Source organism: Parasteatoda tepidariorum, chromosome 8, assembly GCF_982258835.1.
Source record: "Parasteatoda tepidariorum strain Cologne lab strain chromosome 8, Ptep-v5.0, whole genome shotgun sequence".
NCBI lineage: Eukaryota > Metazoa > Arthropoda > Arachnida > Araneae > Theridiidae > Parasteatoda > Parasteatoda tepidariorum.
The window spans coordinates 93,716,025-93,850,850 of record NC_141762.1 but is presented as its reverse complement, the minus strand read 5'-3'; the positions used below and the strand labels follow the sequence as shown (position 1 = coordinate 93,850,850).

The 134,826-nt window shown below is 32.2% G+C and overlaps 7 protein-coding genes across 7 annotated transcripts; 2 read left to right on the top strand and 5 right to left on the bottom strand.

Annotated features, from left to right (window-relative positions):
• The first annotated feature begins 30,797 nt into the window (after positions 1 to 30,797).
• pen-2 (presenilin enhancer, gamma-secretase subunit) lies at positions 30,798 to 47,047 on the top strand. The gene is made up of 3 exons (XM_021146215.4): positions 30,798 to 30,963; positions 39,324 to 39,428; positions 46,808 to 47,047. The coding sequence occupies exons 1-3, from the start codon at positions 30,903 to 30,905 to the stop codon at positions 46,945 to 46,947; spliced, it is 306 nt and encodes a 101-aa protein (XP_021001874.1). The 5' UTR covers positions 30,798 to 30,902; the 3' UTR covers positions 46,948 to 47,047.
• A 25,120-nt stretch (positions 47,048 to 72,167) lies between these two features.
• LOC122271189 (uncharacterized) lies at positions 72,168 to 75,926 on the bottom strand. The gene is made up of 3 exons (XM_087169431.1): positions 75,549 to 75,926; positions 75,200 to 75,265; positions 72,168 to 74,880 (listed from the first exon to the last, which is right to left on the bottom strand). Exons 1-3 carry the CDS (start codon positions 75,767 to 75,769, stop codon positions 74,820 to 74,822), a joined length of 348 nt encoding a protein of 115 aa, XP_087025557.1. The 5' UTR covers positions 75,770 to 75,926; the 3' UTR covers positions 72,168 to 74,819.
• LOC147806549 (uncharacterized) lies at positions 75,910 to 88,482 on the top strand. Its single transcript, XM_087169430.1, has 4 exons — positions 75,910 to 79,456; positions 82,723 to 85,779; positions 87,220 to 87,373; positions 88,148 to 88,482. Exons 3-4 carry the CDS (start codon positions 87,255 to 87,257, stop codon positions 88,440 to 88,442), a joined length of 414 nt encoding a protein of 137 aa, XP_087025556.1. The 5' UTR covers positions 75,910 to 79,456; positions 82,723 to 85,779; positions 87,220 to 87,254; the 3' UTR covers positions 88,443 to 88,482.
• LOC147806550 (uncharacterized) lies at positions 80,363 to 82,722 on the bottom strand. Its single transcript, XM_087169427.1, has 2 exons — positions 82,312 to 82,722; positions 80,363 to 81,225 (listed from the first exon to the last, which is right to left on the bottom strand). Exons 1-2 carry the CDS (start codon positions 82,451 to 82,453, stop codon positions 80,423 to 80,425), a joined length of 945 nt encoding a protein of 314 aa, XP_087025553.1. The 5' UTR covers positions 82,454 to 82,722; the 3' UTR covers positions 80,363 to 80,422.
• Positions 88,483 to 117,663: 29,181 nt separating the features above from the next.
• Positions 117,664 to 118,685, bottom strand: LOC139424885 (uncharacterized). The gene is made up of 2 exons (XM_087169429.1): positions 118,553 to 118,685; positions 117,664 to 118,334 (listed from the first exon to the last, which is right to left on the bottom strand). The coding sequence occupies exons 1-2, from the start codon at positions 118,661 to 118,663 to the stop codon at positions 117,981 to 117,983; spliced, it is 465 nt and encodes a 154-aa protein (XP_087025555.1). The 5' UTR covers positions 118,664 to 118,685; the 3' UTR covers positions 117,664 to 117,980.
• An 84-nt stretch (positions 118,686 to 118,769) lies between these two features.
• LOC147806548 (uncharacterized) lies at positions 118,770 to 120,110 on the bottom strand. Its single transcript, XM_087149674.1, has 4 exons — positions 119,880 to 120,110; positions 119,581 to 119,793; positions 119,059 to 119,355; positions 118,770 to 118,970 (listed from the first exon to the last, which is right to left on the bottom strand). Exons 1-4 carry the CDS (start codon positions 120,108 to 120,110, stop codon positions 118,770 to 118,772), a joined length of 942 nt encoding a protein of 313 aa, XP_087005800.1.
• LOC147806547 (uncharacterized) lies at positions 119,962 to 121,178 on the bottom strand. The gene is made up of 2 exons (XM_087169428.1): positions 120,854 to 121,178; positions 119,962 to 120,750 (listed from the first exon to the last, which is right to left on the bottom strand). The coding sequence occupies exons 1-2, from the start codon at positions 121,159 to 121,161 to the stop codon at positions 120,438 to 120,440; spliced, it is 621 nt and encodes a 206-aa protein (XP_087025554.1). The 5' UTR covers positions 121,162 to 121,178; the 3' UTR covers positions 119,962 to 120,437.
• Between the last annotated feature and the right edge of the window lie 13,648 nt (positions 121,179 to 134,826).

The following is a 134,826-nucleotide window of genomic DNA, read 5'->3' as shown; positions in this document are numbered from 1 at the left end:
CAGATTCATGCCCTAAAAACAGGACAATATTTAATTTAAACTCAATTGGGTATAATATAGCCTACGTCACAGGTTGTGTTGTTCCTACTAAATTTAACACATGAACGGCATTTTCTGCGAGCCTAACTTCAAGCCACAAATAAACAAACGAAGTGTTCGATCATTTAAATAGCTGCTCGCCAGATTTTATTGCATTATAAAGAAAAGTTCTTGAAACTAAATACAACTAAATAAACAACAACAACTAAAACAAATAACAACAACTACTAATAACAATAACTAAATAAACAACAACTAAATTCCATTCGTTTAGCATTGCGTCATATGTTGTTCCTACTAAATCGAAGTAGTTGTGTTTTTTTCATATTATACCCAATTAGGAATTAATTAATTCATTGAAGTGAGAATGCTTTAAAAGGCCACTGTTGAATTGATATTTTTCTACTGGGAGCTACCTAAACGTCTAAAAAACGTTTAAGTGTTTGTATTGAATGCATTGAATTTTTTTATATTTAGCCTTTATTTATGCATTGAATTTTCACGCTTTAAAATGCAGAATATTAGTGAAGCAATATTTGATAATTTATTTTGCTAATATGTTTCTTATTTAGCTAATGTTTTGATTTTTTCACCATGTACAATCTAAATAGCTAATATACTTTTTTAAAAGCCAATAAGAACATTGGTAGAATTATTCTACATAAGTACAATACTATGTCTTTGATGATAATATATTATGTCTTTGTGCTAGAACATTATGTTCATTGGCGAGTGAGCGCAGCGAGTCATGGTTCACGGCGTGAACCACATAGGATTGCGTAGCAATTCTCGGGGGTTGGCGAGCGTTAGCGAGCAGGGGGCGGAGCCTCCTAGTTTATTCATAATTCTTTTATTTTATTTTCAAAAAAGTACAATTTTACGAGAGAAAAAAAGTCTAGTCATATACCTCTTCATATTTTTAAATAAAACTTTCCACATTCATTTTATAAAATTGGAAGTTTGCATATCCTGATATCATTTTTCATAATAAATAACCTGTCAACAATAAACACGCAAATTTTAAACTTATTTTCCTGCATAAATAATTATAAAATTGGATAATAAACTCCTAGCAGTACATTTTATTTATTTATTTTATTTATTATTATTTTTTTTTGTGTGTGTGTGTGCAGCAGTGCAACAAATTTTATAGAAGAAAATCGTAAAATTTTAGCACTACTTTTTTTTTCTTTTTCTTTTTTTTTTTTGTTATTGCAAGAAAACAAGTTGAACCTTAATTCCGTGTCTCTCTACCTTGATGACATGATATTATTGCTCAACTTTTACGGAAACAGTGCTCTTAAAGTTCCAAGACATATTATAATTCAACACTGAAAACATTGAATTCAGTCTGACGAGATTTTAATGAAGAAGTTGAATATTTTGTTCGAAATAAACTTATGCGCCTCTGCCCCCGTTCCCCTCCCCTACCAAATATGAACCACAATGAAAAATTTAACAACTTTTCAAAATCAATTCGTCAAATACCATGCAATGGCGAGTAATGATGTAACTAAAAAGTGTGCATCAAAAATTTGAACCTATATTTTAAAGTTTTGACAGCGATAATTACTTGCTTTGTAACATTATCACGTTTAATTTAATTGCAACTTAAAATGTAATGTATTCATTTTTATCCCTTGACATTTACTATATTCATACGTAGTTGAAATTTTTTTTGAACTATCACGGCGGGGCTGTGAGTAATAAGCACGCGAGAAGCGATTGAAACAATCTTATAACACTTCTGAAAAAAATATTGGGATTTATAAAACAATTAGAATATTATTAATTATTTCTAATTATAAAGATCCACAATACTTAAAGTTTAGTCTGTTCAAAAAATTTGAATAGCTGTTAGTTATGAAACATTCTATCCTAGTTTTAAATAAATAAATAAATATTTTTTAAATTTTTTTTTACAAAGGGCAAGCTTTTTTTTGTTTTGTAATACGAGCGTAAAACATTAATACTTTTGGAAAACTATTAATTTCATTTATGTTACATCATTTAGTTACATTTAACACTAGAAAGACTGAAACTTAGATATACCTATATTGGATTGTCAGGCAAGTCTCGATTGTGCAAGAATAAATAATATGTAAAGAAATTTGTTTAAAATTAATTTTTAATATGTTTTATATTATTTACAGATATATAACAAGTTATTAGTAAATATTAACAATAAAAAAATATATATTGTACAAAAAGTCGTAAAATTGTAAGAAATTGTGTCATTATATATACATCATTGTTTTTCTAATTGAAATTAAAAAGCAGTCAAAATGACTTCCTTGGGCAATTTAGTGTTAAGTTTCTGTATTTTGCTTGAATTTTCATTTTCTCCAGCAACAGTCGGTAATCAAATTCAGATTTTATTTTCCTTGATAATAGTTTTCTAATATTGGAATATCTTATTGCAATCGCTTCTCGTGCTTATCTCTCACATCGTCATGATATTTTTACAAAAATTCCCAATGCGAATGAATCTAGAAAATGTATTTTTACACTGTAAAAACTGCGGCGTAATATTTCTTCTAATTTTATGTTAAGCTAACCTAAAAAAAATGTGTAATAGAACACCAAATCGAGCATCCATATACACCTTAAACTGTAACTGTTATAAACACCGGTATTTGATAATGCTTATAATCTAATTCACGCTCACTCACACCATTCGTTATTTATTTTCGATTCCGAAAAAGTAATGTTGGCACACTTAGGATAACGTCGGATAATTTCTTGCAATCGATTGCAAAATGTGTAAAGAAAAATGAAAGTTGTACAAAACATAATTTATGGGAAACAAAATTTTCATATAAAGGATAAGAAATTAACCTACTTGTTGCAACATGGCAGGCTTGAATGACATTTTGAATTTGACATTTTTGAATGACATTTTGACGAATCGGAGATGTATTTTATGCTTTGCCGGTTTCTCATTTGGCATTCTAGAGAATTCCTAGGAAATGTGTGAAATAAAAATCGTCTCATACATTGCGAGTTAGTTTTAGGCATTATATACAATGCCCAGGCATTCTATCGAATGCCGGATTTCAAACTTTGGCGGTAACATATACATAAGATACTTCGTAATCTTTTTTTTCTCATTTATTTTTTCAATGATAAATATAAATGTTTTAGACTGTAAGAGGGAGCAAGAAATGATGATAAAACATACTAAAATTAAATTTTTATCAAATTGTTTATTTTTATTGTTTATTTTTACTTGTTCATCTCAGTCCAGCAAATGCACAGTGGGCCGGCATCCAAGGTTTCGTGGCCAAAATTAGTATTTCGATAAAATTTGTTGCAAAATTTCGGGTTCTTTATTTAGGGGTTTTTATGTGCAGGTAAATTGAAATCATAGTTGAAATTTTTAAATACACTAAAAATACCCCAAGAAACAAAATGGCTGCTGAAATATGGCGAGCAAAAATAAAAAAAAAATAATATACTACGTTTAAATAATTAAATATAGCAATGAAAATATAATAATTTTCGTAATTTCATATTAAAAATGAAAAGCAAATTATATTTCCGAAGTAATATTACAAAATAACGCGAAAACATGAAACAAAACATAATTTTCGTTTTTCGGTATATTTAGTCCATTTTTGCAATACGAGCAAAATGGGGCAGGTTCTTTCGAAAGAAGAAGCATCAAAGAAGACAGCAAAGAAAATGATTAGTTTATTACCTAGTGGAATTTTTTGGAACTAAGTTTCGAAAGTCATTCAAACATTGTAAAATGTGAAATGATAAGATATAAACTATAAGTTTGTCAAGAGTATTAACTAATCCAACAAATTGAAAAATGGTACTATAATATTAGACTTATTACTCTGATAAAAATGTAACACTAAAGTGAAATTCCTATATATATTTCGGAAATAAAAATTTAAAAGTTGCATTTAAAAACAAAAAAAAATTAACATATTTTTCATTGCATTGTACTCTCGTCGGTCCAAAAAGTAAATTATAATGTTTGGAATCATTATGAATACTTAATTTGGGCTATATTAAAACTGCCTACACATATTTTAGTTGAAGATTTAATTTTTGACTTTTTTTCAAAGATCATGGTCTTCTGGCCCACAGTGAAATGACAAAACGATTCCATCTCATTTATACTTATTTCTTGTAGTGATCTAAGTTGGATGAATGGTTGTTATCATTATTCTTCAAAAGGAGGTGATCACGTTTATCAAACGACGTTTAAAATTATCTTTAGAGCATCATGAATGGTTAGCTGTTGAAAAACTGAAGAGTCTCTTTCCAAGATTTTTACATTTATTTATTTATTTTTATTTTTTATATACCAAGTTTACACCATTTGATTTTATAAATTGAGTACGAATATATAAAATGTCATGATTAAGAGTAAAAAACATTTTTTTTTTAAAAATTCATTTATTTGTCTTTATTTTAATGCTTACTAAATCAAACAGAATTGTAAAGAGAATGCATAAAACAATGGCAAAATTGATATCCTAAAACATGGAGTAAAATGTATTTTATCACCGGTTTCAGCCAGAAGCGATTACTGCACCATCTTGCGGGAGCAATAATAACTAAATTCTTCGCTTCATGTTTAATTCAACAATTTCTCTAATTTGTTGTAATATACTAGGAGGCTCCGCTGACCAGCATCCGTGATTGCTTTTCATTCAATATTGTAATTTTTGTCAATATTTTTATTATTTTTTATTTATTTTGATTATTCGTTTTTATTTTGTTTATTATTTATTTTCATTGTATTTATCATTCGGTATGACTATGCGCATATTTTATTTAATTGCTGAGGAGTTCAAATGTTAAAACATCAGCACCATCGGGGAAGGGGGGTGATAAAACACAAGGGGAAAAAAGAGTTATTTTCATATCGCGATTCAAAGCTGAGCACCGAGTTTAACGTAATTCAAACGAAATATTTTAACTCAAATAAAATTCACGCAGCATACCGCTGCGTAGCTCTAAAAATTCGAAGGAGGTGAAGCGGGTTCGAATTCCACCGATGACTGGTCGATTCAAATTCTGCACCTGGTTCGCACCGACCACAGTGCAGACGTAAAATACCTTCAGTGGTAGACGGATCATGGGTTAGAGTCCCCTGGCCGTTAGGCTAACCGTGGGAGGTATTCGTGGTTTTCCTCTCTATGTAACATAAATGCGGGTTAGTCTAATATGCGGGTTAGTCGGGTTAAACTATCTAATATACATATTTAACACCTAGTATTATCAATTGTATTACCGATTAATTGCTATCAATAATAAAATCAACTATTCGTGTAATTACATGCTTACATTTAATTATTGTTTTTTACATTTAATTACCAATTCAATAAAACCGATTCCAATAAAAATATGGACTTAACTTTCCTCGTGTTTTCATTTCTTATAAATATTATATATTATAAGGGGATCTGTTTGGAGCAAAATCACAAATAATTTATTTTATTTTACGATTTTAATGATCATAATTTTATTGCTCTTTAAATTTTAATCATATACTGTTAAAAATATCCCCCAATTTTTAAATTCATTAAAATGTTAACCCTACATTATCTCGATACATGAAGAAATCGACATATTTCACTTGCAAAAATAAGGATTCATTCTAATACTAAGCTCTTCCTAAGTGTGTAAAATAGCTATGGTGCTGCCATCTAGAAAATATATTTCGAACAAATTGTTAATTTGTGCTAATAGCTTAAATCAAAAATTATATCTGTTTTAGAAATATTATAAAAAATATTGAACAAGAATATGTAAATTACATTGAATTACTGACATAATTTTAGAATTAAATTCTTCTTTTATAAGAAGCCTACAACACAAAAAATTATTTTTCCCTAAATATGAGCAAAGATTATAATTGAAAATGTATTTAATGATTTAAACATTTTTATTTTGTAACTATTTAATATTTTCTATTACCTAATAATGATGAGAAAAATTTTGATTTACAAGCCTTATAAATTTTGGCATATGTTTAAACCGCATAATTTTAGAGGACAAAATTTAAAATTTGAACGAAATCAGTCAAATAAATTCTATTTAAATTAAAGAAATTGAAATTTAAAAATATGACTGTTTCGTAATTTTATTATTCAGAAACTAAAATGTTTCTGAATAATAAAAATTAATATCAGGAAAATTTCGTAATTTGTCTTTTAAAACTAAGTTGTTTAAATTAAGGTAAAAATATGTATACCTTTCAATTTAAAAAATTTCGATGATTATTTAATTAAATAAAAGAAATTTAAATTGTCGTAAATAAACTAAGTTAGCAATGAAATTAATTTTTAGAAGCACGACTTTTATACTTGCGTACAAAAATTTTTCGATTCCCTTAAGTAGTCTCAAAAACATGCAAAAAAAAAAAAAAAAAAAATACATAATAATTAGGGGACTAAAATGTTTACAGCTCCTAGTACTAACTATGCTTTCCAAATTGTAGCAACCTCCCAATCGAAATTCTAAATACGTCACAAGAAAAAACATAGGAGAAAAAGACTAAGTTGCTGTACCTAAATTTCATATTTTGTACCTGTTTTCATATTTTAGTATAATGCCATTTGTATAAACTAATCAGCATGTTACAATCTGGTACAATTAAGATTGCATCGATTAACGAGAAAATCAATAAATAAAAAGTTATTGAGGTGTATTCTTCTGTTTCTTTAAATTTTATTCTGACTATTTTTTTCTTTATTATAGACTTTAGATATAATAAGCTGAGGGAGCCACAATCTCTTTAAGAACCCCTATCATCGTAATCATCATTGGCACGACCGTCCGTGGTGGGCCTTGCCCTTCTCTAGTAGAGCATTTTCCCCTGTCTTGTTGATTGCTGATTATTTTAAAATCTGCAGAGTACAGCTATCAAAGTTTTGGACGTCCTCTGCCTCAGCTACCAATTATAAAAGCCCATATACTGTACTAACTTCTTTCGTTCACTCAGGCCCTATGGCATAGGTTCAGTGCATCATAAAATTAATTATTGAATTTAGTGTCATTTATATAAAATGTTAGTAATACCAAAATGAAACTAAGTTTGATTTGAACATACAGAGTCGTGACGACTTAGGAGATAATGCTTTCGCCTTCCAATGAGGTGAATCGGGCTTAAATCCCAGTGATGGATGGTCGATAAAAATTCCTCATCCGGCTTGCGCTGACCACAGTGCTGACGTAAATTATCCTTAGTGGTAAACGGATCATGAGTTTGAGTCTCCTTGCCGCCAGGCTAAACGTGGGTGGTTTTCGTGGTTCTCCTCTTCATGTGAAGCAAATGCGGATTAGTTCCATCAAAAATCCCCCGCGAAAGCAAAATTCACCTAATACTTGATCCAGGAGCTCCCTTGTTTTCTGGATTGGGTTCAAAATTACAAGAATACGGAGTTGTACATAGTGCTTGTAAACCCAAAAATTGGATCGGCTGTTCAACGACGGTTATAAAATAAAATAAAATCAAAACATACAGCCTTCAAATAAATAATTTTAATTAATGATACAGCTGAATAAATATTCTAGTACCTTATTTATTGTGCACTAGAACTACAATCAACTTTAAAGGACGATCTGGGAAACATCCCTGAGGAAGATTCCGAAGATCTTCCATCACAATTTTGATCCTCTACATAGGGGATGCTTAGGCAGCTTCACGACCAGCGTGCGTGAGCGCGAGGATTTCACGGTAGAACAGTTTAATGAGGACCTATTCCGATAAATATTCTATTTAAATATAATGGTCTAAAGTAATTCCGAAATAAGGGCAGACTTGGATTCTTCCCTTAAGAAACAACACCATCACAATTGCATTTAAATGAAGAATTTAAACGCTTTGTCAAAACAATAGGCTGTTCATGACAGGGTTTTTATTCATTTTGCTCTAAATCAAGAGTGTGATGCACATGCTCCATAATCGAAACCTGAAATCTGTTTAGGCAGAAAGAGGTTAAAAGATGTGGACGCTAATCATATATCAATTTATCAATTGGTTGCCACTAGAACAAGAGTGAATGGGGAAAGTGCTTGATTAACCAGAAAGAGCAAACAATTGTTGAATTGTTGAAGGTGAACAAATCTAGATCAGCCTCACAGGTTGGGCAAATTTTATCTGCAAACCAATTTTAGTGTTATGTCACCTTAAGAAAAAAGTTCGATTCATGTGAAACAGTAGTTCAATTCATATAATAACATTTTCGAATTATGTAAGATTCATGTCTCTAAGATAGTGCTGTTTCATAAAAAGTGTGAAAAATAATAAATAAACAAGTAATATTACAAAAAATAATAATAAATAAATAACTAAATTTTAAAAAAAAATTGAAGTCAATTCCTACTTGGGTCAACAAACAAAAATTTTATTTTAGTTACTGTTTATTAAATAATTTTAAAAAAATTCTCCCATATGAAACTAAAATTAATTAATTAAATTTAATTAATGAATTAATATTTGAAAAAACTCTGTTAACATCAAGTGTCATCCACAACAAATTTAAAATTTTTTTTGCTCAAATAGAGCTATAAGTTAGAAATTATCACTGATGTTATTTTTAAAATATGTGAAAAACTGAATCGCTTATAGTGAAATTTAAAACAATGACTAACGCTTAACCCATCAGAAAGTTCCATTTCGTTTTTTGCTCCTCCCTACTTAATTAATGAATTGATATTTGAAAAAAAAAAACTGTATCAACATCAAGTGTCACCCACTACAAATTTTAAAATTGAGTGGATGAATAAAAAGCATTTTTTTAACGATTGAGGATTTGAACAAGATATAGGGAGAGTGTCAACTAATGGTAGGAATTAAATAAATAAATAAAGCAGCTCATGCCGTGATGGCGGAAGAAAAACATAAGCACACACGTGCTCAGATCTCTTATTTTCATTTCTCTCCACCCCATTGCTGATATTTTTAACTAGAGATCAACAAACAGGTGCATTTTAGAAGAGGGAGGTATAGAAAAAAGGGAACCACTTAGCTCAAACCATGGTATTTTCGAGTAAACAAAACGTTCTATTCCTTTTATGAAATCACAAGGGGTAAGACTAAAAATTTCGTACAGGTTAACTGGTGATGATTGGTAAATCCCAATTCGTAACGTCATTTTAATGCTATTATAATTATGTTTATTTAATTATTATAATTGAGGCGTGTGGGTTCAGGAAATAGAGCGTTTGCCTTCCAATGAGGTGAACCGGGTTCGAATCCCAGCGATGGCTGGTAGATACGAATTCCGCATCCGGCTTGCACCGACCACAGTGCTGATGTAAAATATCCTCAGTGGTAGACGAATCATGGGTTAGAATCCTCTTGCCGTCGGGGTAACCGTGGAAGGTTTTTGCCGTTTTCCTCTCCATGTAACGCAAATGCCTGTTAGTTTCATCAAAAAGTCCACCACGAAGGCAAATTTCCCGCAATACTTGATCTAGGAGTTCCCTTGCCTTCTGGATTGGATTCAAAATTACAAGGCTGCGGAGTTGAACATCGGTTGTCGTAAACCCAAAACTGGGTCTGCTGTTCAACTATGGTTATAAAATAAAATAAAATGGCAATGATATCGTAGTGATATTTATATTTATAACCGTCGTTGAACAGCAAACCCTTTTTTGGGGGGTTTACGACTGTTAATGTTCAACTCGGCAGCTTGTAATTTTGAACCCAATCCAGAAGACAAGGGAACTCCTGGATGAAGTATCGGGAGAAATTTGTCTTTGTGGTTTTGATGGAACTAACCCTCATTTACGTTACATGGAGGGGAAAACGGCGAAAACCTTCCACTGTTTGCCTGACGGCAAAGGGACTCTAACCCGTGATCCGTCTACCACTGAGGATATTTCACGTCAGCACTGTGGTCGGTGCAAGCAGCCGACAGAATTCGAATCAACCAGCCGATGCTGGGATCGAACCTAGGTCACCTCATATCGTGTAGATCAGGGGTTTCCAACTTACATGAGGCCGGGGGCCACAATTAAAAACACAAATCAAATGGCGGGTGGTAACTTTATTAAAATATCCTTTATGTTTGAAGGAACATTAAATATTACTGTCAGATTTTTACCAAGTTGTACAAAACAAAAGTATTGAATTACAAATTAAAATAAGAAGTATATTTTTCAAAATATTTATTTGTATATTAAAAAATTCGGGCTACAATAAGTTTAGTGAGCACCATGTATTAAACAATTAATGTGCAACAGATATCTAATTGTTAGGATATAAAACTTTAAAAAGGTTGGTATTAAAACTTACATAGTAGCACACAAAATGTTCAATGAAAAAATTGAGCTTTGTCTGCTGCAACCACCAGAGAATAGATATTTACATTTTAAATTTACAAATGTGTGTGTAAATATTTTCGTCCAAAATGAGTGGTTTCAAAAAATTAAATCGGAGAATATCTTCGAGAAAATTTCTGATACGCACATGCTAAATTATATTCACAAAATACAAAAAAAAATGAAATAAAAAATAGCAACGCACACGATTATTTTTGAATTTGAATCAATATTTTCTTGGATACAAAACCTGAGAAATAATTTTTTTTGCACCCGTTGGTATGTTAAATTTCACAGAAACGAAGAAATTAGGTTTTTATTAACGAGAAAAGTATTTTAAACCCATGCAGATTTTTTACTATAATTGTCAGCAAAAAAAATAACTAATATATATATAACGCGGGCCACAAAAAAAAAGCTTCACAGGCCGGATGCGGCCCCCGGGCCGCCAGTTGGAAACCACTGGTGTAGATAGTCCTATTCAAGACCATCAATCATCAGATATACTTGATCACTCGTTTCTCCTTTCAGGAAATATGAAACGATAGTTTCTGACTCCAGCGGCCCAAGATCTCAATTCAGCTCTCTCGTATTAGTAAGTATACGTAGTCTTTAATACGCATACTCTTGGAGCGGGTGAGCATGGGAAAGTGAGTGTGTGAGCTTTCTCTTGAATGGGTTAAACTTAAATGCACGATACTATGGTCCATTTAAAACGGAAACATGATTCAATGTCACTCCTAGTTAGATTGCTACATAATTCCCCCACATTAAGGTTCGAAATTATACTAATAAATAAATTTAGGGAATTTGTAAAAGTTCCCCTTTATTTTCTTCGCGTGTTTTTTGTTTGGGGGATAGTTTAAGAATAAATTACCAATTTAATAAGAAAAATAGTAACAACAATTGTTCCACCACATGCAACCATATTGCATTATTATTATTATTATTTTCGTTCTTATTATTCCTTTCCACTTCGATATCCCAACCCGGAATATTGCAACAATAACACATCGCCATATCGCCCGTCTTTGCTTATGCAAGAAAAAAGTTCTTTTTTTTTTTTTTTTTTTCTTCAGACGATAGGGGGTGGGGGCTGCCTTTTTTTGGTAGATTTTCTTCAAAAACTGTTGTTATGTTGATTCTCAATTATTTTCTTCTTTTTACGCAGAAAGGAAAAGTGTAAGATGGGAGGTGGGGTGATTAAAGGGGGAAATGTTATATTTTTAGGGAGGGGAAGAGATGGAAAACAAAGTGTTCGGGAAAGAGTCTCTTGTAGTTCTACGGCTAACCTATTGAACTCCAATTTTAAACGTTTATCTCTTTAAAATTGCGCCAGTCTGTATCCGTATTATTTATATAATACCCTCTGATTTCGGCAGTGTTAATCGCTTAAACGCTCAAAGGCAATGTTTTATTTTTATTTATTCATTTTTTTCCTTACATTTAAATGAAATAAATGATACCTACAAATTGTAATTGTAGTAATTTTGGTGCACCGAAATTCACAAAAATATATTTTGAAAAAAAAAAAATGAAAACCGCAACTACAGCTTTTTTTGCGATTCTAGGGGAAAAAGAACAGACTTTTGAAGAGAAAATGTTTGAAATTTTCTTCATATGACATTTTATTTATATGAAGTTTCCTTATGAATTTTATATATTGTTTGGCTTAGTCTTGAAATCTAAGATAATTTTACGGAATTTCAATTGTTGAATTCTTCAAAACTGTATAAGAATGTACAAAGAATTAATACACAAAAAGCATCTCTCATATCTCAAGTGCAACATATTATATATATATATATATATATATATATATATATATATATATATATATATATATATATATAAGTTACTGCGAATGACAGAAATTGGTGGTTGTTGACTTCCACCGGTGAATGTTGACTATCACATAGTCGCTTTGGTAAATGTCGGAAATATGTACTAGAACTAGATCATGTTAAGTGCCACTGCCAGGTATACATTTCCCCGGTATGCCCTACATCAATGTTTTTTAAGGTTCAGTGCCACTGGCCAGTATATATTTGCCCGGTATACACTACACTGACGTTTTTTTTTCCCCTTCAAATTGAGTAACGCTGCCTAATATGCATTTAACCGGTACCCCGAACACTGATGTTTCTCCTAAACTATCCTCAGCAGATACAATTAAAATAACGAATAAATATAATAATATCAATGAATAAATTTATATCAAATCGGATATTGCAAATATTTCGGACATTCACCAAAGCGACTGTGTGATTGTTGACATTCACCGGTGAATATTGGCATTCTTTTGATTTTGGTCATTCACGGTAGCATATATATGGTAACCTATATACGTCATGATAATCTAGTTTGAATTAATTAAGAAATTTCGCAGTTGAATGAAATATTGCTAAAGTAAATACTTAACTATAGAAATATCGTCAGCTAGGACAGTACTCCCAAACTTAAATTGCAAGGAACATCTAAAATTATAAAACGAAAAAGAATTGTAACAATCTTTTCTTAAAAATGATTGTGCACCAAACTTAAATTGCATGTGAACGGAACACAGCATCTAAGAGAGCAATTAGAGAAAAATTAAATCGGTTCGGTGTCAAAATTAAATTGAAATTGGTCCAAACACTGCATCTAAGAGAATATAATTAGAGTAGAACTGGTACAATTTTGATAAATAAAATATGTGTGATTCATCTAAATCGTATTTGTAGGGCGCAATCGAAACGGCTCGGAATTCGTAAAAAGAAAAAATCATAACAAACTTTTAATTATACTAAATAACAAGTATATAGATCTTTAACATCCTCTAACGAATCAAATTTACTTAATCCTTGCGCATTATAATAGATATATATTCATAAAGAAAAAGTTATTTAAAGTCAACCAAAATGACAATCAGCGCCATCTATCAAAAACATTTTCTACAACCATACAGAACAAGCAATTTAGTACCAAACTTAAATTGCAAGTGGACAGGGCGCAGTATTTTAAATATATAATTATAGAAGTACTATTGTAATATTCTTTTAGAAGAAATAATTTAGTTCTAAATTTAAGTTACAAGTGGAATGAACGCTGCATTGAAAAAGAATATAATTAGAGAAGAATTGTAGCGTGCTTTTAGCAAAAACAAATTGGTGTTTATTTTAAATTTCAGCTTGTACGGATGCAATGTCTAAGAGAAAACAATTAGAGAAGAATTGCAAAATTCTTACTACGCAAACGATATAGTTCCGAAGTTAAATTGAGAGTGGTCTAAGCCTTGCAACTAAAAGAATCTAATTAGAGTAGAATTGCAACAATCTTACAGAACAAATGGTTTAGTACTAAACTTAAATTCAAAGTGAACCGGAGGCAGCATTTGAAGAATATAATTATAGAAGTATTGTAGTAATCTTTTAGTAGAAATAATTTAATTCCAAATTACAGATGGAGTGAACGTGGAAATGGAAGATTCTAAATTACAAATGTAGTGAACGCTGTATCGAAAAAGAATATAATTAGAGAAGAATTGTAACATGTGCGCTTTTATCAAAAATAATTCAATATTAATTTCACATTTCAGCTTGTCCCGAAGCAGCATCTAAAAGAATACTATTCGAGAAGAATTCTAACAATCTTTTGGCAAAATAATTTCGAATTAATTTCAAATTTCAGCTTGTCCGGAAACAGCATCTAAAAGAATACTATTAGAGAAGAATTCTAACAATCTTTTGGCAAAATAATTTAGAATTAATTTCAAATTTCAGCTTGTCCGGAAACAGCATCTGAAAGAATACAATTAGAGAAGAACTCTAATAATCTTTTTTTAGTATTTGAAACAATCTTTTAATACAAATGATTATTATATCCAAGTTTTTGATCGATGCCTCAAATCAGAGATTTTCTTTTTTTTAAATGGCGGGAAACTGAGTTCAAGAATTCCATTCAAAGAATCTTTGCGTGCAATATGCTCCTTCGTATATCCGTTTAAGGATGTAATTTTTTTTACGCTGGGGGTTGTAATCTTTCAAGAATCTTTTGCTCCACCCTCACCTCACGATAAGTCATCTATCTAATGCAGAGCCTTTTTTTAAAGGCCACTCCTGGGCACGATATTGGCCATAAACAGCATTCCTTGAAGAACACGCGCAATATTCTTAAATATTCCAAGTATAGTATTTGCATGAACGAGGAACATAATTCTTTTATGCCAACAATAAAATTAACGAATGTTTATTTATTTAGAATTAAACTAGGGGGCTCTGCCTTCAGTTCATTCTGCTCATCAATCTCCTCGCAATCCTTTTCTGCTACTTGCCAATAAATGAAAAAGCATTCAATTGGGTACTTGCACTTCGAGAAGAAGATTAAACATGTGACCTATGACGTCAGCGCCATCTGATCGTCAATAAACAAAATGGCGTGTCAAAGTTGATCAAGGATTTTCCACATGAGTTAAAATGTCAATTAACGTGAAGTTAATTAAATAAAGAGCGGTATCGCACATTAAATTTGTTGAAATATAATTATTTCTTAAATTTATTATTTGTTTGTGTATTTTATTGCAACATGTGATATATTTTTGCTTCGTGCACCTGGAAACTTCGATGCATAATTAGTTTGTTTATACTTGCACTTCGAGAAGAAAAAAATCAAACATACACACACATGTGACCCATGACGTCAGTACCAGCTGATCGTCAATAAACAAAATGGCCAACAATACACCAAGATCAAAATTAAGTAATAAGATGAATACTTTGTTTATAATTCAGTGAAGATTTATAGAACTAAAAGTCTCAGAAACAATTTGAGCAATTTTGTTCACGTTTTGTTTTTTGTCATGTAAAATAACGTAAAAAAAATGGTTTGAAAATTTACACACCTTACAATAACTATTGACGTTTACAATTATAAAGTAACAAAAAAAATTATAAAGAATTATTGAGAAAAAAAAATTTTTTTCCCGTGGAATTACATTTTGAAAAACGAATTTTATTTTTGTGAGCAATATATTTTTCGAATTATCATACCTTTTCTCAAAGAGATTTTCTGATTTCTGATCCCCGCTGTGGCAGTGTGGGAAATATAGTTCCAACAGTTTGGTCCAAAGGGACCAAACTGTTATATCTCGAGAACTTTTTAAGGAAATTCAAAAAATTTTCCCAAAATTATAAAATTTGTTTATGCAGAGAAAATTATATTCAAAATTAAATTTTCCAATTATTCTTTACTTTTTTATTATTTTATTTAGTAATGGTCGTAACATTTACGAACTATTTTACATAATTTTGTATGGAAAAATACAACATTTGAACAAAATCGTTCGAATAATTCCAGAGAAATCGATTCTTTCTTTAAATGTCAGATATTTTAAGTTCAATTTCTCAGAAACCATTCGATTGATTTCTCTGAAATTTCATTTCTTTGCAATATAAAATTACAGTGTTCAAAATGATATAAAAATTTCTACACCTAAACATACAAATTTTTTTCAACTACTATTAAAAAAGGTAATTAAAAATAATAAATAATTATCCGGAATCATTTCTTGCGTGTAATTATCTTTGTAAAAACAAACTTTACAATTGTGTGAAAAAATTTTTCAATTCGATTAAAAAATTGTTTAAATATATTGCCTTAAAATATTTTTTTTTAAATGTTTCAGAATGATTTGTTTTCCCGTATTTATAAGTGCATCCTGGCTTCCTGTAGTTTATTATAATGCTGTATTATTACAGCTGAAGTATTATATACTGAATTATTATCTGAAATATTATAGCTGATCATGCTGTTGTATTATATTTATAATTAGCACTATAAAGCATAATTAATTAATTTGGTGCATCATTGGGTATAGCATTCGAAAAATAAGGCACCCAGTCAAGGGTTATTTCGGTGGCCGCAAAGGTTAAAGGCGTGCGGCAGAGCCGCAGACAAGACGTGTGTCTTGGATCACGATCGTCACGCGCCTAAGTCCCCACCCACCCACCTACGTGGGTGCACCGCCCCCCTCTCTGCAAAATCCGGGAGACCTCTCACGAAATTTGAGGTGTGCCCCCCCTAACATGCCCAATTTAAACCGCTTAAAGCCTCCGGTAACCCTACTCATAAAATTGTTGTTTTTTTTATTTTTTTTTACTTATTTTTTTATTTTATTGTTCTTGTGAGCAAAATTGTTTTCAAATGATTAATTTGCAGAATCTGAATCAGTTTTGTCTTCTCCCGATAATGAAAACTTGTTTATTTTTTACAATATTTTTTAAAGTTTCTTTCCTGTTCGACGTAAAAATTACGTAAGAAACGCTCGCTTATTTCGATAGCAACGTCAGATGCGTAAATAGTTAAAAACAAATATGTTAACATTCTGTAGATAAAAGCGCTATAACTTCAAAACTGCTGACCCGATCGTCTGGCTATAAATCGCATTCAATTCAGAATGGGAAAAAAATATCTGCGATATAATATAATGAAAACTACAGTCCCTGATCAACTAATTAGACGCACTATAAGATTCTATTTAAAATAGTAATCATCAGGTGATTCTATACAGCTTTATAGTTTTTATGCGACTGAAACCGGTTTACGCTTGTTTACGTTCGTCTATCAATGGGTTAACATTGTAATGCAATTAGTTAAAAATAAATACAAATAGGAAGTATATTAAAAATCTCCCGATAAAAACCCATTACATGTATGTTTAAATATATAAGTATAGCATAAAACTGCTGCAAATTATGTAATTATTAAAACACTACAGTGCGTCTAATAATTTGATCTAATTATTACAATATAATAATATAATAACTGACTTAATAAATATTCTATTCTATATTTATATAATATATCGTCTAATCTATTCAGTCCTCGAATTTATATTATACATCGCTAATTAACCCATCGTAAGCAAGTGCAAACCGGTTTCAGTCACGTAAAAACAGTAAAGCTGTATAGTATCAACTGATAATTAAGAGTTTACGTCTAATCTTATAGCGCGTCTAATAATTTGGACAGGGACTGTACATCAAAAAAAGGGGGGGAATCATACAGGAAAAATTAGGGGAGTTTTCAGCTATTTAACAAAGCTTTTAGCTGAAAAAAATTGTCTTGAGTATTAATTATTCCAAAACGGGAAAAAAAAATATTTTTTTTCTATTATTATTGACTATAAGTTTGGTTCGGAACTTTTATGTACTAATATTGAGCTAAAATGAAACTTTTTCTTTGGAAAAAAAAAATAGTTTGAAGGTTTGTTATATCCAACGATGTCTGAAAACTGCGCTAATTTCTTCGAAACGTTTTTTTTTTTTTTAATTTTTTTTTTTTATATAGGATGATGTGAGGAAAGAGTCTTTGCCCATATAGGCGAAGGAGGCGTTGTTTCTGATATATTTATTTATGCTAAGTCGAGTAAGATCAGGTTTAAAAAGATGGGCTAATAGTTTAAAAATGATAGCGGTTTTATGCGCTATAAGAACAATAGACATACATCGAATGTGATTCATCTCGCATTGCCATCAAGACAAAATGAAGTATTCTTTCGAATGTAACTTTTCACGCTAGGTTCAATGAGACTAAATACAAGTCAATAAAACTGTAAAAGTTCATAAGCTTCAAGTTTTTTTTTTAATGATAAAAAGCTTTATTTTTGACTTGTGCTTTTTTGCAATTTTCCTTTTAACTATTTATTCAGGAAATGATTGAAATTTTGATGGACGATTAAATTCTCTCTTTCAACTATTTGGTGATGAATTGATAAATTACTCTGATAGAAATCAGAAAGCGAGTGAAATTTTTATTGAAATCAGGCTTCCAACTGAGATTTGAGCACTTAAAATTAGTCGGAAAGTTATTGGAAATTCTATTGAAGATAAATTATATTTGGCTGTAAAATGACGATAATTTTTGCGTTTTTAGTCAGAGAATAATAAACGTCGAACAACGTGAGGTTTTGAGTTCTCTAGCTAGTCGGGAAATGATTCATAATTCCAACCCCACAAGCTCGAAAGAACTCGAACTTGAACACAAACATACGGAGCGCCTTGTATGGATACAGTACCTCCTACCTAAGCTGAATTAAAATTTGCATAATAATTAAAAGTACATAGGACTAAATAGTATTTAAATTTAAGCTAAATTAAATTTTGAAAATTAAATTAAAGGTAATTAACAATGTATAAATTTAAATAATAGATAATTTTAGTTAAAATAAGAAACAAATTTCCAGGAAATGCAATCTTCTAGATTGTAATGACTTAATTTTTATGTTCAAGTAAAAGTTTAAGTAAAATAAAGATCTTAAAAATTTGAAATTCAGAAATTAAAAATAATTTTAAAAAAATCTATTCGATAATATTTTTAACTCGAAAGAGAGTTCATGTAAACGTTACTAAAAAAACAATTTTCACAGGGGGAAAAAAAACTGAAAAATTTTAAAAAGTTTTGTATCTGAAGAGAAAATGAATTTGTAACAGAAACCGATGCATAACTAAAGTGCAAGGTTTTTTTTACGAAAGGACAGTGGTTTTATTTCGTGGCCATATGTAAGAGTCACTTAAAAGCAACTCAACAGAAAAAAGTTCGCGGTATTTCCAAGTTTTTTTTTTTTCGTCAATTCCGTTAAAAAAGTTCGATAACATTCGGCATTACTAGTGAACAGATATCAAATATTAGCATCTGTAGTAAAAAAAAAATTTTTTTTTTACATTGACTGAATAAAGTTCCGAAATGGTCACGATTACTAGCTACCGGATTCACGGAAATAATTTCAGTCGCCAGTCTTTTGCCAATTACCGTGGTTTTGGCGGCGTCGGCGTTCGTCCATCCGTGCGCTCGCTCGTGCTTCGCGCCGCCTCTCGCATCGCCAAACACAACAAAATAACAAAATCTCACTCATATTTGTACACAAAATTGCCGCAGCGGAAAGTAACGGCGGTATTTTTTTTTTTTTCCCTCACTTAATTTCGCCCTATAAAAACAAAACTCTTAAATGAAGGTGTCGGATTTGATTTCGTGGGCGCCATTGTCCGAATTATACCATTATCAGCGCCCTACCACAATGCTCTGGAATGCACTTAATCCTGTGAAGGAAAAAAATAAATAAATAAGTATGAAATGTAGCTATTATGTTGGAATGAATCATCCGTTTGTTATTTATAGCTCACTCTATTTGCTCATCTTCTCAATTTGAGTGTTTCGCTTCACTTGTTTTATTTTTAAAATTTATTTTAGCATAATTTTCTTCCGAATTATTTTTAGAACAAATTTCGTCTAAGTTTTTTTAGTTCATTTTTTTTCTTAATTATTTTTAGTTCACTTTTCATCCTGCTTTTCTTCCGTGAAATTTTTTTTACTTTTTTCCTTTTAATTCAAATTTAATTGAATTTTTTTTTTTTTACCAAATTTTTTAGTTTAATGAATTTAAAAAAACGACAATTCCTTCAATTTTCCTATATGAACAAATTCCTAAGAGAGAATTTAAACATTTCTCTTAATGACAGTTTTCTTTTTTAATGAATATCTAAACGAGAGTTGTCTTAAATTTCCTACATAAAGGAATTTACTCAATAAGAGTTATTCAAATGAAATGAATTTTTATGAGCCAAATGTATTAATTTTTCAAAACCAATGTATTTTTTTTTTTTTTTTCTTTTTTGAAAGAAAGCATTTTTTATGAGTTTTTCCCAAACTGCAAATTTTACAAGCAAATAAACTCTATTTTATCAACTTTTCTAAATGACAGTTTTCTCAACTGTCATACATCAATGAATTAGTAAAAATTAGTAACTAATTACTAGTTTTATCACTCTTCATAAATGAATGGAATTCTAAATTATACGTTTTATCAATTTTTTCTTACGAGCTAATTTTTAAAGGAAAGTTTTATGAATTTCTTTAAACGAACGAATTGTTACTTGGCAGTTTTCACTACTTTCGTAACTAGACCGCGATAGCCTGGTTGGTAGGGTCTTGGACTCATGTCCAAGAGGTCACAGGTTCGATCCCTGCCGACCGGAAGACTTCCCGTGTAGTAAATGGTGACCGGTGACCGTTATGTCAGTCGGGCCACAAAGTACCTTGTATTCCCATAACGAATCAAACCTCTGGGGGTACTGAAATAGGGATCGATAGTTCTTCTCAGATATACACGATGTTACGAACGCCCTTGCCGGTGCTTTTGCTCAAGTTTCCAGCTCTTCTAACTACCCAGAACCATTTGCTTCAATTAAAAGAAATAAAGAAAAAATTAAACTAAAGCCTAAGAATACAAATAGCAAATATAATGAACCCTTTACATTCAACGAAATTCAAATAGCTCTAAAAAATATTCATCCAACAACACCTGGTCCTGATGATATTCACTACACTATGATTCAAAACCTTCCGGATAAAATTTTAAGTCTTCTCCTAAAACTTTATAATCGCATTTGGATCGAAAGAGTTTTTCCAAAAAACTGGTCAACTGCTTATGTCATCCCCATTTTAAAGCCAGGAAAAAACCCCGAAGAAACTACTAGCTATAGACCTATTGCATTGACCAGCTGTCTTTGCAAGCTTCTTGAAAAAATGGTGAATCGACGCCTTATGTTTCTACTTGAAACCCAACATCAACTTTCTGAATACCAAAGTGGTTTCCGTAAAGGTCGAAGCACTCTTGACAATTTACTAAGACTTGAAACAGACATCCGTCATGCCTTTTTAAAAAATCAACATTTAGTTTCAATTTTTTTCGATATGGAGAAGGCATATGACAGAACATGGCGGTATGGTATACTTAGGGATCTTATTAATTGCGGAATCGGTGGCAACATGTTCTATTTTATCAAAAGTTTTTTATCAAACAGAACATTTAGGGTTAAAATTAATTCCGTTTTATCTGATATTTTTATCCAGGAAGAGGGTGTTCCTCAAGGTAGCGTTTTAAGCGTGACACTTTTCATTTTAAAAATAAACGACATTTTACTTCAACTTCCTCCATCAGTTTATGGTGAATTGTTTGTTGATGACTTTCGGATATCATGCCGATCTACTAATATGTCACTTATTGAACGACAAATGCAATTAGCTGTCAATAAAATTTTAGTATGGACGACAGAAAATGGTTTTACATTATCTACTCAAAAAACTCACTGTATGCATTTTTGCCGCAAACGTGGTCTACATCCTCATCCGGAAATCATTCTAAATAGTTGCGTTATACCCGTTGTTGCTGAAACGAAATTCCTGGGAATGATATTTGATTCAAAACTCACATTTAAACCTCACATAAATTACATTAGGAAAAAAACATCTAATTCATTAAATATTTTAAAAGTTCTTACTAATTGTTCGTGGGGGGCTGACATGGACGCAATGATTAAAATATATCGTGCTGTTATACGTTCAAAACTAGACTATGGCATTCCCGTATATTCATCAGCTCGTTCATCTGTTTTAAAATATCTAGACACAATTCATCATCAAGGTCTTAGAATATCGTTGGGGGCGTTTCGAACTTCGCCAATTGAGAGTCTGTATGCGTTATGTTCCGAGCCATCTCTTTATTTTCGTCGCTCTAAACTGTCCCTAGATTATTATTTCAAAATTAAATCAAATCCACGTCATCCGTTGTATTCAGGTGTCATCAATCCGCAATTTACCACTCATTTCTCTTCACGTCCATCTTACATCCCTTCATTTGGGTTAAGAATCATAAAAATTTTAAATGATTTTAATATTTTCAATTTCGCAGCTTTTACTAATATAGAGACGATCCCACCTTGGGTTAATCTCTCGATGTGTGTCTTAGATATTTTTGGAAATTTCAAGAAATCTGACACCAACTCTAGTGTTTTTAGCCAAAAATTTTATGAACATCGTAATAATTATAATAATTTTAAACCAATTTTTACTGATGGTTCAAAACATGATAACCATGTTGGTTGTGGTGTGGTTATTGAAAATTTTACTATATCTGAACAATTGCACCAAGACGCATCAATTTTCACTGCAGAATGCTACGCTATTTTACTAGCTCTAAATTTTATCTCTGACCAAACTTACCGCAAGTGGATAATTTATACTGACTCTCGCAGTTTTATATCAAGTGTTCCTCACACCGGGCGAAACCCCATGATATGTAAAATCCAAAGTTGTTTTACAGAATTGTGTGGTGAAGGTTTCCATATCTACTTTTGTTGGATACCATCACATGTCGGCATAAGGGGGAATGACCTTGCTGACATTACGGCTAAAACCACTCAAAACGTAAGCAATAACCTTATAACATCTCTTGATTTCAAACGCATTTGTAAATCCACAATACAACAGGCTTGGAAAGAACATTGGTATAAACAATCTAATAATAAACTGCACGAAATTTATCCTAATCTTGACAACTTTAAAACAATACATATTGATCGCAAAACCCAGGTTATTATCAATAGACTGCGCATTGGTCATTCTCGTTTTACTCACATGCATTTACTAAAATCTGAACCTGCACCTAGTTGTTCTCTATGTCATGTCGACATTACTATTAAACATATTTTAACAGACTGCGAACGATTCAAACATTTGAGGAACAAACTTTTTGGTAGCTTTTATCCTAATCTTCAATCTTTACTTGGTGACCCTATACATCACAACCTTTTAAAGTTCATCAAAACTATTGGACTATATTCTCTGCTTTAAAATAATACATTCTCAGCTTTAAATAATAAATCAGTAGTTTGACCTAGAGTCCGACTATTAACCTAGTGCCTGGCGCAGCATAGCCATTTCTGGCTCTTGTGCCAATAAAATCCAACTAACTAACTAACTAACTATAATTACGATCTGTGAATGGATGTATGTGTGCCTACAGATGGCGCCACTGAAAGACAAGAAGCACCCCATTTTCTTTAAATTCACTTGTTTTCACCAAGCAGGTTTGCTGATATTGGCAAGTAGCATTAGAAACAACAACAACTTTCATAACTAAATGAATTGCTAAGACAGATAAGAGCTTTTCTAAAAGAATAAATTATACGACAAATGTATAAATTTTCCTAAATGTCTCTAAAAAATATTTCTTTATCAGTTTTCCCTAATTGAATGAATTCCTAAATGACTTTTCTAAATGAATAATTTCCTAAGAGAGAATTTTATAGATTTTCTAAACTGAAGTTCTTATTTATTGTTCCCAACAAACTAATTTTTAAACGAAAATTTTATCAGTTTTCTCAATGAATAAATTCCTAAACCCCACAAGTTTTCACAATTTTCCTAAATGAATAAATTTCTAAGCAATTCCTTCAATTTTCTTAGATCAATGAATTCCAAAGTGATGAATTTAATTTCTTTTAAAAATATTTTTTCGATGTTAACCCTGCAGAGAAAAAAAAAAGGTTTAAGAAAAAAGGTTTTTAACTGCAAGACATGTTTATGGATTTTTCTAAACTACAGTTTTTACTAATTTTTCCGAACATACTAATTTTTAAACGAATATTTTATCAGTTTTACTTAATGAATAAATTCCTAGGCAAGAGTTATATCAATTTTGTTAGATAAATGCATTCCGATATGATGAATATAATTTTTTTAAAAATAATATATATTTTCGGCGTGTTCTTAAAATTTATTACTTTTTTTGAGTGGAGAAAAATTTAAAAAAAAAATTTAAAAAAAGCACAGGAATTTGTTCCACCCTGGAAACCCTGCAGAGAAAAAAAAAACGGAAGAAATTTTTTTTAACTGTAATACTCGTTTCCAGCTGTCTCCTTGGCTAATCCTAAGTGCTGTTCTGTGGACAGCGGGGACACACAAAATATATTTATACATATAGATAAAAAAAAAATGCGAAGAAAGCAAAAAGAAAGGCCAGACACAACATGCTGATTCGGAAATGACCACGATGAATCAATCAAAACATTGCAGCGACGAAATTACCTTCGGCGAACCCCCCACTGCGACAGAACTTTGAAGACAGTATAAGATTTATGGAAAAATAGAAATTGAGTAACTTTTTTTTTTCAGGCAAGGACCCGTGTCTTATTTTTCTTAGCAACTTAGCAACCAACCAAACGTTCTTTTCCTTCGTATTATTTTATTTGGCGACTGTCCCTCTTTACTACTGTAATTCTTTTTTATTGTAATTTCTCCAGTGTATGTTGTTGTTAAGAAAAGGGCATGGGGGCTGTAAAGACTTTTTGTGGTAGTTTTTTTTTTCTTCCGTATTTCTGAGTTATGCTTTACCTTCTGGTATTTCGTCTTGTTTACGACAATAAGTTTCATGACACGCTGGGATGTCTTGACGCTCGTTCTTACACAAAGATTTTTAAGGGGGGCGGGGATGATGATGATGGAAACATTATTCTTCAATTCTTTTTTTCCCTTCTACTCGTTGTTATAGAGGAGTAGACAGAAGAACGAAATTATAAAGAGGTTTTTAATCATCTTTAAAATAATTTCGAGCTTAAACTGAGATCGGGTATTACTCTATTCGCAGTATATTTCGAAACATGCAAAACGTTGCCCATCAAAGCAGCAAGCAAATATGGGCGAAAGAAAAGTATGGGCGAAAGAAAAGTATGGGCGATAGAGGCATGGGTCCAGAGCGTCATGCACAAAAGGCACCAAAATGAGCTCAATTTCTTTCAAAAAAATTCCAAGAGCCAAAATGATGAGTCATGGTGGCTCAGAGGATAGAGTATTCGCCTTCCAATGAAGTGAACCGGGTTCGAATTCCAGCAATAGCTGATTGCTACGAATTCCACACCCGACTCGCTCCGACCACAGTGCTGACGTAAATTATCCTCAGTGGTAGATGGATCGTGGGTTAGAGTTCTCTTGCCGTTAGACTAAGGGAGGTATTACAACAAATGAAGCTATATTAAAAAACAGTTCCTTTTTTTTATGTATAAAACACATTTGTTTAACAAAAACGCATAAAGTAACAAAATTAAATTACCAGTAACGGGTCAGTAATAAGCTTGCAAAAAAATATAGAAAACTCCGTAAGGGGTTAGTATAAACTTCAAATTCAAAAACTATCTCAAAAATCAACAACTCTCTGATTTGCCATGAAAATCTCGTGCTTTTTTGTTAATGTATCTCGTTATATGTATTGTTCATATTCATGCTTTTGTCAACCAGATATTTTTAGACTTTATAGAGATTTTCGTGGTTTTTTTCTCTCCATGTGACACAAATGTGAGTCATTGATACTTGTGTGGATCAGGAGATAGAGCGTTCGCATCCCTATGAGGTGGCCCGGGTTCGAATCCCAGCGATGGTTGGTTGATACAAATTCCGCAGCCGGTTTGCACCAACCACAGTGATGACGTCAAATATCCTCAGTGGTAGACGGATCATAGGTTAGAATTCCCACACCATCAGAGTAACCGTAGGAGGTTTTCATGGTTTTCCTCTGCATGTAAAGAAAAAGCGGGTGAGTTCCACCAAAAAGTCCTAAACGAAGGCAAATTTCTCCCAATAATTGATCCAGAAGTTCTCTTGTCTTCTGGATTTGGTTCAAAATTTCAAGACTACGGCGTTGAACATTAGTAATCGCAAACCCTAAATTGGGTCTGCTGTTCAACGACGGCTATAAAATATAAAACACAAAATATGCTTATTAAGACTATCCACATATTATACTATTGAATGTTTTTCAGATTAAAATAAGATCTTTTCTCTGGTTGATAGTTTTTTTCCTTGACAAAAAAGAGAAATTGTGCATCTCCTGACTGTCGGCAGTAAATTTGATTAACAGCTAACTAGCACATGCAGTTTATGATAAAGTATAAACGTCAGAATAACTATAAAATTCTACACTATAAGCTTCTGCTTTGTGTTCTCGTAATCATTACCTTGATATTAAACTCTTAAAAGAATATGATCATTTTACGTGTGTTGAAATCAAGATTGATTAACTCTGAGGAAAACTCCTTCGGAGGTCGATTTTGAACTTGATTTTGAATTTTTTTTTTGTAAAAAATTAGGACTTTAGTTGTCTCTATTTTTTTAATACTAAATACACTTTTAAGTTATCGTGCAAAAAATTGTAGGAAATTGACACTTGTTTGAAAGATTCAGGGCTTATATATTTCTGAAAATGTGCTTGTTTTTTAATCGAAATGTTTTGGTAATGAAGCCATTAAATTGATGAATGCGCATGGAAATATGTGTTGTCAGTAAAAAACCAAACAAAAAAATGAAGAAGTAAGCAAAAAATAAATAAATGAAAAATAAAAAATTGTCATCGCCAAAAGGCGATTGCAGGTTACCCATTGGCAAAATGGTTGTCCAATTTTTTCTCTTACCCTCTTTATTTGTGATATTTATCTGAATTAGTATTGATAGCGATCCAATTTGAACTGCAGGTTAGAATTTCTGATTCTTAATTAAAACAATAAAAACAAAAGTATCGTTTAAATGATTAAATTCTCTTTTATGAATTATGTATATTTGTATATACAAGAAGTATTTATGAGATCTCTCTGGTCCCATATCTCAGAAATAAACTCACCAACTTAATGCTTAACGAAATTAAAAGTGAAAAAAAGAAATCTAGAAAAATTATCAAACAGCACGTTCGCCGTAGCAACGCATGCAATGACGACGCAAACGCACTGTTTACTACTATTAATCTTGAACACAGTTGATGACGTCCAAATAAGGTACGCATGCCATCAATCCCAAAACAATGATCATTTTGCCAACGGGTTAAAAAAAAAAGCAATTATAGTAAAAATGAAGGGGAGAAAATGAAGGAAAAAAATTGGACTACATGCACAGTAAAAATTTTAATTTACCTCAAGATCAAAAAGAATTGCAACTATACAGCAAAATTTTTCATAGTGTAAAAATCGATAATTTAACAGAGTTGCCACGTTTTGTTAAAAGAAAAAGTTCTTTTATTCTCCATTTTTAAAAGTCCGATACTCCTTTATCTTTTAACGAACATTAGGAATTCGTATATTAATTGTCAAATTTTATTACAATGACAGCTTCTTCATAGAAAAAAATTTATGCAATTTGTGCATTGTTTCTGAAAAAATTAGCATCTATTTTTGTAAAATAGAAGAAAAAAAAGTCTGGAAAATACTTGCAAGAAGTGGAATAAAGTTATTCAGAAAATTCCACTCCCGCTGAAAAACAAATATCAGTACTAAATTTTTAGGAGATCTTTTCTTCTACGTAAACATTACAGTTTTCTCTATAGTGATATTGAAGTAAACATCAACTTAAGGTTCCAACTTAAAGTTTATTCGCATGATAAAAGTAAAAAACTTAAAAAACATTAGAAAAAAATGCATAAACATAATTAAATCCAGAAGACAAGGAAACTCCTGGTTCAAACTGTAGGAGAAATGTGACTTAGTGGAGGACTTTTTGATGGAACTCACCCGCTTTTTCTTTACATGAGAGGAAAACCATGAAAACCTCATACGGTTACTCTGATAGCGTGGGAATTCTAGCCTATGATCCGTCTACCACTGAGGATATTTGACGTCAGTACTGTGGTTGGTGCAAGCCGGCTTCGGAATTCGCATCAGCCAACCATCGCTGGGATTCGAACCCGGGGTACCTCATTGGGATGCGAATGCTCTATCTCCTGATCCATACGGCTCCCACTTAAAGCTACCACACTTCCACACTACCTATTAATGACTTAATAGGTAGTGTGGAAGTAGTAGACTGTAAAATATTTGGCAATGCCGAGGTTCACCCATTCCTCAAAAAGTATAACAGCGTGTAAATAGACAGATGTATAACCACACAAAAGTATCACCATATGTACATTCCAGAGAATCTTAAGTTTCAAACTCCCGAAATTGTAGTAAATAGTACTTGATATGTTTAAATTGCACTCTATAACAACATTTTAAAATTATTCAATGTATTGCCCAATTTTGCAGGATTTTTTTTAAACAATATTAATTTAAATTTCGTACAATTAGATTTAAAAGAAATTAACAAGAATAAAATTTGAATCTCACTTCTTTAAACTATTATGATTTTCAAATGATATTTTCGCTCTTATTATTCTGGGTATACATCAGCAATCAAGATTAACTCGAAAAAAATGTTCACTAAATGCATAAAAACATGTGATTTTATTATATATTAACACAAACACCTAGTTTTTTCTATCTCTGAATTTATGTATTGTTAAACTTTTATAACTACTCGGTTATTTTTAGAAAGTATGATTATTTAAGGTGTCTTAGAGAAAAATGTCGTTTTTTTTCACATTTGGGCACGAAAACAATGTTCAATATTAAAAATACATCAATTTTTAAGATTGAAAATATCGAAAAATATCGTTATCATCTGGCGATATACCACGATATTAAAAATTATATTACTGCCCAGCACTATTAACTAAATGTTACGCGCTACCGAGCACCGTTCAGGGATGGTTGACTGAATGCAAACAATAACAAGCTTCCTAAAACTTAGAAAACTTCCGGTGTATCCCTCCGCTTGTTATGCTTATGATGAGGAGATGTGTGAATAGGCTTAATATTTAAATAAGTTTTATTATCGTGATATTTGCTTAAATTTACGTGTAATTTTACCATTCATAAGAGTTTCCTTTAATTTATAAGATCTAAGAAGTCATGAACCAAAAACAAATTTAACAAAATAATATCACAGCATAAATAAAGTGTAAGGTTATTTTCAAATTATATTTTTTAAAATTTTATCCGGTGTTGAACAGCCGACCCAATTTTGGGTTTGCGACTACTAATGTTCAACTCCGTAGCCTAGTATTTTTGAACCCAATTCAGAAGTCAAGGAAACTCCAGGATCAGTACCCCCAGAGGTTTTGATTTGTTTTGGGAACATGGAGGACTTTGCGACTCGACAGATTTAAGGTGCACCAGTCACCATTTACTACACGGAAGTTTTTGGCCTTCGGGAATCGAACCCACGAACTCTTAGACATGGGCTCCATTGCCCTACCAACCAGGCTATCTCAGCCCATAAAGTGTAAGATTAGTCATGTTTCGAGTGTTATCCTTTATCTGGCTATATTTGTATAATATAGCACCGTTTGTTATTTTTTCAGTTGCATCATAGCAAGCTTGCGGGGTCTTCCGAATTCATTTGTTGTTTGTTTCGTTGAAAGTTAGATTGAAAGAACGCGTCATATTGGAAACACTACAAGTATACCGTGGAAAATATTGTTATCAAGTAAATACGAAATATATAATGAAAGGGGAAAATATTATAGTAATATGGCAGTATCATAGTAGGAGAGGAAAGGGGAGAGGGTCAAGACATGAAACTGGTCTTCTAACCAAATGGCGTATTCAAGCGTTGCGATCACCAATATATTCAATAAGATCTTATTTCGCATCTGCAACAAAAATATATAAATGTTTTAAGTTAGTGACTAATTTTAGGTTTAGAACCATCTTCATCAGACTGGATTTCATTACTACGCAGTTTTGATATTCATCATTTGTTTCGCACTTGTAAAATGACAAAGTATATGATTTGATTTTAAAAATTTGCTTACTTTTGTCGGAAATCATTTTTAGACGAGTGCTCGGATTAACAACTTTTGAATATGCCATCCTGGGGAGAAAACCAGTTCATGTCTAAAGATGTTCTCTTTTTTTCACCGCTCAGAAGCTAAGGAATGTATTACGATGTTTCCTTCCTTTATAGTAATTTCCGCATTCAGATTATTAAAAATATTTTTTTAAATTTCTACGATGTACTATGTTTAATGCAGTTTTGAGTTCCATTTCCTAGCTTAAAACATTTTAATATGCTTAAAAAATCAAGACAGAAACAAACTTACTCCTTACTACTATGACTATCCATAGGCTAATGAAAGTATGCCTAGTGTTGCAATAGGTAGAATTCTGCTATATGGACTTTTTGTAGCCCATTTTGATCATTTTCATTGAGGCTTTTTAGCTTGCATTTGCTGTGTTTCAAAACTATCTTGTTTGAAAAAAAAACCTTTTTTTTTCATTCTTTTTTAGACATTTAAGTGCATATGAAAAAAATTACGTATTTTCAGAGAAATTTGAGAACATGTTGAATCGCAGAAACATTTTCTGTTTGAATGGTATTTAAGGATTCTCCTCCAGATTTGAGTACGTCTTATCATCTTATCCTACCTGTAATTTATCAAAACTTGCGGGTGCGCTGGCAATCACATGCAGTGCGAATTCATCCTTCCGCGTGTGCGAATTCTGATGCCAAGAATGGCCCTTTATCTATGAAAAACATTGGTTTCTGCTAAAAAAATTTATTGAAACAAAACACTTTTTATTCTAATAAGATTTTAATTTCCCCTGATGTAACAAAATAGTATAATAACTGTATCACCCGACGATGATTACACACACATATGCATACACACGACTCTCATTGACTCAACCTGTGTTCTTTATTCCGATTCAAATTGTGAGTAGAAGTTAAAGTTATTTTACCTTGTATTTCCCATTCAGACTAGGCGTTTCTCTTCAGTTAGGCAGAAATAAGTTATCAAAAGTGAAATTTTTTCATGTTGATGATTTGCTCGTTGATAATTTGCTTAAAACTTAAACAAGGTAATCCTAATTGTTCGTTTGTTGCGTTTGAAAAAAATGGACCTGAGAAAAATGAAGAACGATGAAAAATTAAGCTTATGCAGGTGGTATTATCGAGGTTAGTTGCTTATTTATTCGAGTCAAAGATACTAAAGAATAAAAATGGAATGTTGAACAATGGTGCATTTTCAGCTGTCTCTTTCCTAATTTTTCATATCTTTTATAATATTTCTTAAATTAATAGTAACCATTTCCGCAATGCTTTTAGACGCTACTGAATTTTAAGTACAATCTGCTAATTATTAATCTTCTAATTAAAAATGGCACATGCCACTGATGATTGTTCATCAGTGTGTGCCATTTTTTAAATAATCTTTTTTGTTATGTAAACTAAAACTTAACTATTTAAGCAATAGTATTCAGGTCTCGCGCTAAGGATTACAAATTATTAGCTAAATATCAAAAGTAAATTTTCGAAAGTGTTTACAAAACGCAAATAGTTAAAAAAAATTTATTATTAAGAAGACTGTTTTATCTTAGTTTGTGTCAAGCTTATATTAATTGGAATCGATTCTATTTGGTTACACTGCGCATCTACCGAAAATTGAAATAGTCAAATAAAATAATATTGATTTGTTTAGAAAAATTCATTTTGAGGATCAAGTTAAATATATATATTCCCTTCTAGTGGACCAAATCATTCCCAAATTTGGATTTCATCGCTTTTGATGAGGTGACGAATGCTTAGCACGAGCCCTGAGTATTGCATTAAAAATTACGATATGGACTCTTCCTTTTATTATTTATTCTATAACAAATTTGTTATTAAATTATAATTTAAATGAATTGTGATATTTTTTTCCTAAAGTAGGGTAAAATCCTCCTGTCTATGACACATGCACAAATAGTTAATATTGTATTCATTTATCTATGCTTGAAATAATTATGACAATGTGAATATATGATGTTGAGTGGTAGTGCTCCGCGCTTTCCTGCCACAGGTCCTTGGTTTGATCCTCGAGTTGGACAAGGTTGACTCAGCTTTTCATCCTTTCAGTGGGTCAATAAAATAAGTACCAGGCATGCTTGGGAACTAAGCACTAGGTGTTCTGCGTTCAGCTGACCACCTCAGCAGAACATATGCTCCAGAGCCCAAGGTCAAGAAAACAGAAAAGGGTACAGTAGGCCTTGGCTGTCTTTGGGTTGTCTTGCCACTGAGTTTGGTTTATGTGAATATTCAGAAATTATAATTTCCACTGCCCCCTATTGTGAAATTGCCCTAAGCGTTTTTTCGAAATGTCTTGTCAAACTAAAAGTAGAAACGTTAATTCGTCCCATTGAAAACCTAGATAACTGCGACATTAATGGATTATAAATGTCCTTGTGGTTAAAAGCTCTCTGTAACTGAAAGAAACTGGGATAGGTGCACTTATTGAAATTTCATTGTACCGTTAATTGTGATTGCCTATGTGTAATTTATTTATTTAAAACTGGAATTTTCTTGGAACATTCATTGTCACACATTGACTTGGTATTCTATACAATGACTAGTCAAAGATATTAGAGAGGATTTTAATAACAAACTTATGCTTTGGAATGAGTGTTCAATTTCCAAAATACCTGAATTAATCAAATTTTTAAACATTGTAATAAATTTGTAACGTGAAATTTTTGATCAATTTGTAACTTTTAATCAAGGCTGTATTTGCTTTTAATCAGAAATATATAATTAGCATGTTTGAGGTCACCTCCAGGAACCATTCAGATTAACACTTTGTATCTAAAAATTAAAGATCTTTTTTTTTTTGCACAATGTACATCAGTTGAATATAGCTGAATGATAAGCTTTATAAGTCAAGGTTCCACTTTGTATCCTCTCTTTCTACATGCTACTCATTTTAAGATGTATGATTTTTACAAAAAGACTCAATGTTAATTAATAAACTACTTAAATGTGAAAATGTGAGCAAAGTCAAACTATAATATTGGCGACAGGCAGGGTTGGCAGGTTTTTGACATGTGACAGTTTTTGACGGTTTAAACCGTCACGTCAAAAACCTCACTGTCGAAAATGTCAAAAACATATATTCATATGTGAAATTTAATTAATACATAAAATTTATATATTTTTTATAAAGGATAGTGTTTCTACATATGTTCTAGAAAAAATAAATTTAAAATTTTGAAGAAACACTTATATTTTGAATAGTAACCAAAATCTTGTACTTTTGAAAGCTCACATCTTTTGTAATATTCATTTTCATGTGTTATTGAAAATCTGCAGTGATATTATTAAGAAATTTATTTATAACCAAATTAAGTGTATAGTATAGATTATACTAAAAATTAGACATTTTTAAAGATAGACATTAGCAGTTTTGTACATTAGAAATCTTTTAAAGAAAAATCTTTTTAATATTCTTTTAAATCTTCTTAATAATCTTTTTAACATAAGACAATACAAATTAAAGTGCTTTCTGTTAAATACACAGAGTAGTTAGTGTCGATTTACAGTATGCAGCCTATTCATTTACTATGCTGAAAATTTAATTTATCCAAATACTTGTGAATTTCATTTTGCTGAATACTATATAGTTTTGTTGAATATCTAAATATTCAGCTGCTGAATAAATACTTCTTGCTTTCAAGATATGCATTATTTGTATTCTTAATACAAGTGAAGAAAAAAAAAATAAGAGATAAAAATTGTTTTAAAATGATGAGTGTAATAATTATAAATAAATATAATAAACAATATGAATTATATTAATCATTATTCACAAATATAACTACTTTTAAATTCAAATTAACATACTGGATAGTAAAGATATTCGATATAACATTAAAATACTTTTTATACACTTGTATCAAGTTTGTATTTATACAACATAACTTGTAAGTTCCTTATAAATATTAGTTTTATGTTCCTTATATGTCAAAAATGCATAGTAATAAACTTTTAATTCTCTTAAGTATTAAAAAAAAAAAAAATTTTTTTTTCAAAATATAAATATTTAAAAAAAATTTGTGCAAAATTTTTCTGCACATGCATTTGAATATAAATTTCTGAGATTTTAAATCTGTTATTTTACCTTAATTTTAATTAAAAAATATTTTAAAACCTGCTGATTACCTATAGTATAATTAAATTTCAATATAATGCGTGGCAAGTGTTGGTAGTTTTGAAGTTTATATATTTTCTTGGCAAACTTCAGTTTTTGACGGTTTAAACCAGTATTATACCCTTGTCATGTCAAAAACCCAACTCTGGCGACAGGTTTAGTATTCCATTTCTCCTTTTTGTCCTCTACACCTACCTCAACAAATTTTACAAATGATTGGGCCTTAAATTCTCACTTTTCAATTCCTACTATTAGTTCACACTCTCCCTATATCTTGTTCAAATTTTCAATCGTTAATAAAAAACTTTTTATTCATCCACTCAAGTTCAAATACATTTCTGTTTATACTTGGAGTGGATGACACTTGATGTTAATACAGTTCTTCTTTCAATTCCTACTATTAGTTCACACTCTCCCTATATCTTGTTCAAATATTCAATCGTTAATAAAATACTTTTTATTCATCCACTCAAGTTCAAATACATTTCTGTTTATACTTGTACTGGATGACACTTGATGTTAATACAGTTCTTCTTTCAATTCCTACTATTAGTTCACACTCTCCCTATATCTTGTTCAAATTTTCAATCGTTAATAAAAAACTTTTTATTCATCCACTCAAGTTCAAATACATTTCTGTTTATACTTGGAGTGGATGACACTTGATGTTAATACAGTTCTTCTTTCAATTCCTACTATTAGTTCACACTCTCCCTATATCTTGTTCAAATATTCAATCGTTAATAAAATACTTTTTATTCATCCACTCAAGTTCAAATACATTTCTGTTTATACTTGTACTGGATGACACTTGATGTTAATACAGTTCTTCTTTCAATTCCTACTATTAGTTCACACTCTCCCTATATCTTGTTCAAATTTTCAATCGTTAATAAAAAACTTTTTATTCATCCACTCAAGTTCAAATACATTTCTGTTTATACTTGGAGTGGATGACACTTGATGTTAATACAGTTCTTCTTTCAATTCCTACTATTAGTTCACACTCTCCCTATATCTTGTTCAAATATTCAATCGTTAATAAAATACGTTTTATTCATCCACTCAAGTTCAAATACATTTCTGTTTATACTTGTACTGGATGACACTTGATGTTAATACAGTTCTTCTTTCAATTCCTACTATTAGTGTCACACTCTCCCTATATCTTGTTCAAATATTCAATCGTTAATAAAATACTTTTTATTCATCCACTCAAGTTCAAATACATTTCTGTTTATACTTGTAGTGGATGACACTTGATGTTAATACAGTTCTTCTTTCAATTCCTACTATTAGTTCACACTCTCCCTATATCTTGTTCAAATTTTCAATCGTTAATAAAAAACTTTTTATTCATCCACTCAAGTTCAAATACATTTCTGTTTATACTTGTAGTGGATGACACTTGATGTTAATACAGTTCTTCTTTCAATTCCTACTATTAGTTCACACTCTCCCTATATCTTGTTCAAATTTTCAATCGTTAATAAAAAACTTTTTATTCATCCACTCAAGTTCAAATACATTTCTGTTTATACTTGTAGTGGATGACACTTGATGTTAATACAGTTCTTCTTTCAATTCCTACTATTAGTGTCACACTCTCCCTATATCTTGTTCAAATATTCAATCGTTAATAAAATACTTTTTATTCATCCACTCAAGTTCAAATACAATTTCTGTTTATACTTGTAGTGGATGACACTTGATGTTAATACAGTTCTTCTTTCAATTCCTACTATTAGTTCACACTCTCCCTATATCTTGTTCAAATATTCAATCGTTAATAAAATACTTTTTATTCATCCACTCAAGTTCAAATACATTTCTGTTTATACTTGTAGTGGATGACACTTGATGTTAATACAGTTCTTCTTTCAATTCCTACTATTAGTGTCATTTTCTCCCTATATCTTGTTCAAATTTTCAATCGTTAATAAAATACTTTTTATTCATCCACTCAAGTTCAAATACATTTCTGTTTATACTTGTACTGGATGACACTTGATGTTAATACAGTTCTTCTTTCAATTCCTACTATTAGTTCACACTCTCCCTATATCTTGTTCAAATTTTCAATCGTTAATAAAAAACTTTTTATTCATCCACTCAAGTTCAAATACATTTCTGTTTATACTTGGAGTGGATGACACTTGATGTTAATACAGTTCTTCTTTCAATTCCTACTATTAGTTCACACTCTCCCTATATCTTGTTCAAATATTCAATCGTTAATAAAATACTTTTTATTCATCCACTCAAGTTCAAATACATTTCTGTTTATACTTGTACTGGATGACACTTGATGTTAATACAGTTCTTCTTTCAATTCCTACTATTAGTTCACACTCTCCCTATATCTTGTTCAAATTTTCAATCGTTAATAAAAAACTTTTTATTCATCCACTCAAGTTCAAATACATTTCTGTTTATACTTGGAGTGGATGACACTTGATGTTAATACAGTTCTTCTTTCAATTCCTACTATTAGTTCACACTCTCCCTATATCTTGTTCAAATATTCAATCGTTAATAAAATACGTTTTATTCATCCACTCAAGTTCAAATACATTTCTGTTTATACTTGTACTGGATGACACTTGATGTTAATACAGTTCTTCTTTCAATTCCTACTATTAGTGTCACACTCTCCCTATATCTTGTTCAAATATTCAATCGTTAATAAAATACTTTTTATTCATCCACTCAAGTTCAAATACATTTCTGTTTATACTTGTAGTGGATGACACTTGATGTTAATACAGTTCTTCTTTCAATTCCTACTATTAGTTCACACTCTCCCTATATCTTGTTCAAATTTTCAATCGTTAATAAAAAACTTTTTATTCATCCACTCAAGTTCAAATACATTTCTGTTTATACTTGGAGTGGATGACACTTGATGTTAATACAGTTCTTCTTTCAATTCCTACTATTAGTTCACACTCTCCCTATATCTTGTTCAAATATTCAATCGTTAATAAAATACGTTTTATTCATCCACTCAAGTTCAAATACATTTCTGTTTATACTTGTACTGGATGACACTTGATGTTAATACAGTTCTTCTTTCAATTCCTACTATTAGTGTCACACTCTCCCTATATCTTGTTCAAATATTCAATCGTTAATAAAATACTTTTTATTCATCCACTCAAGTTCAAATACATTTCTGTTTATACTTGTAGTGGATGACACTTGATGTTAATACAGTTCTTCTTTCAATTCCTACTATTAGTTCACACTCTCCCTATATCTTGTTCAAATATTCAATCGTTAATAAAATACTTTTTATTCATCCACTCAAGTTCAAATACATTTCTGTTTATACTTGTAGTGGATGACACTTGATGTTAATACAGTTCTTCTTTCAATTCCTACTATTAGTGTCATTTTCTCCCTATATCTTGTTCAAATTTTCAATCGTTAATAAAATACTTTTTATTCATCCACTCAAGTTCAAATACATTTCTGTTTATACTTGTACTGGATGACACTTGATGTTAATACAGTTCTTCTTTCAATTCCTACTATTAGTTCACACTCTCCCTATATCTTGTTCAAATTTTCAATCGTTAATAAAAAACTTTTTATTCATCCACTCAAGTTCAAATACATTTCTGTTTATACTTGGAGTGGATGACACTTGATGTTAATACAGTTCTTCTTTCAATTCCTACTATTAGTTCACACTCTCCCTATATCTTGTTCAAATATTCAATCGTTAATAAAATACTTTTTATTCATCCACTCAAGTTCAAATACATTTCTGTTTATACTTGTACTGGATGACACTTGATGTTAATACAGTTCTTCTTTCAATTCCTACTATTAGTTCACACTCTCCCTATATCTTGTTCAAATTTTCAATCGTTAATAAAAAACTTTTTATTCATCCACTCAAGTTCAAATACATTTCTGTTTATACTTGGAGTGGATGACACTTGATGTTAATACAGTTCTTCTTTCAATTCCTACTATTAGTTCACACTCTCCCTATATCTTGTTCAAATATTCAATCGTTAATAAAATACGTTTTATTCATCCACTCAAGTTCAAATACATTTCTGTTTATACTTGTACTGGATGACACTTGATGTTAATACAGTTCTTCTTTCAATTCCTACTATTAGTGTCACACTCTCCCTATATCTTGTTCAAATATTCAATCGTTAATAAAATACTTTTTATTCATCCACTCAAGTTCAAATACATTTCTGTTTATACTTGTAGTGGATGACACTTGATGTTAATACAGTTCTTCTTTCAATTCCTACTATTAGTTCACACTCTCCCTATATCTTGTTCAAATTTTCAATCGTTAATAAAAAACTTTTTATTCATCCACTCAAGTTCAAATACATTTCTGTTTATACTTGGAGTGGATGACACTTGATGTTAATACAGTTCTTCTTTCAATTCCTACTATTAGTTCACACTCTCCCTATATCTTGTTCAAATATTCAATCGTTAATAAAATACGTTTTATTCATCCACTCAAGTTCAAATACATTTCTGTTTATACTTGTACTGGATGACACTTGATGTTAATACAGTTCTTCTTTCAATTCCTACTATTAGTGTCACACTCTCCCTATATCTTGTTCAAATATTCAATCGTTAATAAAATACTTTTTATTCATCCACTCAAGTTCAAATACATTTCTGTTTATACTTGTAGTGGATGACACTTGATGTTAATACAGTTCTTCTTTCAATTCCTACTATTAGTTCACACTCTCCCTATATCTTGTTCAAATTTTCAATCGTTAATAAAAAACTTTTTATTCATCCACTCAAGTTCAAATTCATTTTTTTTAAGCTTGTAGTGGATGACACTTGATGTTAATACAGTTTTTTCAAATATTAATTCATTTATTAAATTTAAATAATTTTACATGAAATTTTTGTTTAATTATTTAATAAGAAGTAGCAAAAAAAGATTGTTTCAAAAAATACAATACTGTCATTTAAAAATGCTGACTTTTTATATATATTTTGTATGCACTATAACGCAAGATTATCAAACATAAGGGGGGATATTTCCGTATTGTGGTCTGTCGCAGCAATTATAATCGTCAAAGTTCCAAATAGATATTAAACTTGCAAAAATATGCTGCTAGAAAAATTAATGTTTTCCTGCAAAGGTACTCTGGTTATAATAGCAATGAAGTAATAACAGATCATTATAATAACAGTAAAGAATCGTAAAACTTAACTTATTGATGAGACTTTAATATAAAGATGCAAGAATTTTTAAATATATTTATGTTTCAAAATATATTTACATGGACTGCTTGCTTACGTTACATAAATTTTAGATGTGAGTAAAATAAAATCTTATTTTTTATAGGTGGATTCTTCTTTCTGCCTTTTTTGTGGTTCGTGAATGCTATTTGGTTTTTCAATGAAGCCTTTCGAAAAAGTTTTTATGAAGAACAGCGAATGATTAGAGCATGTGAGTAGCTGGAAATAACTCTTTTATGTTAATATCTAATATCATTCCTTATTTTGCCTTAATTGTAATAAAATATTTCACATTTTTTGTTGGTGAAATTGTGTTAAATCATTGATATCTTATGTAATATTTTGCTTAGTATGTGATATTTATATATGAAGAACAGCAAATTAGGGCATGTGAGTAGCTGGCAATAATTCTTTTATGTTGATATCTAATATTATTCCTTGTTTTGCTTCAATCGTAATAAGATATTTCACATTTTATGTTGGTGAAATTGTGTTTAATCATTGAATTTTATGTTTGTGATATTTTATAATGTGATATTTTATGATAGCAAATTATGTTGTTTGAAAAGCATTTAAGTATTTGATGTCTTCTATATCATCCTTGGCAAAATCGCCAGGGTGCCCTTTGTCGCCAGATCTTACCAGTTCAATACAATTCAGGTTTTAAAATTCCCTTTAATATAGTCCAGGAATTGGAAGTTTTAAATGCCCTCTTGCTCTACTATCAATTAATTTTTGTTTGAACAGGGTGCGTGGCATTTTTTAAAAGCACTTAGAGTTGCTTTTTTTATTTGGGGCTTGTAAAAAGTGCTTTAGATTGTCGTTCTAAATTACAAAAAAATGCACGATTTATCAGAAACTAATTATTTTATTTTATCATGATTATGTGAAGTTTGTAAAAATGTTTTTGAATTTTATTGATTTTATGTTCATAAATTAAGAGCAATTATGTCCACAAATGTGTATGTGAGTACATAAGTTTACTTTTAAAGAAAGTCTGTTCTGTGTTTTTTCCAGAATAAATATGTTAATGTTGTACAGTGTGCAATTTAAAAAAAAAAAAAGCAGATCACTCTGAATGAATTTTGATCTAATGAACGGATCTTCTTGTTTTAGGATTCAAACTTGATAAGTTTAAGGGGATGACCTGAAATATGCCAATTATTAGTGCTGATAATATTTTAAGTTAAAAAAACAGACACAAAAATGTACTTTCTCTGAATAAACATACATTTTTTTCGACTGATTTGGATTTCTGACTCCCAGAATATCTGATGCAATCTAAAAAAATATGGGCCCAATGTTATGACCTTTTAATATTAATTTTACAAAAAAGCCATATCTTTAGCTACTAGTAAAAAGTCTTTAGCTACAAGTATCTTAATTTTTGCTCGCAATTATTTAATTCATTTATCCGAAGATAATTCAATGCGAAAAGTAACTTTCAATAAATTTTTATTATTTCCTTTAATAATTGATGAAGCATTTTTCAATTGTAAAGTTGAATTGAATCATTTTGAAGTTGAATCGTTTTAAAGAATGTAATTTACGTGGCAGGATAAAAAGCTGAAACGAAATTGATTGAATAGTGCCTGAGAAATAAAAATTTAAAAATGAAACTTTTTTTAAATTGTATAAACATTTTGAATAATATTACTTCTTTTCTTTATTCTTCTCTTTTTTTCCTTTATCTCGTACCGCGGGAATTCAGCTGTTAAAAAATACTCTAAAAAGCTTCAAAATCTGCTGCAGATTTTTTTTTCACTTATTTTTATTTACGTTTTTTAAAAGCCCATAAAGGTGCTTTTTTTATTTAAGGTTTGTAGAAAGTGCTTAATTTTCTTTCTTTTAAAAAGAGATTTTTTCTTTGCTGTTAAAATTTTTTTCTGATCTTTTTTGAAAATTGATTAAAAAATTTTGAGTGTTTAAAGGGTGCTTATTTTTTGTTGAAAAATCTGGGTATGCACCCTGCTTTAACTATATTATTTAATGCCATGAATAGTCAGGTTTTACATAGTTGTCAATATATTTTAACCTTCTGAGTAGAATGGTGCAATTTTTAAGCTTCATTTTCACAACTAGTCGGGTAAGAATCGTGTTCTAGTGACAGAAATTAAAAAATGACCATTTTCAGAGTCTAGTTATAGGTGTGATATAGTCATAACTAGCTCTTACTCTGCACACATAAATCACAAATAACTAACATTTTTAGATTCTTTGTAGAAGCTAAGGTTTGAAGGAGAAATTTATTACTTAACTTGGCAATAAGACATATGTACGCATTGGGCATTTAGCGCTTTACTATCAGGAATCTTAAAACAAGGTATAATCATATTCATAGTGCTTAGCATTTTTAAAATGTGCTTAATTTTCCCTTTTTGAAAGGAGATTTTTTTTCTTAACCATGTCAATTTTTGCCATGTATTATGTAAAAGCATGCTTTTCACATTGTTCTATTCACCGTTTTTCTAAATTCATTCAACAGCAATGTATTTCAGCATACTGTCTGTCCATGGTGTTTCAAAACGCTAATCACGTTACAGGTTCAAGATATTCTCAATTTCATCCTTTGTGTTCCGCCTTCTGAAATCGAACCGAAAAATCTCTTGATTATTTTTTAATGGCTGAAAAGAGTTCCTTGTCAAAAACTACTTATTTTATCATAATCATATAAAGTCTTTGAAAATTATTTTCCATTTTGATAATGTAAATAGTGTTTAAAAAGTACTTAAAAGGTGCTTATTTTTTGTTGAAAGATTTGGCTACACACCCTGATACTGTTTGTATAAGATAGGTACTCTGCCAGACATTCTTCTGAAGCTGTGGCGATGACTGTGGTAACGAGGTATGATTATTTTAAGTAGGGGTGCGGGGTCCCTCTTTATGACTGGTTTCGGCGAGAGAAAAGGAGACCTCTTCTTCGAAGCTACCCTCCCTAAAATGCCCTCTTCTTGTTTCCATAACACCAGACTGCCACAGACTTAGTGGCTGTCAGAGTACCTATCTTAGACAAACAGTAATGGTAAGAAAGTAAGTCAATATGAATTATGCACTTGTCAACGCAAAGAAATAATCGTTTGATAATTATTGTATGATATTTTTAATTCACATTTTAATAGATAACTAACAGAATCAATAAATGCTGTAAGATCAGTTAAATTATAATATAAAGGCTTTTCTTGAATAGCTATCCTATCATTTAGTTATAGTTTATATATGGCCTTGGAGATCTACTTGCCCCACTTTGAGTCGTCATCATATGGATTTTGTTTTCACTTGGAATTTTTTTTTAGTCTATGAAAAGATAAAAAATGTTGGATTAAAGAGCACTTAAGTGAAACTATCGGCCACCCCTGTGACCGAATTTTTTTTCCAATTATCTGCGACAAAACTTTCTAGCACTAATATTTTTCTGTGAGATATTTTTAATAATAACAAACGTGTATGTGACAGGATGCATAAAGTTTTTTTAAAATGTGCTGATTTTTTATTTACGTTTTTTAAAAGCCCTAAAGGTGCTTTTTTTATTTGGTGTTTGTAAAAAGTACTTAATTTTTTATCTTTAAAGAAGAGATTTTTTTCTTTGCCGTATTGATTGTCGTTCTAAATTACAAAAAATTCATGATTTTTAGAATTTTTTCTGTAATATTTATCACTAACTAGTTATTTTATCATGATTATGTAAAGCTTTTGACAATGTTTTTGAATTTTACTGATTTTATGTTTATAAATTAAGAACTTTAAAAGGATAGAAAAAAACAATTTTTGTTACTGCACGGATTCTAGTTATGATTTTTTTCCCCTTTTTTTGGAAAGTGATTAAAAGAATTTTTTGAGTACTTAAAAAGTACTTAAAAGATGCTTATTTTTAAATGAAAAATCTGGCTACGCACCCTGAGTGAAGGCTGGAGTAGCTTGGTCACTAGGGCGCTGGGCCCATGTCCAAGAGTTTGTGGGTTCGAACACTGCAGGCCAAAGACTCTCCATGTAGTAAATGGTGACTGATGCACACTAAATTTGTAGAGTTGCAAAGTCTTCCATGTTCCCATAACAATTCAATACCTCTGGGGGTACTGATGCAGGAGTTTCCTTGTCTTCTGGATGGTTCAAAATTACAAGGCTACGGAGTTAAACATTAGTAGTCGTAAACCCACTAATTGGGTCAGCCGTTCAACGGCGGATATAAATTAAAATAAAACTTATCTGTGACTTGTTTCAAATAACAAAAAGCATATCATTTTTATTGATTGAACGTGTAATAATATTTCATTCCAATATTATGGGTTCTAATATTCTTGCATTTTGTTGTGGTGGGGGCGACACACAAATTATTTCCTTTGCATTTATTAAATAATCATCGCAATAAAAAAGAATTGAAAATCATGAAATCTGTAGTAATTTCAGAAGAAAAAAAAGATCGCCAACGGAATCATGCAAATCGGACTCCTCAAATGCGTGTTTCGTTTCAAGATTAGATTGTTGTAGTAAATAATATTGTATAGAAAATATAGGATTTAAAAACTACGGAAAAATCTATAGCAATAACTGCCAAAAAATTTGATAGAATTATTGCCTTAAAAAGTAAATATACTCAAATGCACGATTCGAATTTCCCATATTGTTTGAAGTATATTGAGATTTTTAAAAACCATATGAATATCAATAGCTGCCCAATCTAAATGCAGGATTCAGATATTACGTGTAAATTTCTGTTGACAGGGAAGGTAAAATTTTTTACTTTTCAGAAGAAAATTCTTTATGCAGGAACTCTGTAATGTTCTGTTACAATGTCGCCGTGTTGCATCAATTCTGCCACAGGGTTGGCCCCTTAACTGATGGCAGTTCTTCTAACCTACTCTTGGGTCTTTTTGATAGTAATGGACAAAGTAGTGAAAGATAAAAAAATTTTAAAAGTATATAAATTATTTTATTCTATCAATTATATTTTTTTTTCTATTCTCTTATTGAAATGATAATCATAAATTTGAAAGTTGAGAAATCTAGTTAAAAAAATTTATTTTCATCATCTCGACTTTTTACAAACCATGCAATTTTCATTTTTTCTTCAAGTAAGCAGTATCAGGATTAATATATAAAAGAGTATTAAGAAAAGTAAAAAGATTAATATATAATATATAAAAAATCGAAAATAATCCAAGATTTCTGTAGAGAAAATAATCCCTATTTCGAGAAAGGTAGAATCTCTAGTTATAACTGATGGAGTACTGGAGTTAGGTTCCCTCTTGATAGCTAATTAAATTTACTCCTGTTTCATTTGATAGCAATTTGACTGCTGGGTGAGCAGCTTTCAAACATTGCTTCAGATTGAGACCTACAGAGGAATCATCAAAATTTCTCTGCTAGCACTCATGCTAGTGGAGAGGGCAGGAGATTTCTTGTGAGGTTGCAATACAGCCTGGAGAGTCACAGCGACGCAGCAATAGTTGTCGCAGAACGTTGCAGAGTTCTTGAAAAAAGGTTTTCCTTTTAAAAAGTAAAAAAAAAAAATACTTTTCGTTTCTACAGAAGTTTACGAGTGATATTTGAATCATGGATTTTGATAATCACTTTTTGACTTGCTTAATTCACACTGATATTATTGTAAATCGATGTCATGTTTTGATTGTATTTTCGGCAGTTATTGATATTGATTTTTACTTGGATTTTGAATGTCTCGATATATTTCAAACAATATGGAAAATTCAAATCGTACCTTGGAGTATTTACTTTTTAAGACAATAATTCTATTGAGTTTTTGGTAGTTATCTGATATTTAAAATCTGATATTTTTTATACGATATTATTTATTACAACAACCTAATCGTGAAACAAAACATGCATTTAAGGAGTCTGATTCGCGTTATTCCGTCACCTTTTTTTTCTCTTCAAAATGCGAAGAAGATTATTTGCATACCCCCTCAACAGAAAGCGAGAATATCACCCATAATGTTAGAATAAAAAATTATTACATGTTTGATTAAAAAAAATATATATGTAGTTTTTTTGTCTGCAAAGCGTTTTGTTATTTTAAGTTACTTTAGTAACATATATAGTTTTTTATTAAAAGTATCTTGCAGAAGGATATTAGTGCTAAAGAGTTTTGTCGCAGAAAGCTAAAAAAAAAATACTGCCACAGGGGACAGTCTTAAATGAGTAATTTATATAAAAAGTGCTAGTTCTCCTTTCCTTTTTAATACTGGGAGAAATAAAATATTTTACTAGGAGACGGATTGCAGAGCTATGTTTGAAACTATAAAAATCAATAAATAAAAAAATGGTTGCATATGTGAAGAAAAAAAAACATAAAAGCAGGACCTTTTACTTTTCACAATCATGATTTTTGTTCTTTTATATTCATTTTTAAACATATTGCAATTAGTATGTTATATGCCGTTGTGGAAGGAATTTATGAGACTTTTAACCTGTATAATTGGTTTTTTATTTTTTTACTTAAATTAATTTTGATGTTTATTAATTTAGTTTTGAAATTTATAGGCATTTTAAAAAGAATTTAATTACAAAAGTTTTTTACTATTTCAACGAAGCTCATTCATTAGGTTTGGCACATTATTTTCATGCCATTATATTGTAAACAAATGGCTTTCTAATTTCGCTCTATAATTTATAATTATAAATAAACAAAGCATTATATAATTTACTTTTATGATTTGAAATTAAATATTTTTTTAATAATATCGAAGTGAATTTAAGTAGAAATTTTATTTTGTACTTTACATATAATGTATATTTTTTCGATCAAAAAATCAAGTCTTTTAAAAAATGTCATCAATATACAAAATTTATAAGTAAAAAGAAATATTTATTTTCTAAGAAATTATGTTAGAAAAATCGCTTGTAGGTATACTTATTTATTTAGGATATTTTATACAATGAAAGTAATGAAAAATATAAAAATGACTACCGAAGCTGTCGCCGTCAGGGGGTACCAGCTCCTGAAGTCATAAAAACACAAAGCCTTTTTATGCGCATGAAAAATGTCTGAAAATTTCTCTCTCTGTACCCTAAAGGTTTTGTAAAAAGTCCAGGAAGAGAGAAAATAAATACAAAAATAATATGCAAAAGTAAGTTACATAAACTAATTGCAAAAGGAAAACATTGTTAAAAAAACTACTTAACGGTATTCCTATTTCAAACCAAAGCAAACAACTTTGTATGCTTTGAATACACAATATTCCTATTTCAAACAAAAGTTGTGTCAATTCTTTTCACTCTTCCTGGACATTTTACAAAATTTCGGAGTACAGGGAGAGCAATTTTTAGTAATTTGTCGTGCTCTCTCGATTGAAAAGGTTTTGTGTTTTAATGACTTCCAGAGCTGGTACCCCCTGACGACGTCAAACTGGGTTGTCATTTTTATATTTTTCATTATTTTCTTCTTTCACATTTTCTATTAGTATATACCAGGTATGTTTGTTGAAAGGGATGTCAAATGTTTTTTGTTAAAAAAGGAGTTTTTGTGGTATGAGTTCAATTTTATTAATTCTTCAGGTAATTCTTTTTAAAGTTTAAGCTGATATGCATTGCAATTTTAAGTATGTTTGTGATATTTATAAGAAATTTTGTTTCTAGATGTTATTCGTTCAGCAATAGGAGCAGCTGTATGGGCTGCAGGCCTCATAACTTGGATTGTGATATTTCAGTTAAATCGAGCAGATTGGGGAGAATTTGCTGATTCTCTGTCATTTATTATTCCTGTAGGAATTCCATAGTTCTCAAACATTCTGTTTTTAATTTATTTATGTATGTTTGTATGTTGTTTATTTTTAATTCAAGTATTATGTTTTTGTAAATAAATATTTTTTTATTGAATATGTATTAGTTTTCTTTATATATGTGTCTGCACGTTAACTTCGTATATCACAGTTTTAAATACCTGATCCTGCCGGCACAAAAATTTTCCAGTAAAAATCATTTTGCTACTTACTATAGTGCCTTTAGGTAAAATTTAAGTAAAGACGTTTTATTAATCTAATTATCTGACAGAACCAGATAATTATAAATATAGTTGTGTGAAAAATAAAAATGCACATGCGAAGAAAATTTTATTTCAAAATTTATTAACCAATTCTAGATTTAATACTTAAAAAAAGTTTTTGTATATTTTTATTATTCTGTAGTCTAAGCATTAAGAATTTTTTTTTTTTTTTTTTTTTAAATTGACCCACATATTCCCTCAGGGGGTTTACTTTTAAGTAAACACGGGTGTCACAATCCCGAGGTACCTCAGTGATTATTATGTTATTTAAAGTTCGCTTACCATGACTTAAAAATAAGTACATCAATATTTTTGCAAACAAACTTTAGTTGTAATCATTAGCAAAGCTGAGCTATTGTTTCTTTGTGTAATTATGTTTGCTTGCTACCATAAACTAATGCCAAAACTGAATAAATCTGAGTAAAGGAATGAAAAAAATGATTTGTAAATTCTTATTGTTCTGTAATCTAAATCATTGCAAAAAAAATTGTGTGTTTTTCATAATTATTAAATTTAAAAAAAATTCGACCCACTTATTCCCTCAGGGGGTTTACTTTTAAGTAAACACGGGTGTCACAATCCCGAGGTACCCCAGTGATCATTATTTTATTTCAAGTTCGATAACCACAACTTAAAAATAAATTCATCGATATTTTAAGAAACAAACTTTAGTTGTAATTATGAGCAAAGCTGAGCTATTGTTTCTTTGTGTAACTATGTTGCTTGCTACCATAAACAAATATTATCAAAAGTGAATAATTGAAGAGAATCTTTGAAATTTTAAACCTTCGTCCTATTTTAGAAAGCCAAATAAATTTGGTTGTTTTTTCCTTATTCTGATATCGAAGCTAACATTTCTAGGTTGAGGGCAAGGTAGTAATTTCGATTATCGTTTTTATATCTACTATTACTAGTGAGGATGTAATCTTTGTTTCCTCCAAGCAGAACTGTCTTTTTTCAGAATAGTACGGCTACCTATATATTTTGTCTATATTTGTACGTCTTGTAGTATATTTTATGTATTAATAGTACTGAGAAATACTCTCGTGAGATTGACTTGAAGTTTATTGAAAATGAAAATATGATTCGCGGTTACAATGTAACAGGTTACAATGTAAACTTCTCCACGTGGTTGCTAGGAACATGTAAGATGAGTTGTATAAAAATAATTGGTTTGCAATAAACTTACGTTATGATTTTTATGAAAAAAATCCACCATTTCATAAAATATTCTACGTAACAAGATTATGATAAGAAAATAAAGTAATAATTTCATTTTGTAAAGGCAAAAATGATTATGCATTAAGGGGACTTTTTTTTTACTTGTAGACGCGAGGGTCCGTCGTACGGAGGTTGTAGTGGCTTGCGTACTCCGTCATGTCTCAGAAACACATGGGAGCAGCCTTTCAAATGGGGATGGACAAAAACAGTTCTATGTCCATGGCAAGATGTTGGGATTGGTCTAAACTCTGTGAATTCCGAAATAATTCTTTTAATTCTGGGTCGTTTTCCGAGCGACGGCGATATCTTCTTAATCAATCGGACTGGGCATTGTGATTGCAGTTATACGCGAACGAGCATCGGCCGTTATATTTTCTGAAACCTTAATGTAGTGTAAGACAGTGGTAAATTGTGATATAAAATCTAATTTCCTACATTGTCGTGGAGAATTTTTGTCAGATCGTTGTTGAAAAGCAAACTACAAGGGGTTTGTGGTCCGTAAAAAGCGAAAAATTTCTTGCTTCAAGCATGCTAGTTTAGGTTAGGTTAAAGTTTTAATTTTCCTAATTTGTTTTTTGTTTTCTTTTACAGTAGCAGCTTTAAATTTTTTCTTTTGCTTTTCATTACTATGGTCATCAACTTTCATTTTACAATAATTATTTAGCCGAGTATTTGTAGCAGATTTTAAAATAAAATTTAATAATTTTTCGATGTTGTGACCATCACTACACATATCTGTAGTAGACAACATATCATTATTTTGCAATACATTAAGAATAACATTAAGAGAAATATTACATTGATTAGAACATTGTAAAAAATTTTCTTCATAATTATAACTAACCAATTTTTGTACAACAATGTAAGAGTGAAGCACTGCATTTATCACAAACTCTGTCGGACATAGTAACCCACCTCGATCGCAAATTTTGATGAGGTTGAATTCAGTTGAGGTTATTACGAAGGCACATTACATAAAAAAGAGGACGTGGATTATCAAAAGGGTGAGGATAAACATAACTCAGTTTTGGAAGACTGCAGAAAAGCGACATAGCTCTACGATTAATAGCGTTATTATCAGTCGTTACAGCAAAAATTCTGTAACCAATATGTTTTAGACCAATAATAACTCTATTAATCAGAGCATGCAAATTTTCTGCAGTTATAGTAACGAAAGGCACAATATGAGCAACAATTTTAAATGAACTAAGTTTACTCTGAATCATAAAGGTATGAGCACTAGTTGCTAGACCTTTACTATCGTATGACATACCTACCATATTCCCCACCTTTGTAATCAAGGTAGGGTTGAATGTGGATTTCATCAAGCACCAATGTTTTTGTTTTGGAGGCTGCAGAAGAACGATACAGGAATAGTGAATACCACTGCAGACAAGAGTCGCACAAAATAGTATTACTCTGACTGCAGTCTTGTGCAGAAATCACATTTTGAACCCATAGCCACCCATCAGAAGTAAAGAATTGCTTCACTTCATTAGTTTCACCTCATGATTTCATATAAGAAGAAACCTTCTTTATACTACATTCTATAGCATCTTCTTCTATCAAAATGCCTTTATTTATAGCCTTTGATAATGTTCCTTCATCTCCAAAGCACTTCAAAAGCATCTTTTGTCTCTCCAAAATTGTTTTTCTTGTAAAAGGAATTAGCCTATTACATTTCCTCTTCAAGTCAACAACTGTTGTCGTTAAACCTAAAAATATAAACTACATAGAAGAAATCATTACAGAAAATAAAAATTAAGCAGTGTTTAAGGAGAATGGGAACCCAGCATAAGTAATAGAATTAATTTTGGGGCCATATAATGTGTGATTTTTTTTTTTTAAATATGCAAAACGGGAAAAAAAAACTTTTCTAATTTCAGAAAAATTTTTCAATAACTAGTTTTTCAATATTTAAAGTTAAAGAGTACAGTAAGAATTTATTTAATAATTTCTGACATTTTGTCCATGGGAAATTTCCTAAAATACATCGGTAAATTTCTGGCCCAGTTTACAAAATGTCATGACTGAATTTTGAGTTGGATACGTTAATCCATATTTATCATCATCACTAACTTATAAATGCAACATAGAGCTTTCAGCCAAATTCTTGTCTGTCATTAACAGCTTGTGACACTGAAACTTCTTACATGTATTATTCAGATCTGTATAGAAAAATAGTATTAACACAAATCATGTGTCAATGCTAAAAAATAAAATCTCAGTTTAGCAAATATAGCGATATTAGTAATTAGCATTGTCTCTGTTTGAAAATCAAATTGCTTATTCCTATGTTGCTCATGCCATAACAAAAACTCGGCTTTAGCTTTAGTTGACATTTTGTCCGGGCAATAGAAAGACGGGTCAGGTGGAGTTCCTAACTATGTTTGATTGGCAGCGGTGTTAAACAAATGCTTGAAGTAACCTTTTTTTTTATTTCCGTTAATCCAAAACAAAATGCTAGTTTTGATAGAGCCATCGGTAGAAAATTAAAGGAATCAATCTCATTGATACTAAGGCTTGAATGTTTTATACACATAACTTTGGAACCATTAGGGACAGCATCAAGGGTTAAACCTTGCTCCGAAAGCCCATCGAAACTATAGTCAAAAATAATTTAAAAATTAATACAGTATATAAAAATCAGTCATGAAAACATCTTACCCCTTCATGTTGTGGTCGATTGCTGTGAACTCTTTATGAAGAGGTGAAAACAACCAGGAACAAAACTATTGGAGTGCGGTATATCCCTTAAAAATTTTTTCAAAACCTTTAAAATATTGTGCGGCGGCAAAGTTAACGATATGCTCTATTGGACTCTGATCAGTCTCAAAATCAAACTAGGTTATCTTTCCCGTTGGTTTTTTTGCTTCAACCTTGCGTAGATAACGTAAATGTGATTCATTGACAAGCTCCCCCACAAGAGCCACATTTTGACGTTCCACAACGATGAGATTCACGAGGACACGATTTCCGTAGGATTACTTTTGAGCTCACTCTACATTGATATAACTGTAAAATAAAAATGAATATATATACATATTTATATAAATAACATAGTTAGGAAAATTCTCACAATGAACATTAAAAGCAGCAATAATATTATACATATATACTGTATCACACATTGACATCGTTTGTTTCCCCTGTTTTGATTTGTGGCTAGTATAGCATTCCTCCGAACGGCAGTCAGTGGTCAACAGTCTTTCCGGTGGCATACATGACATAAATTTTCACAAAAATGGTTTTCTTCATGATCGTACGGTTTCTCACAACCCTCACAGTAATAGTTAGATCCACGAAAGCCTTTCAATGATGTTATTACACCATAATGTCCATTATGATACCACAGATTAACTCTTCTTTTTCGATTTGCGCCGCTCTTGTAAGCCATCTAAAAAAAATTCCGTAGTTAAAATCATGCTTATTTTTAAAAATATAAGTAACGAAAAAATTAACTTCACTTTAATTGATTTCATTAAAGTAGTTGAGTAATAAAGTATAATTTCTATATTATGAAATTAAACCGACATTGATTATTTTTCAGATTAATAGTTAATGTATAAATGATCGTATTCAATATAGGGTATATAATAAGTACAAAGTATTAATCAAATAATTAAAATGTATAGTAAACACTTACTCGGTTTTCATTTGATGAGGATAATACTACTATCTGAGTGTCCAAAAGTGTTTCAAATTTAGCGACTTCTGCATAGGTGCAAGGGCCTATCGGTACACCGGCATCTTTATGTCGAAATGAGCATGGTTATTATTTAATGATATGTTTGATACATAATTATGATCATTTTGAAACACCTATATTCTAGCTTGAAAAGATTTTGCCAAGTTAAAATATAGATTCTTTTACTGTCAATAAAGTCAAATAAAAGTATTTTAACATGAAAAACATTCCTTCCCACATGGATTTGTTGAAAAAAATAATTTCAACAAACACAGGCTCATTCTCTTTAAAATATAAAACAAAATAACATTCACTGATATTTGCCAATGCCATTTGTCCTTGAATCTGATACATGTAGGCCTGATTATCACGGAGTTTAAAGCCTTTATTTTCATCAACTTCAAGACAAAATTCTCCCTTAACATCACTTAGGAATTCAAACTTAGTTTAGTAGGATTATATATACATTTAATTTCCACTAGAATGGGGTTTCCAGGAGCATATAAAAGGCCATTTGGAGAAGGGATTAAATGGATATATAATAAGCATCGTGTTTCTGAAAGTATAATCAGAAAACTTGTGAGTAATAATGGTTTTCGCATTTACGTCCATGAGCCATAGCAGGTATGTGGGATAAATCTTTCCAATTACCTTCATATAACTGATGAGCCAAAACATCATGAGCTGAAACATGGTTGCATATCCTGTGGAAGTTCGAGGCAGTTAAACGAAATACAGGCTCTAACTTCCTTGTATCACTCTTACTGTGTTTTACTGTTAACTTTTCAACAGCAATTGCTTCATCCAAAGTGAATGTTACCTTATTGTGCACGAACAAGTTCTGTACATGTTCAGCACAATCAGGTATAATGATGTGCATGCCCCCAATATCCAATGCAGGTAGAGGTACGGCTTTTACTGTATGCTAAATCATCTTTGTCACATTGGGAAGGATTCACAACGTCAAAGATGGGAGCATTTAAACATATAGCATTTAGGGCACTAAAATTTAAATAGGCAGAAATATTTGAATTAAGAAACTCATTGGCAACGAAAAAATTTTTAGGCTCTCGCTTCACTGACTTCTTCTGATGCCATCTCTGTAACACTTCAGTAGGGAGAGCATACAATTTTTCAGCACTGTAACTTTGAATGGTATAGAGCAATGCAAGAGAGTGTTTGCAGGCAGCCAGTTCTACACCTCCGTTCACATTCACACTTGGCATTTATAACCTTAAAAAAATTAAAGAGTAATAAATTTTAATGAGTAAATATGTTATTAAACATTCGCGGAGTTTTTTATTAGGGTTCTTTGATTGTGCTTAAATTTACTTTTCCCACTATTTTAAAACATAAAAATGAAAATAATCCTTGCTGCTACCAACTTCACAGGGTTGGCAAAAACTGAAAAGGAAAAATAAAAATCAGCTTATCGTAATTACGATTTGATTCTTTTCTTTTTTTTTTATATTTACCAGTCAAATATTCTGATAAAATGTATTAGTAGTATTAAAAATTTTTAATATAATAATGTAGCTGAAGCGGTTAATATTTCTCACTAAAATTCCAAATTTGTGTATAAAAAATATCTGGAATTGAAAAATCATGTAAACGAAAGAACTATTGGAATTTCAGACCATCATAAGTGCCTAGGAATTTTTGCTATTGCTTTTTTTTTCTTGCAACTAGCATAAATATAAATATTTTGAAAACAAATTGCCAAGTATGGTTTTAAATTTGAGTGAAAACAAATCAGTGTGATTTTAAAATATAGTGAATATGAACAGGCATGTAAGATTTGTATATAAAATATTGATGTTGGTGCTTAGAAATAGCCCATATTAATTTACAAAACGAAATTTAAGATAATACATTACAACAGAATAATGCACTGAAGAAAATTCAAAGTTCGGTCCTATAATAAATACTAGTTTTAAGTTTGACTTACACAAATGATTAAGCATTTATGTATTAGAACAAAATCATAACATAATGATATGGGGAGTGGAAAATCCTAATAAATATAGTTATACGAATAGTTACGATTAACATTAATGAATATTAAGCTCTCACCTTATTTGAATCTCTCAAAATTTTGCATTCCACTTTATAAATCTTGCTAACCTTCATTTCAGCTTTGCATTTATTTTGAATAATATAAAAATCTTCTTCCTTACCAACCTCCATTTTAAAAATAAAATGTTCTCGAAACATTTTAGAGGCTTTGCTGTGTAAACTTAAGAAGTTTAATGATGCATCGGGAACGATTTTACTATTCACAAGCTCGCAGTATTCCATGATGTTACTCACATCAAATCCGATTAATCTCAACGGACATCTTTCGATAGGCTCTTTGACTTTCCCGAATACGAAAGAAGTAAATAATTGTTTTTAATCTCGGAAATTTTTAATTTGTTGATTGTAAGCTGATTTATCCACAAATTACGACAGACCAAAATATGAGGGAGCAGCATGAACTAAACAAATAATTTATTTCAACGAAAAACATAATAAACTCAGTAGTAGTAGTTGAACTGACATGTATCTGTTACATATGAAGCGGGATCAAGTCTAATTTTTTGCTAAAACAATCAACTTAACGCTCTCTAGAACACGTCGATTGCCACTAATTTTAAAAATATCAATAATAGCTGAACACTGAACATTCAGTTCATTTTTCTGACTCATTTATAAACAATGCTCAAATGTCTATCTAATGTCTCTTGTTTCATTCTCGTTCGCAACTCGGTGCCAACAAAATTCATTCTAGAAAATAATCTTTCAACTGAAGCTATTGATGATGTATAATTACAGATAATGTAATAACTTTAATAAATTTGGAGAAGTTTCCCAGAGTTATGTTCTTTTCAATGCATTTCTTAGCTTCTTTCTTACCATCCTTGAGAAGTGATTAAGCTACACCATTTTTATTTAAGTCATAAGTCTATTTTGCAAGAGACATTTCCTTTTTTAAAACTATCTTTTCCCTTTCCAGCTTCTATAGAATTTATAAAGTGTGGTGAAACTTTGATAGCACCCTGAGATTAATCAATTTGTTTATGTCCGTAACAATGCAGCAAAGTAGAGGCAAGTTTTGTCTTGACTATCTGGTTTCTTTTAATTAATGTCTAAATTGCTGAACATATCTAGTGCAATTAACAAATGCCTCAGAAATATCCCACATGAAAGCAGATAGAAATTTTGTAAAAAACATTTCCATAAAATTTTGGATTCTGTCGAAAACATTTTGATTGTTACCTTTTCGTATTTTCATACTGAGCTCAGTATTTTCATCCGAAATCTTTAAACGTTCTTCAGCTTTCCGAAAATTTTCTACATCTTTCAAATTACGAGAAATCTCTTCCTCATCTTTACAGGTGACAGTCACTTTGACTTTAACAAAATTGAAGTGTCTTGCTGCCAAAGACTCGATTTGTTTATTATCTTAAGAAAGTCAGATAAAAGTAAAAGAGAAGCAAAACATTCACATTTAAGAACTGCTCTCTTAGCCCTTAAAGCTCTGGTTCTCTTTTATTTTGAAAATCCAGAGTTTCAACAAGTTGTTGATGACGGTTTACGTGCTAGCTAGTCCGTGTGAAAGCCACCTTGTTACAGACAAGACACTTAATGTTTTCAAAATACTGATACGGCATACATTCGATTGAATATCTTTAAAGACTTGCTGTTTAATAGGACTACAGTGGAAAAGTTTCCATAAACTTATACATAGCATACTTATTTAACAGATGTGCAAATATTACAGCTAATCGACGGTTTCTGCGATTGATGTATTCGAAAATAAACATGCAATTTATCCTAATCTTGATACCAGTAAAATAATATCTGTAGATCGAAAAAGCCCAGGTTTTTATTAATAGACAGCGTCAATAGAATAAAAAATAATCTGTCTTATCTTCATGTAGCTGGCTCCTGCTCTAATAACTCCAAACTAACTAGCAATTATCGTATTTAGAATATAAAGATAAGAAACATTACTAAAACTGAGTTTTTGAAAAAAAAATAAAAAATCTGACGAACTACAGTTAAAGCAACATTTTGTTTGTTTGTTACTTTAGTTTTTATTTAAGTTCTTCAAAAATGTAAATTAAATTTTGATAAAATTTTTTTATAGAAAAACCCATATAATAAACATAATGCCAATGCAACAAAAAAAATTTTTTTTGTTTGTTTTAAAGTTAAGTACTGAATATTCAATAAAAATCAAAATTAACTTATTTTAATTTAAAGAAGCATAAATTGATTTCTTAGCTTTAACTAAGTCTTCATCAGAAAATTGCTGCTTGTAACATTCAGAATTATAGTTCAAATATTGTACTGAAATTTTTTTCACAATCAGCATTGCTGTGTGGCAGGAGTAGAATAAATAACATTATTTTGAGGAGATTGTTATAATATGATCTTTTCAATTCTTAATTTTGCACTAAGTAGTGTCCTCCCTGTCACAATTATATCATTTAACTGGTCTATTTGAAAGGAGGCAATCTCACATCACTTGGCTTAAAAAAGTTACTGAATATATCAAAAGAATATACCAATGAATCAAATTAGACTTTTCTAAAGCTGATATCAGCAACCATCGCATTTCTGAGAACCAAACTATTAGGAACTTTTTCAGCATGTAAGAGCATGCTGTAAAGTAAAAATCCCGAACACTAGTAAAGAAATACTTTTTTTTTCGAGTTTTGTTTCAAGTATTATAAGTATTGATTTTGCAAAGAAATGCTTTCAGAAATTTGTATCATTCATAGTATTATAAATAATATAAGTATAATACAGTTTATGTCAGCAAAAAATAATCAAATTTCAGAAATGATCTCCAGGATTTTTCTTCTTTTATTTCTCCCACCTTCTCGATCTCCAGCATATCGAAGCCACCTTTTAACAGCATCTTCTTCTGATGCTTTCGTCTTGTAACCAATAACTAAGGCGCACTGAAAAAAACTAACCAATAACTAAGGCGCACTGAAAAAAACTAAGTCCCGTCCGCGGTAGCTCGTACTGTCGACCTGGGCCGGTAGAAGCCGAATATTTTGCGGTGGTGAGTGAAGCGCCGCTGGCACTGGTTTACAAATAATTAAAAATGAATCCAAATGCTAAAAACTTGATATTCACTTAAAGCTATTGATGAGATGAAACCAATATAAAGGTTTTAACAGTAAATAATTAAAATATCCCCTATGATGGGCTGTAAGACCGGAGCACAGATGCGCACGTCCTACCACTACGACGTCTGGTATTTGATTTGTGAATGCTAAGTGAACCAGAACATTATAACTGCTAACGTTGGTTCATCTATAAATCTAATTCTGGAAGTTTTATTAAGAAGTGATCAAAGTAATTCTAAATCAACACTCTAATCTAGGAATATTTAAAGAATTTAATAAAAGAAAAGAATTTGCATTCCAATTTAAAGCTCAACAGCTACATGAAATTCTACAAATCGACTGACTATTAAAATTCAGCTCTTTTTTGTTTTGAGCTGTGCGCATGTTACTTCTACGTTCAACTAGAGTGAGAAAGAGAAAATGTGTTACTTGACGGGGAACTATTACAACTTAGCAATTTTTTTTAATTCAGTTTTTTTTTTGTTGGAATATCTTTCGATATTGCCATAACTTTATAGTAAATCATTACTAAAGGGTAATAATTTACCGTGTAATTCCATGCGTCAGAAGCATGAATAGCTCATGATAGCTTATTCATGGCTTACATTTCTGAAACTATAAACAATGAGAGATAAATTATGAGTTTTTATATGGATATCCACTTAAAATATGACAATGGTTGAACAAATATTAAAAAAAGCAATAAAAATTACTAATTAAAAAACAAAGTTAGATACAGTATTAAAAAAAAAGTTGGCTTAAACACACAACAAATATCTATTCAAAATATACCTCCCAGAAAGAAGATCAATACGTTAATAAAAAGAAGTCTAAAGATGTCCTAGATGTTAAAATTTTTACAAAACCAATGTTTTTGTTTTGGAGGCTGCAGAAGAACGACACAGGAATAGTGAATACCACTGCAAACAAGAGTCGCACAAAGTAGTATTACCCTGACTGCAGTCTTGTGTGCAGAAATCACATTTTGAACCCATAGCCACCCATCAGAAGTAAAGAACTGCTTCATTTCATTAGTTTCACCTCATGATTTCATATAAGAAGAAACCTTCTTTATACTACATTCTATAGCATCTTCTTCTATCAAAATGCCTTTATTTATAGCCTTTGATAATGTCCCTTCATCTCCAAAGCACTTCAAAAGCATCTTTTGTCTCTCCAAAATTGTTTTTCTTGTAAAAGGAATTAGCCTATTACATTTCTTCCTCTTCAAACTAACAACTTTTATCGTTAAACCTAAAAATATAGACTACATAGAAGAAATCATTACAGAAAATAAAAATTAGGCAGTGTTTAAGGAGAATGGGAACCCAGCATAAGTAATAGAATTAATTTTGGGGCCATATAATGTGTGATTTTTTTTTTTTTTTTTTTTTTTTTTTTTTTTTTTTTTAAATACGCAAAACGAAAAAAAAAAAAAAACTTTTCTAATTTCAGAAAATTCTTTCAATAACAATTTTTTCAATATTTAAGGTTAAAGAGTACAGTAAAAATTGTTTTAATGATTTGTGACATTTTGTCCATGGGAAATTTCAAAAAATAGAGCTGTAAATTTCTGGCCCAGTTTACAAAATGTCATGACTGAATTTTGAGTTGGATACGTTATTCTATATTTATCATCATCACACACTTATAAATGCAAAAAAGAGCTTTCAGCCAAATTTTTGTCTGTCATTAGCAGTTTGTGACACTAAAACTTATTACATGTATTTTTGGCAACAAAACCAGTAAAATATGCTGCTCCATTTCCATTGAGCGACTTACCATCAATGAAATTTTTCGACTTTTGACAATTCGACATTTTTATGTACTGCATCTTCAAACTGTTACCACAATTTAAGCCATGAACAGGGGTCTTATAAGAACTCTTTTCAATGAACATTGCAGTAAATTTTCGTTACTAGAAACCGACTGACATTCTTCATTAATATTATCATGTTTTCGTTTAATTTTACCTTTTCATTTTAAAATTTTCTCAAAATATTCATCTACTGAAATTAATTCTCTTTCAACTTCGTTAACGGAAATAACTATCTTTACGTTAAGTTTAAGAGCTCATTTTCCTTTTCAATTAATTGATCATATAAAGTTTTTAATTCTTCATTTTTATTATCATCAAAGTTGTCGTCCTTAAAACAGCATTCTATCTTATTAAGAAGTTTAGTTATTTATGATCGATATGTCGTTCTGTTTTGAATTGATTTTTTCTTAAAGTTTTCACCAATTTCAACTGTTTCATTAATATCATTGACCGACATGATTATTCAATTCTATTCAAATTTCAACCAAAGTCACTATATTAATTCAAAGTGAAAGTCACTTACATGAGTCATCAAGGCTCCGCATAATGGCGCCACAAAATGTATGAGGTATTCTTCTCGAGGAAATAATCACTTTGAAATTACCAAGCCGTTTTCATAACACACAGAGAACTTAACTACGTAATACAGAAAACAAAAAAAATAAACTATTACTAATCACGTGGCTTTGTGCGAAAAGAGCTAGAGGTATCTGAGTTTCCCACTCAGGAGCAGCTTCAATGCTTAAAACTTTCAAAATCCGTTTGATAGAACGATGGAAGCGTTCGATTGGATTGCTCTGTGGATTGTAAACAAAACTAACAATCCTTACACCAAACCTTTCAAAGAATTCTACTGTTAAAGCACTCATAAAATACTTACCCTGGTCGGTTTGGATTACTTTAGGGAAACCCATACGACCAAATGTCAACAAAAGAGCGTTCACAACTGATTTAGAAGTTCAATTTGGTACTGGGATGGCATCAGGGTATTTGGACGACAAACACATTGCCATAATGAGATACTTATTGCCCTGTGTAGGCATAGGCAGCCTACATGCGTCAACATTAATTTTACTAAAAACTTCTGATATTATGGGTACAGTCATTAACGGCGCTTTCTTTTGGTCAAATGACAAGCATCACACGATTTAGCAAATTCTTCGATATCTTTATAACAAACAATTTGCGGCCAGTAAAAATGCATCCCCAAATTGCCCTTTGCTTTATTTATCCCTGGATGACAAGAAGTGCCTTCGTGGCTTATCCTTTTAACTTTACTCCCTAAGTGTTTCAGGTACAACGATCGAATTTTTTCGAACCCCAATTTATCTACTTTTTTCCTCACTAAAAACCCCATTAATTATATTAAAATCAGTTTGATTACCCTAATTCTTAGCAATTCTAAATCCGGGAAAATTTATTAAAAAGTTATAAGTTGATGTATTTACTCATAAAATAATTGAATTTCTTCAATACTCGTTTCAAAGTCACTGTTCAAAGAAAGTATAAAGTTTTGATTTTCCCGAACGTTTTCCATAAGACCATGTTTTTGCCACATTTCGTCCTTCACTGAATTTACATGATTGACACAATTTACCCAATATTGAGTTGTTACGTTGTTCATGCTTGTATAACAAGACATTTTACATTATTTAATTTGAAAGTCTTATTTTCACGCTCAACATTTCCTTTTATCTGACGCTATATCAATTTAATCGGATTGAGTTCACAGTGATATAGATGTAGCCATAAAACAGTGTGTCCGTAATTTTCGGATATATATTCAACTCGATATTTGTCAAACAGGTGTCTGTTTTCTGCGACCTTTTGCAGAAGTTCTACTTTCAGCATATCGATATCCCATTCATTTCTCCACTTTGACTGAGTGGCAGGAGGCATAACCATAACACTTTTTGGTCTTAGTTTAGGTAACAATTTTTTAAACCAATTTTCAAAATGGTTACCGTCCATTTCTTCATGGTAATCTCCACTTTTCCCCCCTATAAATATATCTACGGCACCTGAGACGAATCCTTCTCTCCCAATGTGAGTAATGATCAGTCTTCTTCCTTTTCCGTTTGGTTCAGCCAAGCCAACAGTCAAATTCGATGATGAAGCTTCATAGCTGGTCACATCGTTGTATCTTGCCATGTTTTACTGGAGAAACGGCCATTTACCCAGGTTTCATCCAGGTAATTTATTGGTACAAATTTTTTTTTTTGTATTCTTTAGTACGACGCAAATAATTCCTCTCTATAAGAGAATATTGTCTTTCTCTTTTCTCTAATAAAAATCCCACGTCTTTAACAGTTCAACTTTATATCGGATTCTTAATTTTTTCAAATATGTCCTTGTCATCATTTATTTCTTTTAAAACCTTAGCCAAAGTCAGTACTTCATTTCCACGAAGGAAAAAAAAAAACCTGGATTTTTTTGCGAATGCTGCACGACGTAAAATCGTTGTATTTTACAAGTCCTGCTCGTTTACCTACAGCTCCAGGGTTTGGGTTTTTTTTCATCCCTTTTGCTATGAAATTTTCACAAAGGGATTAATCAAGATGAGTGAAAAGAATAAAAGGTATAGAACAATAAGAAAATTTATTTATCTACTAAAATCTTAAATGCAGTTTTTATAATTTTTTTTTTGTGCCCGAATTCTTTTCTCTTTATCAGGGATTTGTTTTAAAATTTGGGCCACATATAGTCCACATGCATCCTCAAAGGAAGCTTCCTACGCAGGGCGGTCATAGCTTCTTGCAACATCATTTTCAACCTTTCTTTTCTTCCTTTGTTTCAGCTTTGGTTTATCTGTAGAAGTCCCCTGACAGTTAGCCTCTACCATTTCTTGTTCATCATTTCCGTTCTCAAGAGTTTCCAGGTGATCCTCTGCGATATCTTGGCTATATGCGAAGGTTATTGAATCATTAGGGTCAATTGATGGTTCCACATTCTTAAAAATTAAATATTTTTATGAATTACTAACCAGAATTGAACATTAACAACAGCAGCAGATGCATACACACTGTAAAAGAAATTTATTCATAAAGCTACATCATTAAAACCAAATTTGTCTAAATTTTATGTAAAAACAAAAAACTGTAATTAGCTTATTCTTTGATATTTTTAGTTTCTTCTTCCTATATTAATTCTATTTGAAAATAATTTTATTTTTGAAAATCAGTCATTTGTATAATTTAAAAATTTCGGTTTAGCTAAAAGAAATATTGTGCAATTTAAATTTTCTTCTTGTGAATTAATTTTAAAATTATTAACTCCTTTTCGAGATATTCAATATGCCTGGTAGCCTATACAGAAAGTGAGTGATATCCATACCTGGCTTAACGTCAGAGAATCATTTTCCTTCAAATTCGAAAAGCTTTCCTCACAATCCTCAGCTCCACTAAAAATTTCAAGGCATTGAAATGAATCCAGGGACATGCTCCCTCATTTTATAACTATTTTTTTTAGTGAATATTACATAAATTTTTTAAAACAAATATTCTTAAAATATATCAGAACAAGTTGACACATATAAAACACTAATGGCATAATTTATTTCTATAATACGAATATAGTACCATTGGCTATGCCATTGCTATCAGGAAATTAGTATTGAAGATTAGAAAACATTATAAATATTGCTTTTTATTTATTAAAAATTTTTATCGAATTTCTTTTACAATACAGATTTTTTTTCAGAACTAAAAAAATATTTTTTCCATTGGTTTAAAATTTTTTAAATATATTTTTTTCCTATTCGTGTACTTTTTTATAGTCAGATCTTCCATTAGACAAATGAAGGCGCTAAATTAATTCTATTAAAATTCCACTTATTCCATTAGTTACTTTCTCACATATGAATTTTCAATTAGTTGCTATTTCAAAATTCATTTACAAGGAAATAGTAATCTATTTTTAAAATAAATTAATTACCTTTGTACATGACAGTCTCAAAGAAACAGCTACCTGAAATGTTTTAAATCAAAAGTAGTAGCAACAGTGCATTTTTTTTTAGATCTCTCTTCGTTATGTCTAGATACTTATGATGGTAGATTATTGTAATATTTTCATCACAACATATGAGCATACTGTAACATCTAAACAATTTATTTTTTAATATTTTGCTTTTTGAGACTTTGAAAATAACATGTAATAATATGTACCAAAATTTTAATGAATTACATAAATTCCCAGTCCAAATAATCCAACTGCTTCAAAACTAGCAGTGAACAATAAAATTCAACATGATCATTTTTTCACTAAGCAATTATTTCATTTTCCATAAATTTATGAAAAGTAAGCCAAAAAAATAATAATAATAAACTTACCGTATGTCAATTCTGAAGCATGCTGAGGGTATTCCCCGATGAGTTTTGTTGCTTTTTCAGTAAAACTGACTCTTCTCAGGATTCGATCTTTATAGTATGATGACTTTACGTTCCAAATGTTTTCTTCCTTTCTGATTAGTTCAATGAACAAGCTCTCCATTTGGTAGACTCATGTTGACTGCGACACAAAAATATACTTAAATAAAACCATTCCAATAAATAACACATTTCAACATTTGCAAAAACCTTGTTTCAACATAGTTAAACGAGCCTGTATCCCAGAAAACATCTGTTTTGATTTTGGAGAGTCATTAATAACGTAAAATACACCACTAACGAAACCTTCTTTAAAATTATCAAATTGCTGAAAAAACAACTTTGCTGAATTATCTGCAATATATATACGACAACTCCATGAATATCTACTAGATGTGGGTTTTCTTTTCAGATTAAAGTGTCTACACCTCCTTTAGAACATCTCATTGTACGACAATTGTCCATTAGACAGGTTACAACTTGTAAAAGATATAAGCCATTTTCCGAAAGATCTTTCACTCTTTGAAAGAGATTGATTGCTATAGCAACGTTTTCCTTTTTAGATTCAAGATGATCGGTAGCGGTTGCTTTCTGACGATCATCATAAAATCTAAACATTACATTCTATATTTTGTCCATAGATTTGTTGGTAGATCGATCTATATTTAAAAAGAAAAATTTCTCTTTCTATCAACTCTTTCCTTATACACTTAGCAGTACCATACGTGTAGGTAGAGCATCATTATAGATTAGACCCAATTGACACGGGCCTAGGGACCACAATTTCTTAGAGCATCAATATTACTATTTCTTTCAAATACTGAAAGAAATAGTTTCTCGTAAAAAAAAAGTTTTCCTTTTTTGTAACTTCAAATTTTCTTTATATCGTGATACAACCAGACTCCCGTAAACATTGCGCTAATCAAATTCGAAAGTGCAGCTGAATTTTAATTGGTGCAAACGGCGTAAACGAATGTATCGAGAATGCACATTCGCAAAGTCTCTTATAAATTATTACTGCCAACAAGAGCTATAAGCTGATTCTTAACAAACATGTATATTTTTTTTCTTGTGTGTATGGGGGTAGGGCCTCTTCAATATCCATATGGTATTGTGAAATAATCAGGTCGAATGATATTCTTGTTAAATACCATCTGGGATTCTTTACTTTGTTACTTTACAAATTTTTTTCGAATGACCAGTGCTAGTCTTACGAATTCTGGTGAGATACATTGCAGTTAACTCTGAGCTTCTAATTTTCTGTCAGAACCATGTGAGTTGCTATTATTCACATTTATCAATACATCATAAATGGCTGTTAGTCTTTTACAGAATATTCGTAGCCAATAATTTCGTGTCGAATATTGGCTTCAGTTCCATAACTTTTAAGCCTCAGTTAATTTAACTACTTCTACTATAATTAAATTTAATATGTGGAACAGTGAGTATAAATTGCTAGTGGGGCAAAAGTATATTTTATAATGACATTAACGATAGCATGTTTTTCGGACACCACCGATGCTCCGTCATAGGCTTGTCCATACAGTTTTCTGCTGTATTATTTTTCTCAAGTACATTAATAATTTTCAAAGATAATGATCTTGCGTCTATCTTTGATGATTCTTCGACAGAGAGAAATTCTTCGTGTATATTTCCGTTGTACAAATACCGTATGGTGATTGGTATTTGTTCAATTTTCGCTAAATCTATTGACTCATTCTAAAGAATTTAAAAAACCTTAGCCGTTTTAATATCAAATAGAATGGTGTGTATACTTTGCATTAGATGGCCCATGTTTAATTTTTTTAAATCTGCAATGCTATCATGTCTTCCAACTAATGCTAACGAGCTTAAAAAATTTCCACAATGAAGGCCAAGATCTGCGCTTTTACCATTGTTTGTAATGTCGGAAATTCGAAAATTGGAGGCTTCTCTTATACCAATCTTTTGTTCGGCACTATACATCAAAAGTTCAGATATTGTTGGTAAATAGTGTCGATTTTCTTTAACTGACTTTAATTACTCTTCGTTTAATTGAGTAAAAACATCTCCCTTTTAAGTTGGAGATACAGCTTCGGAAACTGATGTATAAGTAATCTGTTTTCTTTGATGTCTTTTCCGTAGAATTCTTCCAATGTCTGAAACCGAATGTTCTAAAGGAATCTTTTTCTGAATTAGTGCCATCAGAAAAATATCTTTCTTTACAGAATACTCTTAACCATGAATTTTATAAAACGATTTTTTAAATGAACGAAATAATTTTCCATCCTGATGTTTTGGGATATAAATCCAAATTTGGCTGTGTTGGAACTCACTCCCTTGAACTTTTTTATGCCTATGTAGCTTAAGAGTAATGGTGGATACATTAAATAAATATAAAATTTAATAGAATTAATTTCTGGGTTACACATAAACAAAATATTAGATCGGAGCACGGCCCCCGGAAACGTGCGTGTATCGTCGCGTATCACTTTTCCTCGGTTGCCAAGAGTTCGAAGTGAATGTTGTAGTACAATCTCGTGATCGTAAAGTGCCAGGGAAATCGCATATGTATAATTCCTTAAAGGACTTTGCTCATCTTCAGTAAAAAAGGAAAACACTGATCAAGCCCAACAATACCGAGTGTTACGCAGGGAGAGTAAACAACGATTCCTCAACTAAGCGTTCCCGTAACCGACGTCAGTGAGCTGGACATGTGACCTTTCCGCCCCAAGGAAACTACACTAACCAAAATTTAAATCGTTTTCAAAAACTTATATACCTTCAATAACATGATATGTTAATCTTCCTTTCATAAATTCGAGTTTTGGGCACTTTTTAGTCGTTTTCAGGTATTTGAAATTCAGCAATGTCTGAAAGCACATCATCAAAGGCTAATAGTTCATCAACAATTAAAGTTTCATCTGCATCAAAAAAAAAGAGATTAAATAAAAAATGTTCCGCAGATTTTCGAATGAAACTTCAACATGCTTTTAACACGAAGCTTCCTTTCGCTTTCAGTTATTTCCTGCACAGTCGCTTGATAATTACTGCCTGACAATTGAAGGTACACTCCAAAACGAGACTTTGAAATTTGGCTTGTGAGAACATGCGAAAAATTATTAGCGAGCAGCAAGCTTCGAATAATGCTTATCATACATTTCGTAGTATGAATGGATCACTGCAAAAAATGCCTCCTCACTGAAGCGTCCACATCTAGATTTTAGTTTTAAATCTTGCCATGCTTTCAGCCAAAGTAAAAAATTTCGAGTATACCTATTCGTTCATCGTAGACTAATCGAAATGCTTCACTGTTGAGGTTTTTTAGAATTGTTAACATTCATGATGTCCCACCACTTCTTAATAACATTCAAAAAGGTCGATGTTGGCTGCAATGGTAGAGCAAATTTGTTTTCTCTGCCTTACTTTTCCTACGCTGCACAATTTGTGGTATCAAATGCCTTTAATGCTAAGGAAATATTCTGACGCTCTATGTTTGTTGGATAATCCACCTTGAAACTTAATTTGGGAGCAAACTTTACTATTGAGTCTTTCTCAAAATTATATATCTTTCGTAAGAATGAAAGTATAACTATTTCAGTCACAGAAGTGTCGTTAAAGTTTGGGCAAATAAAAGTTTTTTCAAGCTCTAGTTGATTCAACCATTTGTTCTTTATTGATTTGACCTCCTGCGCAGAATCAAAAATGACATAAAAAGAGTTTGATGCATCATATGGGTTTGCAACAAGCAAATCGACATCAAATGTTGGAGACAATAGCTTGAACATATTTCTATTTATTCTATTATTATCTGATATATCAGAAATAACAAATCCAGTTTTAACTGTTTTAAAAATGTTCTCTAAGTAATTTCCAATTTTTTTTTTCTTGATACTATTAACGTCGCTAGCAATAAACCTGAATTTGCTTGGAGTCGTGTGGAATTTTGGATTGGCAAAAAGAAAAGGAAAATAGTTGATATTTTCGGTTTAATTTTAAGTCTTTCATAAATAGCATTAATTTTATTAATAATAATATCACTGACGGTGTTAAGTTTTTTGTATGTTATATTGCTATTAAGTTCATTAGAAAGAAATGTGTCCATAGAAAATTAATTTTGAATTTTTTTAATATCTTGTTTTAGAATAGTGTTAAAAATTAAATCCTTATGAAAAACTATTCTGCCCCTCTTTGTATTGATTCTAATTTCTTTAATGATAATCATTCAAAAAAACCTTCAATTGGGAAATTATGCTTGTAAGATAATTTTAAAATAAAATCATCGAGATTTTGAATAAAAATAGAAATTACTTTATTTTTAGAAGTATGAAAAGATGGTCTAAATTTAGTACCTAAAAACATAAATTTTTTGACTTTATTATTATCAATAAGATCTAAATCCTCGGTAACATGTTTGTGGAAGGTATAAAAAAAAAGGAGTATCTTCATACTCATCACAATTACATATATAGTTCAAATTATCTGTAGTTAAATCCCTATAATTGCAAATTAAATTATTTAAACTTTTTAACTCTTTTAAATTATTTAACCCTCTTTTTTCACACTCAGACACCAGAGACTTGAACGTGTGGGCATAGCTGTCCTTTCTTTTGCCTCTTAGCAATCAAAACACAAACGGTATGTAATTTTCTTTATTATACCCGTGGACAGTAAACATTTGAATAAAAAATTTCGGAGCTGTATCAAAAGATCCATCCACGAGTGTTATTTCACATTTACGCATGCATTGGAGATTTGAAGCGCAGGAAAACATAACTCAACCTTCATCTTTCATGTTTTTCAATAAAAATGCTTCTCATTTAACTGTGCTAACATTTATTTTCTCCAGGACATCATGTGTTTCGAGTAAATCTTTTGGCATTTTTGGCAACACTGATAATCTTGCGTTTGTAATGTTATTTCTTATTAATTCACATCAGCTCTTGTTAGGACGTCAGCAGCACTTGGCAATGTCAGCATGGCCGAAAAAATTAACTTGGCAGGCTTTTCTTGAAGCTTTTGGCTTTCCATTTTTATATGATTTGACAAAATCTTCCTCTTCAACACACGCTCAGTCAGAGGATCAAGGTTATGATCAGTTCGCCTCCTCGAAAAAGTTGCTCCATTTTCGAAAGCATATAACTTTGCTTTACAATTCTTATTAAACGCAACGCCAGAGTTCTCCTGAAGATTTATGTGTATAGGCGAATCTATAACGATAATTTTGGTGCAGAATAAGCACTTTACCATTTTCGCCTTATATTTTTTCCATATCAGACTGGAAAATTCCAGTTCTCTTCATAAATAATATCACTGAGATTAAATATGCTATGAATTTGAAAAAGGTAATCATGAATGTTATTTGTTGGAATGAAAGTATATAGGTTTTCGAAATCAAAACAGTGAATTGAATCAACATTATTTAAAGTATTTATTGTATTTAATACCTGAATACTGTTTTTAATATTCCAACTTAAGTGATTATTTTCAGTATGCTTATTAATTTTGTAAACTGTTTTAAAAATGTTCTCTAAGTAATTTCCAATTTTTTTTTCTTGACACTATTAACGTCGCTAGCAATAAACCTGAATTTGCTTGGAGTCGTATGGAATTTTGGATTGGCAAAAATAAAAGGAAAATAATTGATATTTTCGGTTTAATTTTAAGTCTTTCATAAATAGCATTAATTTTATTAATAATAATATCACTGGCGGTGTTAAGTTTTTTGTATGTTATATTGCTATTAAGTTCATTAGAAAGAAATGTGTCCATAAAAAAAAAATTCAAATTATCTCTAAAATTATTACTAGCTTTATCAACAGCGGTAATAGAAAATTTATTTTGAATTTTTTTAATATCTTGTTTTAGAATAGTGTTAAAAATTAAATCCTTATGAAATACTATTCTGCCCCTTTTTATATTGATTCTAAATTCTTTAATGATAATCATTAAAAAAAACTTTCAAGTGGGAAATATGCTTGTAAGATAATTTTAAAATAAAATCGAGATTTTTAATAAAAATAGAAATTACTTTATTTTTAGAGATATAAAAAGATGGTCTAAATTTAGAACCTAAAAACATAAATTTTTTGACTTTATTATTATCAATAAGATCTAAATCCTCGGTAACAACATGTTTGTGGGAGGTATAAAAAAAAGGAGTAACTTTATACTCATCACAATTACACATGTAGTTCAAATTATCTGTAGCTAAATCCCTATAATTCCAAATTAAATTTTTTAAACTTTGTATATCTAAAAGTTGGTTTACAATTTAGTTGAATAGGAAGGATTTTATTATTACCAAGAATTGCGTTTAAGTAAAGATTATTCAAAATTTTATTAGTAAAATCTGTAATTAAATAATCTGGTTTGCGTATATTCTTGTGCTTATCATTATTATTAAACCTATATCTAGCTAGGTCTTCAACTGAGTTAAAAAAATTTGTTTCTTCAAAATTTTCTCCTAAAAGGATACGATCATCTTGAATATGAAATAAATATTGCTTGATTTAATCTAATGTAATCTAATCTAATCTAATCTTATGACTTTTCGAATTAAATTTAGAGTAAAATTGATTACTGTAATCCACAGAAAACTGGATTTCATCCAAGGTTTTACCACTTTCTTTTTACATGTTCCCTTGATCTAAAGAAAGAAGCAGTTTCGGTGTTTTAGCAATTTGTATTATGTCATTAGGTAACCTGTAGAACTTTCTGTGTATTCTTATGTCATGGATCATAAATGATGAAAGAGAATCCATTTCATATTTTTATTAAAATTAGGTCCGATAGTGAGGCGGCATGTTTCCGCAGTTTTGTTGATTTTAAACTATCCGGGAGTGATGCTCCACATTCCTCAGAATATTTGCGGAGGCAGGCCGCTTCCCGATAATGTAGCTTCGCAGAATTGGAATAGCTTGCGAATAAATAAGGGCTGTTCGCTAAGTATCTCTTATGCGTTCTTGTATCCATCTCTCAAAGTCAGACACGATGGTTTTGGGAGAAAATCTTAACCCTCTTTTTTCACACTCAGACACCAAAGACCTGAACGTGTGGGCATAGCTGTCCTTTCTTTTGCCTCTTAGCAATCAAAACACAAACGGTATGTAATTTTCTTTATTATACCCGTGGACAGTAAACATTTGAATAAAAAATTTCGGAGCTGTATCAAAAGATCCATCCACGAGTGTTATTTCACATTTACGCATGCATTGGAGATTTGAAAGGCAGGAAAACATAACTCAACCTTCATCTTTCATGTTTTTCAATAAAAATGCTTCTCATTTAGCATTTATTTTCTCCAGGACATCATGTGTTTCGAGTAAATCTTTTGGCATTTTTGGCAACACTGATAATCTTGCGTTTGTAATGTTATTTCTTATTAATTTCACATCAGCTCTTAATAGGACGTCAGCAGCACTTGGCAATGTCAGCATGGCCGAAAAAATTAACTTGGCAGGCTTTTCTTGAAGTTTTTGACTTTCAATTTTTATATGATTTGACAAAATCTTCCTCTTCAACACACGCTCAGTCAAAGGATCAAGGTTATGATCAGTTCGCCTCCTCGAAAAAGTTGCTCCATTTTCGAAAGCATATAAATTTGCGTTACAATTCTTATTAACGCAACGCCAGAGTTTTCCTTAAGATTTATGTGTATAGGCGAACCTATAATGATAAGTTTGGTGCAGAATAAGCAATTTACCATTTTCGCTATATATTTTTCCATATCAGACTGCATTCGTAAAAACGTGTTCAACAAAAATAAAAATCAGCCACCAAAACCATAAAAATGTTGTAAATGGGTCGTTTCCTTTTTGGACCCCTTTACTGTGTCTTTGACAATTGGATAATGCTTGACCTTCAGAGAACATGCCTGCAGCAGTAAGACTAGCAAATATTAAAACACGCCAAAAAAAAAATTATATGTATGAGGAGGTGTGAATAGTTTGCCTTCTCATTAAGATAATTTAATAAAAATAATCAGCTGATATATTAAACGAAGTATTGGAAACAAATTATAAAAAATTTAATCTGGATTATTCGTGTTATACACTTGGCCACACGCGCCAAAAATTAGTGATTAACAAGGTACAGGCGTGCGACGCTATTCTCTCTCCAAAACAACAACTACTTCCACTACTACAATTGATGGAAAAATCGGTTCCAGATAATTCGTTTTAGCTTATAAATTTGGAGGTGCGGCATCTGCTGTCAGACTGCCAGTGCCATCTGTTGAGAGTTTGAGGAGACAGCAAATCGTCGCAGTACTCCCCCCCCCCCCAAGTGTTCAGGAGACTGATATCACAAGTAGCGTGTGTTGAGGTGCACGCGGCGGCCGGAACGAGTCGTGAGGTGGAGAAGTAGTCTGTAACTCCTCGTCATCCAGGAATGCAGGTTTTAGGCGGTCGATGCTAATTACGACCTGCCGTCCCTTTATCTCAATGGTAAAGGTTTTTTCTCTGGTCTGCAAAACCTTAAATGGACCATCATAAGGATATGCAACATCTAATATGTACATGCAGAAATTATGATTCAAATATTAACGAAATCAAATAAACTGAATTTATTGTATACGGAGCATAAGAGATAACATATATTTGCAAAAATATCAAATTTCTTATTCACAGGAGCTAGTTACAAATGTATAAAGCCGTATGGCAGGCTACCATAGCTGTCCATAATACGCTGCCGTGTCCATATATGCTCCTAGGGGCATTTGGTTGAATCTTCCTTTTAAAGCAGAAAGTCGTTGGTTTGAAAGCATGTACTGCTTTTTTTGAACTGGCAGGTTTTGTGCCCCACATAGCAGCGTGATCTTTTCCACATCATTTTCATGCTCCAATTTCTTGATCATGTCTATAAAGACATACATGTTAGGACTAGATGGCACTCCTCTGCGGCTCAATTTGGAGTGCCACCCCTCAACATGGTTATTAGTCCTTATATTGTCATAATGATTCCAAATAGATCTGTATAATAAAATATTAAAAATAAGGCATTTTTAAATGATGGTGGAATGTTCTCGTATTTAAATATAAAATGCAGTTTAATTATTTTCTTCCGTGGAATTTAGTAGTTTCGGAAAAGTTCTGATGTAGGCATTGCGATTTTGGCCTTCAAGAGATTGTCTTACTTAAATTTATGAATAACAATGAGTAGCAGAACTTTTTTTTAAATTAATGCAAATTCATAAGTTTCCTTTCAGATATTATGATTTACAATACAAAATTTATTGGAGGAAATGTGAAGACAAAATTTCATTTTACTTATATTTTTATAATTATAAAATTAGGCTCCTATAACTCTACTAATTATTTCATAAATACATATAGTTTGCCCACAGTAACAAGTCCCCCCCCCCCCTCACAAAGTCTGAATCCCTCTGCTGCTATTAAAACTAGAGTAGTGCATTTCAGGGAGGGTAGTTTCTCTTCACTCTAGGGCTAACACAAAAGCCCAAAGAAAAATATTCACTTTCTCTCGCCAACCAGAGCCAAAACCTTAGCCAGCTGTATATCGATGCAATATTTTATAAATTAATTCATTTTCTGTATGAACTTAAGAACTGTATTCATTAAGTTATGTGCTTCAGTGATGATATTAAACTATTATCTAGATTTACAAATAACGTTACAATTAAATAAACAAATTGCAGTAACATAAATTATTCATGGCTCTACTACTTTTAAAAAAAAATTTATACACAAGGCTGGAAATAATTCCAATACATTCTGAATAAATCAATTTTATGTTGAATAAACTCTTGGAAAATTTGTAACTGAATTCCAGAGAGTTTTTTTTTTAATGACTTTCATAAATTAACAAATTCTATTTTTAAATTTACTTATAAAAATTATTATTATTTAATTGATGTAATGAAAGTTTTATTCTTAAATTAACAATTTTCGACATGTTACTTAAGTTTAAAAACACTGGCTCTTGTTTATTGCCTTAGTGAAACAAGGGATTTTTTTCATCTTCAAATCTTCAGTTTGTTTCTATAATTAAATCAAATATAGGTTAAATCAAAATTATGAGGATAAAGAAATTAATACATGAATAATAATGTGTATAAACTGAATTATCTAGAAATTATTCCCGACTGAAAAATTTCAAATAAAATTATACAATATTTTTAATATTAGCGGATGCAATATAAAATATTATTTTGATTATTAAAATTGCTTCAGAGAATTCCGTCTCGCACATGCTCTTCAATTTGTTGTTAAAAAAAATTTTGCGAAATCAGGAGCATGCGTATGCGTTTCTTTGGCAGTTTTCAAGAAGCCATTTATTGTAGTAAGTTTGGCTGTGCAAGTTTTGTGTTCGCATTTCCAATAAATGGTTTCATCTTTATATTTGCTGTGCAAATTAAGCAAATAATTTCTATATAGTAGCAAATAGCCACTTCTTGAAGATTTCAAGTAACTTATTTCCGACATTTTTTAAAATGGCTAAAAAAATTTCGTCAATTGAAGTTCAAATATATGGTGAAACGATAGTAAGAGGAAAATCTATTTTCCCTTTCAGGTTGTTTTTCCCCAAAAAAGGATTCTGTGCCCTGTATAAAATCCCTCTATACCCTTCCCTCACAAACGGACCCCTGGAGAACACCCTTGCCCACGGGTGCACACCATTAATTATCTATTGGGTCAACTTTCACTTGGGTGAAATGTCATTTACACGAAGAGGCTGCTAATTAATTGTTATCCTGCAAAATTTTGGAGTTAAAAGCATCAATAACACTGTCATACAACTAACCCCTCACAAAAATTTACAAAGAATTTACTAGATGGGTCTAAAGACTTAATTTCATCACACACAACGCAAAACTACCTCACCTATAGTCGAAAACATGATCCATTTTGGGAGTGAAAGAACCAGTTAATCTCTTGCAGACTTCATCTTTACTATCAATGAATATAGAATTATCTTCTTCTAAACAATAGCGAGCTAATCTTTTAAGTAAATCATTAGGATATCCAACAGCGTTTCGTTTTGATTTTCTCGACGCACGCTTAAAAACTAGTTGCTTACCTAAATGCCGATCGGGTGAAATATTCAATGTAGGAGAAAAAATGCAGTTTTTGAAGTTTATCTCTCCCTCGCAATCCCTCATATAAAGAAATGAAATTTTTTAAACTATTATTTGTGAATGGTAAAATGATGCACTGGATAGTTTTATCTTGTACTAAACTACCCAACCTAGTCAACAAAATACTGTTTTCTTTCATTTTAGCCTCCACATCTGAATAAGAATTAAACGCTGCCCCTTTTGAGTCTACCATGGTAGGAGGGAATTCTGCGTGTGCAAAATAGAAGTTTATTTTTTTAACCGAAGAAAACAACACTTTTCGAAGAGAACAAACTACACTTTCAAACAACTCGAGTAGAAAGAATATAACACTAACCCAGAAACTGTATGTCCAGAGCTTGCACACAATCCTCTTTGTTAGACTTGTTGCGACTGCGAAATATAAACGGATTTATATTAATACATATACTACAGGCTATATATTTATATAATACAGTATTTTTACTCAATCTAAGAAAAGTAATTAATTGTACATTTAGAATTAAATGTACACTGTCTAATGGAGAATAATTTTAGAAAAAAAAAAAGATATTTTATAACTTTGGTGTACTTAAATGAATCCTTACATTTATAATACAATAGTTAGTATTAATAAGTGAGGCTGTAAAAGGATGTACAGTAAATGAGGGAGGGGGGAAAAATCCTGAACTGCACCATAAAAGAATTAGAGAAAAAAGAAAATAACACTAACCCAGAAACTGAACAGCCAAAAGTAGTATTTTCTTCCTTTGCAACAGTTCTCCTAGACTTATTGCGACTGAAATAAGTAAATTTATATGTAATAATATATCTTTACGCATACATATATTTATTACGAAGTCTTCTTATACATTCAAACAAAGGCAATTTTTACAGTTGGAACAATTGTGTCTAAAAATATTTAAAGAGTACTCGATTCACTCTTAACTGTGGCATCACGGAATGCTTCCTCACACAATACTATGATAAACTACTTAGTAAAATGATGAAACATAAATTAGGAAATTTCTTATCTACACTTTCAAAGAATTAGAGAAGAAATAAAATAAAATAAAACTAACCAAAAAGCTGTATCCTCAGAACTTGCATTCTTTTTATTGGCAACTATAGTACAATTCTTTCTGTTGGACTTTCTGCTACTGAAATAAATAAATCCACATGTATAAATATATAAGCATACACATATATAAACTACGTGTATATATAAAAAGTCTTCTATATCTAATAAAAGCATCAAACGGAATATTTTTATAAAAATATATTTAAAAAAACTACTGCACATATTCGTGACTTTGGTATCAATAAATGCTTCTTTACATCTATAATGCAATAAAAAACTACAAAGTAAATGATTAAACAGAAATGAGCAAGGTCCAAAACAATACTTTGAAATTATTGGAGAAAGAAGAAAATATCACTAACACAGAAATTGTATCTTTAGAATCCGCATTCTCTTCTTTTGTAACAGCAGTACAATCCTTTGTCTTAGACTTTTTGCCATATACAGAGGCAAACCTATATATAAGGTGGTTTCATTTTATAAACACAATCAATTGTAGATGTAGAACTAGCAAATAAGGTTAATGGAGAATATTTATAAAAAGAAACAAATATTTAAACAAAACTGGATTTGTTCTAGACTTTTACAACATTAAATGCTTCCTTATATCTATAACACAATGCAGAGCAATGAAATAGAAAGGAGAACTTTTAAAGAAAGGAAGAAAAGAAACTTACTAAAAAACCGTGCGGCCAGTATTAGCTTACTCTTCTTTAGCAACAGAACAATCCAATCCCTTTGGACGTGCCACTTCCGCACACCTATAATACAAAACAATCGCTCTTAGCCAGAAAATATAAAATCTTGTCATAAGCCCAGACCTGATGATACAAAAAAGCAACCAAGTCATTTATCAATTCTCAAAGAATGGAGTAAAAACATAAACTTAATAAACTACACAAAAAAACATAAAACATCACTTACAACGATGAAAATTTCAGTCTTTACATCCTCTTCTAGAAAGGAAAAAGTAAATAAATCATAGCCTCTATTAAACCTTAAAAATGAGTAAACAAATCACATATATAATATAAATACCTTCGGCCAACAAGAGTCCAACTTGAATTGCTGTTACAATTAGCCTCACTATGCGATTCAGTGGAAAAATAACAGACGTGGATGCTTCAACTGAGCTCAAATCCTTGACTTTATTCGTTTGACAGGGAAGATCAGAACCCTAAAATTATTATCACAATATAGATTAGAATTAAAATAATGGATTAATATAAACGTGATTAATCTTAATCATTTTGCTTATTATTTGGATTAATGAAAAATATTTTGGTTATCAGCCTTACTAGCAATAAGCTAAATACCACATGTTTAAAATTAAATTGTGTTACCGAACTTGCTTTGCTGACAAGAGCAAATTATTAAAAAAAATAGCACCAAAGGTCCAAAAGCTATTTACGTCTTTAAACTCTCTTTGAAATGGCAGAATAAAGTTCTGGCTTTCTCTCCGCCTTAGATGCCTCCAAGTGATGCGTGACTTTGTGTGCAGGTTTCTTAGAAGACAAGGACACTACAAAACACAAAAAATAAATCATAATCTATAAGATGTAAAACCAAATATAATCTGTAGACCTCACACACATAGCTTGACAAATCACAACAAATTCTTTGGTCCGATAGCCCCATCAAAACTATGTATGAAATCTTGAAAACAATATAAAAGAAACCAACCTACACAGTAACCTTGCTTAATGACAAGTCATAATCAATATAATATAGTTACATAAAACTAATTTGAGCTTTAAATCTTTTAAAGTGATTACATTCTAAAACCTACCAGTTTAGAATATAAAATTAAATATACTACAATAGACTTAGTTGATCATGCTTAGTCACGTTTAGTCTAAACTATACTTTTAATATAAAAACTTACATGTCAGCAACCATTCTACCAGAAAAAAATTATATTTAATCACTTTCAAATATAAACAAAATAATAAATCTGTAAGCTTATGTTAAATGCTATTAGCAACAACAGATATGAGAAAAGTACACCATTTTAAGCCTCAGCAATTCAATTCATTATAATATGCATTAAATATCTTAATAATCACAAAATACCGAAAGATACACACGTCAATACAGAAAAAAAATATTTTATAAATAAAATTATGCACTTCTCCACAGATCTGTTTTTTCAGTTTTGCATTTTACAAGCCATGCAAAGACCTCATTGCCTGCCCTATCAAAATGGACGCCATCACGCCCCAGGTATCTCTCCCAAGTCACTTTTGGAGAAGAACAAAAGTGAAGATTCTAATTTCTTAATCTACGTCTTTCAAAAAGCCGCTGTTTCACTGGTGAAAATCCATTCGGCTTTCGTGTGAATATCCTGGTCATAAAAACCTGACAGTTGGGATTCCCAGCCTCCACTTCGTGAAGTATCTGCTTGTGCGCCGTGAAATTTTCTTTAGGCTCCTTCCGTCATTGCCTCCATCAGTTGAAAGAGAAAATAAGCTGTGTTCTGAGCTTACTGTCTCTTATTCCCTCAGCAGTGGAAACAGTTATTGCCTGGGTCTTGGTATGTCTACACCCATACTTCTTTGCAATGTCGGAATCGGGAAACATTTTTCAAAATAAGGCGCCAGAATGATCGGAAGCAGATAAGGAAATATTGTGCTCAATTAAAAACCATGCAAACAATACTTCAGCTTTAATCACGCCATTTTTTTCTAATTTTGAAGAATAAAAATTGTTAATAGGATGCTGATGCACCTGTGCTTTTGCAGTAGTACAATGTTTAGAACCGATCACTTGTCGGCGACAATCACCCAGTCCACCGTGGACAATAAAGAATTCCGAATTACAAATAGTGCATTTTGCAGAGCCTTCTTTTCCCGATACTAATCAAGGAAACTTTTTAGTATATTCCTCTCTAAGCTTTTGATTATTCTTCCTCTTCTTTCGTAATCCATCGTCATTAGAAATCTCCCGATGCTGATTAGATCTTTTCAAATAACGATCCATCACAATTAAATTTAATAATACTTGATAAAATACACAACTTAAAAATTAACGCGAGAAAATCTGCATGAAAAATAATCTAAAATTTCAAACAAAAACGTATCATTCATTCTTTTAAATAATAGCACACTGAAGAGAGGTTTGTACTGCCTGATACTTTGAAAGTCTCATTTCTACCTCTACCGAGGTGGGACACCATCGTACACCGCCACAATGAATCTCTTTCGCCCCACCCAGACAAAAGCATTGCAGGCAAAACAAAGTGGATATTAGTTAGAAGAAAAAAAACATTGAAATTAAAAAAAAAAGGTGATTAAGGAAGAAACAAATAAGGCATAAGTTTCACATCAGAAAAAAATATTTTTTAAAAAATGAGGAAACGTTAGATCTTAAATAATAGCACACAGAAGAGAGTTTTGTACTGCCTGATACTGTGAAAGTCTCATTCCTACCTCTACCGAGGTGGGACACCATCGTACACCGCCACAATGAATTTCTTTCGCCCCACCCAGACAAAAGCATTGCAGGCAAAACAAAGTGGATATTTGTTAGAAAAAAAAAAACATTGAAATTAAAAAAAAAGGTGAGTAAGGAAGGAACAAATAAGGCATAAGTTTCACATTAGAAAAAAATTTTTTTTTAAAAAATGAGGAAACGTTTGATCTTAACACCGGAGCAGCAAAATTCGAAGTTTTCAAAAAATTTTATTGAAGTCACTTCACTTCACACGGTATAAAACAAAAAAACTAACCCAGTTTCTCAAAAAACAGCTGCATTCAGGCAGATTACAATGGCGCCGCCTTCATAATCACGTGGTTTCTCCCGACCAACGCTATCCGCTCATGACGTCATTTTCGGCGATACGCAATCAGTGACGTCACCACGCTTGAAAGACGACAACAGCGGAAGCGGATAGATCGGACAGGCGCTTTCGTTTTAAGGCTGGGACACACCTGTCATGCAGCGTTCCGATCCGACTCATACCCGATTTTCTTTAAAAAGTGTGACCGGTGCGGGATCGGAAAGGAATGAGCACATGTTTCATGTTCACAACCTGCTTCTTTCCGATTTTACGTTAGTTCAACTCGAGATCGCAAACAACCGTGGAACTGTGCAATAATGTTGAAGCATTTTAGCAATCGTGATTTAGCTATTGTGGCTATTTGTTTGGACGAAGAAGATCGAAATAATGAAAAGAGTAGTGGGAAACGTGAATATTGGGTACATGATGCATGGAAAAGAAGACACGAAGAAGGGGAGTTTACCACACTTTTACCTCATCTGTTGGACGACGAGACGAAATTTTTTCATTACTTCAGAATGCCTATGCACACCTTCAATCAATTGGAACTTAAACTCAAAGAACATTTAACCAAGCAAAACACGTATTTTAGAAAAGCGATTACTCCTAGACACCGCTTGGCAGTATTTGTAAGGTAAGATACCATTTCATTTACACTGTGGTCTCTTGTCAAAAAACATCAGACATAATTTATTAGATAATGCATTGTAGTTGTGAAACAAGACTTTGTTCATAAGTCTTCATTAAGCATTTTAACTACCTACATATATATTGTGAAACAAATAAAAAAAGACAATAAATAACTATTATAAATGTAGGCCTATATACATATATAATATGTATGATTATAAAACATAATTTTCCTAACCATGATGCAAATTGCTACGTCAAATAAATTGTCAAAATTATTTTTTTCAAATAGTTTAAGAAAAGTTCAGAATATATTAGTTAAACCTTGTTTTATGACAATTATATTTCCAGATAAATTTGAAATCTTTAGTTCGATTTTAAAAAGGCATAACATGTACAAGAAAATTACCAAAAGAAATGTATTATCATTTAATTACAATTTCACAGTCCAAATATGAAATATGTTGTTAAAGCTGTAAAAAATCTACGTTAGTGCAGTAAGTTTCTTCAGTGTCAGCGGGATGTGTTGGTGTATGTTGAATACTTCTGGAGAAATGTGCGGGTCTATTTGAATGTGCATACAATCCCTCTTCTTCCGACATTGTAATAGACGTTTCAGAGGAAACATTGTTTGTATGAATCATTTCAGTTTGTTGGTTTTCAAGAAGCTGCTGTAATTCGTACTCTTGGACAATATTGAAGATCTTCCCTTTAGCTGAATGAAAACGAACTGGATGCAGTGATTTCAGACTTGTAGCGATTCCAGCCAAAAAAGCATCAACAGGGTGCTGTCCATCATTTTTACGTGACTCTTTTTTCTTCTCAGCTTCTTTCTCAGCCAATAAGTATGCCATTAGCTGAGATGATGGAGACTCTTGAGGTTTCACTTCAAGCTTCCTTTTGCGTTTTACAGATAGAGGTCTATGGTCGATGGAAACTCGACTGGCTGGAGTTGTAGGTGTTAGCAACGACACGGATTCTGCAGTCTCTTGAGATTCATTCTCATTTATAATATTTAGTGTCTCCTTGGTGGAGTTCTGCTGATGAGAATCATTGAGTTGAGTTTCATCAGTATCGTCCTCTTCATCAGGAACATTACTTAGACCTTTACGTTCGGCGAGATGAGGAATTAAAAATTCAAGGATAGACTCAAATTTGTATCTATTGATTGATGTTGCCGACTGTCCAGATTTGGTTTTTCTTTTCTGTCTAGCTCTTCGCAGACTGTCTCGTATTCCGTTCCACTTCTTTTTACATTCCTCTTCTTGCCCTAAAAATGATAGAAAGTTATTAATATAAGTTGTTTGTTACAGGTTTCTTGCTACAGGAGATTCTTTCAAAACCATATCATTCAGTTACAGAATGGGAAGAAGTACAGTTGGTTCCATTATTCATCACACAAGCAGAGTGGTAATTCAAGTACTTATGAACGAAGTAATGCCAGCTCCGAATGAGGACAGGTGGAATGAAATAGCGATTTTGGAAAAAGTGGCAGTTTCCCAATTGTATTGGTGCAATGGATGGGAAACATGTGACAATACAAGCTCCAAAATCGTCAGGAAGTCTCTATTGGAACTACAAGAAAACATACTCCATTGTTCTTTTAGCTCTAGTTGATGCTCGTTACAATTTCATATTTCTAGACGTGGGAAGCTACGGAAGAAACTCTGATGGTGGTGTTTTGTCTAATTCTAATTTTGGTAAAAAGCTATCTCGAAACCAACTTAACATCCCTGACAAAAAGTGTCTCCCAGGAACAGACACTAAACTTCCTATGGTTATAGTTGCAGATGAAGCTTTTCCCCTTACTGAAAACATTATGAGACCATTTCCTGGAAAGAACTTGTCTAACGAGCAGAGAATTTTCAACTACAGATTGAGTAGAGCAAGAAGAATATCGGAAAACGTTTTTGGCATTTTGGTGCAAAAATTTCGAATGTTCATGAGACCTCTCCAGGGAAGTCCTGACAACATAACGAGTCTTGTACTCGCAGCATGCATCTTGCACAACTTCATTCGAAATGACGAAAACTACCAAGTGCCTGAACTAACTCATGGTGCTGACATAACTCCAGTGGAGAAATCTCGCCTCCAGCACTTTCCACGTCGCAGAGGAGGGGAAAATCGTGAAGCATTTAATGTAAGAGAGCAGTTTAAACAATTCTTCAACTCTGAAGAGGGTAGTGTGGAGTGGCAAGAACGTCGGGCCCTCATAAGTTTATTGTTTTCCAAGCTATGCATTTTTTCAAATTTGTATAATCTAGTATAATTATTAATAATATAATAATAATAATGATAATAATAATATAATAATAATAAATAATAATATAATAATAATAATAATAAATGTTCTTACCTTCTACATTCAATTCCTTCGCAACTTTTTTCCAGATAATGTCCTTGTAGTCAGAGTTTCTATACTGTTCTTGAGTTTGATCATACAAAACTGGAAAATTTCTTACACTTTCGATCAGTTCCTCCGGTTTTATAGCCGCCATTTTTCGCCAAGCGATGTCAGAAAACCATAGAACACAGAAAACTATACAAAAACAGCTAACGACAAGCGTCCCGCATCAAGTAAACGAATGGTCTGCACTGTCTGAGCGTGATCGGACAACGAATCGGAGACGGGTGGGAGTAGAACAGGTCACGTGACGGACAGGTGTGGCTTGCTGCATTCAAGGCCGTTGACTATTCTCCTCTCATACAGTCGTCCGGCCGTATGACCGTAGTCGGATCGGAACGCTGCATGACAGGTGTGTCCCAGCCTTTATCCGTAGCATTTTGCTCCGTAGTTTACCTCCAATGATTAAACCTTCATATTGCTAAAAAAATATATATATATATGAAAAAAACAAAACAATCATCATCATATCGGTCATGGGCTTCAATAGCGGCACTACTCAAAAATTTAAGTTTTGAGATAAATGGGTTTAAAGTTTTCATTGCTAAGCAAAATGCATAAGAACTGCTTTCGTTTGCTTAAACGAAGATTACCTTCAAGTTGAATTATGAGTTGTGCTAATGTTGCTGCTGAAAGAATGTGTATTTTCATATTTACGCCTATGAGTGATATGCCACAAAATAACAAATATGTAAAAATCATAGTATATATTATATTTAAAAAGCTAATTTCTTTTAAACACAAACGCGTTTTCAATGTACCTAATAGTATAGTGTCTTAATAGCTGTTAAATTCTTATAAAGTTGAACTAGTTTTCAAGATAACTAATTACTTCCGAAATATTTTTCAGTTATTTGAACTTATTATTGTAGTGATTACTCTTATCAAATTGGAGCTTAAAAATAGATTATTTAGCAAAATAGATTGTCTCTTATTTCCAGTAAAATTCTTGCCCACATCATTGGATGTATTTCTAGTATGCTATGGGAATTGTAGTAACTTAGTTAAATTGCTCTAATAAATAAACAGCCAAAATATTTTACATTGAGTATTAATTAGAAGTATGTTATATAAAAATGTGCATGATAAAGTTAAGAATATTAGATGTTCCTAAATAACTCCTGTATTGCAAATCATAAACTTATTTGGATGAAATGAGAATGGCAATTTAAAATATTATTTACACCTGATCAATTTAACATTAGAAGTAGCTTTACTAAGTATAAAACCTAACATCGGTAACAAATTAGGAATAATAGTTAAGAAAGATATACATATAGTACAAAGTTTATACTGTAATGAATCAATATTGTAAAGAGTAAAGAATTTGTGGGGAGAGTAGTTTCAGACCATGTCAACTGTCATCCAATAAAAGGTACCCCCGACATAGAGTAGAGTTAACATGTCTTATATACTACTGAAATGCAGTTGTAATTTTGTAGTGGTAGATACGCTACAAATTGTTAAATGAAGGATTTACTAAATTACAAATGATACTTTTAACTTTAATCAAAGAATTTTGTTGAATCAATACCAGGAATAAAAATTTTTTAAATTGTTAATAAAACTCGTGAGACATACTAAACTCTACCAATTAAATTCAACTATTACACGTGTAGTAATTGCTGCATTACTATGTAGGAAATGTATTTTTTACGTTAAGGGGACACAGGACCTTTCACTTGAAGAAGAAAAAATTTTTAATGCTTATTTGAACTTTTATGGCTTAATTTGTATGTTTTTAACTAAATTATATATTTTAAGTTTATTAAAATTAATTTATAATCATAATTTTTTTCAAAAAATAGCAAAATTTTAAAAAAATTAAAAACATGAAAATTTTTCCTCGCGTCTCAAATTTTAAGCAAATAACTTATAAATTAAACTGAAGACACATAATGCTAATATAAATTGTCTCTGTCATGGATTATTGTTTAACTTCAATGGCTTTTGTAAAAAAATTTTATGTCTTCGCGAAGTTAATTCCATATAAAAAAAATTTCTTACGAATATTTTCAAAAAACAATGCTTAGTGACTTTCATAATAATCATATGAAGCAAAAGAAAAAGTTTCAGGAAAATTATTAAAAAATTGAGGAGCTTGGAACAAAATATAGACAGAAAATGCTACAAAATATTTAATGGAGTAAAATGAGTTTTTGTGTAAAGGAAATTAAATTCTCCTCAAGAGTTATTATATACCTCTATAAAAAGTAAGTATTTGAAATATTATTCGCAATATTAGAAACACTATACGGTAATATCAGAACTGTAATTAGAGATATATGATGACTCAGATCATATGTCATGAAATCTTTATATAAAAATGCCTGTTTTTCAAATATTATCATTGTTCACCCATAATTTTGTAATAAAATATTATAATAACTTATGCAAATAAAATAGTGAATAATGAAAACAAATTATGAATGAAAACAGAAATTTAATATAAATGAAAACAGAAATTTAATATAAATGAAAACAGAAATTCATTTAACATGAAAACAATAATTTAGAAAGCCCCTGCACTGCAAGTATCGCCTTCCAACTTTCTTGTTCTTATTTTCATTAGCCTTGTTCAAATATTTTCTTTTTATTGCTTTTTGTTTATAGGCTAGTGAATTGCGACGACTACTTTGTTTCAGTCGCAATCAATACATCCTTACTTTTCACAAGTGCCGTCGATAAATGAACTGGCTAACAGCATTTGTGGTAGCCATTTCTAATCTCTTCTTGCTCACAAACTCATCTTTAGAGCATTGTTGCCAAATAATACTGTGTAATGACTAATTGGCATTTTAGCCCCATTACATGCACAAAAATGCGGGGTAAAAGCTGGAATTTTCGTCATTTTCTACCCTTCTTCCCCTACGCAGGGAAAAATTGAAGGACTGAAAGAAGGGTATAATAATTCCTAGTAGGAGATGGAAATATGCAGGGTAAGCTCACCTCGCTTTCCCGAGATGCATTGCGAGTCACGTGATTGTTTACGTTCTGGGCCCATGTGTTTTGTTTTGGAACTCGGAACGTGAAAATATTTTAATTTGTTTCAAATAATGGCGAAAAGAAAAGAAGCCAGCTGATCGTTGGAACGATCTTGAAACAAAAGTCTTACTAAGCATATATGAAGTGTATATGATAGAAAAAAAATTTGATGGTACGGTCCGCGACAACGAGACTTATAAAAATATTGCTATCGAGTTGTCGCAATCAAACATTCACAGATCTACCGATCAAATAAAAAATAAATTGAAAACCATAAAAAAAAATACAAAGAAGTGGTAGATTCAACTAGAAAAAGTGGTGCGGGAGCAATATCTAAATGCAGGTTCCAGCACTATGAACAGCTAAATAGAATTCTAGGAGACAGAGATAATATAAATCCAGTGATAACCTGTGATATTGGATTCAGAAAACCAAGTAAGTTGTATACTATTTTCATTCTACTTTTTATGCTCTTGTGAAATATTTTTGTAAATAAATTACAGACAATGTCACAACCGATATGCTATTCAAATTACATTTAAAAATTATCGGGATTACAATGATTTTACTAAAAGCACTAATTTATTCATTAGAAACTTATTTCATTATAGGGTCACAAATGAAATTATAAGTAAGGAAATTATAAGTAAATGTATCTTTTGAGCTGTATCTTTCATTGAATGATAAATGTGTCTAACTAATTTGAAGAGCTAGTTTTATTTTTCTCGGGTTAGTGTTATCTAAATTGTATTTGTTTCAACTTAACATTTACAATTTAAAAAATTCCTACTCATTAATTATGAACGTTAACATCACTACAAGAAGAAAACATTACAAAAAAAAAAAAAAGAATTATACCGTATTGGTCTATATCAGAGCTGTCCAACTGCAAAGAGCCGGCGGGCCAGAAATCCGGTCACTGATCATCTGGCGGGCCGCAGTTTGAGAAAGTTTAACTATAACCTCTTATACAATAAAAATTAAAAAGTTAAATTATTTATTATGTAAGTAGTATGTATAAAGTTAGTTTATAACATGTTATGTATTAATCGATGACTTTTTTAAAAGTAAAATATTAATCTTTAGGTTGTTTAAATATATTACAGCAAGCAAATATATTTCATAAAAAAAAAATTACTTTTATAGAAAAAAAAAACACACTTTTCTGGAAAAATTTTTTTTTATTTTTTATTTATAAAAAAGAACATTAAATATTAAAAAAATATATGCATTATATTTTTCATAATCAATAATTTTCTGCTTATGTTAACTTTTCTTCAATCACGAAACACCAAAGTGGGCAAAATTAATGTGAATTAATATACAAAAAAGTCACTTATAAAACAAAGTATTTATGAGCATCTTTGCATATTTTTTTACTTAAATTTAACCAAAAAAAATCTTTTTAAATAAATTTTTTTTCTTTAAAATTAGTTTTGTTTAATTTAAATATCTTAAGAACACAAAACAATCAATAAATATTATAAATCATAAGTATGATCTTTTTCATGATCAATAACATCGGCTTGACCAAGAATGGTTGACCCGGATGCTTCTTGATACCGTAAAATTTCGAAAAAAGAAATATGCTGAATAAGAAGATTGCAGGGAGCACAATATAGGTTGGCAGGCTGCCTGTTGGACAGCCCTGGTCTATATTATAAATAGCTTATAGCAGTTAATAATATAAAAATGAAAGATTTAGAGACTCAATAAAATAATTGGAATACTAAAAAATTTTGTCTGAACATCAACAATATACATATAGTTTAAGTATATATCTAAACGTTACAATTTTTCACACAAGTTTACCTTTTTTTAATGTCATTCGTGTATTATTACTGTTTGATTTCTTATTCTAAATTAAATTTTTAGTTTCTGACAATACTCTAAATGATGATGAACCAGACATGGATGGACATTTACATTCTGTAATTCTGAACGATGAAGATGAAATAAATACATCTGAGCAAACCAACCAGGATGAGGCCGAAAAAATTCATTCACAGGAGATTGATTATGAACCAATGTAAGTATAAATGAGTTGTATTTTTTTTTCTTTTTTAATCTCAGTATTAAATAAAACTAGGTATATGATTAAAATATGAAAAAATTATTCAAATTTAGAGTTCAAAATTGTACTATAATCCATCATATTACTAGTAAATAATTGAATATTAATTTTTAGTTATTTTAAATAATTATAATTTTACACAATCATAATAGTTATTTTATTTAAATAACATTAAAGAAAATTGTTAGAAATGTTTCAATCAGAAAAATAATTGAAGATTTTCATAGGATATTGTTTTTCTGTGAGAAAGGAAAACCTAGAATGATCTCACTATCACAAAACTTCCTTATCAGTGATTAAAATGAAGTAATTGAAAATACAAAATTACAGCCTGAAATAACACAAATGTAGGAAAGGCAGCCACATGGCCATCTGCCTTTTAATGAAGAATGCTGCCAAAGCACTACCTTATAATGCAAAAATCACACCTACTCTAGCAGCCATAAAATTTCTCATAACAAAGTAACAAAAATATTGAACACTTGTACAGCAATTCCCGCCGAAATCTAATAAGTCCCAATTTAGGTCAAGATAAAACTACATATGAATTTTGGTGTTATTCTCTTCAATAGTGCTTGAAAAATATTGAATGGCAGCACTACCTGTCCCCCCCCCCCCCCAAAAAAAATTTTCAGCTCCGATCGAGGTCAAGCTACCTGTAATTATCAATTTGTTTGTTGTTTAATATGTTTGGATAAACAGTGCTTTTATTTATTTTTTTAATTTCAGAGATGAAACAGACTTGGTGGAGGATTCTTTTTCTGAAAATTTAACTCAACCAAGTACATCAACACCAAGGGTCAATAACCAGGTTAAAACAATAAAACAGGTCCGAAAGCGTCGGCGCATCAATGACTTTGAGGAGGCTCTACGCAAAGTTATGGAGGAAACGACAAACAAAGTCCTGGAATTCGAAGAGAGGCTTGAGATCAAAGCCGAAGAGAAGAGAGAAACTTTTCGCAACACCATTATTCAGCAAAATGCAGAAATGTTAAAATTATTAAAAGAAAATATAAAAAAATAAATTTTCTATCATGATGAAGTTAATAAATTTTAGCCTTATATATTTTGTCATTATTCTTGAATTAATTATGATTTAAAAGTAAAGTTATTTTTTCTAGTTTGATTTTTTGATGATTGTCTAATTAATGATTTATCAGTATTTTTTTAATAGTTTCATTTATAACATGGAATTTATTTTGCAATATAGATTTATTTTGAAAATTCAATTTCTTTAAAACAATAATTTAGTACATTAGATTTATCTAAAAAAATCAATATTAGCAGCACATCATTCAACAAAGGAATACCATACATAAATTATCCATAATTTTGTACCCAAGACATAAGCAGATTTCTTTTTGATTTACTGTCATTGGAGTATAGCACAGGATAAACAGTTGGGTCATTACATAATGTTGAGTTATCGTCCCATTCGTAAAGATACTCATCTTGAATATCTTGTGCGATATTGTGCAACATGCAAGTACTTGGTACTTTAAATTTTTCAGCTGGGAGTCATTGGCCTTCAATAAGCACCTCCAGCGTCCTTTCAACATGCCGAATGCATGCTCGACATACACTCGGCACCGACTAAGCCTCTTATTGAAGGTAGCTTGCTGCCCATTTAAAGCACCACTAAATGGCTTCATCAGCCACTGTTTTAAAGGATAGGCTGGGTCAGCAACAATGTAAGGGGGAATTGTGGATGCAGCACCAGGCAATTCACAAAAATAATTGTCTAAGATGCCTGATTCACACTGCACGAACAGCTCAGAATTTGCCAGAACCCTTGCATCGTGTACAGATCCTGGTCACCCAAAATTTAAATTTATAAATTTCTTCTTGTGGTTCACCACTGCTTGTAAAACAACACTGTAAAACTGCTTTCGGTTAAAATAGTCTTTTTTATTTCTAATTGGAGCTTTTATAGGAATGTGACAGCCATCTAAAGCACCCAACACTCCTGGTAGTCCACAGACATCAAAGAAGGAGTCTGTCGCAATGGACACTTCATCTCCTTCAGGAAATTTCAATTCCTCCATGTAGCAACTCACCACCACTCGAGTTGTTTGTTGCACAATAACACACACAGTGCTCCTTGCCATTCCGAATAACTCAGCAATATTTCGAAGTTCAGAAGAGCTGCTGAGTCGCAGTAACATCACAGCTATTCTTACTTCAACTGAGAATACATCTCGTACCACTTTCTTCTTTTGGAGATGAGGGCGAAGGAAGTCACAGATGATTGTAAATGTTGACCTATAAAGAGAAAAAATAAAATCATTAAACATGAATAGAGAAACAAGTAATTAAAAGTGAATGATTTTGTGTAAATGAAAAGACACCCATAGCTCATGTAGTGTATTTTGACATAAAATATATTGCCAATTATCAGGGTATAGCAGAATTTTAAGGGGCGAATGTGCCAATATTTTCATACAAAATAAGGGTAATGGGTTTGAAAAACACATCATTTTCTATCCGAATCAATAATTTATGTTTAAATATTTAAGCCTATTCTTTGAACTTTTAAATTAAAATATACACTATTACAGAAAAATAGGATGAAAAAAAATTACTTAAATGTCCTGCATATATTAAGTATGTTAACAATTGTTATCTTAATTTTTGGCGAAATTACATTCTTTTTTGTTGATTGATCAGAAAAGCACGAGTTACATTAAGATTATAGGAGTTAAATAAATATATATTAAATAATATAATTTATACAAATAAAATATCCAAACATACCTGTTTATTCTAAAAGTTTCTTTCCATCTACTATCATCATAATGTTGGAGAACTGTCTTTTCAAACCATTCTGAATGCCGTATTTGTTTCCACATTCTCCTGTGCGGAAATGCTAAACTTAAGGATGAAACTGCTGATCTGCACAGGATGTTTAACATCCTTTTAATACGCCTTTTCCGAGCATCATTTATGTCGCTCAAAGCATTTTCAATATTTTGAACGAATAACAATGATATTATTTGAATATTATCCATTTTAAATGAAAAGTATAAAAAACTTTACCTCAAAATGTAAACAAAAATATTGCAAGGAGTGATGGGATATATTTTCTTACTTCCGATTTATCATGTGACCAATGACGTAGAGGAAGTAGTTTGAAAATCCGGGGTTGAAATTCTTTTGCGTGTAAACGGGTTTTCTTACCGATTGTACATTGCCCTGTAAAATCCCTGTACCCTTCTTTTACCCCGGATTAATAGATTGCTCATGTAAACGGGGCCATTTGAGTCTTAGCGGAAGTGCACCGCTCTAAAAGTTCCTTGCATGCAAGGCGTTGGTATACAGGCAGAATTTTCGAAAGAATGTCCTCAGTCAACATGGTTTTCATTTGTGTGTGAGAAGGTGGTTTCCTAGCATTCGCCCATCTGATTTTATTTAAATCATTAATATTGTCTTATTCACTTGCTAGTACTGTTTTATCAGTTATAATTGTACTACAATTAAATTTGTATGCACTTAAGACTTTTAAACTATTTTACCGTACTGTTTGGCGCAGCATGTCCTCATTCGGACCTTGTGCCACTAAATCCTACATTCAATCAATCAATCATCCTAGCATTAGCTCGATTATAAAAGCACTAAGATTCCTTCCCCTCAGGGCACGTCGTGTACTTTGGTAACTTGTCTGTTGATGTCCAATGCATCAATGATGCAAAAATTGCTTTTCTCATTTTATCGACGTTTGGAGCATTATCCACTATGGCTTTACGATAATAGTTACCGACAGTGTCAGTCAGGTGACCTTTTTTTTTCTTCCTCCAGGGCATATACCCTCACTCTTAACTCTTTAACTTTATTGCGGAGAGCAGTACCCAATCACTTCGCAATATGGTTAACGCATTCCTCTTTTACAATTGGAAAGTCCCCATACACATTTTTTTCTTTGAGGAACGCAAATGTTTTGCAGTCACCATCAGATAGAAGAACAGTATACCGCATTTTGCACAAATCCCATTTTCTGCTTTAAATTTGTTGAAATTTATTTTAGCCACGATAAAAAAAAAATTAAACAAAATATATATATATATATATGTGTAACCTGTTATGAAAAAGTGAAACTTTACTTGTAGCTTTTTTTTTTTAAGACAATGCACAAAAACAGCTTCTTTTTTATATTAGGTTTTATTTCATACCAAACTTTGAGTACATTAACATTGATACAAATGGTAAATAAATTAAAAATTTAATATACTTTTTACAATCATTTAAACTGCAGTTGAAGAAGAAATAATACACTTCTCCATTTGATTGCAAAACAAAAAATTTTTATTTTTGGCTATAAAGTAGCAGTAACGTTGTAAGCATAAACAAATACTGTTAATTCAAATAATAACAAACAGACAATTTAATTCTATTTATTTAAGCTGATTTGAAATGAGATCCACAATCCCTTGAGATGTTCTTTGGTCTCTTTATGTTTCTAAACAAAGCATAAAAAATAAATAAATAAATGCCCTTTTAACATTAAACGATACAGTTGTACTGTAAAAAAAATTTCTTCCTTCATGTTTCAGCATTCATACATAACTTTTCCAGAAAAAAAATATAGATATGGTAGCAACATTTAGACCAATTTAAATTAGATATTCATTCAACACAAAAAAATCCTATAAAGAATTTAAAAAAAGAAAAAAAACTTCATGAAATGTATGACTTCATGAAGTAGGTTATTTACACTTTTAATATTGTCATCAATAAACAAATTTTGTTTACTATAAAACCATATTACGATAGTGAGAAATAGACATTTTTTTGAAAAGCCACACAATCTCTGGTACACAAAAAAATCAATTAAAACAGACACGAAAGCCGAACATGAATTAAAACGAAAATGTATTCAAATTGATCTGAAAGCAAGATCCAGTAAGTGGTGTTAAATCCTTTAGAACAGCTCTTAGAAGATATTAGAGAATATGTTGTTATCTTGCAGTACAGCCAATGGTGGATACGATTTATTTTAGATGTAAATATAGACTACGAAGAAGTTAAGGCTACAGTGGATACCAAAATCAATAAAAACCTATGGGGAAAAAAAAATTCGATTTTTTTTTTTTAAACTGTTTTTGATACTTTTAGAGGTACTTTATTCAAAAAGCATTTTTCAAATTTGATGATTTTTCTTCGAGTTATAGGCATTTTTGGAAGTGCCACGCCCCCGACCTCTCAAATGGTTTCTCTTTTGCAACTTGTAATAAAAGTTACTTTCGAACTGAAATAATAATATATTCTACTAGTAGTGCCTATTTCTTTGATCATTATGTCTTGTTTTCAAAAATCTGGCAACAGAAGCCAGATTGATTGTTTACATTTCTATGTTTTGATCTTCGTTGTATCGATTTAAGGCCTGTTTGCACGGTCCAATCTCTTGTATCCGAGAAATCGGACTGATTTCTCTGTCTTAAGCTGCCCCTACACTATCAAGCCGCTTGATCAAATGCTTGACCCTCCGATTGATGGGAGCTTCAAGCGTGCTTCAATCAACCCTTCAATCTTTTGATCAAAACTCTCTCGTCAGTCGAAGCCGAGAAGTGGAAGCAGAACGGAGTGTGTTGCGATCGTGCTTTTGCTTTTTCGATTAAAAATAATTCTTAATAAATAATAAATCTTTTTTAATTGCTTTTTCGATTACAATGGTGTCGAATACAGATTTGGGCTTCCTAATCGCAACATTGGTTGCCGTGAAGCGGAAAAAGACGGAAAAGAAGAAACGACGGTGGTCCAAGGAGTGGTACAAACTGAGAAACCGCTTCACTCATGAACATCTCCTAAACTTCCTAAGTGATTAAGTTAGACCAAGTTCATGGTGCGGTATAGCCATTTCTGGCTCTTGCGCCAAAAACACTAAATAACTAACCTAAGTGATTCAAAACCAGAGGACTACAGGAACTTTTTGAGAATGGACCAAGAAAGTTTTGATCATCTACTGGATTTACTCCGCCCTGACATTGAGAAGACAGATACAAAGATGCGTGAAGCGATTCCTGCAAGTCAGAGATTGTCTATCACATTGAGGTACCTGTCGTCTGGCATGGATTTAGCTGATCTCAAATTCACGTGCGCCATTGCTCCACAGACTCTGCAACTCATCATAATGGAAACTTGCTCTGCAATGATCAAGGCATTGAAGGAGAACATTCAGGTTAGTAATTATAGCCAAGTAAATCTCTTTATATTTTAAGGAAGAAAGGAAAGAATTACAATTTACAAATAATTAATACAGATATTTCCCAATTTATGAACATTAGTACTGAACTGAAAACATTAGGGGCACAAGTTCACATTGAACTAAATGAGGAGAAGAACGTAGCAGCATTATCTTCATGAGACGTTGTATGGTGTAGCCGTTGGTATGATAGGCTTTCTGTTGAAGTGTGCTGTGACGGCACTGACTGGGGGTACGTTTGCCAACTATTTACTGAAGAACATGACGACGCAGGTGACGTGGCTGACCAACGAGGGAACGTTTCACAACGCACTCCTTCCCTTGTCAAGGTGTCCATTTCTGCTTCAAAAAGCGCGTCATTTATGATTTTCTCTGCGAAGCGTCGTTGGTCTAGAGCTAACTTTTTCAATTTCATAGCCCACCCCCTAGCGACAATATCTTCTTCAGTCTCAGGTCGCTTAAAATATTCAGTCGCTAGTCCCACTAATTGATCAGTGCTGTCTGGGACACCTTTCCTTTTTTTTACCCGTGATAGCTGTTTTGGGAGTTCGGGGTGTAACCACGTCAGAAGGGGATTCGACACTTTCCGAGTTGACTTGTGATTGCGAGTCTTCATGAGGAATCGATGGTTCCTGTAACAAAAAATAAAATACAATGAACGAAAGTTTACGAGTTTAAGCACAACAGAAATTTAATTAGTAACTACCTATTTACAGTGTTATACTATTTATACAATGTTAAATAATGCTAGTTTCGTTTTTTGTTTCTCATCTAGGTCCCAAAAACGACGGATGGATGGAAACGGGTTGCACAGGAATTCGAAGAACAATGGAATTTCCCCAACTGCGTCGGGAGCACTGACGGCAAACACGTATCAATCCAAAAACCTCCCCATTCTGGATCCTACTATTTTAATTACAAAGGTTTTTTCAGCATCGTGCTTATAGCTATTGTTGATGCAAATTATAAATTTCTGATGGTCGATGTCGGAGCAAATGGCCGAGTGTCAGATGGAGGTGTGTTGAAGAACACTTTGTTTTGGCACAAGTTGTCTGAGAACCAGCTTAATATGCCTGATCCTCGAGAGTTACCAGGCACTCCTAATAAACAATTTCCGTACGTCTTCGTTGGAGATGAAGCTTTCCAACTTCTCCCTGAATTCATGAAGCCCTACAACAGAGCTGCTTTGACGAATGAGAAAAGGATTTTCAACTATAGACTCTCACGATCCAGAAGAGACGTTGAAAATGCTTTTGGTATATTAACGAAGAGATTCAAAATACTTCAAAACACCATTAAATTTGAACCAATGAAAGCTAGAAAAATCGTAATGGCGAGTTGCCATTTGCACAACTATTTATGCTCAAAAAACAGAACCAAGTATTTGCAATCTCAGGATATTGACAGATACGATGTCCTGACTGGTGCTGTGGAACCTGGGTCATGGAGACAAGACATTGCACAGATGGTACAGCTTCAAAGAACCAAAGGCAATTCTACAGTAGAGGCAAAAAGAATAAGGGATGACTTCTGTGAATTTTTCAACACGTCTGGGTCAGTTCCGTTGCAAAGCAAGTGCCTTGTGTAATGTAGATGAATAAGTAATAACATTACTCGTAATATAAAATAAATATGAATATCTACTGTAAAAATAAAATAAAATTCTTACCTCCGAAGTATCAGTCTGTGCGATTTCCAATTGGGCTTTTATGAAGTATATTTCATTGAAATACCAAAGTGAGGGTTCAGGGATGTCATCCGCAGACGTCCCTGAAATTTTTTTACTCTCGATGGCCTTGAACTCTCTGTTGAAGTTAGTTCTGAGAACATTTATTTTTTGTTTTAATTTTTTCACGGTGAAATCCGGTTTTAACTTTCTCAATGCACCCACGATTTTTTCAAGTGCCGCACTTTTTTTATTTCTATTGAAATAGTCTTTACTTTTTACTTTCCACAACTCCGGACAATCACGATACAGATCAATCAATAAACTAATAAACTCCCGATCCGAGTTTTCGGGAGACGCGGATTGGGAAGTTGACGCCATGGCTTCCACCGAGTGACTGACACAATGCTTAACGGAAATTGTCCTACACTATCAAGCCACTTCATCAACCGCTACAGTCATTCAGAATTTCTATCAATCACCGTCAACGCTTGGTTCAAGCGTCAAACGGGCTTCTAAACTATCAATCACGCTTGATACAATCAATTTGGTCAAGCATTTGATCAAGCGGCTTGATAGTGTAGGGGCAGCTTTAGAACATTAAAAATAATCTGAAAAAAAAAACTTCATGTTCAACAACTCACATTATTATGAAATTGAATTTCAAGATAGACTGTATTATAAAAAAAATTGTGAACAGAAATTTAAATATAGTTACTTAAATAAACGATTAATAAAAAAAGCAAAACTGTAAAATTATATTCCAAGACGTCATGAAGTTGGATGATTCGTTGACACTATCTAAGTTCTTGAATGTCACTGATTGGTCGGATTAAAAAAGTTGCGCATGCGTTTAAATAGCTCATGTTTTGGTTTTTATTTACAAGTTAAAGCTTTTGAAGCTGTTAAAATCGCTACCCCTAAATAATATAGTTGTAATATTACTTTTATTCATTTTATATAAAATGAATGACGAGATCATTGCGCTTCCCGCTACAATTATGGCTGTTGTTGCGGTCTCAGCTATGAAAAAAAGAGATCTAAATGGTCTAGAGCAGTGGCTCTTAAACTTTTTAAGCCGCCACCCAAATTTGAGAAATATGTTCATGTCGCGACCAAAAAAAAAAGTCGCAATTTTTTCATTGTTTCATTTTAGATCGTATTTTTAAAATATCTTCAATCCTACGATGATGATTTTTTTTAACTTACAAATTTTTTATTTATTTTTTTAATAATAAAGATAAACAAAAGTACTTTTCGATCCAAGAAAATTTAAATAATAATCAAGTGTTTTTAATAATTATTATTGACCAAATTAAAATATATTTTAACTTTTTGAAAATAATTGACATTTCAACTTATTCCTAAAAAAAAAAAAAAAAAGAAATATCTATACATACGTTAAGTCTTTTAAATTTTAAATGCAAGTCATACAGTTTTAATGAGAACCTTGTGCTTGAATACATTTTGAAAGATCTTCAAACCTCGGTTGAATGCTTGTCAAAGAGCACCTTATATCTATTTCAGGATTTAACTTGTTCCGGTAATTGTTTTCGATTACACACTGAGCCGAAAAACCAGCCTCACACATAACACATGGATCAATAAGTCCCGAGACTAACAATGAAAACAAAATTTTTTTTTGCAAAATTTTTTTTTATTCATCAACATAATCACCTTTTAAGGTGATACAATCGTTCCAACGCTTTTCCAGTTTTTCAATACCATGTTTATAAAAAAAATTATCTTTCGCTTCAAAAAAGCTTCAGTTTCAGCGATGACCTCCTCATTTGAGCCAAATCTTTTTCCCTGGAGCACTTTTTTAAGATCAGCAAAGAGTCAGTAGTCACTGGGGGCTAAATCTGGCGAGTATGGGGGGTGGGGAAGCAGACGAAAGCCCAATTCGTTCAATTTTGCCATTGTTTTCATCGACTTGTGGCAGGGTGCATTGTCTTGGTGAAAAAGGATTTTTTTTCTCTGCATGTGCGGTCGTTTTTTTGCGATTTCCTCCTTCAAACGCACCAGCAAGTCAATATAATAATCACTGTTGATCGATTTACCTTTTTCGAGGTAGTCAATGAAAATCACGCCATGCGTATCCCAAAAAACTGACGCCATGACTTTGCCAGCTGACTGCTGCGTTTTCGGACGGCTTTCGCCAGCTGTGCGCCACTCAGATGACTGCCGCTTCGACTCTGGAGTGTAGTGATGTAACCATGTTTCGTCCATGGTCACGTAACGACGCAAGAAATCTTTTTTGTTGCGAGTAAATAGCGATAAACAGCTTTCTGAATCATCGACTCGTTGCTGTTTTTGTTCCATCGAAAGCAATCGCGGCACCCACTTGGAAAAAACCTTTTTCATGCTCAATTTTTCATGAAGGATAGTAAATACACTTCCATATGATATCTGTGTCATCTCAGCAATCTCACGGAGCTTCACTTTACGATCTTTCATTATAATTTTTGTCACTTCACTCACATTTTCCGGTGTAACGGCTTCCACAGGTCTACCCGAGCGTTCCGCGTCATTTGTGTCGGTACGACCACGTTTAAACTCGGCAAACCACCGACAAATCGTTGCTTTTGATGGACAAGAGTCCGGGTAACATTTGTCAATCCATTGTTTCGCTAGCACGGTGTTTTTACCCATTAAAAAACAATGTTTTATCAGAACACGAAACTCTGTTTTTTCCATTTTTTAAACAAACTACAGAACGACTTTACTCCAACCTCGATAACTCAGCTGTTTCTGGTCCGATCGACTTAAAATTTTGACACGTTTCAAGCAAAGGTTAGTACTCTAGAAAGACCTGGTTACTGGTTTACTACGAGCGCCATCTCTGGGTTAGCCTCGGAACTTATTGATCCATGTGTTATATGTTGTTGAAATAGGGAATATTACTTTTAGGGCTTTAACAATTATTAGCTTTTCGGTTTTTAATTGTAACCAGAAAGCACATAAAGATTCAGTTTTTTTGTAGAAATTGTATCGAAGTGCTTGGTCACTTTGTATTTCTATTAATTATTCTTAAAATCGATTAATATTAACAAATTCCTCATGCAAATCACTTACATCAAAATTAAATGGTGTTGTATCGGTAAACTAAATTAGTGGTTAGCACAATTTAAATTAATATTTAAAAATAGAAATTTAGATTATTGAATAATAAAAAAGAAAAAAAAATGCGTTGTGTTAACTTTAAAATTAAGATACAACATATGGAAAAAGTTATTATGGAATTACTCGAAAACATGTACCATGCGGTACAAACGATAACCCTAACTAAATCTTGAAGCATCGTGGCTAAAAAAGAACTTTAGTAGAAACAGTAATAATAAAATCACACATAATAATTGAGATTAGGATAGATTTAAATTTTAAACATAATTAAGTTTATTTTTTTCTAGAGTAAAATATTTGCAAGTTGGAAACATTTGGATCAGGCAGCTTTTACATATCAGGTCGTACACACATCATAATTACAATCAATCATTATATTAAAAAAACTGGGCTTAGATAGTTAAGTTATTTTAAGAATTAATGACAGGAGTTGCATGATTTGACATAATTTGCTATTTGTGAATACATTCCTTTCCAATAATAACACGATTTAATTCTACGTAAGGTTTTACAAAATCCTTGGTGATTTACAGTTGGCGAATCATGACACAAAGCTAAGATTTCAGGAGTTATTGATATTGGGATAACTAATTTACTTTTTGTTTCATAATTTGCATTTGAACAGTAAAGAATTTCATTTTCAATAAAGAACTTTAATTTATGATGAGACATGTCGGAATTACTGTTGATTTCATTCACTATTTTAGTACAAAAAGGGTCTGACTGTTGTCCTAATTTAATTTTGTCTAACAAAACCGGTTGAATCGAAGTGATATTAATGTTATTTATTTGTTCTACACCACGAGACAAATAATCTGCTGTTATGTTTAATTTGCCTGGTTTATAGACTATTATATGGTCGTACTGTTGTAACGTCATTACCCACCGTGTTATTCGAGATATTGGGTCCTTTAATTTAAGGGTGTGGGACAATCTAGCCTGGTCGCAAAAAATAGTAAATTTCTTTCCCAAGAGATATTGTTTAAAGTAAGAAACACCAAAGACGACTCCTAATAATTCCTTCTCGACTGTGGAATATCTCTCTTCAGGGTCTTTCAGTTTTCTGCTGGCATATGCGATAGGGTGCAAAAATTTGTTTTCGTCGTATTGGCTCAAAACAGCGCCCAAAGCATATTTTGATGCATCCGTACTTAATACAAATTATTTTTCAAAATTTGGTAAATATAGGCATGGATAATTTTTAAGGTAACATTTAAGTTTATTAAATGCATTTAAAGCATCTTTATTAAAATCAAATTTCGTGCTTTCTTTAGTCGATTTAGTTAAAGGAAGAGCTACTTGTGCAAAATTTGGAATGAATCTTCGATAAAAACCAATTAGACCTAAAAATGACTTAACTTTGGTTTTACTGTCTGGAATTTTAAATTTATCAATTGTTGATACGTTAGAGTCATCAGGGAAAACTTTACCGTCAGTTACCTGAGATCCTAAATACTTAATACTGGTCATAAGGAATTTACATTTACTAAGTTTCAATTTTAAATTATGTTGTCTGAGCCTATCAAAAACCAATTTTAATTTATTTATATGTTCGTTTACATCATTTTTAGATGCTATTATAATGTCGTCCAGATAGACTGCAATTTGACAAGGCTTAAGGCCTGCTCAGACGATTCCCATTAGGCGCTGAAAAGAATTTGGCGAGTTTCTAAGGCCAAAAGGTACGCGATTCCACTCGTAGAGTCCACTATCTGTAGCAAAAGCTGTTTTATTGGTGTCTTTAGGGTTAATTTTCATTTGATAAAAACCAGCACATAAATCTAGGGTCGTAAAGAGGTAAGAACCTGACAAATTGTCTACGAGTTCAGTGATATTTGGAATCGGAAAAGAGTCTGGTTGAGTTTTGATATTAAGTTTTCGAAAATCTGTACATAAACGATAACTACCATCTTTCTTTTTTACCAAAATTACTGGAGCTGCATATGGGGAGGTGCTTTTCTTTATTATATTATGGTCTAAAAGCTCATTTATTTGACGATCCAATTCACCTTTAAGGTGATGTGCTGTTTTGTAATGTTTTTGCCTGACTGGTACATCATCGGTTAAGTCTACTTTGTGAAATGTATTGCACCCATTAAGATCTCTAATACCAGTGGCAAACAAATTTTCATAACTTTACAAAAAAAAATTTTAAAGCTTCCTGCTTATTAGCATCTAAATTATCCAATTTGATATCACCCCCACAAAAGTCAAAATCCTCTAATGTTTACATTACAATTAAGCTTAGGTGCGTTTTCTATACATTCAATACCCCTGAGGGGGTTTACCTTCTTTAGGTAAACACAGGGAGTCACGCCCCGGGGTACCCTAGTGATCTGTCCTCCCTTCCGTTTCCTCTCCCTTTTCTCCTACTTTCCCCTTTCTCTTCCCCCTTGTCGTGGTTGCCGAATTCACTGGTAAGGGCTTTTTGTCTGTGTTCGATTACCACCCTGTTGTATCGAACCCAGATGGGAAGAGACCACCCGCGTGTTTGCCGTGCGTGGAGACCCGTGTCCCTGGAAAACGGGATCCTGGCAGTTGAGGGGCATCCTGGTACCCCAATACACTGCTTTGGCCCGTGCTTCAGGTAAACGGGAGGTGCATATTGGCCTGTATGCTTCAACCGGCTTGCCACGAACGTCATCTGTTGGCTAGGGTCAAGTCCGGGGTCACTTACTGGGCACCTCGTTAAGGGTGGAGGCTGCTTCAGGGGTGACTCACGGACGTATAGCTATTGGTTAGCATCGGTGTTAAGTGACGAATCATGGTTACTGACATCCCCTTAGTAGGACTCCGTGGTGGGTGGTGCCGCTGGTAGCAGAAATGATTAAAATTTTCTATGGCTGAAAATGGAAAGGTGTTCAGTTCCGCCCACCAAAGCAAAAAAAGCGGAACATTTCTCGCACCATGTGACTATGCTCAGTACTTCCTGATAAGTTTGACTAATCCCACTATTCCAAATACTTCGTTTACTAAAGTGTCCCCCTTTTTGATCCACAAAGCTCTCATTTCGGTTTTAGGAGAAGTAGGTTCTATTAAAAAGTTACGCTCAGGTGATCTATTGGTTCAAGTTACATCAAAACAACAGGCTACCATCTTGTCCTCGTGTACGACTATGTGTTCATTCTCTGTAACTGTAACCCCCCATAAATCACTAAACACCTCCCGTGGTGTTATATCTGAATCTGAATTCATTGATGATACAGAGGAAACGATAGTGGAAGAATTGAAAGATCAACACGTTACTGCTGCCAGAAGGATCAAGATTCGGAGGGATGGTAAACTCATCCCTACGAAACATCTGATCCTTACATTTGACACTTCAAAATTACCAACATCTGTAAAACTTGCCTGGCATAACTGCCCTGTTCGACCTTATGTGCCAAACCCATTGAGGTGTTTTCAATGTCAAAGGTTTGGTCACTCAAAAGCATCTTGTCGAAGCAAGCCGATTTGTGCTAATTGCTCTGGTTTTGACCATAGTGACAATTCCTGTGAGTCGCCTGCCCTTTGCATTAACTGTAAGGGAGCTCATGCTGCGTACTCCAGGAATTGTCCGAAATGGTCCCAAGAAAAAGAAATACAAAGTGTTAAAGTGTTGCAAAATTTGACTTTCAGTGAAGCCCGTCGATTAGTCACCGCCCGTACTCCTCGTCCGGGTGTGTCCTATTCTGCGGCTACTAAAACGTCTTATAATTCTACTAGTACTCAAACCGATTTCCCACTTTTCCCTTCTGTAGGTCATCATCAAATTCAGACTAACAGTCTAAAACCTAGTTTTAGTTTCAATGCACCATCTACATCTAACAGAACTACTTCACCTCCTCCCACCAAAGCACCTAAAACCGATCAATCTGAAAAGGCTCGGCCTTTGCCAAAGCAGCGCTCAACTGCAATTCTACCACCTGCACAAAAACCTGGTCTTTCTAGAAAGAAAAGAGATCCAAAGTACAACCAATATGTCAATAAATCCGACTCTTCTGTTTTGAAGACGATGGATATTGGCTATGAGTTGACTTTGCACCCTTCCGATGAAGATGAAGAATTCATACTGAACTGTCCAACTACTGATGACGTTCCTATGCAATCTTCTCCATCTACTTCATAATGTCCATCTGTTTTATTTCGTGGAACTGTCGTGGTTTACGAAATAAACTAACTAACTTAAAAGATATTATTTCGAAATATCAACCTGCGTGTGTTGCATTGCAGGAAACCCATTTAAATTCATCTGCTGCTTTTAAATTACGAAATTATTCCTGCTCCCGACATGACTTTGATGACGGAAATCATCCTCATGGCGGTGTTGCAATTTTAACTTCAAACACTTTACCATCGACTCACCTTTCATTGCAAACTTCATTACAGGTTACTGTTGTCCAAATTCACATTAATATACTTCTCACAGTCTGTTCGGTTTATTTACCTCCTAATACATCTGTCTCTCAGACAGAATTAAATTCATTGATTGTCCAGTTACCTTCACCTTTTATTTTACTCGGAGATTTTAATGGTCATAGTGAATTATGGGGTAGTTCCGCTTCCAATGATCGGGGGCGTAAAATAGAACTACTTATACAGGACCATAATCTCTGTTTGCTAAATCAAGGAGAAGAAACTTATTTTCATATGCCAACACGAACCTTTCATTCCATTGATTTAGCTTTATGTTCACCAGTTCTCATGCCATTCCTAAACTTTTCTGTTAGTGATAGTCTTCATAACAGTGATCACTTTCCTCTTATATTATCATATTCTGCTACAGTTCCCATGAGTACAAAACCATCAGTATTCATATACCATCGCGCTGACTGGCCCTTATTCACTCAACTTGCTCAGATAGACGATACAATGGTTACTCATGCTAACATAAATACTGCTGTTAATACTGTAACCTCTGTGATTATCCGGGCTGCAGAAGATAGTATCCCAAAGACATCGACCAACGTCCCCCGTTTACGAAAGCCCTGGTGGAATTCTGAATGTACCTCTGCTTACAAGGAGCAAAAACGACTGTGGAACATCTTCCGTCGAACCCCCTCTACGACAAACCTCTTGGCTTTTAAACGAGCCAAGGCGTTTGCTCGCAAGGTCCGACGCATAAGTCAAAAAGAGTCCTGGAAGCGGTATGTCACATCTATATCATCTAAGACATCTACCAGACAAGTCTGGTCGAGAGTCAAAAAAGCAAATGGCATATACCGTGAATTTCATATCCCGATATTCGAAAACAATGGTAATACATATTCTTCTCCTCTCGATGTATGCAATATGCTTGGTGAGACATTTGCTTCTATCTCCAGTCCGGATAACTACAGTTCAGTTTTTCGAAACCACAAGCGCAATGCCGAACGCCAAATCATTAATTTTAACACTCGCAGATCATCTTCATATAATGTTGATTTTACTTTTCTAGAGTTACAACGCGCATTATCATCAGCTTCAAATACAAGTCCTGGTCTTGATGGTATTACATATCGCATGCTCCGTCATTTAGATACTGCGTCCTTGTTAAATGTCCTTGTTCTCTTTAATAGAATCTGGACGGAACAGACGTACCCTACTAAATGGCGTGAGGCTATTGTGATTCCCATTTTGAAACCAGGCAAGGATCCCAAAGATCCAGTAAACTATCGTCCCATAGCCTTAACCAGCTGTTTGGGGAAAACATTGGAGCGCATGATTAACGCACGCCTTGTATATTACCTGGAAAAAAAGCGTCTAATACCTAATTTTCAAAGTGGCTTTCGTAGAGGAAGATCAACAAAAGATAATATTATCCAACTAGAGTCTCGAATTCGAAATGCTTTTGTCCAGCGGAATCATCTAATCTCTATCTTCTTTGATATCGAGAAAGCATATGATCGAACCTGGCGATATGGAATTCTGAAGGCACTGTTTGATTTGGGCCTTCGTGGTCATTTGCCGATTTTTATAAAAAATTTTCTATTTAGACGCTATTTTCGTGTTAAACTTGGATCTACCTTTTCTGACCTTTACATCCAGGCAGAAGGCGTCCCACAAGGCAGCGTCTTAAGCGTCACATTATTCATCACTCATATTTCACTACTTTTAAACATATTGCAACCTGCTGTCTATGGCTCTCTTTATGTTGATGATCTACACATTTCTTGCTCCGGATCCGACATGAGAGTCATCGAGCGGCAACTACAATTAGCCGTGAACAAGATTTTAGACTGGTGTGATCACAATGGCCATACCCTTTCACCTTCGAAAAGTTCATGCATACATTTCTGCCGGAAACGCACCCTGCATAATGATCCCATCATCTCCATTCATAACATTACTATCCCTGTTGTACCTCATACAAAATTTTTAGGCGTCATTTTCGATTCTAAGTTAACCTTTCGTCCTCATATTGTGCACTTGCGCAAAAGATGTGAACAGAAACTGAATATGTTGCGTGTTCTGTCGAAAACGTTCTGGGGAGCGGATCGCCTAGCCCTGCTACGCATATATCAAGCGCTGATACTTTCACGGCTTGACTATGCATGTGCAGTTTATGGCTCTGCAACCGCCTCCAATCTACGTATCTTAGATACCGTACACCATTCAGCTCTTCGCATTTGTTCGGGAGCATTTCGTACTTCTCCAGTGGAAAGTTTATATGTAGTTTGCCAACAAATACCATTACATCTACGTCGCATGCAGCTGTCTCTTACTTATTACTTTAGTGTCATGTCCTCTAAATCGCATCCCTTAAAGCATGATGTTATTTCATCAAGCTTGGAGCGACTGTACCTGGCAAGACCATCACACATTCGCCCATTTCATGCTCGCACACGTTCACTTATCCAAACATTCGACATTTGTGAATTGCCATCTCAATCAGTGGATCACTTTCTCATACCTCCATGGACCATTTCACCATATCAATATATTTCCCTTTTCAAGTTCTACAACAAAGCCAACGTTACACCCGGCGTTTTTTATAAAATCTTCACTGCACATCGTCACCAATATTCTCAATATATACCGATTTTTACAGACGGTTCAAAATCTGTTGGATATGTAGGCTGCTTTGTAATCATCGCTGATGATACATTTAGTTATAAAATCCCAGATATTTGCTCCGTCTTCACTGCTGAAGCTGTTGCTATCCTTATGGCACTAAGACTAATTTCCTCACACTCTACTCGAAAGTATTGCCTATACTCTGATAGTATGAGCGTTTTAAGCCAACTAGAAAAGTTTCACTATGATAGTCATCCAATTTTATGTATCATTATTCATTTGTTAAAAAGTCTTCAGAAGAACGGCTTTGAGATTTTATTTTGCTGGGTTCCAAGTCATGTTGGTATTCCTGGGAATGAACGAGCTGACTCAGCTGCACGATCTGCCACATCTGTCTTATCATTGCCCATACCTTTCGCCGATGTGAAGCTACACATCCGAAAATTTGTAACATCAATATGGCAACAACAATGGGACCTCAAAGTTTTTAATAAATTGCATAACATTAAATCTGATTTAGACAGTTTGCCAGTGCTGCGCTTGCGCAGTGCTGATGTGAAGCTCACCCGCCTCCGAATCGGTCACACCCGGTTAACGCATCTCCATTTACTGTTTGGAGAGCCTTCTCCGGAATGCAGTACTTGTAACGTTCCTCTCACAATTCATCACATTTTAATAACGTGTTCATGTTTTAATCAACATCGTTTAAAGTTTTTTGGAAGTTCTATTTTATGCATGCAAGATTTGTTGGATGGCATTCACCATCCGAACATTTTTGCATTTTTACGAGCCGTTGGTATTTTTAACTGCATATAAAAGTTTTAACACATCTACTGTTTTATACACTCTTAATATCTTATCACCTTTGTTCATTTTACTTAGTATTTCACGCGTTTTATACTGTATTCATACTTTTTATCGTGTTTTATTCACTTTGTACTGTTTTATCAGTTTTAATTGTGCTGCAATTAACATTTTGCATGCACTTAGACGTTTGAACTGTTTCACCATATTGTTTGGCGCAGCATGTCCTCATTTGGACCTTGTGCCACTAAACCCTACATTCAATCAATCAATCTATACATTCAATAAAAGCCAGGTTACTCAATTTATTTATGTGATAAGGATCCTCATTAATATTAATTACCGAAATTGGATACGTATTGTCTTTTATTTAGTGTTAACTGATCTACCTATTAATAATCCATTACTTAAAAATTTCATATTAGGCTGAATAAATACTTCATCTGAATGAATTTCAACTTTACTTCTGGGCTTTACAAAAATTATAGATTCAGAATTTGGAGGAATGATATATTTACATTTTGCAGAAAGATTGATTTGTTTGTCTTCTGCACATACATTACAGGAATCAAGAGTATTAGAAAGGCTTAAGAAGTTTATGGCTACGTTTTGATTTGTTAGAGTTTGAGTATCGAAATTTAAATTAAATTTATTTTTACTCAAAAATGGAGTCCCTAAAATAGCATAATAATCAGATGAACCCAAGCGAGGAGTAAGATAGAAAATTTCTTTAAATTCGCTACCTTTGATACGAAATCTAATGAGTACTTGTTTGTTTATTTTAACACCTGTCCCTGAAAAATTTTGCACGTTTTGATTACATTTTTCAACATATAATTTACAGTTTAAAGTGGGTAAAATTTCTTCCGAAATTATGTTTAGTGATGAGCCACTGTCTAATAAAACTGGGAAATCTGTTTTATTAACATTAATATTAATTGTTGGTAAAGAGACTGAATGGTAACGTGTTGTATTAATAATTAAGGTTGGTACAATGAGGGACTCCTTTGGAGAAACGTGCACCTGCGACTTCTCACCCCTAATTAGTTTAAAATCCGGTTCTTTTTGAAACACCTATCTTCGGTATGATTACGTTTTTTGCAATAATTACACATTAATGTTTTACAATCTCTTCGTAGATGCCCCCTGTCACCACATCTAAAACATTCCTTAATTTGCGTACGGTTGTGGCTTCGTTCGTTATTTCTCCTTTCGCGTCGGTCGTCAATATGACGGGTTCGGTTATCACGTGTGTCCTCTCGCAGTTGGCATTCTCTTAATTTTTCTTTTAAATCATCAATTTGCCTTTGAAGCTCTATTATTTCTCCCTGTTCCTGAGGTCTCAATGCATTGACGATATCTACTAAGCGAGCGATCGCCAAAGTTTCCTCGAAATTAATAGCGTGTTGCTTAAATTCTGCGAATGTATTTATTCCAAACGAAACAGTACCTCTTAATATTTCGCCTTTAATGCCCTGCTTTGCTGTTGTCAATAGGAGTTGCAAACGGTTGTCTTCAAAACCAGCTGCTCCTTCTGGAACGCAATTATAAGACAATCCCTCTATTCGAGAAAAAAATTGTCGAGCGGACTCATTTGGAAGCTGATATGCTGAAGTAAGCCTTGTAATTGACGTGGCTATCGATGTAGTAGTTTGAAAACGTGTACGCAAACCGTCTGTGACTTCTAAATAATTTTGATTTCTTCTCAAATCCCTTTGTGAATTGTAAAACTTCAACGCCTCACCCGTTAATTAATGCCAAGAGTTTATCCCTATCTTGCCATGCGCAATAATCTGCAATTTCATCAAGAAAAGGGCCGATGGGTCCTGAGCCGCTGAAATTTGGGATAACTTGGAGATATTCAGCTAAAGTATTGGTAGCTAACAACATTTGGGGTTTGACTGGCATTGCCATTATGTTCGCAAAATCAAAACTCCAGATAAATACAAAAGCAACAATAAATTTCTACCAACATAAGTGCCTAATTCATTCAAAGAAATAAATAATAATCTATCACTAATTAATGAACTCACTGAATGGTTAATCAATTTAATTCAAAGTGATAATAAAAATTATCAAAATAGTCTTTATCATTTCCCTAACTATTTAATTTACTAATAATTCAAGTTTATCTAACGATGTACGTATACATCAAAATTATTTAGTTTAATTATTTATTAAGGAAAATTTAGTAATTTATTGCAAACGTTAACAGTTAAAAAAAAATTTCATGTAAACACATGAATTGAGCGGGGCTGTAAACCAATCTATCAAATAATAATTTTTCCCCCAAAATATATAAACATAATCAATAATATTATACAAAAATATTAACATAAACCAAGAGAGAGAACAATTTGGGAATATACGCATATGTATAAACCCGACAAAGCATACGCGAGCTGGCACTGATCCAATAAATTAAAGTATTAAAATTATTTATTTTAAACTGCAACTCTATTCATATTGAAAACTAAATATTTAGTTAATTCATTTAGATATTTTTTTAAAGAAAATGCTTGCACTAGCCACGTGCCCATGTTAATAACGACGCCGAAAAATTTACGATAATCGTAATCATAAATCATCTCTACGTTTTAATAACAACCTAAATAATTATAAACATAAATTAGCAACTAAAACATTTAAATTCTTATTCAAAAATAAGCAATCTAATCTCATTATACATTTAAATCTGATCGCGTGTAAGTAAGTATCGCGTTGGTCGCGGCACCAAATATGTTGTATCGGTAAACTAAATTAGTGGTTAGCACAATTTAAATTAATATCTAAAAATAGAAATTTAGATTATTGAATAATAAAAAAGAAAAAAAAATGCGTTGTGTTAACTTTAAAATTAAGATACAACATATGGAAAAAGTTATTATGGAATTACTCGAAAACATGTACCATGCGGTACAAACGATAACCCTAACTAAATCTTGAAGCATCGTGGCTAAAAAAGAACTTTAGTAGAAACAGTAATAATAAAATCACACATAATAATTGAGATTAGGATAGATTTAAATTTTAAACATAATTAAGTTTATTTTTTTCTAGAGTAAAATATTTGCAAGTTGGAAACATTTGGATCAGGCAGCTTTTACATATCAGGTCGTACACACATCATAATTACAATCAATCATTCTATTAAAAAAATTGGGCTTAGATAATTAAGTTATTTTAAGAATAAAAAAAAATATATTCTAATTTTAAAAGAGAGGAAAAATTAAGTTTTTTAAAATAAGACTTATCGATTCGTTGACGCTCGTCGTTTCCATCCCCGGGGAGGCTCAAGCCAAAAGATGGCTAAAACAGCAAGTCACCTAACCTGGAAGGAAAAATCATTAGAATTAAAAAAAATGGCGATCCTCAGCAGGGTTGCCAGACTCTGAAAATAAAAAATACTACGACTTCATCCGAAAAAATACTACATGTCTTAAGCGCTATCTACAGGACTTTTTTGAAAGCTTATGCAGACGAAAACTGAGACAGACGATTATTATTATTATTATAAACATTATTTATATCGTCTGGCTAAAGTTTTTAGAATTATATTTAATTCTATTTTAGTTGAGGATAAAAAAAACAATTATCCTTCTTTGCAATTATACTTCAGTACGTGTAGTAACTAATATTTTTATCAGCAACTTTGTCTTTTGAAGAATAAACAAAGAGTTGTGTGTATCATAATAATGTCTTTTGTGTATCATAAATGATTTATTTCAAAGTTGTATAAAATTGAACCTAAATGAAAATATAAAATCTCATATTTTGTTTCACATAGAAAAGAAACGTAAAATCTACTTAATCAAAGTGCATAAGAAACAATTTATATTATAGTCTACTAGTATAAACGAACTTTTATTTTTCACAATTATCACTAGATATAGTGACTAATAGAAAATAAATTGTTGGATTATTTCAAAAATTGTTTTTTACCTCAAAACTAGAGTGGCACTTTTCTTTGTCTTAGGAAATAAAATTTAAAAAAAAAAAAAAAAAAAAAATGCCACATTTTAAAAAAAATACTGCGAAAAATACCATATCCCTTTTTTTGGTGAAAAAATACTACCGTAGTATCGTCGTCGTCGTAGCAAATTTGTCGAGGCGTTTAGGCCCCGAAGGAGCCTTTTACCTCTCCATATGAAGTGGAATAATGAAGTAGTTGCATCGGAATGGGCCTAGAAGAGAGGGAGAGAAGAAAAAGAAGGTGGTGGGCGTGGCCTGATGGATGCTGCCCGGTGATTGGCTGGAATGCTAGCTAAGTCTGTTCTGAGGTGAAAATTTTTGAAGTTTTGGAAATTACTAAGTTTTGAAGAAGTGCAAGCACTTCTGGATTGTCCATGAGTTTTTCCAACTCGGCAACGAGTAGGAGAGTTCTGGCAACTGGAGAAATATCAGGTGGAGTGGGTTTTGGAGGGTCTGCTGAAGGTTTTCGTCGGGGTTGAAGGCGCCTTTTCAGGGGTCTGGAAGGGCAGCCGGTGAAGTTGGCAGTGTGGACGCCGGCACAATTTGCACATTTCGCAGGCGTTGATCTGGGTTTAGTGCAATTGAAGCTGCGATGAGGCCCCGCACACTTTACACATCTTGGATTGTTGTTGCAGGAGCGCTGTGTATGGCCATATCCCTGGCAGTTGTAGCACTGAATTAGGCCACGCCCACCACGGAAAAGCTCGATCTTAATTGGTCGATCGAAGAAAGTCCTCGTTGTGTTCAGGAAAGATCTGCTGAGATTATTAGCATCGTTGCAAATAACAACAAAGTCCTTATTGATGTTGTTAACAGCTTTTTTCCTTCTCAGCTGGAAAATCTTGATGGGAATGAGGCCTGTGGTTTCAATCTCAGCTTGGAGGATCTCAGGAGTAATTGTGGCCGAGAAGCCTCTAAACAGCAGTTTAGCAGTACGTGAGTTCTCGGTCACAATTTTTTCCGCCATTGGAAAATCAGAAGCTGTCGCAGGAGGGTCAGGAACTTTGGACGGAGTAGCATCCACGGGGAGTTTCCTCGGCTTGGCTTTTCTCCGCTTCTTTCGTACTGGAGTGCAGGAGGGAGATGCTGCCGCTGGGGTGCCGGTGGTGATGCTGCGATCTGATTGGTCGGCTCCAAAGTTTCCTGGCATTTCATTGGCTGAGGGGTCTGGCTGCTCTTAAGAGATCGGCATGCGGCTATGAAGCTTTGCTGGGCGAAGCATCTATCCAATTCTATCTTTGAAAGCGGCACTGGAGAGTTGGTGATTTCAGCTAAGGTCTTTTCAGCATTGTTGATGAGATCATCGATTTTATCCGGTGTTTCAGCGACTTTGGTGCGGGCCAGCTCGGTCATCCGTCTATCGATGGATTGGAGAGACTCGAAATCTGGACGGGCTGGTGGAGAGCGGCTCGGGGTAGACGGATTAAACCGTTTTCCCCCTCGCCCGAAGCGATGAGAAGACATCACAGGAAGGTGGAAGTGAATATAGCCCTACTCTCAATTCGAGTCTAATATTCGGAAAATCAGCAGTGATTCACACCTTACTCTCAATTCGGGTGTGTTTCACTAGAACATATGACCTACTCTCAATTCAGTCAATATATTCTATCAGCAGTGAACGATAAAGTCTTACTCTCAGTTCGGACTATTATCGCAGGAGCATCAGGAAACACAACCTACTCTCAGTTCGGTTGGATCGAGAATTACTACCGTAGTATTAAAAATACTACGTCTGGCAACCCTGATCCTCAGGGTCGAAGCTACCACTTGGCTCCTCCTTCTGCTTTCTCATTGGTTCCTTCCTCCACGACGTATCTAGGTACGTGAAATCGGTAAACCTGCCATCTATCGAATTAAGCTCTAACTAGTAACGGTTGTTAAGAAGTAAATAATTGTTTTCGAAAAAAAAACTGACTTAATTAATTATATTAAAATTATAAAATATAGTAGAAAAAAAATATAAAGCTCTAAATGCCCATAGATGAAAAAAAAAAAGAGCCCAACATAATAATTATGTAAACAATTAGTTATAAGTTATTACATCTACCTTCAATCCAACAATGGCATTCGAACCCAATTATATTTGAAAACATCGTTTGCAGGGAAATATCGATCAAAGTCTGCTATTAGTTTTTCTAAATGATTAATAATAATTTTCTGTATTTCAAAATCTGTGATATCAATATTATTGTCTTCAACAAGTAAATTAAGAGTGGGGAATAAAGCAAGTTTCTTTACTTCAACCTTATTTCTCCATAATTTGAGTTTATTTTTAAAACATGTAATTTTTTCAGTTAATTCAATAATAGTATGATTACGTCCTTGCATAGACGTATTTAGATTATTTATTTCAAATAAAATATCTAACAAATAAGCAACTTGAGTAATCCACTTCAACTCGGAGAATTTAGATGCTAATGGGTGTTTCTTTTCTCTCAAAAATAATTCGACTTCTCTCCGTAATGATAATACTCTTTGAACAACTTTGCCCTGGGACAGCCATCTAACTTCAGAATAATATAATAAATGTTCGTATTCTGCACCAGATTCGAAACACTGTTAGCCGGAAATTCTATAGTTAAGAGCTCTTGATTTGATAAAATTGACTACCGCAACAATTTCATCCAAAACGATACATAATTCGGGCGTTATTTTTTTTGAAGCAAGATTTTGTCTATGTAACAAACATAATTTGTGGATTCATTTGTTTTGCTCTTGTCGAAAATCCCTTTTGAGATGCTGTCATGGCAGCTGCACCGTCGGTGCAAATACTGAAACACTGATTCCAATTTAATCCTTCTTCTTTAAAAAACGAATCGACCATAAGAAAAATATCTTCACCTCTAGTTGTTGTTGACATTGGTTTGCAAAATAAAATGTCCTGTATATCTGTTAAACCTGGATACCGCACGTAAACCATGAGTTGAGCATCTTTACTTACATCTGTCGTTTCATCCAGTTGAATACTAAATAAACCAGCAATTTTTATCGCAAAAAAAAAGTTGATTCTTAATATCAAATGACATACCATTAATTCGTAAACGAATTGTATCATTTGATAATGGTATCTTTTGTAATTTCTTTGAACTTTCATCTCCGCACATGATACGTGCCATGTAAATGGCAGCAGGTTTTATAAGTTTTTCAGCAATATTATGGGGTTTCTCTTGTCTTGCAATTTGCCAAGCCACATGAAAAGAAGCAAGTGTAGCTTGTTTGGCAGAATTTATAAAACCACTACTACTTGGTGCATCCAACTCTGTCTTTTTAAATGGGCTTCTTTTCTTTCGAAAAAAGTACGATCTTTTCCCTCCCTTAAAATTTTGTTTAATTGCAAATGTAGAATCAGTCTATTTTAAAGTGTTCATCTTTCTATGTTTTTCATTTCTTTTACCCTGATTTGCAATTATTTAGATGTTTAATTTTTTTTAATATATAGTTTTTTTCGTATTAATCATTAATAAAGATATTTGTTTTAAATTTGTTGTCTACAATACATTATTTTTGTGAAAATTAATGATATCCAACAACCAATGCAATAAGAAATGTTGATATTGTATGATTTCTGGTTAAAATGATGGGAAAAAAATTGAATTTAAATAAATCATTTAATTTAGTTTTTGAATTCCATAAGCGTATAAAAAATACGCGATTTGGCAACTGTCTGGCTCCTTGGTGACAAAGTTCGTAACTCCGCTGCGATGTAGGTGCCGAAATGTTCCAAATCGTCTTTTCTGGCAACAGTAGTATACAGGGGGTTTGGAGGGACGGAAGTGACGTCACAGTAGAACGTCACCACCCGCCTATTTTTGTCCGCTAACCGGAAGTGGTCGGAAACTGTTTATTTCTGCCCGCCTGTAAACCGGAAGTTGGCTTATTTCTGTCCGACTATATTTTCGATTTTAGTTTCGGTTTCTGTTTTTAAATCAGTTTTGTTTTTTCAATTTAACATTTAATATTACTTTTTGAGGGTGGCAACACTTTTTAGTTTCGTTTTGATATTTCATTGGTGAATATTATTATGTTATGACGTCATGAATCTGTGAGATAATTATGGTATTGCGTAGTTAATTAATTATATAATTAAAAGAAATGGTTGTTAGTTGAGAAATCGAAACTGGCAGGCATCTTTGGTTTGAGTTGAGTTTAGTTGTACACATGCTGCTGCTCATAAAATAATTTTCGAATACACACGTTATTATAAACTTATTTCTGCCCGCCTCGACGTTACCATCACTTTCTTTAGTTGGCAACAAGTAGTTATCTTCCATGTGCATGCCATCTGTTCAAGGGAGTACCGGCTTGGGTCTGACGTCACAGCGGATACGGTGAGCCATCCTAGCGCGCTCTGACAAGATAAGTCTAGATCCGTGATATTGAATTCAGTTCGCTTCACGCGGGCTGTTCACGTGATGCGATTAAATTTTCTTATTGTTTAAATCATTTTCGGAAGATAATTTTTTTGTATTTTGGCAACACTATGTATAGATAAGAGTATATCTCCAAATCATTCATTTCTATTACGCTCCTACTCGATAGGTGTTTGTTTAGCGTTACTCGCTTTTGTTAAGTTTTTAAATTTTATAGTTTTAAATTTTTATTATTAAGTTTACTTCTTAGCTTCATTGGCTTAGTAAATTATGGCTGAAACTTTGAAAAGAAAACATGCTGCTATTGAGGTAAGTACTATTTCGATTGTATTCTTTATAAAAGATTTTTAATATGTTAGTTAAAAGTTCTTTCAATGGGTATTTCGTTATTTAATAGTTATTATAATTCTGTTTTAGTATTTCTTTTAATTTTAAAGATATTTTTAAAAACAACGTGATCTTTAGAAATAGTTCTCAAATAGATTAGTATTTTTTTTTTGTGTATTAAAATTTTAATGGAAAAATAAACTCTTTATTTAATCTTAATAGTAAAATTAGCTATTGTTATTATGAACTTATTATTTGAATAAAAGATTTAAGTTTTTATTGTTTGTTGAACCTGTTGACTCAAAAATATGTTCATTCTTATTTAGGATGTGCCAAAGAGGAGAGGGGCATTCCAGGAAGGACCTTATCCCGAGCACTACTATCCCATTGGTGATAACCTCTTTTTGCTTGCTAATGTCTACCAGAAGAAGGCAGCTATCCATATCAGAAAATTTGACCGTTATGGAGACAATTACAACCCCTCTACCGTTGGACTAAGGGCGCTTTTTCATTACACGACACGATAACGACAAAACGGATCCGATTATCGGCGAACGACATAGGGTCAAGTAAAATACATGGTCAGCAACGGAGCGCTTTTTCACTCACCGATACGATAACGATTATGTCGTATCCGACAAGGCGATTTCGTTTGTCGGAATCAAATGTCGGTTAGGCAAGCAAATTTCTCCTCAAATCGTGGCGATTTTATTAGTTGTTGTGTATCTTTCCTGTTTTATCTCCTCTTTTGATATCATTATTTTATTCTTTTAATCAATTTTAATATTTTATTAGATCATGTCAAATGCAAAATTCGAAAATAAAAGTTTTATATAATTTATTCTCATGCCTGGTTATAAATTTTTAATTTCATGAAGCTGCATTTTTTACATTATAATGAGGTTGAAAGACGTAAACAATCATAAAAGTTTCATTGAAAATTTTTATAAATTCATTATATGCTTTAATGAAGGGATGGTATTTTTTATAATAGTAATGGTTTGATAAGAAGGCAAATAAAGACCCTTATGTATTTCAAACAGAACTCGATCTAACTACTGGTTTCTGCTTGATTGAATAATATAAAGTCTGTTCCCTGATTCAACTGAAACATTTTTTTTAAACATGATAGAACGGCTTCATAAGATAAATTTGATAAAACTCATTTAAAAAATCATCTAAAAAGATTATTCTAAATGAAACTAATATTTTAATTCGATTTGAAAAAAAACGTTAATACTTTAAAATATTTAAAGAATTTAAGTAATGTTAAGTGATTACAGACATTATTTTAAGAATAGATTGGCGGCACTTAAAAACCGCCAAATCTGTAGCTGTGGTGGCGTTAATCTGTAAGTACCATTTCGTGCACCCAAAAACGTTTCTGCACTGCTAGCTTTTTTCTTCTAAAATAAAGTAAGAAGTTTGAGACGACGATTATCATCCGGCATATTTAAAGTTCGCAGAAAAAAACCCAGCAGAACACAAGCAACTGCTCACTTGTTGGGTCTTTGTGCCAACTAAATTAAATGAACGCCAATTTACGATACTACCAATAATTTTATCAAAAAAATAACATATTTTATTTCTTAAACATTTTAGAACACAACAACATTTATTATATATCTAACTCCGTTGCCAAAACGAATTCAAAACTAAAACTTATAATTTTTCAAAACACGTTCAAATAAATTATTTAAATTTTATGTCTCTACACACTCAAGCTCAAAACATTGAATGAACAAGAATTTCTACTTCTCGCACTAACGATATCGGACAAGTGAAAAAACAATTGCTTAAACGATCCGGCAACGACATTGTCGTTCACACATTTGTCGTCCGATTTTGTCGGTATCGTGTCGTGTAATGAAAAAGCGCCCTTACTCTGACGCCTGAACAGTTCAACGTCTGTTTTCACTATGTTCCACCTTCTTCAATTTTCGACATCATTGAAATCAATCTGGCCCTGGAAGCAGTCAACTCCTACGACAAAAGAGAATTCTACCTTCTGATGGCAGATGATGGTAAAATCAGCTTGACTCACGAGCAAACATGTCGCAGCTGCCGTGTCTACAAGTTCCCAGTTAATATAACAACGTGATATAATGACAACGTGAACTCCAGCTTCATCGCTCTGAAGTATAAATCCAGGGACTTTCTGGAGACATTCCACACCGTGTCCAAGCGGAACCTGCCTGTTGAAAAACCCACAAGTGACCGCTACGAAGAAGCCGAGAAGGATATGAATGTGTGCCTCTCAGTTGTCTTATATAAAAACATTGGACAAAAAAAAGACATTCGCCCACCCATGAGGCTTGGCGATGAAGAAGTAGAAATCGGTGATTTAGTGCCCGTAAAAGACTTTAACGAATCCTGCATGTATCTGAACTTCACAGGAATAGTTGTGGACTACGAAAGGGAGTTAACTGCAAACATGTTGTTCCCAGAACGGGAGCCGCTCATAAACTTTTTGAGTGAACAATATTTAAAAAACATTAAATTGGATGTATGTATCGAGGCAGCTAGAAAGGATTTCTGTTCGTATGAATTTTAAAGTATTTACTATTCCTTCTAAATAAATGTATTTATATTATATTTATTTTCTTATTTTTTCTTTTTTAAAAATGTATTCATGAAGTTTAATTTTTCAGCAGGTATTGAAATTTTCTTTTTCAGAGGCAATGATATTTTATATTTCAGGGGCTTATTTTTAACAATGATTTACAAGTTTAGTTTGGTAAATTACTTGTGTAATTCGATTTTTATTAAATACCAATAATATACTTAAATTTAAATTGTTGATATTGTTAAAAATTGTAGAATATTTTATAGAATTGGATTAGTATTAATAATGTAATTAAATTTTATTAAATACCATTATAATTAAATTAAAAAAATTACTATAATTAACTTTAGCGTTTGCGGAAAAATTATAGATTATTTATGTACAAATGGATAATTTATTATCATCAGTTTATAGGAAACCTGAACATTCGTAGTTCAATTTTTGTGAATTTCTGAAGTTGAGGGTAAACCCACGCACCTTACAGCATTGTTTCCCCCCAGCTGTCTCATAGGCGTAGTTTTTAGCTCCACCTTTAAAAAAAACATTTTAATGAATAATCAAAATTATAGCAATATTATAATAATCAAAATTACATTAATAAAATAAAATTTAAATTTATACATACCAGATACAAACGTTGTTATGGTATCACCATCCAACTCGTCGGTGAATTCTCCCAGGAAATTTCCAAGTGGCGGATCATTCTCACCGTTGCTTGCATATATGATGGAGTCCGTATCATGATAGAGCACCGCGTCTCCCAACTTCTCCATCTCTGAGTACAGTTTCAGTCTTGCCCATGCTGTCGTGAACGCGGCCAAAAAGATGTTTGTGGACGTATCCTGAGCTACAAACTCTTCTTTGTACTCCCAAGAAATGGCTGCCACTTCTTGCGTTGGGAAGTACACATCTTTTACCTGAAAATTAATAACATCATTCAATTTTTATTATCTACTTAAAAAAAGCTAGCTCATTCAATTCCAATGAATTTAAAAAAAAGTTAAAGTAAAAATTTTGATGTAAAAAAAAAATCAATAAAAGTACATATAAATACGTAAGAGCTTACATGTTTTGTGATGTTAAAAAAAAAAATCAATTAATAAAAGTACATATATGTAAATACGTAAGAGCTTACATGTTTTGTGGGATCAGACAAATATTTGTTAAAATGGGCTAGTGTTGTCACAAATTCCAGCTGTCCTTTATTGCAGTTCATTCCCCATCTAAAAAATAATAGCAATAACATTAATCAAGAATTAAGATTTTACAATCATTTACATGAAAATTTAAGAAGCAAACTATGCAGACCTTCCCCAAAAACTATTCAAAATTAACTTGGCAACAGCCCTTCTTCACAGATTTTTTATTATTTTCGAAGCCTCTAATGCCACACCTTCTTTTTCTAAATATGCTGCAATATAGCTAATTTTATCTTCCTCTGTGACGCACTCAGCTGGCCAGCCACTTGACTCTTGCTTTATCTTTAAAAATAAATCGATGAAAGATTTAAAGAGTGATGAAGAATTCTCTTCAAAGTGATACTCTTCATGAACCTAAAAAAAAAACAATAATTAATTTCAAAAATCTATACCATATTTAATACAGTTTGACTGTAACCTATAATCATTTCATTTTCTTTACTTCTTTAATTTCATATCCTTTCCTTAGGTCTAGTTTTACTTCTTCCGTCACCCAGGTGCCTGTTATAGATCTTTCATCGTCGGTGTGGGTGCATGGGGTTTGTTGTAGAATTTCTGCACAACTCCTACACAGAGGAAACATCAACTTCTTATTGCAGCGATACGAGAGAACTGGAAGATACAATTTCCTTGGTGGCACAATGGTGCATTTTACGACACCAAAATAGTTTTCAAGGGAAGTGAACCCTTCAGTGATAATGATGGGGTGACCTACGGGGTACTTGCAGTACTTATTTACCTAAATAAACGAAACAAATATGAATAAAATGACTTGTGAATAACTCAAGTGTTCATTATACAAATAAAATTAAGAAATAAAACATTTAAGTTTCAAAATAAAAATATTACCCATGGATAAAGCGAAGTGAAGTCGACATATTTGGCCTCTCCTTCGTAGAAAAGTTTTATGGCGTTTGTTCTGCCCCCATTAAAAAGCCTCTCTGGGCACGAGGCGATCCTTCACCTTATGGCTGAGTAAAAATAATTTTAACTCTTCATCCGTCAACTTCTCCTTTCGGAATTCATGCTCCCAGCACTCTATTACGTTGTAACCTAAAGACCTTAATTTCTCGGTGGTGTCCTCAGTAGTCTGCCTTAGATCTCCCATAGTCATATCTTTAAACGGATGGATTTGATCTGCATTATAACATTTCAAGCAACCATGGTAGAAGCACCCCTGAAAATAATAATTAAAAATATACATACAAATATAATCTAAATAATAGTATATAAATTATTACGATCAATAGAGTCAATACTTACATGATACTGATATATAGTGTTGGTGTCTTCGCAAAATCCGTCCACATTTCCACGAATCTTCACTTCCCCTGTTCCATTAAGGGCGTGGGCAATAGTAACACCTTCTTTCATTGATAAAAAATCTAACCATCGGATGGAGTCGGCACTATAGTTAACTTTTGAAGTATATCCCTGAACTGGAACCATAGCAATAGTTTTTTCTTTAATATGGGCACTTCTGAAAATTGTCATACTGGCTGAGGCAATGGTAACGTACCTAAAATATAAATGACCCATTATTTAAGTTCACTTACATATAATTTACAGTTACTTTAAAAACACTCTAAACATATGCTTACTGGAAAGGGTCGACACCTCCAACATCTAAGAACTCTTTTTGGTAAATTTGACTGGAACGTCGCAAAATATCAACATCAGATCTATAGAATAAAATGATATTTTAAATCAAATAAATAAAAAAATTATGTAGGCAAAAATAATAATAAAAAAATTTACTTACCTGCAATAAGCTAAAATTTCTTCTTTAAAGTTGAAGATTTTATTCTTTTGTTGTTCATACTATTTAAAGAATTCCGCTCGAGCCTTGCTATTCTTAGAATTTGGGGAATAATAATCAGCATCTGGTACAGGGCCAATATAATTTTGATTCTGGGGAGTGTTAAAATAATGAGGGAAAAACCCCTTGTGTAATTCCTCAAGACCAAAGGTAATGGGAAGTTTTGACAACGGCATTAGCATGAAATTGATGGAGTCTATAATGCGCAACTGCAATCCCTTGTGATGAATCATCATGAGTAAACTGCCGTTTGGAATGATATCTGGCTTTGTTCCTTGTTCAATAAGCCAGGCTAGAATGAATTGCCCGTCCAAACTAAAAAATAATAATAATAAATTACATTTTACTGAATCAATTAAAAAATGTTTTTAACCATAAATACAAACAATTCCTTAAAATTAAAAAACTAATTGCTTACGCTTTCATATTATGTGCTATAGCAGTATATCCTTTATGTTGTTTATCAAACAGCCATGTACAAAATTGGTCACAAGCTTCGTAGCCTATGAATACATACTCTGTACCGTCTGCTGTTTGGGCCACAGCCAGATTCACCACATGCTCACCCGTTGACTGGTCAGTTTCGAAGTCGAAAAAAATTAGTTTATCAGAAGGTGATTTCGAATTCGTCTTCTTCAGAAAGCATCTATGGGTTGATGCGACAATCAACTTCTTACAGGAAGGGCATTTTGTGTTATAGCATTTATGCTCACAGGGAGGACACATCCTTCGCTGTAGGACTTGCTTACATGTTCCGCATTGATAAATCTAAAACAAATAGACAACGTAAGAAATCTGGGAAAAAATATCACGGAAAAGTAATAATTACAATATCATTAAGAAATTATGCCTTATCACAAAGAGATAATTGCTGGTTTCCAGTTTTCGCTTTATGGGCAATGAAACAATCTTGTGATTGACAAAGTCGATTACAGTCTGGGCACCTTTTCTTTGTGTCGTCTGTAGCACAACCACCCCTTCGGCATATCCAACAAGCTTTCAAGCAATGGTGGTCTTCAATATTGTTGTAAGGCTTATCGCACATTTCGCAGTAAAAATCGGAAGCATAAAAACCGGACAAGCTTTTAATCACATCAAAGTAATTATTGTGTAACCACAACGTTATACGCCTGGACCTTGGTGTGTCATCTTTGTATGAAACCTAATAAGAAATGAAATAAATTAATTACTTAGAGCAATTGCTAATTAAAGCCTACGCTTAATTACTAGCTTCATCTCTACTTTATAAAATCTGAAATGAAATATACAATAAATAATATTATACATTATAATTTTTCCTGAGCAATTGGTAATTAAAGCCTACGCTTAATTTACTAGCGTCATCTATGCTTTATAAAATCTGAAATGAAATACACGATAAATAATATTATATATTAAAATTAAGTATTTTTTCCCACAATTCTAAAATGAAGAAAAAAAAATTATGCAGTTGCTAATTTTAAATAAATAATAAAAACATTCTAACCTTGTTTAAATTTGTAGTTGAAATCACTACGATTTGAATATTCAGATAATTTTCAAATAGCTTTATCTCCCGGTATGTACAAGGTCCCAACGGTACACCAGCAGTACGATGCAATTCTTTCGCTCTGTTCATAAGAGCGGGCCGCGTTCTCTTTCTCATTGCTTCTATAGCCGTCCTGTCGTTTTCTAAATGAGCAATAGCGTAAACTATTGCTTTTGCGCAGCATAATCCTTCATCATCCATCGGAATTGTCAAAATTGACCTTTTCTTTAACCCATCCACTTGCTCGTTAATTACTCGCTGTTGTCTACCAGCTCCTACGTCACGTAATATGGTAATAGCATTAATGAGGAAACCATTGTCCAATTCAATAGTGTTCTTCGGCTGCAGCACCTTCATCACCGCAGACAATATTTTCTCGACTGTCATTTCAGAGACGGGCATCAATGTGGTGGAAATCGGTTTGTCGAGACCATCAGCTTGAATACAAATTCTTATTAAATCGTTCGCCTTTAAATTCCAGGAAACCTTCAAAATTTCTTCAAAGAGTTGCCGAACTAAACCTATTGACGCATCTGCCAAAGGGGTATTCGCAAAATCAGCAGGTAGCTTCTCTTGATCTACGATTGCTCTGTAGGAGACCTCATCCCCTCTGTATTTTTCCGTACGCCTTCGGGACAATTGCTCGAGCATAATGGCAGGTCTTAACTAGAGTTAAAAAAAAAAAATTATAAGTAACTTAATACATTGTTAGATTTAAAAAAAGAAAAAAAATATATCAAAAGGATCTTACATTGATTGGTACTGAATCTTCCCTCTCAACAAAAGCAGACCCTGCAGCAGACGGGCCAGGACGATTCTGTTGAAATATATAAAATTAAAAATTGCTAGAAATTTATAAAATGATAGAAATTTTAATAATCTGCTATATAATCGCTATAAAATTTAAATAATGCTAGAAATCGCTAGAAATTTTAATAATTATTAAAATATATTAACAGATGAGCAATAACAATAAAATTGATACTAAAAAAATTATATGGAGTTAAATATTACCTCAAATCCTGAACCCACTTGATAATAAAGAGGAAGATTTTGGAAAACTTGAGTAGCTTCAACAAATCCTTGCGTAATATCTCCTTATTGCTTAAAATGATACATTTTATTAAATAATACTAAATTTAAATTCATTTTTTAAAATTTATATGATTAATTAGATTAATCTCATTTATTGATAAAATTTAAAATAGATATTTTAAGCATATCTAATGGTGGTTTAAACAAAAATCATTTATTATTATCCCACTAATAATATTATTCATTTCCTTAAATATAAATTACTTTTATATCGAATAACGTGAATAATAATATTTGTTGATTTAATTAAATATTAATTTACATTTATTTAATTGGAATAAATATAATCATAAAGATTAGAAAAACATATTTCTATAATTAGTTTTAAACATTCTATAGGCTCTAATAATAAAATTAAATATATAGATAATTAATAAATAATTAAACATAGTCAATTAAATCGGTTAAACACTATGGCTCTAAATTGATATCGAACATGTGTTGAATACAGAAGTCTATCTTATTAACGCAAAGGTGTATATGGATTCGTGGGTCAGTGGTTAAGATAGCTATTAATTAATTAGATATTAATTTTTAAACTTATTTCATAAAGTAAAAATACAATTCAAACTGTAATTTTAAACATTCTATAAATTTTAATTATAAATATTAGTATTATATAGGTAATTAATAAACAGTTAATTAAAATATTATTAAATAATATCTAATAGAAACTTATAATAGTATTTAACAAGCAAATTACAATATTCTTTTATTTCTTTGTTTCACTCATAGAGGGCGCCACGTCTGTCTTATTTAGTCTTTCCATAACAAAACTAAACAGTGTTGCCACCATATAAAAGAAATAATAAAACAAAACCACAGGAGGGCAGAAATAAGTTAATAATAACGTGTGTATTCGAAAATTATTTTTATGAGCAGCAGCATGTGTACAACTAAACTCAACTCAAACCAAAGATGTTTGCCAGTTTCGATTTCTGAACTAACAACCATTTCTTTTAATTATATAATTAATTACTTACGCAATACCATAATTATCTCACAGATTCATGACGTCATAACATAATAATATTCTCCAATGAAATATCAAAACGAAACTAAAAAGTGTTGCCACCCTCAAAAAATAATATTAAAAGTTAAATTGAAAAAACGAAACTAATTTAAAAACAGAAATCGAAACTATAGTCGGCAGAAATAAGCCAACTTCCGGTTTACAGGCGGGCAAAAATAAACAGTTTCCGACCACTTCCGGTTAGCGGGCAGAAATAGGCAGGTGGTGACTTTCTACTATGACGTCACTTCCGTCCCTCCAAACTATACTACTGGCATCATTGTTAATATCTGCAGCCATTAAATCTCCCTCCTGCGTGCACTCTTTTTCGTTGCTGGTTTTGCGTGGTGTTTGTAGAGTTAGATTATTCTCCAAATAGGGATCTTCATCCGTGTAGTCATCTTCGAATGTTTTCTCAATTTCCTTCTGTTTTTGCTGTAAGGAAATAAAGCTTCATGTGACTTTTAAAGTAACTTATCAATGTGCTTCTACGCATGTATGCATGTTCCCCCAAATCTCATTAAATTAGTAGGGGGGGTCAGTTCAAAAGTGATTGATCTGTTGTGGAATGACTCATTATAAGATTTTTCCTTTGCTAATATTTCCTTCTACTTATTATATAAATATAATTCCAATTTTAAAGGATCTTTTTTTATTGAAAGTTTCTAAATCAAAAAATAAATATTTTACTCTTATATGCTTCAAATATAGATTTTTATATAGGGGGAGGGGGACTCTGGGACACTCTTTTTTCGGGACAAATAATGGTCACTGACTTTTCAGCACTTCACAAAACAACTAAATTATGTTAACTCATCCTTATACATTCTATTTTCTTATATCAAGTTCAAAAACAATCAAAGTATGGAGCAAATTAGAGAAAAAAAATACTTTTTACACTACTATAAAAACATCTTTAAAAAAGATGGTCTAAGAAAATGATGATTTTTTTTAAGATCCATATCAGTGTGTGTGTGTTAGCCAGACCAATTGTGTTGGTGCTGTTTTATAATAGCAAATGGTCTAAGTTTTCATACTTACATATATTTTTTCTTAATTATTTTTAAAATTAATTTTAGAAGTATACTGATTTATCCCCCAGTTTACTGGGGTTATTCTTGGTCAGTGGGGCAATTCTTGGTAAGTGATATTTTAATTGTTTTTTTCATTTATTTTTGTCAGGATAATATTTGTATTTTCTTTAACTGTTATGCTTTACTGTAATATTATATTATACTTCAACTGTAACTTTATATTACACTTTAACTGTAATCATTATTTCTACATTAACTGTTTCTCATGTTCTACTAATGTTAAGACCAATTTCTCACATGCTCATTTTTCACTGGATTTATTCCATGTGATATTAGATAGTTGTTATTAGTTTTTTTATTTAATATTATTAAAAATATTATACCATAATGCCAAGAAACTATAAAAGGATGCTGAATTGTTTAAGAACAAGTTTGATGAAGCTGTTTTGAAAATTGAAAATGATAATTTGAGTATTAGAGCAGCAGCCAAGGAAGTGGGTATTCCATTTTCCACTCTTCAAACCCACTTGCAAAATTTGAAAAATAAAGTTGTGAAGAAATCAGTAGGAGCATCTTTGAGTATTCCCGAGAAGGAAGAATTGAATTGAATTGAATGTAGGGTTTACTGGCACAAGGTCGACAAAAGAACATGCTGCGCCAAACATGCGATTTTAAAACGAACCAACGGTAAACTCATCTTACTATGTTTCTTACTAGATTTTTACTCAAGGGTATTAGAAAGTGAATAAAATCAGTTAAATATAAATACTATAAAACCAGATGAAACAGGATCAAAAGTGAATAAAATCAGTTAAATATAAATACTGAAAACCAGATGAAACAGGATCAAAAGTGAATAAAATCAGATAAAAGTTTAAACAGGATAAAACAGTTATATACAGTATAAAACACCAATTGCGCGTAGAAACGCAAAAATGTTAGGGTGATGGGTGTCTCCTAACAAATCCTCCAGCGATAAAATAGAACTACCAAAAAAGGTAAGACGGTAAAAGTTAAAACATGGGCAAATAGTTAAAATATGATTAATAGAGAGTAAAACATTATAAGAGTCGCACTGGGGAGGCTGTTCTCCAAACAGTAAATGTAAATGTGTGAAGCGAGTGTGGCCGATTCGGAGACGGGTTAGCTTAACATCTGCGTGACGAAGACGTAATACAGGCAAAGGGGTAATATCTGGTTTAACTGAGTGCAATTTGTTATAAATTTTAAGGTTCCACTGTTGCCGCCAGAGAGACGTGATAAACTGCCGTATGTGACGTTTTATGTCTGAGAAAGGTACGGATATGGTTAAAACAGTGGTGGCAGACCGTGCAGCCAAGTCGTTTCCTGGGATACCGACGTGACTTGGCACCCAGCAGAATAAAATATCAAAACTCTTATTGTGAAGAGTAATGAGTAAAGGGTTAATAAAACACAAACTTGGATGACTATCACTGCGAAAATTTCCTAATTGACGCAAGATGCTCATACTGTCAGAGTATATGCAATATTTGCGTGTAGAGAAAGTGGAAATCTGCCGCAGTGCCAATAAAATGGCAACAGCTTCAGCAGTGAAGACGGAACAAATATCTGGGATTTTGCAGCTATAAGTATCATCAGCGATGATTGACACCACAGCCGACACATCCCGCAGATTTTGATCCGTCAGTAAAAACAGGCAGATACTCCGAATATTGCTGACGATGAGAAGCGAAGATATGCTGATAAATGTTGGGTGTAACACTAGACTTACTGTACATCATAAACGGTGAATGAAACTGATAGGATGAGATGGTCCATGGAGGTATGAGAAAATGATCCACTGATTGCGATGGTAATTCGCAAATGTCGAAAGTTTGTATGAATATACGAACGCGAGCATGTAATGGTCGGACGTGAGAAGGTCTAGCTACATACAGTCTCTCCAAGCTTGATGAAGAAACTTCACACCTTAAAGGATGTGATATACTAGACATGACACGATAGTAATATGTCAGAGAGAGATCCAACGCAGCGATCAATGCGACGTAGATCCAAAGGTAATTGTTGGCAGACGACATACAAGCTTACTACTGGACTGGTGCGAAACGCACCGCTGCATATACGTAAGGCCGTATGATGCACTGTGTCCTAGTGTTTTAAGTGAGAAGATGCCGCAGTGCCATAGACCATGCAAGCGTAGTCGATACGTGACAGTATTAATGCTTTGTATATTCGCAGTAAAGCGATGCGGTCTGCTCCCCAAAACGTGTTTGACAGAACGCGCAGCATATTCATTACCTTCTAACAGCATTTTCTCAGTTGATTAATATGAGGGAGAAAAGTCTTTTTTTTATCAAAGACTACTCCCAAGAATTTCGTTTCCTCAACAATAGGTATTGCAGTGTTGTTAATGAGTATAACAGGATCGTTATGTAACCTGCGTAGCCGACAAAAATGTATGCAAGAACTTTTGGTAGGTGAGAGTGTATGACCATTCTGATTACACCATACTACAATTTTGTTGACTGTTAGTTGAAGTTGACGCTCAATTACTCGCATGTCAGATCCTGCACAAGATATATTCAGATCGTCCCCGAGAAGGAAGAATATGAACTAGCTGCTTGCTTAAAATGAATGGCAAAATGGGGTTTTCCACTGTCCAGAGCTGAAATTAAACTGGAGGTTGCAGAATTCATTTTCAAAAACATAGAAGGTACGTCCGACTTATCAAATTATTTGAAAAGATATTGTCAATTTAAAAACAATGTTCCTGGGGATGAGTAATTGTCTGCATTTCTCGTAAGACATAATCTAAGTAACAAGATGCCCAAGAAGTTTGGAAAAGTCACGTGTGCTAGCAACTTCAAATCCTTTTATAATATGAGTTTCATGACTTACTTGAAAGGGAGCTTGGCGATCTGGATCTGAACTCTTCTCCATCGCATATTTACGACTTGAATGAAACAGCTATGTTTATGGATCCCTCAAGAGGAAAAGCTGTCGGCGAGAAGGGGAAACCTCTCGCTCGATTGACTCCAACGTCGGGAAGAGAGTCCGTCACAGTGATGGCATGTGTCAATGCCAGTGGTGAAAGACACCCACCATTGATTATATTCACTGGCAAGAAACTTCAAAGCACTTGGAGGTCGGCTTAAGTCGCCATAAGTGAAAATGGATGGATGACAGCAGAAATATTTGAAAACTGGTTCAAGTCACCAAACGTCCACTTCTTTTGATATATGATGGACACAAAACCCACATGTCACTGAATCTCATACACAAAGCCCGTGCAGAGAATATTACAATTCTGAAGCTTCCGAAAAGTACTACCGATGATTTACAGCTTTTAGATAAATGTTGCTTTAAACCACTAAAATTGCAGTGGGACAAAAAGCTTGTGGAAGTGCAACGTCTTTCTGCTGGAGCAAAACTAAGTAAAGCAAGCTTTACAGAATTAGTTGATAAGACATGGCCAGTAGCCTTGACTGAGTCTAACATCAAGGCAGGATTCAGTTCCACTGTGATATATCCGGTGAACCGTTCAAATTATCCGGAATATAGACTTTGCAGCAGAATGCTTTTATCTTACAGGCTCCAAAACTCTCCCTCAAAAAGAGTTTTTAGCGCTCCAAGTGCGACGTATACGACACCATCTCCAATTGCTACTGAATTAGCACGTCCTTTCCGTCTCGCAAATAAATTCCAGCCTTGAAGAAATACTAAGTCAGCAAATAAGGCGTACATCACGAGTACCGAATTCCGAAATAAGAAGACAAATTAATACAAATTCGGCGGTTATAACAAATCAAACTTTCTTGAACCTTGTAACTGCAAGACAAAAAGAAATAGAAGAGAAATCAAACGCAAAAAAGAAAAAGGACACTCTAAGGCAGAAAAATGTAGATATCAATAGAAACCTTGCTTGCAAAAAAGTAAAAGCACCCCAAGATGATAAAGACAGTTCTCCTAATGCTAAACGAGCCAATTTGGAACTTTTCAGTGAGGAAGAATTGTCTAATGACAATGAAAATAAGATGGAGGAAGTTGCAAAAAAATTCCTCTTTAGAAGATGCTAAGAAAGGGCTAGAAGGAATTTATTCTGTTCTTGAAGAGTAAAAATATTTTGCAGTATACTACGATAACGATCCCTTCTACATTGGAAAAATAACGAAAATTTTGGGCAATGGCAAGGTTGAAATGAAATTTCTGGAGCAAGGTGCCGGAAATTTTTGTTGGCCCAAACGAGATGTCTTCGAAGTTATTCTAAACAAATACATATTTTACGGGCCAGTCATTTTAAACAGAAATAATCCCTCTGTTATTGATACTAAAAGGATGAACTTAGCATACAAATGCTACAAGAAATTCTGTACAGATTTGTGGGCTTAGAGCCAAAACAAATTGTAACAGGCTCATAAAAATGAATCTTGTTATTTAAATTAAATGTCTTTTTTCTTATTATACAACATATTAGATTATTAAAAAACCTATGTGTGCTAAATAATGATAATTTAGATTATCTATAAACTTTTGACATGTATTACTATAAAAGAAGGTGTGACCCATATTTACCCCATGGGTGACCCATAATTGCCCGAATCCGGGATAATTCCTGGTCACTCAATAATTTAAACAAAATAAATAATAACTCAATTTTAGGTAAAATGATTATTTGAATAATTTCTGAATTATTTAGGCTTACTCCATGCCAAATTTTATAATTTTCCCTTTCATACTTTAGAAGAAATTAAGATGTTTTTTGACCCATAATTCCCCCGTGTGACCCGTTTTTATTATATGATTGTTACAAAATTGTTTTTCTAATAATGTAGTGGCAAGTTAAAAAAAAGTAACATTTTTATACTAGCCACTTGATGCACATCTGACGTAACTATTAATACACAGCAATAAATAATATGTAATCAAAAATCTAATCTATCCTCATAAAAGTAAGTAGTCAACTATTCGAAAATAAATTTCATGTAACATGAATTTTTTTCATTTTCAATATTATTGTTATTTCCACAGAATTATTATCATTTCAATATTATTGTTTATCATACTTAGTTTCACAAATATATTATTAGTTTTCATTATTTCCAAATAAATAAATAATAATTTATCGATAATTTTTAACTCTTACCATAGTTTTATTATAATAGTTTTATTAAAACTGCGCGTTACAAATTCATTTATAAAATGTTATAAGTAGAAACACTTTTAATGTCGAATAAACATAATATATAAACACTTAAACATCAATTTGAACTTTACTGCAGAATTATTTTCTATGTTAGAATTACAATACTTAATAATTAAGAAAATTATATAAATATTGCAGCTAAGCTTTTATAAGAGAATACTTAATTTAAAAGTATTTAAGAGCACTCGTTAACATACTCTTAATATCAAATTGCATCATTTTATTTAAAAACAAATAATAAACATAGCAAAAAAAACATTCATTTTTATTGTTACATTTATAAATATCTAAAAATTCGAAAACATTTTCGCCTAATTTCTTTTTTAAACACTAATCTCCTCCAAAACACAATCCATCAATTGTTTCAACATAGCAATTACGAGATTACGCGCTAACACAGACACGCATGCACAAAATTATTTAAATTTTTATTTTAATTCATAATAAACGCGATAACTTTCCAAATTCTTGTGACCAAGAGTGATATTCAACACCCAATCACAATACGAAAAGCCCATTGATCCGACGTTATCATCTCCTTGTTGCCATTCTATAGTAGAAACTATGGTTTAAAATTAGTTACCAATTCCTATGAAGATATATCACACCCTTCGGCTGTTGGGTCTCTAACTTACTACAACTTCTACTGTCAATTGATTATTACTAAGACATAAAATGACTACAACTTCAACTTATTTGATAAGTTGATGATACCAAAAGATGTTACAACGTGCCTCAAGTTTCATTCTATTTTAATAAATACTAATCATAACTAATGTCGACTCTTTTTATTATTGAACTGAAATATTATTTAAAATAGCTAAAAAGACACAACATGGTGTTAGAAAAGCATTTTCCTAAGGAAAAAGTCGTACCCATATGTAAATCATCTGCGTAAGTTAGTAGTTCATTAGTGTATAGAACTTTTTGTGTTCATCTGTGCTTATAAGCGATAATTGGAATGGAAACCTTCAAACCACCTGGAACCATGTCATTTAGTGGCAATTTGAAAGAAAACTGGACAAAATGGAAGCAGAAACTTGATAATTTCCTTGTATCCTCGAAGAAAGAAGAAAAAACAGATGCAGTTAAAATAGCAATCTTGTTGAATCTAATCGGTGATGAAGATGAAAATATCTATAATACCTTTAAGTTAAAGATAATGAAAAGACATTAAATAGTATTATTAAAAGATTTGATGATTATTGTTTTCCACAAAGTAACGAAGTTTTTGAACAATTTTTCTCCTGCTCTAAAAAGGATGGTCAAAGCATTGACAACTATGTGACAGAACTAAAAACTCTGGCTGCTTCGTGTAATTTTGGAGACCAGGAAATCAGCTTGATTCGAGATAGAATAGTACTTGGAGTGAAAGACACTGGACTGCAAGAGCAATTACTTAGAGAGCCCTGTCTAACCTGTTAACATTTCCCCTTGTCAAGCAGGTGGCGCAGCGCCACAACTACTGTGTCTGTTTACAAATGTAAGAGAGAGATTTTTAATATGAAACGATTAGGAAGCAGCCATGGCGACCACCAGTACACGATAATGATGATGATGAGGTCTCAGGTAACTTATAAATTGGAAACCGGTAATATTAACATTTGTTTTTTTATTTACTTCTAAGAAAAGAACTTTAGTATTCAACATTTGAAAGACTTTTCATTTTGTAACAAACAAAAAAGACAGAACTGTAATAGAACTTTAAAATTTTTTATTCATTCATATTTCAAAAAAATTTTTTTTTTATTGTCTATCTGTTATGCAATAATTGATGTATGTATCTTTTGGGTAATTGAGGGCAATTGTATCATCAGGATGTCCGAATGTTAACATTTCCACTTAATAGTGAGTTATCCAGCAGTTGGTGTGTCTGTTTACAAATGTAAGAGAGAGATTTTTAATATGAAACGATTAGGAAGCAGCAATGTACTCGGCTGCTGGAGTAGTTTGTTTTCTTTTATTTCTTAATTAAATTTATTGTTGAAATCATACTTAACTTGACTCATCGCCACATCGAAGAGCAAGCAGCAATGGAAAGTAAAAGACAACAAACCTTACACAGTTGACAGTGTTCGTGCATGTGAACTGAGCAGTAAACAAGTTGAAACTATTAATGAGTCAACAAATAGCAGTAGTATTGATGCGATTCAAAAGCAAGGGCAAGGCAGCAGTTATGCTCGAAATTCGCATCCTAATGAGGACTGCCAGTCATGTGATAGAATGCACAAAAGAGGGCAGTGCCCGGCATATAATAAACTATGCAATTAGTGTAGAAAAAAGAATCATTTTGCTGTGATGTGCAAAGGTAAGTTTAACTATCACAAAAATGTGAATGAGGTACAATTTGCATGCGACTCTAATAGTAGTGACAATAATGATATTTGTCTTTTTGTTGATACCCAAGTCAAAATTTATGCTTGTACCAGCCACAAAAATTAGCTAGTTTTTGCTATGTATTACTTGGTCTGCTAGATTTTTATGCTTGCCAGCATCGTATGCTTTATATCTAGTTTACTTCACAGTAGCATGTAAAGCTATACGCTAGCTTCTATTGCTAATGAAGCTTGTTCCAAAGCATGGTATGGTAGCTACCTTAACAAGCTATTATATGCTTTTTTATGCTTGACAGCATCATATGCTATGTAACTAGCTTACTTCACAATAGCATGATGTGCTATACGCAAGCTTTCTTTGCTTATTTGCTCTGAAAGCTTGTTTCAAAGCATAGAAAGGTAGTTACCACAACGAGCTATTAGTACTATCTCATACTTGCGATAGCATCATATGCTATACGCAAGCATCTTTTACTTGTTATTCACGATTGTTTCAAAGCAAGAAGGGGTAGTCACCATAACAATCTATCATAAGCTTTTATATGCATAAGTTGAAAATATCATTATTAATTAAATTTCTTCCAAATTTTATAGCTTGAAACTTAATTTGTTAATTTAAATATATAAACGTAAGGATATTTCCGCTTACTATTCATAATATATTCAAAGTTTAATACAAAAGGAGAAATTCATTATTAGAATCAGTCCCTATGAATGTTTTCATTTTTTAAGACTTAGATGATAAAGGTGTGGTAATTTATTTCTTTTTTACAAGGTCTCCAAGTGGTTATTTCATGGCTATCTGTAAAAACCTTATAAACAGGCTTTTAGCTATACATAAAGACAGCACTTTCCTTTGCACTTCTAATTTCAAAAATACAGTTTATGTATTTTATGTGTCATTTCAAAGTTAATTATCGTCAAAATATATACTTATATATTTAAATTTGCTAAATCTTTGCAATCACATTCAGACGAAATATTGAATTTAAGTTTTAACCTTATGTAGAATTCAAAAATTCTACTACCTTTAACTTTCTAAATTTCTTTTATTTTTGGTAAACTTTATTATTTTTACTTGTAAGAGTTCAGTTTTTTTAGGTATTTAATTTAATTTAAATTTTAGACTAATAACTTTTTCTTTTTAAAAATTTATTTAACTGTTTCTTTGAATAATAGTGAACAAGTTTGTTTTTTTTTTAAAACATTTGTTCAGTTAGTTTCTTTTTGAGCAGACAGGTGGCAGCATCAATAATGACTTACTTTCAGTTTAAGTTTTTTTTTCTGCTGATTTAATTTATTTCTGTTAATTTTTTTTAAGCTTTGTTAAATTAATGAGATTTTTCACCAATATGCAAGCTATTTTTATTTTTTGATTATGGTTAAAACAATGATATTATTTTTCGAAAATTATTTCTCTTTGAGAGTTACGAAGTGTTGGCATTGGTGTTTTTGCTGAAATATGTATAAAAAGGAGTGCATGCTGTGGGCCTACTCTTCCCCCTATCTAATTTGTTTATTTTAACTTATGCCTACCCAAGCTTATGTCTACCCATTTTCGATGAATCGGTAAGTGGCGCTTCGCGCCAAAAGCCGAGATATACCACATTCATAACTAATAGGGCAAAAAATTCCCCTTGCCTGATTGCTAAACAACTGTACGTCGGAGCTCTCTTCGTTGTCGGCGTCTTCACGTGTGGATAGAAAAGCGATGTGGAAGCCGACTGATAGCGTGCCATGTGGGCACAGTATGTGTAATTCGCCATGTGTGGGAATAACGATGCCCAAGACCGTGTAACCAACCTGAAATACCATCCTGTCCGTGCCAGGAGGCACGTGGTATGATTGATTTCGTTTTTAATATTCCATAGAAATTCAGTTAACATGAACTATGAACAATTAATTTCCATCTCATATTTAACTAAATTATAAAGTCACCTTATTGTGTAATTACCAATGGCCAACCATTTGCATTTAATCATCTCTAAAAGAAATTTATACTTACAATATGTCAGCCTAAATTTTATTTACCATGCAATTTCAATCAACAATAAATGTCTTTATTCTTTCTTAATGCTTTGAGTCACTTTTTGATAAAATATTGGTTTTCCTTTTTTCCATTGTATTTAAACATGTTTTAGGTAATGAAGAGGGGGGGGGGTAGTATTTTCTTGTCAGCATGTGTATTTTAAAGCTTTAGG

What these genes read in the sequence shown, in the direction of transcription:
- pen-2 (XM_021146215.4), top strand. Translation starts at nt 30,903, where the DNA reads ATGGACCTGAGAAAAATGAAGAACGATGAAAAATTAAGCTTATGCAGG. An exon ending in ATGCAGGTGGTATTATCGAG is followed by an intron (nt 30,964 to 39,323) that starts GTTAGTTGCTTA and finishes TATTTTTTATAG; the next exon opens with GTGGATTCTTCTTTCTGCCT. An exon ending in ACAGCGAATGATTAGAGCAT is followed by an intron (nt 39,429 to 46,807) that starts GTGAGTAGCTGG and finishes TTTTGTTTCTAG; the next exon opens with ATGTTATTCGTTCAGCAATA.
- LOC122271189 (XM_087169431.1), bottom strand. Translation starts at nt 75,769, where the DNA reads ATGTGCAGTAGTTTTTTTAAATATATTTTTATAAAAATATTCCGTTTG. An exon ending in TCTGAGGATACAGCTTTTTG is followed by an intron (nt 75,266 to 75,548) that starts GTTAGTTTTATT and finishes TACTTATTTCAG; the next exon opens with TCGCAATAAGTCTAGGAGAA. An exon ending in TTTGGCTGTTCAGTTTCTGG is followed by an intron (nt 74,881 to 75,199) that starts GTTAGTGTTATT and finishes TATATTTCGCAG; the next exon opens with TCGCAACAAGTCTAACAAAG.
- LOC147806550 (XM_087169427.1), bottom strand. Translation starts at nt 82,453, where the DNA reads ATGGCGGCTATAAAACCGGAGGAACTGATCGAAAGTGTAAGAAATTTT. An exon ending in GAAGGAATTGAATGTAGAAG is followed by an intron (nt 81,226 to 82,311) that starts GTAAGAACATTT and finishes TATCATTTTTAG; the next exon opens with GGCAAGAAGAGGAATGTAAA.
- LOC147806549 (XM_087169430.1), top strand. Translation starts at nt 87,255, where the DNA reads ATGGATGGACATTTACATTCTGTAATTCTGAACGATGAAGATGAAATA. An exon ending in GAGATTGATTATGAACCAAT is followed by an intron (nt 87,374 to 88,147) that starts GTAAGTATAAAT and finishes TTTTAATTTCAG; the next exon opens with AGATGAAACAGACTTGGTGG.
- LOC139424885 (XM_087169429.1), bottom strand. Translation starts at nt 118,663, where the DNA reads ATGTTATTGCTATTATTTTTTAGATGGGGAATGAACTGCAATAAAGGA. An exon ending in TGTCTGATCCCACAAAACAT is followed by an intron (nt 118,335 to 118,552) that starts GTAAGCTCTTAC and finishes ATTAATTTTCAG; the next exon opens with GTAAAAGATGTGTACTTCCC.
- LOC147806548 (XM_087149674.1), bottom strand. Translation starts at nt 120,110, where the DNA reads ATGACAATTTTCAGAAGTGCCCATATTAAAGAAAAAACTATTGCTATG. An exon ending in TATTTTTACTCAGCCATAAG is followed by an intron (nt 119,356 to 119,580) that starts GTGAAGGATCGC and finishes TCGTTTATTTAG; the next exon opens with GTAAATAAGTACTGCAAGTA. An exon ending in AAGGATATGAAATTAAAGAA is followed by an intron (nt 118,971 to 119,058) that starts GTAAAGAAAATG and finishes TTTTTTTTTTAG; the next exon opens with GTTCATGAAGAGTATCACTT.
- LOC147806547 (XM_087169428.1), bottom strand. Translation starts at nt 121,161, where the DNA reads ATGTGTCCTCCCTGTGAGCATAAATGCTATAACACAAAATGCCCTTCC. An exon ending in ATAGCACATAATATGAAAGC is followed by an intron (nt 120,751 to 120,853) that starts GTAAGCAATTAG and finishes ATTATTTTTTAG; the next exon opens with TTTGGACGGGCAATTCATTC.